Raw genomic sequence first — 144179 nt, 5'->3', positions numbered from 1 at the left:
TGCAGACAAGGAAGGATTGGAGGTGATATGAATGATATAATAGTAACTGAGTGCCTAAGGCATTTTTTATACCCGCAGGATTCTATTGCTAGTACGCTTTGGGGCCCCACTTCATCTCTGGTTGCAACCACCGACATCGAACCTCCTCGCCATGGACACAGAAGGAGTCGGACATCGCTGACACAGTAACCAATAATCATATGTATACTAATGTCACGCGGGTGCGTTGGGATGCTGTAAGTTTAATGAGAAATGTAAGGGGAAGAAGTAATATAGGTTTTTATTATGACGGGTCACAGGATGTACGTACAAACGGGACTTTGTACATTCCTGCGAGGCAATTTATACGAATTACATGCAATTCCAAAATACCTAGGTTCTTTATCAGTTGGGAATCCAGGATCAAGGGAATTACAGGTGATCCGGAAAGCTGGGACACAGGATTCTTATCCCAGGCAAGATGACAACTATTTTTTTAAATGACAGATCAAAAAACTTTAAATGCCCTGGACAACCCGAATGGCCCTATTTTTAAATTCACCTGAGGAATGAGCAGTGCTCCGAAAGCTAGTGATTCAAAACACACCTGTTGGACCTGGTGTGGTAAAACGTCTTCTTGCGCTCACCCCAGTCCAATGCCGGCATCTCCACATCATGGCTACCATCGTCACCGCAAACTGCCGGCTCAAAGTGGAGAGGATCTCCAAGAAGGTTGCGCATATAAACACTGACATTAGGTTTCTACAAAGATGCAAGAAAGCAGACAAGATCCTGAAAGGACTACAGATCACAAACCCACTCAAGTCGACCTACAAAACAGACTATGCTGAGAGTCTCTGTCGTCACACCTCTCTCACACTCCTCAACCACCTCGTACACCAGCTCTACAGCAGATGCTGAAACCTGGAAACCAAGATAGAGGCCATATCCTCAACTTGCTCTCAGGACGCAGCAGACCAGCTGCGGGGCGTCACCAAACAGATGCGACAACGGTACTACTCCAGCTCTATGCATACCAAGAACAGGAGGCTTGAGATACTCAACATCACCACCAGCATCAATCAAGCTTCCCCCGGTACCACAGTAGTAAACAATATGGAGAAGTCTATTAACTTGTCGGACTACACCCTTCAACCAGACGAAAACAAAGTCCTCAGCAGAGGGCTCAATTTCTACACAACCACCAAAATGGACCCCATCAGTCTCGCGGCAGGCACGGAGAAATTCATCAGGCGAATGAGGCTCCGGGAGTTCTTCCACAGACCGCAAGAGGCCGACAGCGAACCCAATGAGACAACCAATGAAACGGAACAGCAGACTGAGAGATCTGTGGTGCAGCAACCAAACAGGAAAGAGTAGAATTGGACCCCTCCGGAAGGCCGCTGCCCTAGACTCGACATGTATGCTCAAGCCGTCAGGAGTCACGTCAATGCCAGATTCATCAGTCACATTCACAAGGCACAAGATACGTCCCCCAACACAACACAACGCCATCCACACTTTCAAGACCAACCGCAGCATCGTCATCAAACCAGCAAAGGAGGGGCCACCGTCATACTGAACAGAACTGACAACTGCAAAGAAGTGTACTGACAACTCAACAACCAGGAACACTACAGCCAGTTACCCGCAGGTCTGATCAAGGAACACACCCTCCAACTCAACAGACTGATCAAGACCTTGGATCCAGACCTTCAGAGCACCCTACGTGCTCTCATCCCATGTACTCCCTGCATTGGAGATCTCTGGTGCCTCCTGAAAATACATAAGGCCAACACACCAGACCGTCCTATTGTATAAGGCAATGGGACCCTGTGTGAGAACCTCTCTGGCTACACCGAGGGCATCTTGAAACCCATCGTACAAGGAACACCCAGCTTCTGTCGCAATAGATAGAACATACAGTGCAGAAGGAAGCCATTCGGCCCATCGTGTCTGCACCGATCCACTTAAACCCTCAATTCCACCCTATCCCCGTTACCCAATAACCCCTCCTAACCTTATTTGGTCACGAAGGGCAATTTATCATGGCCAATCCACGTAACCTGCAAATCTTTGGACTGAGGAAACCAGAGCACCCGGAGGAAACCCACGCAAACCCGTGCAGACTCCACACAGACAGTGACCCAGCGGGGAATCGAACCTGGGACCATGGCACTGTGAAGCCACAGTGCTATCCACTTGTGCTACCATGCTGCACGATATGACGAACTTCTTACAGAAACTCAGCACCCACGGACCACTTGAACCAGGAACATTCCTCATCACAACGGACGTCTCGGCACTCTACACCAGCATCCCCCTTGGCGATGCCCCAAGCCCACGGATAACATCACAACGCTCCACTTCTCCAGCTTCCACCCTATACACATTAAAGAAGCCATCCCCTGTGGACAAGCCCTCCATATACACAGGATCTGCTCAGACGAGGAGGAGCATAACAGACATCTACAGACACTTAAAGTTGCCCTCATACGAATAGGATATGGCGCTCGACTCATCGATCGACAGTTCCAACATGCCACAGCAAAAAACTGCACCAACCTTCTCAGAAGACAAACAAGAGGTACAACCGACAGAGTACCCTTAGTCATCCAGTACTTCCCTGGAGTGGAGAAACTATGACATCTTCTTCGCAGCCTTCAACACGTCACCGTTAAAACGAATATCTTGCCAAGGTCATCCCCACACCCCCACGACTTGCCTTCAACAACTGAGCACCTACCCAGCCTTCAGAACAGCAACCACAACACCACACAACCCTGCCATGGCAATCTCTGTAAGACGTGCCAGATCATTGACATGGGTTCCACCATTACACATGAGAACAACACCCACCAGGTACGCGGTACATACTCGTGCGACTCGGCTAACTTTGTCTACCTCATACGCTGCAGGAAAGGATGTCCCGAAGCGTGGTACATTAGCGAGACCTTGCAGACGCTGCAACAACGGATGAACGGACATCGCGCGACAATCGCCAGGCAGGAATGTTCTCCTCCAGTCAGGGAACACTTCAGCAGCCTCAGGACGCGTGACCAAGCAGTATCACCGAGCAGAAACATATAGCCAAGTTCCGCACACATGAGTACGGCCTCAACCGGGACCTTGGACTCCCCACCATCTGGCCTGGGCTTGCGAAATCCTACCAACTGTCCTGGCTTCAGACAATTCACACCTCTTTAACCTGGGGTTACCCCTATCTCCAGTTGCTCCGTCAGGACCTGTGGACTTAATTACCTGCAAAGACTCGCATTCAAAGTATTGTATTGCATCTTTGACTTTGTCTATATATGTTTCTGGAACCCTCCTCTTCATTCACCTGAGGAAGGAGCAGTGCTCCGAAAGCTAATGATTCAGTCCAAACCTGTTGGACTTTAACCAGCAATTGTAAAACTTCTTACTGTAAAATATACTGTTACAGGGGGCAATCTGGAGATTCACTGCATGTATCCCTGCTGGGCGCCTAACCATACTAAAGATCATGAGATGATATGTGAAAGATTGACAGCTTTGTACAAGGGAAGTGAAACAGGCAGCCAGTCAAAACAGGAGCCCAAAAATCGAGTGGAATATTGTAGGAAGCAAGGACCCCACCAGGTAAGGGTAAGAACCAGCCAAAAACCTACTGCCCCCACTGTGACACCAGCGAGCCCCGGCTTGGATATAACCATAAACCCAAGGACAACTCCTAGACCCTAATGTGATGAGCTTATCACGAGCCACACTATGGGTCACAGGTTAGTCCCGCCACCCAGTGACGAATCAGTGACAGTAGTACCGGGATATGAACTTGTAAAAGTTATGATTAATCTCACCAACCTACACTTACCAGCCTATTGCTATGGTCAGGGTTAATTTGTGACCCTGGAATGGGAAATTCTGGAGTGGAGTGGACTGAAAACAGGTAAGCAACAACAGAGAAGTATAGTGGAATTAACGGTTGGAGGATATGGCAGGAGTTTTAGCAGTTAATGACCTTAACATCGCAGAATGATTTTGGTAATGAAAGGGCAAATGAGAACTGTGGTTAAGGTCATATATCAAGATGCTGGAAAGGCTATAAACCACAACCAGTGGGTCAATCAGCTAGTGTGCAAGGAACTTAAACAGTTGCAGCCATATCAGACAGTTAATCAGTTAACTGATAGTGTGAGATCTCACAGAAAGTGCACAGGGTGCAGGCATGTAATATGTATTCTACACACTTGCTACAAAGCCTCCAGGCCAACCTACTCCAGCTTCATGTATACCAAGTACCCAACTGGGTGAGCAATGATCAATTGAAGGATTGGATAAAAATGGTCCACCAAGCTCCTCAGCGCTTAAGGAAATTGACATTGGTCAGTCACGTTCCGTTTGAGAATGATAACCACACTGCTCACCTCGGTTCGGTCCGGAAGGCAGTGGACTTTCCCGCCATTATCCGCAAGGATGAGACTCAATTGGGTGAGGGGGCAGCGACCCAGCAACATCTCAGCTGGCGCGATGCCCTTGGTGGCATGCGGGATTGTCCGGTAGCAGAATAAGAGTCTTGCTAAATGGGTCTCCCAGGATCCCGATGTTTGCTTTTTCATGCCGAGCTTAAATGTTTACACTGCCCACTCAGCAACCCATTCAAAACTCAGTGGTCTGGGGTGGTCCTCACGTGATGGATCCCATTGCAGACATGAATGCCGCAAATTCTGCACCTGTAAATGCCGTACCATTCCTGATACGAGCACCTCAGATATGCCGTGTGTGGTGAAAATGTGCCGGAGTTTGTCCATGGTGGTCCGTGCTGTCACCGCTTGTATCTTGAGAACCTCTTTCCACTTTGAGTGGACTTCAACATCCACGATGAGGATGAGGGACATCGCCCCTTGAAAGGGATCCGCAAAGTCTATATGGAGGAGAGACCACAGACTACCTGGCCATTCCCACAGATGGAGCGGGGCTGCAGGATGCAACTTCTGCTGTGCCTGACACTGGACGCAGCGCTGGGCCACCTGCTCGATGTCTACGTTGATGCCGGGCACCAAAAGTAGCTTTGAGCTAACATTTTCAGCTTGGACACTCCAGGGCAACCATTGTGGAGGTCTGTCAGGAGCGGGCCGCATCCAGGTTCGGGGACCACCATGTGGGTCCCCCAAAGGAGCATACTGTTCTCGATGCTAAGCTCCTGCATCTTTCTGCCGTAAGCCTTTAGGTCCAGTAGTACAGCCCTATGTTGAGCCCATACTGCACCATGCGATGGACGCGGGATAGCTGAGGGTCAGTCTCGGTCCACCCATGAATGCGGGAAACTGTGATTGGTAGTGAGTCTATAAAATGGAGAGCAGCAATGACCTCGCAGCTGTCACTGGTGTAGGGCCTGGTCAACAGGCTTAGCATGTTGGCGTGGGGAATCTTGGTCCCGGGGCGATAATCCAACACGTGGCCATACACTGCGAACACAATGCCCATCACTGAATGCAGGTTGAAGCAATGGGAGGAGGAAAAAAAAAAATCGCCCGATCCTCCTTGATGAGCCCTAGGAGAGACTTGTGGTGCACGAGAATGGTGAAGCCGATACCCATAGACACATTGATGGAATTTCTTGACCCCGAGTACGACAGCCCTCCATCTCGATCTGGGCAGACTGCTTCTCCGCGTTGGCCAACGTTCTTGAGGCGAAGGCGGTGGGAGGTTCAGATCTGTCGTCCATGGTGTGGGCCAACACAGCCCGATGCTTTATGGAGAAGCGTCGTAGGTCAATAGATCAAAATGTGACACCACTGTTTAAAAAAGGAGGTAGGCAGAAAGCAGGTAATTATAGGCAAGTGAGCTTAACTTTGGTAGTTGGGAAGATGCTGGAATCTATCATCAAGGAAGAAATAGCGAGGCATCTGGATGATTGTCCCATTGGGCAGACGCAGAATGGGTTCATAAAGGGCAGGTCGTGCCTAACTAATTTAGTGGAATTTTTTGAGGACATTACCAATGCGGTAGATAACAGGGAGCCAATGGATGTGGTATATCTGGATTTCCAGAAAGCCTTTGACAAGGTGCCACACAAAAGTTTGCTGCATAAGATAAAGATGCATGGCATTAAGGATAAAGTAGAAGCATGGATAGAGGATTGGTTAATTAATAGAAAGCAAAGAGTGGGGATTAATGGGTGTTTCTCTGGTTGGCAATCAGTAGCTAGTGGTGTCCCTCAGAGATCAATGTTGGGCCCACAATTGTTCACAATTTACATAGATGATTTGGAGTTGGGGACCAAGGGCAATGTGTCCAAGTTTCACTGAGATGAGTGGTAAAGCAAAAAGTGCAGAGGATACCGGAAGTCTGCAGAGGGATTTTGATAGGTTAAGTGAATGGACTAGGGTCTGGCAGATGGAATACAATGTTGACAAATGTGAGGTTATCCATTTTGGTAGGAATAACAGCAAAAGGGATTATTATTTAAATGATAAAATATTAAAACATGCTGCTGTGCAGAGAGACCTGGGTGTGCTAGTGCACGAGTCACAAAAAGTTGGTTTACAGGTGCAACAGGTGATTAAGAAGGCAAATGGAATTTTGTCCTTCATTGCTGGAGGGATGGAGTTTAAGACTAGGGAGGTTCTGCTGCAATTGTATAAGATGTTAGTGAGGCCACACCTGGAGTATTGTGTTCAGTTTTGGTCTCCTTACCCGAGAAAGGACGTACTGGCACTGGAGGGTGTGCAGAGGAGATTCACTAGGTTAATCTCAGAGTTGAGCGGGTTGGATTATGAGGAGAGGTCGAGTAGACCGGGACTGTACACATTGGAATTTGGAAAGATGAGGGGGGATCTTATAGAAACATATAAAATTATGAAGGGAATAGATAGGATAGATGTGGGCAGATTGTTTCCACTGGCGGATGAAAGCAGAACTAGGGGGCATGGCCTCAAAATAAGGGGAAGTAGATTTAGGACTGAGTTTAGGAGGAACCTCTTCACCCAAAAGGTAGTGAATCTATGGAATTCCTTTCCCAGTGAAGCAGTTGAGGCTCCTTCATTAAATGTTTTTAAGATAAAGATAAATAGTTTTTTGAAGAATAAAGGGATTAAGGGTTATGGTGTTCGGGCCGGAAAGTGGAGCTGAGTCCACAAAAGATCAGCCATGATCTCTTTGAATGGAGGAGCAGGCTCAAGGAGCCAAATGGCCTACTCCTGCTCCTAGTTCTTATGTTCTTATGTAATCGGATTGGCCGGGATGGGTTGAAGTGGGTCAGGGGTCTTGGAGAGTTGTTGTTTCACCTCGATGAAAGCCGCTTGCTGATCTCGGCCCCACTCCCAGTGTTGCCACTTCCTCAACAGACGGTGGACGGCTAGGGGCTAGAGCGGTTTGGGAGGAACTTGCCATAGTAGTTTACCATTCACAGGAACCAACGGAGTTCCATCGGGCCACCTGGTACAGGAGCCTGCCGAAATTCTGGAACCTTCTCTTACACCGGGTGCAGCCATGATGGTCTACGTGATGGCCGAGGTACGTTACTGCGGCGACGTTGAACACACATTCCTCCTGCCAGGGGCGGACGCCGGCATCATCAAAATGCCCCAGCATCTCGGCCAGATTTTGTAGGTGCTCCTGATCGGACGAGCCAGTGATCAGAATGTCATTGAGATAGACCACCATGGGGCAGACCTCACAGGATGTTCCCCATTACATGCCAGAATATCATGCATGCGGAGGAAACCCCAAAGGGCAGGCAAATGTATATTGTGCATGTTCACTGTTACAAAGCATGTGGACTCGGGGGCCAGGACCAACTGGAGGCAAGCGTGACTCATGGAGTTTCGTAAACATGCACCCTCTGCGGAGCTTTGCGTAAATGTCCACGATTTGCGGAACCGAGTTACAGTCCAGTCAAGGCACATGATTGACTGTCATTTTAGTCACCACACAAACGGACTGATCCATCTGCTTTCATCTGGCTGACCAGCGCCGCCTAGTGGGAGAACTGTGTCGGGCGGATAATGCCCAAATTCTCTATCCAGACCAACTCAGCATCATTTTGGGTCGTATGGGGTATGGAACAGGTCAGGCGTGGAAGTAGCCCGGTTGAGGGATGTGGTCCACATTTATTCGGGCCATGTCTCCTTTTATGATGCCCAAGCCATCCTGGAATACTGATGGAAACCTCATCAGAACTCCCTCAGGGCCATGTGGGTGCATGCGTCACACCCGTAGCCAATCTAACCATAAGTGGCATAACCAGTCACGCCCCAGCAAGCTTGGACCGCTCCCATGGACCACCAGAGGAAGGTTTGCAGACTGTTAACCATACTCAACTGGAACCGTTGAAGTGCCCACTATTCCCAGCGTGCCAGCGGTTCCCACGTATAGGTGGCCAGCCTTGAGTTGGTGTCCGACAGTGTTAGCGATAGAAGGCCAGACCGAATGCGGTCAAACGTACGGCGACTGACTACCGACACTGCTGCCCGAGTGTCGAGTTCCATACAGATTGGGTGTCCATTAATTTGCAGGGAGGTCTGGATGGGCGCTATTCTTGGTGCAGCCACACAGTGTAACTGTGGTAGGTGCTGTCATCATCTTCCAGGTAGTAAGCCCTGTCATGTTGGGGGGAGGGGACAGGGGGCGTCACGCCTAGCGGGTCAGCAGGCAGGCAGATCGTCGTGGGACCTCCTGTCTCTCTGGTTTCTGCGGCCTGTTGCGGCCTCCGCTGGCTGGTCGTCATATTCCTGTTCCTCCTGGTCGGAGGACAAAGTCCTTGGCCTCTATTGCAGTGGTCCGTGTTCCTCTGGTAGGTGTTCCGCTGTTGGGTGCTAGCCTCCTCGGGTCTAGCTGAGTGTGATGGGTAATAATAATAGGTGCTTGTTGTTGCGCCACAGGCTGAGCACCGTCAGTCCCGGGAATTCCTGGATCCCTTGTTTGCCGCTTTCTCTGGAAATGGTTATCCCCACTGCGTGTTGCAGGTCCAGGTGGGCCTCAGCTAGTAATCTCCATTGCATGGCCGCATCATGGAGTCCACACGCCAAATGGTCCCTGAGTGTCTCATTCAGTGTCACTCCGAATTCGCAAGTCTCAGCCAGTTTTCGGAGGCAGGCCAGGAAGTCACTCACCAGCTCGGCTTGGGTATGAGCAGCCACGTGGAACAGGAAACGGCGCACGATAAGAGGCGGTTTTGAGTCTAAATGCTCCCCCGCCAGGGTCACCAGGGCAGTGAATGACCGGGAATCTGTGGCGTCCGGGTGAGTCAAGCTCTTTATCACACTGTAGGTGAGCCCTCCACATTTCATCAATAATATAACAGTTATAAAACTGGGGCTCTCCTTGTAAAGGGAAAATCCTACCCCTGAAAGGGAAAAGCCTGCCTGCCTTAAAATGGAAGTCATATACTGGGGAGGTCATGGGAAATTGTATAGTCCTGATCCCGGGACCTCCACAGGAGTTATAACAAAATGTTAATTCTATTTCACTCTCTAAAGATGCAGCCAGACCCGATGTGCTTTTCTAGCATTTTCTAGTTTTAGTTCCAGTTTACTCATTGTTACACTTTTCACATTTCTCAATAAACATTTATTTTGTTCAAATTATTCCCTAAAGTCTGGGATATCATCTAGATTTCAAACCTTTCCACACCTTGCACCCAACTGCGAACATAAAGTTGAGGGAAATTGTCTGGGATTTGAACAACTCAGCATTTGCCTCCAGCCTTGTCCTTAACAAAATACTCAGTGATAGGTACGCCAGTGGGTAGATCTCTCATTTCAGAGTCAGAGGTTTCTGTGCTTGAATCACCTCTTTCTAAGGGGGAGTTTGTAAAATTCCTGTAGCGTAGGAATGGACGACTAATTGGATACGGAGCCAAGCACAATGGGCAAAATTCTCCCCCCCCCCACGACGGGTGGGAGAATAGGGGGAGGGCCTTCCCGACTTTTTTGACGCCCTCCCGCTATTCTCCCCCCCCCCCCCGCCGAAATCCCGACAAGAATCGCTGCCGCCGTTTTTTTACGGCCGGCAGCGATTCTCAGCTGTTAGAAGGGCCGAAGTCCCAGCCCTTTACGACCTTTTTACGAACGGCAAACACACCTGGTCCTGCCGTTCGTAAAAACGTTGTGACAAACTCGCAAAAAATAACCATGGCACCGATTGGCACGGCAGTACCACGGTCGTGCCAAGGGTGCAATGGGCCTGCGATCGGTGGGCACCGATCGCGGGCAGCGGGCCCGATGCCCGCGCACTATTTGTCCTTCCGCCGCCCCGCAGTATCAATACGCGGGGCGGCTGAGGGGCAACCCGGCCCGCGCATGCGCGGGTTTCGCGCAAAAACGCGATGACGTCACCCGCGCATGCGCGGGTGGAGTCTTCCCACCTGCGCATGCGCGGCTGACGTCATATGACGCGTCAGCCGGCGCTGACTCCGGCAAGCGGGCTTAACGATTTTCGTTAAGCCCGACTTGTCGGAGCCTCCGACGTCGGGCTGCTAGCCCCGACGGGGGACCAGAATCGGTCCCCCGTCGGGAAGGGGCGCGCTGCCGTAAAACCCGCCCGGGTTTTACGGCAGTTTTACGATTTCTCCCGTTTTGGGAGAATTTCGCCCAATGGGTTAAATGGCTCCTTCTGGGCCCTATCATTCTATGAGTGTCTGAATTTTAACTGCAGAGCAACTGAACTGAGAGACAAACAGCTAAGTCTGTAAATATGACACCTTCATACACTTGCTCGTATATTATCTTTATGATCTTTCAGCTCTTTTGCTTTATTTTGGCTGTGAACACGGTGAGATTTAACAGGAAGTCTGAAGGCTGGACTCGCTGTCTATTCTAAGCATTAGTACATTGTCGCCTTGGTGACTTGGCACTGACTATCACACTGCATCCTGTCCATTCTAAAGATAAAAGAAAATTACTGCAGATGCTGGAACCTGAACCAAAAACAGAAAAGAGTCTTTCAGACTCGAAACGTTAGCTCCCTTCTCTTTCCACATACGCTGTCATACCTGCTGAAATTGCCCAGTATTTTCTGCCCATTCTAAATGTTTGCTTAACTCCAGGGTTTCGGGAGCTAATTGCAGAGCTCAGAGCCCCAGGCAGCTGAAGGAACAACTGAGATTGGTGGAGTGATGAAATCAGGGGTTGCTGCAGAGGCCGGAATTGGAGGAGCGCAAAGATTCTGGTTACACAGATGACCAAGGTTGTCGGAGCTGGAGGAGGTTACAGAGATAGGGAGGGTTGTCGGGGCTGGAGGAGGTTACAGAGATAGGGAGGGTTGTCGGGGCTGGAGGAGGTTACAGAGATAGGGAGGGTTGTCGGGGCTGGAGGAGGTTACAGAGATAGGGAGGGTTGTCGGGGCTGGAGGAGGTTACAGAGATAGGGAGGGTTGTCGGGGCTGGAGGAGGTTACAGAGATAGGGAGGGTTGTCAGGGCTGGAGGAGGTTACAGAGATTGGAAGGTTGTCAGGGTTGGAGGACATTACAGAGATAGGGAGTGGTGCAGGGGCTGAAGGTCTCAGACATAAACTGCGCTATTGTGATTGGGGGAGGTTTTCAGAGACAGTGGAGAGCTTTTAACATGAGGGTCTCAACTTTAACTTTGAGGAGTTCACAGGCAAAGAGTCTGCAGGGCAGCATGGTAGCACAGTGGTTAGCACAATTGCTTCACAGCGCCAGGGTCCCTGGTTCGATTCCCAGCTTGGGTCACTGTCTGTGCGGAGTCTGCATGGATTTCTTCCGGGTGCTCCGGTTTTTTCCCACAAGTCCTGAAAGACGCGCTGTTAGGTAATTTAGACGTTCTGAATTCTCCCGCTGTGTACCCGAACAAGGGATTTTCACAGTAACTTCATTGCAGTATTAATGTAAGCCTACTTGTGACAACAATAAAGATTAAAAGCTATATATCAGTGAGCAGAGGGGTGATGTGAATGGAAGCTATTGTGAGTGTGTCCACTGGTCACTGCTGAATTGGTTCCCAATCAGAGCTCAATAAGAATGATCTGCTACAAAGTCTATTAACCATAAATATGTCCGAACTGACGATGATATTACCTTGGAGAAGTGACAGGAGGAAGTAAGATTTCCCGACCATTGTCCTCTCCCTAATATTTCACCAGCTTCTCACTCTCAGGCTCTGAAAGAGAAAGGAGTTAATGAGACTTCATCTCTTGACCGACAGCTTTCGAGAGATCAGAGCTGCTACTGTATTAAACAATTTCTTCACAGGCTAATTTGATCCTGTGTGGGATGATAGATGCTCTGCAAAGGGTTACAAGTCTTTCAGAAAGAACAACAATGAAGAGCTTGCATTTCTATAGCATCCTTCACCACCTCAGGAAGTCCCAAAGCTGCATATCTCTGTACTTCCCTCGTCCTTTGAGCTAGAAATATGTTCTGTAGAATTGACTTGAGCTTTACACCCTGATCTCAATAATAAATGAAATATTTCAAAGGTATCAATCATTGAAATCTGTATTTATAAATTCACATCATTAACAAAGAACAATGTTGGTCATGGAAATGAATTATAATCATTACGTTACCTACTCAGGATATGCTCGCCTGCTCGCCTCTGTGTATTTAATTTGCAAGGGCGGGTGAGTCACACAATGGGAGGTGCGTGGTGTCAAAAGTGAGAAAACGGAAGATATTTGCTTCGCACTTGAAGCCAAGAGTTAATGTTTTTGATGCCAAAACAATGGCTGAATGTCCTCCCCTTGCTCCTGTGCAATAGGGCCGAATAGCTGAATGGCCTCTTCCTGTTTTTCTTCATTCATGAGATGTGGGCGTTGCTGCCTGGGCCAGCATTTATTGCCCCTCATTGACCGTGAACAGAGTGAGTTCCTAGGCCACATAATAGTCAACATCTTGTGGTGATATGCATGTACACATAAATGTGTGTAGTGGTATATCAATGCACAGGATGTCGATCCGACCTCCGACCAGCAGGTGATGTCAGACATCCATCCTGTGACTGGAGATACCCGCCAGTTGGTAGTAGGATATACAAGCGGATAGTTGTAATTAGAGTCGTTCCAGTAGAAATCATATAGTAGTGCTTGTCTGTACAGTAATCTGATAGTTATCTTTCCACATGTTTAATAAATCACCTTTTAGTTAAGCATCTGAATGTTCTGTGTACCTCACTGCAATGGCCATCTCGCAGAACACAACATGGTACCAGGTGCTCAGAATGTTAAAGATAATGACAGAGAAGTGTTGCTACTTCTATTAACAAACCACAAGCTGCGAGTATGTTTCTTGGATTGACCAAATGACCACACAGCCAGTATGTTAGTTCAAAACACAAGACGTATCTCGATGTTGAAAGATACACGCGGATACGCATTAAACTATACCTATTAACTAAGATGACCTTTACTTAACTTCTGGATGACCGGCTCTGCGCAGGTAGATAAGGCTTTTATCTGAGTTCCCACGTATGTCCGCTGTAAGTCAGGTCCGTCCCGGCTGCGGCTCATCTCTCTCAGGTAGCGATTGCGAGTCTTGAACTTGGCTGGTTGTTATGCTGCAGTTGGTGTGGGCCAGTCCCAAAAGAGACCGAACCCTAGTGGCGCAGTGCGTCTTATCCTTCTCCTTTTCCACGCTCTTTTAGGCGTTCCCAACTCAGGATCCAATTGATCGATAGGGTCTCGATCACCCTAATCAATTCTGGCCAATTAGGGGCAGGTGCCTAAATGGCTGGGTGGCTCCCAGTTACCACTGTCCCAAGTATGTATGTCTTTCCAAATAAGGGGAAGCGGCGCAGGGAGTCTGCAACTGTTGCTATTCCTTAATTTGAGTCTATTGTCCTGGGGAAATCGGTGATTGACCTTTAACAGGTGCAAGTTTAAGTTCGGTCTGGTTTTACTTTGCCCAATACACAGGGGCAATACTGTCTGTGTCCCAACTTGACCACAATTCCCATTATCCTTTGCGGGTGGCCATTTTAGATGTCCACAGAGGACAAAGCAAAAACAGACCGAAGAACAAAAGCAAAGGATTCTTCTGCCAACCTTGTGAACTACGGCTATTTGCATCTCAACGCAACAAATGACAATGAAGGTTTGAAGGCACCCCACCAACTTCAAGTCTCGGGTAATGTAGATGAACATTGGCACGTTTTCAACCAACAATTTAGATTCTCTGTTTCAGCCCTTGACCTGCAGGCACAGCCTGACGAGAGGTGTATTGCGTTGCTGCTTACGGTCCTCAAGCAATAGAAATAGACAATACTGTACCTTTATTTATTTTTAAAATGTTTTTTATTGGGTTTTTGAACAAAGTATATTTACCATTATGTACACAGGATAAGAGACATATATATGTGTATATATATACACATATATAGAAGAGAAGGGCACACCCAAACATACCAAAGAAAAGAAAATAGTAAATAATAAAAAAAATACAATAAAAAATCAAATAGAATAACTGGTAGGGTATTGTGCACCAGCTCAACAGCAGCAACTCTGTATACCTGGCAAAATTATTTATAACACATAAGTGGGCGACTGTTGGTGGGGAGGTAAATATACATTTGGGTGCTGGAGAAACAATTACAGTGGGCAATACTTGAATGGGTTTGGTGTTGTCGCTTGCTTCTCATGGATGGATCTCGCTGCCATTTCGCGCTCACCTCTGCTTCTGCCTTTCCTCCCGTCTTTATTCTCCCAGTTCCCTGTTCCTGGAGATCTGGAGATGCCATGTTCGTTATTGTATCCCGTGCCTTCCTTCCGGCTCTCATTTCCCTGCCTCCCCCCCCACCTCCCTGGTTCTCCTCTCTTGTTCCCTGTCTCTTCCCTCTCCCCCCCCCCCTCCCACTTCCTGTGATTCGCCTTTAGAACATAGAACATAGAACACTACAGCGCAGTACGGGCCCTTCGGCCCTCGATGTTGCGCCGACCTGTGAAACCATCTGAAGCCTATCTGACCTACACTATTCCATTTTCATCCATATGTCTATCCAGTGACCACTTAAATGCCCTTAAAGTTGGTGAGTCTACTACTGTTGCAGGCAGGGCGTTCCACACCCCTACTACTCTCTGAGTAAAGAAACTCCTCTGACATCTGTCCTATATCTATCACCCCTCAATTTAAAGCTATGTCCCCTCGTGTTGGTCATCACCATCCGAGGAAAAAGACTCTCACTGTCCACCCTATCTAACCCTCTGACTATCTTATATGTCTCTATTAAGTCACCTCTCAGCCTTCTCCTCTCTAACGAAAACAACCTCAATTCCCTGAGCCTTTCCTCGTAAGACCTTCCCTCCATACCAGGCAACATCCTAGTAAATCTCCTCTGAACCCTTTCCAAAGCTTCCACATCCTTCCTATAATGTGGTGACCAGAACTGCACGCAGTACTCCAGGTGCGGCCGCACCAGAGTTATAGACATAGACATAGAACAGTACAGCACAGAACAAGCCCTTCGGCCCTCAATGTTGTGCCGAGCCATGATCACCCTACTTAAACCCACGGATCCACCCTATACCCGTAACCCAACAACCCCCCCTTAACCTTACTTTTTTTTAGGACACTACGGGCAATTTAGCATGGCCAATCCACCTAACCCGCACATCTTTGGACTGTGGGAGGAAACCGGAGCACCCGGAGGAAACCCACGCACACAGGGGGAGGACGTGCAGACTCCACACAGACAGTGACCCAGCTGGGAATCGAACCTGGGACCCTGGAGCTGTGAAGCATGTATGCTAACCACCATGCTACCCTGCTGCCTTATGTACAGCTGCAGCATGACCTTGTGGTTCCGAAACTCAATCCCCCTGCTTATAAAGGCTAGCACACCATATGCCTTCTTAACAGCCCTATTAACCTGGGTGGCAACTTTCAGGGATTTATGTACCTGGATGCCGAGATCTCTCTGTTCGTCTACACTACCAAGAATCTTGCCATTAGCCCAGTACTCTGCATTCCTGTTACTCCTTCCAAAGTGAACCACCTCACACTTTTCCGCATTAAACTCCATCTGCCACCTCTCAGCCCAGCTCCGCAGCTTATCTATGTCCCTCTGTATCCTATAACATCCTTCAGCACTATCCACAACTCCACCGACCTTCGTGTCATCTGCAAATTTACTAACCCATCCTTCTACACCCTCTTCCAGGTCATTTATAAAAATGACAAACAGCAGTGGCCCCAAAACAGATCCTTGCGGTACACCACTAGTAACTGAACTCCAGGATGAACATTTGCCATCAACCACCACCCTCTGTCTTCTTTCAGCTAGCCAATTACTGATCCAAACCGCTAAATCACCTTCAATTCCATACTTCCTTATTTTCTGCAATAGCCTACCGTGGGGAACCTTATCAAACGCCTTACTGAAATCCATATACACCACATCAACAGCTTTACCCTGATCCACCTGTTTGGTCACCTTCTCAAAAAACTCAATAAGGTTTGTGAGACATGACCTACCCTTCACAAAACCTGTGTTGAGTATCGCTAATCAACTTGTTCTTTTCAAGATGATTATAAACCCTATCTCTTATAACCTTTTCCAACATTTTACCCACAACCGAAGTAAGGCTCACAGGTCTATAATTACCAGGGTTGTCTCTACTCCCCTTCTTGAACAAGGGGACAACATTTGCTATCCTCCAGTCTTCCGGCACTATTCCTGTCGACAAGACGACATAAAGATCAAGGACAAAGGCTCTGCAATCTCCTCCCTGGCTTCCCAGAGAATCTTAGGATAAATCCCATCTGGCCCAGGGGACTTATCTATTTTGACATTTTCTAAAATTGCTAACACCTCCTCCTTTTGAACCTCAATTCCATCTGGCCTGGTCGACTGAACCTGAGTGTTCTCCTCGACAACATTGTCTTTCTCCAGTGTAAACACTGACGAAATATCCATTTAATGCTTCCCCTATCTCCTCTGATTCCACACACAACTTTCCACTACTATCCTTGATTGGCCCTAATCTTACTCTAGTCATACTTTTGTTCCTGATATACCTCTAGAAAGCCTTAGGGTTTTCCTTGATCCTATCCGCCAATGACTTTTCGTGACCTCTCCTCGCTCTTCTTAACTCTCCCTTTAGATCCTTCCTGGCTAACTTGTAACTCTCAAGTGCCCTAACTGAGCCTTCATGTCTCATCCTAACATAAGCCTTCTTCTTCCTCTTGACAAGTGCTTCAACTTCCTTAGTAAACCACGGTTCCCTTGCTCGACAACTTCCTCCCTGCCTGACAGGTACATACTTATCAAGGACACGCAGTAGCTGTTCCTTGAAAAAGCTCCACATTTCGATTGTACCCATCCCCTGCAGTTTCCTTCCCCATCCTATACATCTTAAATCTTGCCGAATAGCATCATAATTGCCTTTCCCCCAGCTATAATTCTTGCCTTGCGGTATATACCTATCCCTGCCCATTGCTAAAGTAAACATAACCGAGTTGTGATCACTATCACCAAAGTGCTCACCTACATCTAAATCTAACACCTGGCCGGGTTCATTACCCAGTACCAAATCCAATGTGGCCTCGCCCCTTGTTAGCCTGTCTACATACTGTGTCAGAAAACCCTCCTGCACACACTGCACAAAAACTGACCCATCTAAAGTACTTGAACTATAGTATTTCCAGTCAATATTTGGAAAGTTAAAGTCCCCCATAACAACTACCCTGTTACTCTCGCTCCTGTCAAGAATCATCTTTGCAATCCTTTACTCTACATCTCTGGAACTATTCCAGAGGGCAGCAGGGTAGCATGGTGGTTAGCATAAATGCTTCACAGCTCCAGGGTCCCAGTTTCGATTCCCGGCTGGGTCACTGTCTGTGTGGAGTCTGCACGTCCTCCCCCTGTGTGCGTGGGTTTCCTCCGGGTGCTCCGGTTTCCTCCCACAGTCCAAAGATGTGCGGGTTAGGTGGATTGGCCATGCTAAATTGCCCGTAGTGTCCTAATAAAAGTAAGGTTAAGGGGGGGGGGTTGTGGGGTTACGGGTATAGGGTGGATACGTGGGTTTGAGTAGGGTGATCATGGCTCGGCACAACATTGAGGGCCGAAGGGCCTGTTCTGTGCTTACTGTTATCTATGTTCTATTCGGAGGTCTATAGACAACTCCCAACAGGGTGACCTCTCCTCTACTGTTCCTAACCTCGGCCCATACTGCCTCAGTAGACGAGTCCTCAAGCGTCCTTTCTACCGCCGTAATACTTTCCTTGATTAACAATGCCACACTTCCCCCTCTTTACCATCTTCTCTGTTCTTACAGAAACATCTAAATCCTGGAACCTGCAACAACCATTCCTGTCCCTGCTCTACCCATGTCTCCGAAATCGCCACAGCATCGAGATCCCAGGTACCAACCCATGCTGCAAGCTCACCCACCTTATTCCGGATGCTCCTGGCGTTGAAGTAGACACACTTCAAACCAGCGTCCTGCTTGCCGGTGCCCTCTTTCGAACTTTTAACCCTATCCCTGACCTCACTACTCTCAACATCCTGTACACTGGGACTACAATTTAGGTTCCCATCCCCCTGCTGAATTAGTTTAAACCCCCCCGAAGAGCACTAGCAAATCTCCCCCCCAGGATATTGGTACCCCTCTGGTTCAGGTGAAGACCATCCTGTTTGTAGAGGTCCCACCTACCCCAGAATGAGCCCCAATTATCCAGGAAACCAAAACCTCCCTCCTGCACCATCCCTGTAGCCACGTGTTCAACTCTTCTCTCTCCTTATTTCTCACTTCGCTAGCACGTGGCACGGGTAACAACCCAGAGGTAACAACTCTGTTTGTTCTAGCTCTCAGCTTCCACCCTAGCTCCCTGAATTTCTGTCTCAAATCCCCATCTCTCTTCCTACCTATGTCGTTGGTACCTATGTGGACCACGACTTGGGGCTGCTCCCCCTCCCCCTTAAGGATCCCAAAAACACGATCAGAGACATCACGAACCCTGGCACCTGGAGGCAACACACCAACCGTGAGTCTCTTTCGTTCCCACAGAACCTCCTGTCTGTTCCTCTAACTATGGAGTCCCCAATGACAAGTGCTCTGTTCCTCTTCTCCCTTCCCTTCTGAGCAACAGGGACAGACTCTGTGCCAGAGACCTGCGCCCTATTGCTTACCCCTGGTAAGTCGTCCCCCGCAACAGTATCCAAAACGATATACTTGTTATAGAGGGGGACGACCACAGGGGATCCGTGCACTGCCTGCCGGTTCCCTCTCCCTCCCCTGACGGTAACCCATCTACTTTCTTCTTTTACCTGAGGTGTGACTACCTCCCTATAACTCCTCTCAATAACCTCCTCCGCCTCCCGAATGATCCGAAGTTCATCCAGCTCCAGCTCCAGGTCCCTAATGCGGCTCTCGAGGAGCTGGAGTTGGGTGCACTTCCCGCAGATGTAGTCAGAAGGGACACTAGAGGTGACCCTTTCCTCCCACATTCTGCAGGAGGAACATATGTTCCCGCTGTTCCCCCCTTCCTGTCCGTGTTTATCAGTTCCTCTAATAGTGTGTCTCTCGGGGCCCTGGGGTATCATACCGTCTCTTTGCGGATAAAGTGCTTGATTTCGAGGTACCTAAGTTCCTGTCCTGTCGGTATTCCCAGGTCTTCCATCAGTTCGCTCGGTGTCACGAGTCCGTCCCCTATGTAACAATCCCGAACTGTTAGCGTCCCCATCCTGTCTCCATTTTTAAAGGTGGTGTTGAGCATGGCTGGTGGGAATTTGTGATTTCCGCAGATGGGGGCCATCACAGTTAGACCGAAATGTTGCCTCATCTGGTTCCATGTCTAAAGTGTGGCTACTATCACTGGGCAGAATGTATATTTCATCGGGGGGAATTGAGCGCTGCCGTGGCGAGGGCCCGGAAGATCATTCCCTTGCATCCTCACTCATTCCATGGTGGGTTCACGTATCCATCTCCTCACTCTCTCCACCATAGCTGCCCTGTGGTAGTATTGCAGATTTGGCAGTGCCAGGTCGACCATGACTTTCCTCCTTTCCAGTGTTGATTTGGGGATTCTTGGGTTCTTACCCCCTCCCCTCCACCCAACACACAAACGCCATGATCATTTATCTATGTTGTGGAAGAAGGCCTTGGGTATGAAGATCGGTATGGATCTGAACAGGAAGAGGAACCTTGGCAGTACGTTGATTTAGATCGTCTGCACACTTTCCGCCAAGTAGAGCGGGAGTGTATCCCATCTTTGTCGGTCCTTTTTAATTTCCTATGCCAGACTGGTCAGATTCCACTTGTGTATCCATGACCAGTCGTGGGCTATCTGGATGATGCAAGTAGCGGAATTTGTTTTGCGCTAGTTTGAATGGGAGTCCCTCCAGCTCTGCCCCTCAACCATTTGGGTTCACTGGAAGGCAGCACGGTAGCATTGTGGATAGCACAATCGCTTCACAGCTCCAGGGTCCCAGGTTCGATTGCCGGCTTGGGTCACTGTCTGTGCGGAGTCTGCACATCCTCCCTGTGTGTGCGTGGGTTTCCTCCGGGTGCTCCGGTTTCCCTCCCACAGTCCAAAGATGTGCAGGTTAGGTGGATTGGCCGTGATAAATTGCCCTTAGTGTCCAAAAGTGGCCTTAGTGTTGTGTGGGGTTACTGGGTTATGGAGATAGGGTGGAGGTGTTGACCTCGGTTAGGGTGCTCTTTCCAAGAGCCGCTGCAGACTCGATGGGCCGAGTGGCCTCCTTCTGCACTGTAAATTCTATGAAATCTATGAAGGCCTCGCTCTTGCCCAGGTTGGGTTTGCAGCCCGAGAAGGCTCTGAACTCTTTCAAGAGCTGCACGATTGCTCTCAGGCCATTCTGTGGTTCCGAGATGTAGAGGAGCAGGATATCCGCATAGAGTGAGACTCTGTGCTCTCTGATTCCTCTTTGGATAGTCTTCTAGCTTTTTGCATCTTGCAGAGCGATCGCCAGGAGTTAATTGCCAGGGTAACAGGAGTGGGGACAATGGGCATCCCTGCCATGGTGCCTCTGTGCAGCTGGAAGTATTCAGAGCTGGTGGTGTTGGTCTGAATGCTCGATCTTGGGGGGGGGGGGGGGGGGGTTGTACAGGATATTTCACCCAGGAGGTGAACCCTGCTCCCAACCCAAACTGCTCCAGTATTTCAAAGAGGTTCTTCCATTCGCCTCTGTCGAAAACCTTTTCTGCATCCAGGGAAATGATCACCTCTGGTGTGTCTCTCCCCGGGGCGGGGGTATCAGCAGGTATTCTTTGGGTATCAGCGATATCGTGGCCTGTGTTAGCATAGAAAGCAGAGAGCCCCTGGTGTGGGGCCAGGACTGGTACAAACTTTTTATAGCAGTCCGCTGGGAACCCATCGGGTCCCAGCACCTTCCCCCCTCTGCATGGAGCTGATGCTCTCCATGCTTTCTCCCAGACCTATTGGTGTTTCCAGTTTCCCCCACCTGTACTCCTCCACAACTGGCATCTACAGTCTGTCGAGGAACTGTTTCATCCCCGCGTCCCTGTCGGGAGTTCGGAGGTGAACAGCCCAGGCAGAAGGTCTCAAAGATTGGTTGACCTCTTTTGGCTCAGTTACCAGTCTGCCTCGACTGTGTTTTTACCTGCGCTATCTCCCTCGTGGCTGCTTTCTCAGCTGGTGAGCCGATAGGCCGCCAGCAATTTTTCTGTGCTTGTAACAGGTCCCCTTGTCTGGTGGAGATGCTGCACTGCTTTCCTGGTGGATAGCAGGTTAAAGTCCATATGTAGCTTATTCCTCTGCGCCAGAAACTCTATGGTCGGTGCCATTGGAGTACTTTTTGTCGACCTCCAGGATGGCGATGATCAGTTGTTGCCTGCCACCCACTGTTCCCCGTCTCTGTGAGCAATATTGGCTAAAATTTCTCCCCTGATCACAGCCTTCGGTGCCCCGCAGAATGTGGAAGGTGAACTTTCCCGTTCTGGTTGTCAGTAGGTACTCGCTATGGCCGGTGATGTTTTTTGGCAGAAGGTCTTGTTGGCCAAGAGGTCCATGTCCAGCCTCCATGTGGGGCACAAGGCCCGCTCCAACCTCATATCCATTGTGGTGTGGGGCGTGGTCGAGATGATTAGCATGGAGTATTCCACATTAATCACCAACATTCCTTCTCCACAACATTAATCACCAACATTCCCTCTCCCCAACATGGATCACCAACACCCCCTTTCCCCAACTTAATCACCAACATCCCCTCCCCAACATTAATCACCAACATCCCCCCTCCCCAACATTAATCACCAACATCCCCCCCTCTCCAACATTAATCACCAACATTCCTCCTCCACAACATTAATCACCAACATCCCCCTCCCCAACATTAATCACCAACATTCCTCCTCCACAACATTACACACCAACATCCCCCCCTCCCCAACATTACTCACCAACATCCCCACTCCCCAACATTAATCACCAACATCCCCCCCTCCCCAACATTAATCACCAACATCCCCCCTCCCCAACATTAATCACCAACATCCCCACTCCCCAACATTAATCACCAACATCCCCACTCCCCAACATTAATCACCAACATCCCCCCTCCCCAACATTAATCACCAACATCCCCACTCCCCAACATTAATCACCAACATCCCCACTCCCCAACATTACTCACCAACATCCCCCTCCCCAACATTAATCACCACATCTCCCCTCCCCAACATTAATCACCAACATCCCCTCCCCAACATTAATCACCAACATCCCACTCCCCAACATTAATCACCAACATCCCCCCTCCCCAACATTAATCACCAACATCCCCCTCCCCAACATTAATCACCAACATCCCCCTCCCCAACATTACTCACCAACATCCCCCCTCCCCAACATTAATCACCAACAATCCCCCTCCCCAACATTAATCACCAACATTCCCCCTCCCCACATTAATCACCAACATCCCCCCTCCCCAACATTAATCACCAACATCCCCCCTCCCCAACATTAATCACCAACATCCCCCCCTCCCCAACATTAATCACCAACATCCCCCTCCCCAACATTAATCACCAAACATCCCCCCTCCACAACATTAATCACCAACATCCCCCCTCCCAACATTAATCACCAACAATCCCCCTTCCCAACATTAATCACCAACATCCCCCCTCCCCAACATTAATCACCAACATCCCCCCTCCCCAACATTAATCACCAACATCCCCCCTCCCCAACATTAATCACCAACATCCCCCCTCCCCAACATTAATCACCAACATCCCCCCTCCCCAACATTAATCACCAACATCCCCCCTCCCCAACATTAATCACCAACATCCCCCCTCCCCAACATTAATCACCAACATCCCCCCTCCCCAACATTAATCACCAACATCCCCCCTCCCCAACATTAATCACCAACATCCCCCCTCCCCAACATTAATCACCAACATCCCCCCTCCCCAACATTAATCACCAACATCCCCCTCCCCAACATTAATCACCAACATCCCCCCTCCCCAACATTAATCACCAACATCCCCCCTCCCCAACATTAATCACCAACATCCCCCCTCCCCAACATTAATCACCAACATCCCCCCTCCCAACATTAATCACCAACATCCCCCCTCCCCAACATTAATCACCAACATCCCCCCTCCCCAACATTAATCACCAACATCCCCCCTCCCCAACATTAATCACCAACATCCCCCTCCCCAACATTAATCACCAACATCCCCCCTCCCCAACATTAATCACCAACATCCCCCCTCCCCAACATTAATCACCAACATCCCCCTCCCCAACATTAATCACCAACATTCCCCCCTCCCCAACATTAATCACCAACATCCCCCCTCCCCAACATTAATCACCAACATCCCCCCTCGCACAACATTAACCACCAACATCCCTCCCCTCCCCAACATTAATGCACAACATCCCCCCTACCCCAACATTAATCACCAACATCACCCCTCCCCAACATTAATCACCAACCCATCCCCCTCCACAACATTAATCACCAACAGCCTCCCTCCCCAACATGAATCACCAACATCTCCCCTTCCCAACATTATCACCCAACATACACCATCCTCAACATTAATCACCAACATCCCCCCTACCTCAACATTAATCACCAACAATCCCCACTCACCCAACATTACACACAACATACCCCCAGCCCCAACATTAATCACTAACATCCCCCCTCCCAACTTAAATCAACCAACATACTCCCCCCTCTCCCCACAGTTAAGCATCCCAAAAACCATCCCTCCTCCCCAACATGATCACCAACATCCCCCTCCCCAACATTAATCACCAACATCCCCCCTCCCCAACAGTAATCACCAACATCCCCCCCCCAACATTAATCACCAACATCCCCCCTCCCCAACATTATCACCAACATCCCCCCTCCCCAACATTAATCACCAACATCCCCCCTCCCCAACATTAATCACCAACATCCCCCCTCCCCAACATTAATCACCAACATCCCCCCTCCCCAACATTAATCACCAACATCCCCCTCCCCAACATTAATCACCAACATCCCCCCTCCCCAACATTAATCACCAACATCCCCCTCCCCAACATTAATCATCAACATTTCCCCTCCCCAATATTAATCACCAACATCCCCCATCCCCAACATTAATCACCAACATTCCCCTCCCCAAAATTAATCACCAACATCTCCCCTCCCCAACATTACTCACCAACAGCCCCCCTCCCCAACATTACCTCCCCAACATCCCCCCTCCCCAACATTAATCACCAACATCCCCCCTCACCCAACATTAATCACAACATCCCCCCTCCCCAACATTAATCACCAACATCCCCCCTCCCCAACATTAATCACCAACATCCCCCCTCCCCAACATTAATCACCAACATCCCCCCTCCCCAACATTAATCACCAACATCCCCCCTCCCCAACATTAATCACCAACATCCCCCTCCCAACATTAATCACCAACATCCCCCCTCCCCAACATTAATCACCAACATCCCCCCTCCCCAACATTAATCACCAACATCCCCCCTCCCCAACATTAATCACCAACATCCCCCTCCCCAACATTAATCACCAACATCCCCCTCCCCTAACATTAATCACCAACATCCCCCCTCCCCAACATTAATCACCAACATCCCCCCTCCCCAACATTAATCACCAACATCCCCCCTCCCCAACATTAATCACCAACATCCCCCCTCCCCAACATTAATCACCAACATCCCCCCTCCCCAACATTAATCACCAACATCCCCCTCCCCAACATTAATCACCAACATCCCCCTCCCCAACATTAATCACCAACATCCCCCCTCCCCAACATTAATCACCAACATCCCCCCTCCCCAACATTAATCACCAACATCCCCCCTCCCCAAATTAAGCACCAACATCCCCCCTCCCAACATAATCACCAACATCCCCCCTCCCCAACATTAATCACCAACATCTCCCCTCCCCAACATTAATTCACCAACATCCCCCCTCCCCAACATTACTCACCAACATTCCCCCTTCCCAACATTAATCACCAATATCCCCCCTTCCCAATATTACTCACCAACATCCCCCTCCCCCAACCTTAATCACCAACATCCCCCCTCCCCAACATTAATCACCAACATCCCCCCTCCCCAACATTAATCACCAATCATCCCCCCTCCCAACATTAATCACCAACATCCCCCTCCCCAACATTAATCACCACAACATCCCCCCTCCCCAACATTAATCACCAACATCTCCCCTCCCAACATTAATTCCCAACATTCCCCCCCCCAACATTAATCACCAACATCCCCCTCCCCAACATTAATCACCCACATCCCCCCTTCCCCAACATTATCACCAACATCACCCTCCCCAACATACTCACCAACATTCCCCCTCCCCAACATAATCACCACATCCCCCTCCCCAACATTAATCACTAACATCCCCCCTCCCCAACATTACTCACCACATTCCCCCTCCCCAACATTAATCACCAACATCCCCACTCCCCAACATTACACACCAACATCCCCCCTCCTCAACATTAATAACCAACATCCCCCCTCCCCAACATTAATCACCAACATCCCGCCTCCCCAACATCCCCCTCCCCAACATTAATCACCAACGTCCCGCCTCCCAACATCCCCCTCCCCAACATTAATCACCAACATCCCGCCTCCCCAACATCCCCCCTCCCCAACATTAATCACCAACATCCCCCTCCCCACACTGTGATCCCCCCTCCCCACATTAATCACCAACCCGCCTCCCCAACATCCCCCTCCCCAACATTAATCACCAACATCCCGCCTCCCCAACATCCCCTCCCCAACATTAATCACCAACATCCCCCTCCCCAACATTAATCACCAACATCCCCCCCTAACGTATCCCACAATCCCCCTCCCCAACATTATCACCAACAGCCCCCTCCCCAACATTACTCACCAGACATCCCCCTCCCCAACATTACTCACCAACATTCCACCCTCCCCAACATTAATCACCAACATCTCCCCTCCCAACATTAATCACCACATCTCCCCTCCCCATTTCACTTACCTTCAAGTGACAGGTGAGCCTGCTTGCTTCCTACGATCTCATTTGCTTTGTTATTGAATATTATATTCTGATGAGGACTTCAGCTGGTGAGTTAAGGTATCACTGCAATCCGTTGAAAAAAATCAAGAGGTTTGGCCTTGAACTCACCATGTCAAGATGTTTAGTGAAGTTTTGATTGTTTTAAAAACTTGTCATTTGTGCCATGCTTCCCTGCATATAAATCCTATGCGGCGGCGGAATTCTACATACCTGAGACCAAGGACTGGAGTTGCTCCGATCCTCTGGCTAAAGTGCCCCGGCTCGAATGGAGAATACCCGGTGCGGTTCACGTGAAAAACATCATTGCGAACCCTCACCGATTTTGGGATCGATGAAGAGCTAGCACCCGGCGCCGACGAAACTCCTGCCTCCCGCGCTGAAGTGGCCGGGGAATGGCTGGCCCCGAGCCGTGTCATTTTGCACGAATGACGACCTACAGCAGTTTTGCCAACAATGGCGTCTGACGTAATGTGGACTCAGCCCGCCCCTGGCCATACCCCACCAGCCCCCGCAGAAAGCCCACACGGCCGTGCACGATCCTGGGCAAGTGTAGCGGTGTCTGGACACAGTCCCAGTGCCTTCTGGAACTCAGCCATCGGGGCAGAGCAGCGTGGGTGGGTGCCGGCCGATGAGGCGCCAACGGCATTGCGACTGCGCGCGTTATGATGACGCCATTTCGGAAGGTTGCGGCAATCAGTCCCAATTTCAGAGCCCATTCTCTGCCCGATCGCCGAACACACCACTCCTGGGACTGATTCGAGACCGTTGCTGGGCTAGCACCGGTGCCACATCAAACACAATTGATTCATTGGGCAGGAGATACAAAAGTCTGAGACACGCACAAATAATTCAAAAACAACTTCTTCCCCGTGTTATCAGACTCCTAAACGACCCTCTGATGGACTGACCTGATTAATACTAACACTCCTGTCTGCTTCACCCGATGCAATTGTGTACCTTGTGTTGCCCTATTATGTATTTTCTTTTCTTTTCATGTACTCAATGATCTGCCTTTACTGTACGCAGAAAAATACTTTTCAACTCTACCTCGGTACACGTGACAATAAACAAATCCAATCCAATGAGAAACGGTGCTGGATTCGCCAGATTCAGAATTGACCACTCAGGAGGCTGACATGCTGCAGCCACATATACATACTTCAGTCCCCACACACATTCATCCCAGCCAAAAAGTTGGCACTCGTGCTGGAGCAATGGTGTTCCATAGCTATCCACCCCAGCCCCAGAGCCCACCTACTAGCCACCCCCTGCTACCCCCCCCCCCCCCCCCTCCCCAGCCGTGGCAAAAGCCCCTGTGGACAGACGAGCAGTGCCTAGAAAAAATAGAGAGTTCAAGATTTGTTTGTGAACACGACAGGAGCTCTTGGCCAAAGGCTAGCAGGTTAAACAGTAGTCGGAGACAGAGAAGAATCTGCAGGTGTTTCCTGAAAGGATTTCTCTCTTCTCCAATCTGCCTTTTAAAAGTAACTCTATTAAAATGTCAAGCATTGTTCTCGTCTAAGTATTCCTGGGTCTGCTAACTGTATTTAAATGTGGATTTTGACCTGAGATGGCTTTTTACTTGAGTGGAGATAAAAGATAGCAGTTAAAGTTTAGTGTTTCATGTCATTGTTAAACATTGTTTAACTGGTAATTAATTACAAGCTATTTTCTTTATGATGTTAAAGTTAGTAATACTGTGTTAGTAATGAAGTTCATTTTAATATATCCTATTCCTATTTGTGCGTGAAATCACTACTGGAACGATGTATCCTTTCTTCACAATCTTACAACTTAAATACAATTTTGGGAATTTCTGTCCTCTATCCAAGCAACTGTTGGGATCTGGTCTGGGATTGTAATATACATTGGAAACAGCGAACTCTGGGAGTGCTTCAGGAGCGGTGCCACAAAATGACTATGTCACTCGTGTAGTTAGAATATTATGATTATTTTAGAAAACGTGTTTTAATGGTTACATTTTTAAACTCAGACTGAGTTTAAAGACTATTTCCAAATTGCTTCAAGCTACCAGACACAACTGCCAATTTCAGACTGGGTCTCCTCTTCCAAGAGGACAAAAAAACAATTCTTAACTTATGGATCGTTATGGTCTCGTCAGAGATAAGGGGCTGGATTCTCCCAAAATGGGACTATGTCCCCACCACCGGCGTAAAACGCTGGGGTTGCACTCCCGAGTTTCCTCAAAAAAATAAGATAATTCACTCACCTTCAGGGGGCTCGCAGGGACCCGGAGTGATACATGCAGCTTAGCTGCGGATATGGGCCCCCGTACTTCCGGTTTTGAGTCCGCGCATGCACACGGCTGTGGCCTCCAGTGGCCACGCCAAGCGCCATGGCGGTCTCGGTCCACGGAGGCAGTTGGAAGGTGTGGGCCCCCCCGATCGGGCCGCAAGCCCAAAGATCCGACCACGCACAAGCACTCCTTGGACGCTCATAAGACCCCCCCGGTGCCCGATCCCCCCCACCAGGGCAGCCACGGACTGAGTCGCAGCCGCCACGTGAGCATTCCGACCAGCAATGCCATGTTAGTTCCACGCCAACGGGAACTTGGCCAGTCGGGAGCAAGGATCGCTGTGTGGGCCTTTGGCAATGGACCCCCAGCCGCGCGGAGTACTCCGTGAACATGCCGATTTTTCGGGGCCTGGAGAATAGTCAGACTGGCAGTGGGCCAAATTTCGGCGTGAAATCGGATTCTCCGCCTCCGTGCCAAACCGCGATTTTCGGCGCGAAGCTGTGGAGAATGCAGCCCAAGGAATTCTGTTGAATGCCTCATTCCAAGAATGCAAATCGTGCCTAAGCTAGGGTTGAAAGCGAAGAGCCACTGGTGGGAGACGGGTGCTTTGAAGTGTTGATGTCTATTCAAGAGATCACGTTGTACAGGTCATATTCACATTAGCCATCTTAAGCTTGCCCCCTCAGAATCTTAAAAGGACAGGGAGCTGCCGGCAAACAGGGACAACATCTTGATGAAGCAGGGGAGAATCAGAGAAAGGCCTTGCAAATACAGTGATGTCTTCTGTGAAGTAACGCGGAAGCTCATGGTTGCCAGGGCCTGCAGAACAGAAGGAAGGATTGGATTGGAATTGGATTTGTTTATTGTCACGTGTACCGAGGTAACAGTGAAAAGTATTTTTCTGCAAGCAGCTCAACAGATCATTCAGTACATGTAGAAAAGGGAATTACACAATCAAGGAAAATACATGAAATACATAATAGGGCAACGCACGATATACAATGTAACTTATGTAACCTTCCCTCCTCCCTATAAATCCAATACCGCTCAATAGGCTGAACTGGTAAACACACATCTGGGAATTTGAGTGTAGGAAGCCATCACAGCTGCAAGAAAAAACTACAAACTCTACCACTTCAGACAAGGGAATATCTCAACTGCAAAGCATGTCAGGCCTGCACTGAACACAGACTGCATTGCTCCATTTTTAGAAGTATCAATTTATTCTAATATCTGTGTGCATGTGTGTTAGAAACAGTAGAAGCAACTCGAGCAGATACTCGACAATATGGAAAATTGCCCAAAAACGACAGAAAATCCAACCCGACCAGTTTCCGTCACATCAGGTCTCCTCTCGATCACCAGGAAATTGATGGAAGAGGTTGGCAACTATGCTTTCAAGCAACACTTACTCAGTCACAACCTGCTCGCTGCCGTTCTGTTTGTGTTCCACCAGGGTCACTTAGCTCTGGCAGCATGACAGAACTGGTCGGAACATGGACAAAATAGCTGAACATCAGACGGGACGTGAGAGTGACTGCCCTTGACATCAAGGCCACGTTTGACCAAGTGTGAGATCAAAGGTGCCCGAGGAAAACTGGAATCAATAGATTCAGGAGGAAATTGAGAAGAAAATAAACAATAAGCAATTTGCTAATTGGTATGCTCATCACACACTATCCGTCTGAAGAAGTACCCTTGGCCGATGCAAAACTCTACATTTAATTAGTTACCATGTATAATCCACACTTGAACATCCAGATCTTTTCATGGAACATTATGATACTTGTATTATTGAAGTCAAAATGTAGGCGAATGATATTGCCCAGTATGCCTCTGATCAAGCTTCCATGAATCATCCACTCTGTTGTCACAATCATCGAGGCAGACAGTTTTAATAATGATCTGATATTTACACTCACATTCCATGATCACCTCTTCTTGTTATTCAAACAAATATACATCCCTCTAGCCTGTTGTACGGGCACAAGAGGCACATTCATCCCCCTTGAGCCTGTTACACAGAAATAGGAGGTCCATTCTGCCCCCCCTCAGCCTGTTACACAGGAACAGGAGAAGGCCCATTCAGCCACTTCGAGTTTGTTACACAGGAACAGGAGAAGGCCAATTCAGCCACCTCAAGCCTGTTACACAGAAACAGTGAGGAGGCCCACTCAGTCCCTTAGAGCCTGTTGGACAGGAACAGGAGGAGGCTCATTCAGCCTCCTCATGCCTGTTACACAGGAACAGGAGAAGGTCCATTCAACCCCCTTGAGCCTGTTACACAGGAAAGGAGTCCCATTCAGTCCCCTCTATCCTGTTACACAGGAAAAGGAGTCCTATTCAGCTCCATAGAGTCTGTTACACAGGAACAGGAGTCCATTCTAAGATGTGTTTTTTAGAGAGTAGAGTTCAGAAACACTCGTGTGGAAGTTGGAGGTCCAGTGAGACCAACTGGCTCACAGTCGGATAAGCATCTGGGGAAATTTGATGAGAAATCCCCTGAATGTATCTTGGTGGAATCTGCCACTTGGTTTCAGAGTGCGGTGTGTCTGACCAAGTTGACACTGCTGGTTTAACAAGGACTGTGTACTTCTGAAGACATTATAGTAAAAGATATATCCTGGTAACTTGGGTTATAATTGGGCAGAAAAAAGAAAATGACTGCAGATGCTGGAATCTGAAACCAAAAGAGAAATGCTGGAAATTCTCCAGCAGGTCTGGCAGCATCTGTGGGGAGAGGAAAAGATCTAATGTTTCGAGACCAGATGACCTACCTCCCACTTTCTACGTCTTTTAGCTTTGACAAAGGGTTATCTGGACTCAAAACTTTAACTCTTTTCTCCTCCCTCCAGATGCTGCGAGATCTGCTGAGATTTTCCAGCAGTTTCTCTTTTGTTATCATCAGAAATTGGTGTATATCTGTGAAGTATACAGCTGGGGTGGAGGAATATTATATTATAGTCCATCTTTTCATGTTTAATAAAGGTTTTTGTTTGTTAAAAGTTAACTGGCTGACGTATATAGAATCCCTATAGTGCAGGAGGCTATAGTCCCTTCAGTGCAGTGTTAATGTAAGCCGACGTGGTGATATTAGAAAACGATTATTTGATTATTCAGCTCATTGGGTCTGCACCGACCTCGCTGACAAAAGCACGCCAACCGAGCGCCTTTCCCCAGCTTATCCCGATAACTGAACCGTGCACATCCGTGGACACTAATGGGCAATTTAGCATGGCCAATTCAGCCGAACCTGCACATCTTTGGACTGTGGGGGAGAAATCGGAGCACCCGGAGGAAACCCACGCAGGCACGGGAGAAAGTGCAAACTCCACACCATCACTTGAGGCTGGCATTGAACCCGGGTCCCTGGCACTGTGAGGCAGCAGGGCTAACCACTGTGCCACCATGCTGCTGCCCAAAATGACTGTCCAAGTTCCTGAACAAAAAATAAAAGTTTGACGATTACGAGCCAGGGCTTCCATTCGGGGACCTGAACTGCCCAGTTGCATCATCATCGTAAGACCTCTTCTGTTTGGTCGGTCACCAAGAGTCGGTGGAGATGTTGTGACCTTCTTGTGGGAGGCTTTGGCGACATCCCCAAGGCATTTGGTGGAGGTGGCTTTGAGCCTTGATGCCGGCTCACTGGATTTAAGATGGCTTCTCTGCTTCACATGCTGCAGAGGTGAATGAGGGTCAGTTACAGGCCTCCAAAATTAGTTTTAATAATTTTGAGTCAGGCTCCTGAAGGGTAAGTACTGCACCTGTGGTGATATGCTCACTGTATTATGCACAAGGGGTATGTAAATATGCTACAACAAAGTAAACACTGAGGGAGCACCGGAGATGTCATGACATGCAGACATACAGCTAATGAACACATAGAATAGGACACGACCATGGTAGTATCAGACACCCAGAGGTGACACTACCACAAGGGGCACCCCATGTAAAAGGACAGGGCACAGCTCTGTCTCTTTCCACAGGCGACACTTAGAGAGAAAGAACAGGGGCAGATCAGAAGCATCAAACCCACTACGTGGTCTGAGAGCAGACTGATTAGTTAGACTGAATTACTATAGCAAGATAGCAGGAGAGTCAACTCATAGAGAACTGTGCTAATAGTTCAATAAATCACATAATGTCTGGAGTAATCTTTTGGTCAAAGCTGCATCGAGTTGCAAGCCTGTGTTATCCCAGAGTACCTAATACATCAGCACCCTGTATTTTCACCCAAACAAGGCCCCAAGCCAATGTGCAAAATGTTCCTGTGCGTAGTACAGCAGCTGTTTGTCTCTAAGACATTAAAAGGCTTCCCTGTCCGATGGTAAAGCTCCTGTCCAGCAGGCAGGCCTCAAATCAGTCAAGAAACGGGGTATTTTCTTCAAGGAGAATGAGCAGCACAGACTTCACTTTTTCCTTGGAAAAAACAAAAGGTTCCTGTCCGTATTGGATAATCATCTGGAAGAGTTTATTTCAGACCTTTTGAGCAATAGAATTGTGAATCCTTTGAGTGCAGTACGAATGCCTCGACAACATGTGCTTGGATTCAGAATTGCATTGTTGGGAACCTGACCCAAAGCAACTGGAAACAGCGACACAAAGCAATTGCTGAGTCGTGAATGGTGCAGGAGGCCATCTGGCTTCTCGAGCCTGCTGCAGTCCCATTATTTTCTCCATCACTTTTCTTTTTTTAAATAATTTAGTGTACCCAAATTCATTTTTTCCAATTAGGATCAATTTAGCATGGCCAATCCACCTAGCCTGCACATCTTTTGGGTTGTAGGGGCGAAACCCACGCAAATACAGGGAGAATGTTGAAACTCCACAGGGACAGTGACCCAGAGCCGGGATTGAACCTGGGACCTCAGTGCCATGAGGTAGCAGGGCTAACCCACTGCGCCACCCGTGCTGCCCTTTCCATCCCGTTTTCAAAATAACGTTGAATATGTTGAATTCTACGCCACAAAGTTCTTCAAGTGTCGCTCAAACGGCAATAGGTTCCTATCCGCCCCCCCCCCCCCCCCCGTCTTAATGAAAAATCTGTCACAAATCATGTTGCCAACACTGATGGCCACATTCCTGGACCTGATGTCCTCTGAACTTTGCACCTTAACCCCCAGCTCTCCCCCTCCCCCCTCACTTTGGTCAGCAGAGGTGACTGCCCTCATGAAGCCAGGGCATGCCCACATCGACTGGATGCTGCTCGCCTACTGTCAACATCTTGCCTGGGCAGCTTCCATCCAATATATTTATAATTTATAACTCATGCCACGAGACCACTGAAGGAAAATGCTTCCTTGTGGCATTTTCTGAGTAGGTTGGGGGGGAAATTCGAGACGCAACCTGGTCCAAAGGGGATTCCGGGAGGTTGGCAACGCTCACCATCCGCAGGTTTCGCCGGAATGCGCATGCGCAAATAGCCGACCGCCACTGCTGTCCCGCCGAGGCGCAGGATAGGGCGCACGCGCGGGAGACACCGGCAAGAGGTGTCAACGCGTGTTTCTGGGAGGTGCCAGTGCGCCGAAGCGTCAGGGTTTTATTTCCGGGGGTGGCGGATCGAAGCAGGGTCAAAGCCGCTGCACCGTTGAAGACACGGACCAAGCTGACAGCCCGTCCACGCTCCCTCGCCCAGGCGAGCCATTGCCATTCCTCCTCGCAGGTCCCGCCTTCTCCCGGCAGGCACATTAACACATAGTGCAGGGTGCGCCCATCCTCACGCCCCCACCTCTCCTCGGACATCCCCTCGATTAAGGCCGTCCCCTCTCTGCAGGCACCTGGACCCTTCCCCAGAACCCCGCCCTTCTCCCCAGAAGTCCCGCCCTCGCCCAGGGCCTCGCCCCCTCTCCCCAGGATCCCCAGGAGGTGCCATGGCGGCCTCCTCTGCGGTTGGTGATGATTCTCTTATCCCATCGCCGTGCTGATCGACGAGCTGCGGAATGAAGATGTCCAGGTGAGAGAAGAGAGTGGGAATAAAAACACATTGGCACCTCAAATAAATGCCCACAGCAACATAGGGAAATAGAAATATTTATTTCCAGCGTCAGGTGGGAATGTGAGAGGAAGGGCCAGTGAGGGGGAGAGTCAGTAAGGAGGAGTCTGAGGGAGGAGGAGTCAGTGAGGGGTGGGGTCAGTAAGGAGGATTTTGAGGGAGGAGTCAGTGAGGGGGGCGGGGATCAGTAAGGAGTGCGTCTGAGGGAGGATTCAGTGAGGGGGCAGAGATCAGTAAGGAGTAGTCTGAGGGGGTGGAGTCAGGAGGGAGGAGGTCAGAAGGGGGGTGGGTCAGTAAGGAGGAGTCAGTGAGGGGAGTGGGTTCACTGGAGGGGGTGGGGTCAGAGAGGGGGCAGGGCCAGTCAGGGGAGGAATCCAAGGATTCTGTAAGAGGGAGGGGTCCAGTGAGGGATGAATCAGGAGTCTGAGGGGGAGGGGTCAGTGAGGGGGAGGGGTCAATAAAAGAGGGGGTTCAGTGAGGGGGGGGTCAGTGAGGGGGGGGGTCAGTGAGGGGGGGGGGGGTCAGTGAGGGGGGGGGTCAGTGAGGGGGAGGTGGTCAGTGAGGGGAGAAATCGGTGAGGGGAGGTCAGTGAGAGGGTGGGGTCTGTAAGAGGCAGGGGCTAGTGAGGAGGTGAGGTCAGTGAGGGGGAGCAGTCAGCAAGGGGAGGAATCAGAAAGGGGTTAGGTAAGGGGAGAGGAGTCGGAGGGGGAGGGATCAGTGAGGAGGAGGGTTTATTAAGGGGAATGAGTCATAAGAGGGAGCAGTCAGTGAGAGGGAGGGGCTAGTGGGAGAGGAATCAGTGAGGGGAAGGAGTCTGACATGAAGGAGTCCAGGGGGAGGGGTCAGCGTGGGGAGGATCAGAGGGGTTACGGGAGGGGAAGGAGGCAGTGAGGGAGGCGGTCAGTGAGGCGGAGATGCAGTGGGGAGTCACGTGAACAGGTCACGAGGTGGCAAGTTCAGTAAAATGCTCTATCAATGGTGGGGGGGCAGTGAGGGGGAGCTGTCTGGGATTAGTTCAGTTGGAAAGGGATATTTTGGGGGAAGGATCTGTTGTGGAGAAACGGTCAGTGAGGGGAATGGAATCTGTTGGGGAGGGGTTAGTGAGGGAAAAGTATCTATTGGGGAGTCAGTGAGGGGGATCTGTTGGGGAGGGGGTAAATGAGGGAGGGATCGGTTGGGGAGTGGTAAATGAGGGGAGGGATCTGTTGTGGTGGGTCAATGAGGGAAGGGTTCTGTTGAGGTGATGGATCTGTTGGGGGCAGGGATCTATTGGGGCAGGGATTTGTTGGGGCAGGGATCTGTTGGGCAGGGTTAGAGAGATTGGTTAAAATTTGCCACAATCTTACTAAACGGGGGTGAGTGCTCAACAGACTGAATGGCTTCTTGTACCTGATGTTCTTGATGGTGAGTTACTGGTCAACAGGGGAGCACCAGTGGCTACCCCCTGTACTAGGTATATTATCCTCGCAGAGGAGGGGAGGGGAGTGCAGCTGTGTTCCTGAGAATGATACTGGGTAGTAAAAACGGGCACAGTTGAGAGGAGAGCTCGCAGAGAGAAAGACCGTGTATTCCCTCAAGTCTAGAGGTTTGAGGATTTTCCCATCTAAATCGCTCAGGTAAAGCCATGATCCATGTTGATTCTTAACCTTGCTGTTTGCTGTTCCAGCTCCGTCTCAACAGCATCAAGAAGCTATCCACCATTGCTCTAGCTCTGGGTGTGGAAGGACTCGGACTGAGCTCCTTCCGTTCCTAACAGGTGAGTGCGAGGGAGAGAGAAAAATAAATTTCTCCTGAATTTCCAAACGGATTTATTTGTAACTGTCTAATTTGATGGCAACTAGTGTAATACTCCACTCCAACACAAGTGGACACATCGTCTCTAGTCGATCATTGAAATACTTTAATAATTTTGAAGGCCTTGTTCAGGTCACCCCCTCAACCTTCACTTTTTCAGAGAAAAGAGCCACAGCTTGTTCAGTGTTTCCTGGTGGTTACAATCTCTTGGTTTTGGAATCATCCTTGTGAATATCTAGTGCCACTATGTCTTTGTCTCAATATGGAGAGCATAACTGCACAGTGTCCCGAGTTTGGTCCTATTCAAGGGATATGGAGATCAAAACTGTGCACAGTGCTTCCAGTGAGATTTAACCAATGAATATGGAGACTGGAACTGTGCACTGTGCACCAAATGTGGTCTAAGCAAGGGTTATTGTCATGTGAGTGTCCCTTTACAAAATGTTTCTGTCTTATCACATGGCTTCAGTGATGTAATTGTGTGAGGGGGGAGCTGGGCTGTGGCTCTGAGTTTTACTTTCGTTTTTGAGTTCGACCTGGTTTTGTATTGCACAGGTTGAAAAAGAAGTTTCTCTATCTTCAGTTTAAAAGCTGTTTCCAGATTACTTCAGAACTTAAACGAGATAACTGTTTTCTGGAATGAATTCAAACCTGTTGTTTTGGAAAGGAAGAAAGAGTATCCATACCACAGTCTTAAAGTTATTAAGACTGCCGTGTGCTGGGCCACACCTTTGAAAAGGGAGTACTTTTTATGGGATCTTGTTATTAAATTGGAACACTTAAAGTGGAGAATTTATTAAGAGTGATACATAGATTACTGTAGCTCTGTGGGGTATTTATGTTGTAGTTGATAAAAATGCTTACTGCGTGGGTTTATAAAAATGTTAACTAAATTCATAGAATAAAGTTTGTTTCGATTAAAAGTGCTTAAGGGTTCTGTTGAAGAATACCTGAAAGCTAGGTTCTTGTGCTCATCGTAAGTAAAATCAATAAACAGTTGTCGGTCAGGTGAACTCCATGATATACTTTGGAATTTTCCAAAACCCTGGCCCATAACAATATAGAGACCAGAACTGCACACAGTGCTCCAAATGTGAGCTGACCAAGGGATATGGAGACCATAACTATGCATAGTGCTCCCAGTGTGGTCGAACTAAGAGAGATGGAGACCAGAACTATGCATAGTGCTCCCCGTGTGGTCTAACCAAGGGATTTGGAGACTGGAACTATGCACAGTACTCTCAAGTGTAGTCCGACAAGGGATATGGAGACAGAACTGTGCACAGTGCTCCCAAGTGTGGTCTAATCAAGGGATATGGAGACAGAAACTGTGCCCAGTGCTTCCAGTATGCTCTGCCGAAGGTCGTAAGTCGATCATGGCTCCTCTACAGTGTCCAGCAGAAACAAACCCTAGTTCCCTAATTTAATTCAGGTTGGATTCCTGTTCCGCTTTTATATTGCAGACACGATATACGATGAGGATGAGGTGCTGCTGGCCTTGGCTGAACAGCTGGGATCGTTCACTGCCCTGGTGGGAAGGCCCAGCATTTGTGAACTGTTTGCTGGTGAGTTGGCGAGGTCTTCGCTCCTGCAGTACGGTGCTAAGGGGCGGGGGACAATTCTTCATCAATGAAGGACAGCTGAGACTTATGAGAAATCGCCACATGCAGGCGGACTGCTCCAAAGAAAATGTTAATTCAAAGCTTATTGAAATGCTGGCCCTTACCTCGAGCAGGCTGGGTAACAATCCAGCCTAAGAAACTCAGCAAGTGTGCAACACTATCCTCAGACCCCAAACTGGAGAAACTAGGATTAGGGGCTACTTTGGCCCCTTTGTGCCTGTTACACAGGAACAGGTGGCAGCTCCCATTCAGCTCCTTGAGCCTGTTACACAGGAACAGGAGGAGGCCCATTCAGCCCCCTCTACGCTGTTCCACAAGAACAGGAGGAGGTCCATTCATCTCCCTCGAGCCTGTAATACAGGAGCAGGAGGAGGCCCATTCAGTCCCCTGACCCTGTTACACAGGAACAGGAGGAGGCCCATTCAGCCCCCTGACCCTGTTACACAGGCACAGGAGGCCCATTCAGCTCCTTCGACCCCATTTACAGGAACAGCAGGAAATCCATTCTACCCCTCGAGCCTATTACATAGGAACAGGAGGGAACCAATTCTTCCTCTCCAGCCTGTTACACAGGAAAAGGAGGAGGCCCATTGGCTCTCTTGAGCGTGTTACACAGGAACAGATGCATCCCTATTCAAACTCCCTCGAGTATGCCTCTGCGATACAGACAATACAATTTCCTGAGTATGCTGTGTGGTAAAGTTTGTATTGGGATCGTCATTACGTCTAACCCCGCCTCCTTCTTGCCCGCGAATCAGCCTCCACTCGAAAGCCTGGCCACGGTGGAGGAGACTGTGGTGCGGGACAAGGCCGTGGAATCACTGCGCGTCATTTCCAAGGAGCACTCGTCCCCCGACCTGGAGCGGCACTTTGTGCCGCTGGTGAAGCGCCCTCGCCAGCGGGGACTGGTTCACCTCCCGGACATCGGCCTGCGGCCTCTTCAGCGTGTGTTATCAGCGAGTCCCCAACTCCGTCAGGCAGAGCTGAGACTGTAAGTATCGTGCAGCACAAGTGTGTCCATCCAGGTGTCCCGCACCAATTTGGTGGATGGGGAGGGGTGGATGTTAGGTGTATGGTGGTTATTTTCTGAAGCTCCCTAGCCCCCACCCACTCTGGATGAGGATCAGGTCAGTGCTTTGAGAATTTCGACCAAAAGATAGATCTTAATTTCTCTAGAGCCTTTCACCACCTCAGGATTTTCCATACCGCTTCTCAGCTGATGATGGAGCATCGTGACTTTTGTAATGTACGAAATGTGGCAGCTAATTGGTGCCAGACCAAAGACCAGATTCGGGGGCCATTAATATGCGACAGTCACTAACAAATCCAATGGTGAATTTAGGAGAAGCTTCTTTACCCAGAGAGTAGGGAGAATGTGGGACTCGCTCCCTCAGGGAGCGGGGAGAATGTGGGACTTGCTCCCACAGGGAATGGGGAGAATGTGGCGCTCGCTTCCACTGGGAGTGGGAAAAATGTGGGGCTCACTACCACTGGGAGTGGGGAAAATGTGTAACTCTCTTCTCCAGGGAGTGGGGAGAATGTGGGACTCGCTGCCTTCGGGAGCATGGAGAATGTGGGCTCACTTCCACTGGGAGAGGGAATAATGTGGGGCTCGCTCCCACTGGGACTTTAGGAGAAGCTTCTTTACCCAGAGAGTGGGGAGAATGTGGAACTCTCTTCTAAACGGAATGGGGAGAGTGTGGAATTCGTTCCCTCAGGGAGCGGGGAGAATGTGGGACTTGCTCCCACAGGGAATGGGGAGAATGTCGGGCTCGCTTCCACTGGAGTGGGAAAAATGTGGGGCTCACTCCCCTGGCGAGTGGGGAAAATGTGTAACTCTCTTTTCTACAGGAAGTGGGGAGAATGTGGGACTCGATCCCTTAGGGAGTGGGGTGAATGTGGGGCTCGCTTCTACTGGGAGTGGGGAAAATGTGGGGCTCACTCCCACTGCGAGTGGGGAAAATGTGTAACTCTCTTTTCTACAGGGAGTGGGGTGAATGTGGGGCTCGCTTCTACTGGGAGTGGGGAAAATGTGGGGCTCACTCCCACTGGGAGTTGGGAGAATGTGGAACTCGATCCCACAGAGAGCAGGGAGAATGTGGGACTCGCTCCCTTCGGGAGCAGGCAGAATGTGGGACTCGCTCCCTTCGGGAGCAGGGAGAATGTGGGCTCGCTTCCACAGGGAGTGGGGAGAATGTGGGACTCGATCCCACACAGAGCAGGGAGAATGTGGGACTTGATCGAGCAGGGAGAATGTGGGACTCTCTCCCACCGAGAGTAGGGAGAATGTGGGACTTGATCCCACAGGGAGTGGGGAGAATGTGGGACTCGATCCCACAGAGAGCAGGGAGAATGTGGGACTCCCTCCCACAGAGAGCAGGGAGAATGTGGGACTCCCTCCCACAGAGAGCAGGGAGAATGTGGGACTCGATTCCACAGAGAGCAGGGAGAATGTGGGACTTGATCCCACAGGGAGCGGGGTGAATGTGGGACTCGATCCCACAGAGAGCAGGGAGAATGTGGGACTCGATCCCACAGAAATCAGGGAGAATGTGGGGCTCGGTCCCACAGGGAGTGGGGAGAATGTGGGACTCACTCCCTCAGGGAGTGGGGAGAATGTGGGACTCGATCCCAGTTGCCTGTTTCTCTGCTGCAAATACTCTGAGGGAAAGGTCTTTGCTGGAAACTGAAACTATTTTGTGTTGACAGCTGTGCTGTGTGTTTTCAACCACATCTGTTTCGTCACTTGATTTTATTTTCCATCTCAAAACTTCACATCCCTCCGATGTGGTTTCCCACCTCCCTCTCTCTATCCTCCTCCTCCCTCTGCCTCTCCTCCTCCCTCTCCCCTCCTCCTCCCTCCCTCCCTCCTCTCCAACTCCTCCCTCTGCCTCACCTCCTCCCTCTCCCCTCCTTCTCCCTCCCTCCGCTCTGACTCCTGTCTCCCTCATCTCCTCCTCCCTTCCTGCTCCTGCACCTTCCCTACTCCCCCCCATCATCCCTCCTCCCTCGCTCCTCTCTTCCTTCTCCCTCCCTCTCCTCTTCCACCCTCACTCTCCCCTCATCCTCCTGCCTTCTCCCTCCTCCTTTTCCCGCACCCCTCCTCCCTCCCACTCCTCTCCTCTCTTCCATGACATTCCTCCCTCCCACTCCACTCTTCCCTCCCTCTCCCCCCCTCCTCCTCCCTCTCCGCTCCTCCCTCCCTCTCCGCTCCTCCCTCCCTCTCCGCTCCTCCCTCCCTCTCCCCTCCTCCCTCCCTCTCCCCTCCTCCCTCCCTCTCCCCTCCTCCTCCCTCCCTCTCCCCTCCTCCTCCCTCCCTCTCCCTCCTCCTCCCTCCCTCTCCCCTCCTCCCTCCCTCTCTCCCTCCTTTTTTCTCCCTTCCTCCTCCCTCCCTATCCCCTGCTCCTCCTCCCTCTCCTCCCTCACCCTCTTCCTCCCTCGCTCTCACCTTCTCCTCCCTCTCCTCTCCTCGAACCATCCTTCCCCCTCCTCCTCCCTCCCTCCTTCTCCTCCCTCTCGCCCCTTCCTCTTTCCTTCCTCCCTCCCCCTCCTCCCTCCCTCTCCCTCCCTCTCTGTCCCTCACATCTCCTCCACCCCCTTCCCCCTTCTCCCCTCCCGCTCCTGTCCTCCTCCCCCTCCATCTCCCTCCTCCTCCTCCCCCCATCTCTCCTCCCCCCTCCCTCTCTCCTCCTCCTCTCACCTCCTCCTCCTCCCTCTCCCCCTCCTCCTCCCTCCCTCTCCCCCTCCTCCTCCCTCCCTCTTCCTCTATCCCCTCTTCCTCCCTCCCTCTCCCCCTCCTCCTCCCCTCCCGCCGTTACCTGCTCCCTCGCTCGCCTTCTCCTCCCTCCTCCCTTTCTTATCCCTATCCTCTCCCCTCCCTCCCTCCCCTCCTCCCTCCCTCCCTCCCTCCCTCCCTCCCCTCCTCCTCCCTCCCTCCCGTTCCTCCTCCCTTACTCTCCTCCTCCCTCTCCCTCCCTCCCCCATCCCTCTCTCTCTGTTCCTCACACCTCCTCCTTCGACCCTCTCTCCTCCTTCTCCCCACCTTCCTCTCCCCCTCCTTCCTCTCCCCCCCCCCTCCTTCCTCTCCTCCCTCTCCCCGTTCCGCTCGCAGAAACTTTAAGAATCTGTGCACGGACGACACTCCCATGGTGCGACGAGCAGCGGCCGCCAAACTGGGGGAGTTTGCAAAGGTCCTCGAACTGGAGCACCTAAAGTCCGAGATCATCCCCATGTTCACCATGCTGGCCTCTGATGAGCAGGTACCTGTCGGACAGTTTCTCAGCCTCCCCCTCACCCTCTCAAATTGCAAGCTGGAATATCTTTGTCAATTCAAAAAAGAAGATATACCTGCATTTCTCGATCACCTCTCCCTTCCTGAGGACATCCCAAAGTGATTCATAGACAAAGAATAATATTATTTTTGAAGTGAGGTCACTGATGTAATTCAGGAAAAGCAGCAGCCAACCTGCGCACAGCAAGGTCCCACAAACAGCAATATGATAATGACCCAGATCATCAGTTTTTAATGATGTTGGTTGAGGAATAAATACTGATCCCAGCACACCGGGCAAACTTCCCCCACCTCTCTGCTCTTCCTCCAAATAATGACCATGGGATCTTTTACACTCCCCGCGAGGGCAGATGGAGCTTTGGAGTAACCTCTCATCCAGCAACTCTGACAGTGCAGTTCCCACTCACTACTGACCCAGGAGAGTACATAACTCCTTCATTACTGACCCTTCGACAGTGCAGCACTCCCTCAGTACTGACCCTCTGTCAGTGCATTACTCCCTCAGTACTGGTCTCTGACAGTGCAGCACTCTCTCAGTACTGATCCACCAACAGTGCAATTTTCACTCAGTGCTTGACCCTCTGAAAGTGCAGCGCACCCTCATACTGACCCTGCGACAGTGCAGCGTTCCTTTAGTGCAGATCTTCCGACAGTGCAGAACTCCCTGAGTACTGACTCTGCAACAGCGCAGCACTCCCTCAGTACTGAATTTGCAATAGTGCATCGTTGCCTCAATACTGACCCTCCAACAGTGCAGTGGGTCCTCAATACTGACCCTCCGACTGTGCAGCGCTCCATCAGTGCTGACCCTCCGACTGTGCAACGCTTGATCCGCACTGAAGCTCTGCCGGTGCAGCAATCCCACAGTACCGACTCTTGAGAGTGCAGCTCTCCCTTAGTACTGACCCTTCAACAGTGTAGTACTGACAGTGTAGCATCCCCATTGTACTGACCCCCTCTGACAGTGGAACACTCCCTTGGTACTGACCCTCCAACAGTGCGGCACTTCTCACCACTGACCCTCTGTCAGTGCAGCACTCCCTCAGTACTGGCCTCTGACAGTGCAGCACTCCCACAGTACTGACCATCTGAGAGTGCAGCACTCGCTCAGTACTGACCCTCCAACAGTGCAATTTTCACTCAGTGCTGACCCTGCGGCAGTGCAGCGTTCCCTCAGTGCAGGTCTTCCGACAGTGCAGCACTCCCTTAGTACTGACTCTGAAACAGCGCAGCACTCCCTCAGAACTGATCTCAATGCTGACCCTCTGACAGTGCAGTGGGTCCTCAATACTGACCCTCCGATATTGCAGCAGTCCATCAGTACTGACCCTCCGACATTGGTCTGCATTGAAGCTCTGCTGGTGCAGCACCCCCATTGTACTGACCCTCTGACAGTGCAGCGCCCCCTCAGTACTGACCTCTGACAGTGCAGCACTCCTTCAGTCCTGACCCTCTGACAGTGCAGAACTCCCTCAGTACTGACCCTCTGACAGTGCAGCTCTTCCTCAGTACTGGCCCTCTGACAGTGCAGCATTCCCTCAGTACTGACCCTCTGACAGTGCAGCACTCCCTCATTACTGACCCTCTGACAGTGCAGCACTCCCTCTGTCCTAACCTTGCGGCGGTGGAGCACTCCCTCCCTTCCTGCACTGGATGTCTGCCTAAAACTTGTCCCTGAGTGAGGCTCGAACCCATGCCCCACTGACTTTTGTGGTATTATCAGAACTGTAAGGGTTAATAAAGTGTCCAGAGTAGCCACTAAAGGGAGCTACAGTTAGTAGTGTTAATAAATAATCCAGGGAACTACAGGCCGGTGAGCCTTACGTCAGTGGTCGGGAAATTACTGGAGAGAATTCTTCGAGACAGGATCTACTCCCATTTGGAAGCAAATGGACGTATTAATGAGAGGCAGCATGGTTTTGTGAAGGGTAGGTCGTGTCTCACTAAGTTGATAGAGTTTTTCGAAGAGGTCACAAAGATGATTGATGCAGGTAGGGCAGTGGATGTTGTCTATGTGGACTTCAGTAAGGTCTTTGACAAGGTCCCTCATGGTAGACTGGTACAAAAGGTGAAGTCACACGGGATCAGGGGTGAGCTGGCAAGGTGGATACAGAACTGGCTGGGTCACAGAAGGCAGAGAGTAGCAATGGAAGGGTGCTTTTCTAATTGGAGGGCTGTAACTAGTGGTGTTCCGCAGGGATCAGTGCTGGGACCTTTGCTGTTCGTAGTATATAAATGATTTGGAGGAAAATGTAACTGATCTGATTAGTAAGTTTGCAGACGACACAAAGGTTGGTGGAATTGCGGATAGCGATGAGGACTGTCAGAGGATACAGCAGGATTTAGATTGTTTGGAGACTTGGGCAGAGAGATGGCAGATGGAGTTTAATCCGGACAAATGTGAGGTAATGGCTAATGCAGGTAGGGAATATACAGTGAATGGTAGAACCCTCAAGAGTATTGGAAGTCAGAGAGATTTACAGGTCCACAGGTCACTGAAAGGGGCAACACAGGTGGAGAAGGTAATCAAGAAGGCATACTGCATACTTGCCTTCATTGGCCGGGGCATTGAGTATAAGAATTGGCAAGTCATGTTGCAGCTGTATAGAACCTTAGTGAGGCCACACTTGGAGTATAGTGTTCAATTCTGGTCGCCACACTACCAGAAGGATGTGGAGGCTTTAGAGAGGGTGCAGAAGAGATTTACCAGGATGTTGCCGGGTATTCAGCCATGATCGAATGGCGGAGCAGACTTGATAGACTTAATGGCCTAATTCTGCTCCTATATCTTATTGCCTTTTGGAGAAACTCCTGGTCAGCCATACTTGATGTGGAGCGGCGGCCCTCAAGCTGTAAGCCCCTGACAATAGACTAGCAACCTGTTTTGGGCAAACCTCGCCAGCCAAGGGAAGAGATGAAAGTCTGCCTCAGTGCACCACTAAATTAGGGAGGCAAAACACTCCAGCAAAATCTAAGGCGCACTCTGATTTTCATCAATGAGAAGTCAGATTTGCCTGATCGTCATGTATAACATGCACCTCGAGTAACTCTGCGATCAAACCAACCTTTTATTATTAAATGTCCTGCTGAGTTCAAAGGTGCTGAATCCTGCCCGTCCCCCTGAGCAGAATGCATTGCTAAGTTTAATCAATTGAGCGAACATAACACGTGGGCGCATAAGGCGAGATCTCTCTACCTGTGCGTTGAGTGAGTCATTTTAACCTTTAACACGGCAGTCTTTGAACTCCAGGAGGTAACAAATTAAAACAAGGAACCATCCTCATGGATGCACCCGAACACACATACATACGGACATGCATTTGAACATATATAAAGTCATCACCAAAGTCACAGATGACCATAGGTTGCTTCCCCCTTTGTGGAGGAGAGCTGGCTGTGAGGGTCACCACACCTCAGGCAAGGGGCAAGGTTGAGAAGGCGGGGCCTTCCTGGATAACCTCAGCTGGTATGGGAATTGAACTCACACAATTGGCATCGTTCTGCATCACAAACCAGCTAACTGAGCTAACCCTGCCCCAGAACAGACATAAAAATATGCATGCAACACGGTAGCACAGTTCTGAGCACTGTTGCTTCACAGCTTCAGGGTCCTATGTTCGATTCCAGGCTTGGGCCACTGTCTGTGTGGAATCTGGCATGTTCTCCACGTGTCTTTGGCCGGCCTGGGCTAGGTGAAGCGCACCGTCTGCAGACACAGTGAGGTAACTGTGAACCATCGAGGACAGGTGGACAATCCTATTGACCGGCAGGAATCATTCTCAAGGGCTACAATGGGCGTTAGATCACGAGTGTGGGAGAATGCGAGCTGGATGCCACCATTAAAAGATAACTCACAAAATACGATTCTCTGTGATAGAGATGGCGGGTGAATCGCTCATTGGGGTTCAGGCCTGTGAAGAACTCGGGCTAGTCAAAAGGGTGTAAGCTGCAGATCACTTGGCACCTCCCCGACCCGCCTCGGTGGAGCCCATATCGAAGACACACAAGGTATTTCAGGGGTTTGGCACCCTACCGTTCACCTACTGCATACAACTGAAGGAAGACTCGAGAACGGTGGTGCATGCGCCCAGACGTTTCCTGCCCCGCTGAGGGAGAAATGCAAGGCTGAGCTATAGTGAATGACAACCCTGAGTGTCATCAGCCGTATTGAAGAGCCCACGGACTGGGTGAACTCGATGGTATGCGCCAAGAAATGGAACAGGGACCTGAGAATTTGCATGGACTCCAAGGACCTCAATGCGAGCATTAAAAGAGAGCACTATCCCATCCCAAAAAGGGAGGAAATGGCTGGTGTGACATTCTTCACCAAACTGGATGCGTCGCAGAGCTTCTGGCAGCTCAAGCTTGATGAGACAAGTACAAGACTGCACTTTTAATACGCCCTTTGGCTGGTACTGTTTCAGCAGATACCATTCGGAATTATCTCTGCATCGGAAATATTTCATCGGGCCATGGAACATATAGTGGAAGGATTGTCGGGTGTCCGTGTATATCTGGATGACGTCATAATCTGGGGATCCACACGTGAGGGACATGCTTCAAATTTAATCAGGTGAAATGCCAATTTGGCGCAGATGCCATCACATTTCTTGGAGAGAAAATGTAATTGAAGGCGATAATGAGAAAATCAAGGCTATCGTTAACATGTCGAGGCCACGGGTAAAAAGGATGTACAGTAGTCACCCGTTATACCGTGCTCCGCAATATATGGCGGGGGGGCTTATGGACCCCAACTGTCAGCTTCCCTCTCCGGATCAAAGTGAGCCGGCTGCTGAAATTGACACTGCCGGCTGATTGGAGGGAGATTCAGTGAGAGAGGAGCAGCGTTCCTGATAAGTTTCTGTGGGTTTCCTAATATGAACTAAGGGAACTAGGTGGTGGGTTATGCAGATTCTATTCATACAGTTTCAAGGACCAGGAGAAATTGATGCTGTCAGTTTATTATAGCAATCAAACCTGCAGCCACTGCTGCATATTGGCTCTGCAACTTTTTTTTTGGACCGGAAGCATTGGATAAAACCTTCGATCAGAGTTCTGATAAGAACTTACTTTAGTTGACTGCAGAATTATTACATTATGCTGCCATAAGTTAAATATAAGTTAAAGTAAGAAAGTAGCACTTCTAAATTTATTAAAAAATCTATGCATGCGCTTCCCATTGTGAGTCTACGGGGGTCTGATCTCTCCCCCCGCCCCCTGTAGACTCACAATGGGAAGCGCATGCATAGATTTTTAAATAAATTTAGAAGTGCTACTTTCTTACTTTAACTTATATTTAACTTATGGTAGCATAATGTAATAATTCTGCAGTCAACTAAAGTAAGTTCTTATCAGAACTCTGATCGAAGGTTTTATCCAATGCTTCCGGTCCAAAAAAAAAGTTGCAGAGCCAAAAAACCCCCATCGTGGATATCCGCGGCTCGGATGCAACGCGGGTGGCTGTCTTGGACCCCAACACCCGCGTTACAACGGGGGACTACTGTATTGCGAATTCTGGGTATGATTAGCTTTGTTGGAAAGTTCATTCCTAACCTTGCTTCCAAAACGTCCCAGCTCAGGGAGTCCATTAAGAAAGATGTGATTTTCCAGTGATCGCCGAAACATGAGAAGGAATGGAGAGTGCTCTCCCTAACAATGGCGCTTGTGTTGGCTTTCTTCTACCCGGCGAAGGAGACAGAAATCTCCACGGACACATCTCAAGACAGGATCGGAACAGTGCTGTTGCAACAGTGTGCGAATGGGGATTGACTGATGGTAGCATATGCCTCGAGGGACTCCGAGCGCAGGTATGCGCAAATTGAGAAAGAATACCTAGGACTTGTCACGGAGCTTGAGCTGCCAGAAAACTCGATAGTCCACAAGAATCTATGCCAGATGCCCCCATGGATACAATAGCTTCTGATGAAACTTCAGCGGTATGACTTCAACTTGATTTACACACCAGGCAAATTTCTGGCTGTCGCTGACACACTCTCAAGAGCTGCGTCCAAAAATGAAGTCTGTCCAGGGTGAGATGAGGTTCACGACATGTCAACATGGTGGCCCCATCACTACTGATTTTGGATGAGAAATCAAAGCTCATCAAGGCAGAAACGGCCAAGGATCCGATGCTTCAAAAGGTGATCAGGTGTCTGAAGTTGGCCAAAAGGTTCCTGCCCTGCCTACTGCAACATTTGCGCTGAACTCCGTGAGGTGGATGGTTTGCTTTTAAGGCAGCACAGGATTGTCATCCCCCACTCGTTACGGCCTCTTATGTTTAAAAAGCTGCACATAGGACATTTAGGCATTGAGAAATGTAAATGCAAAGCCCAGGAGGTGGTATACTGTCCAGAGTCACGCAGGACATAGCAGGTATGGTGGAGCAGTGTGATACCTGTCAGAAATTCCACTGCAGGCAAAGCAAGGAGCCTACGCAGATGGAAGACGTTGTTACCAGCCCATGGTACAAAGTCAGGATGGACTTGTTCTACTTTCGAGGGAGCAACTACTTGGTTGTCATTGATTACCTTTCTAACTACCTGAGGTGGCACAGTTGTACAACGCGACAGCAAACTGTGTGATCCAACAAGTAAAATCAATCTTCGCACAGCATGGTATACCATCCATTGTCATGTTAGACAATGGTTCCTGCCTCAGCAATTATGAATGGAACGCATTTGCTCGCCTGTATGATTTAAAACAAAACACATCGAACCTGCTCTATCCACAGTCGAATGGGAAGGCGTTTACATAGTTGAACAGCTGCTCATGAAGGCTTTAGACAGCGGGGAAGACATGTACCTCGCCCTGCTCAGCTACCTGTCAGTCCCACTGGTAAATGGCCTATCACCAGCACAGCTGTTGATGAACAAGCAGCTGGGGACCACCCTGCCCTCCATGGTGGTCCCACAATTGATCGAAAACTCCAGACGGCGGAGGGTGGACAAGGCAAGCAACGGTTGTCCAGCAAGCGGGTCCAAGCCCGTATAGGGGGCTCACCCAGGATGGCTCATTTCTGCACCGAAGCCGAAAAGCTCTGCTCAAGGTGCAGTGAACCTTTGTACTCAACCCAGCAGACGAGTCTGAAAACACCCCCAAGATCGAAATCGGCACAGAAGATCCAGCACACATTGGGGCAACTTGTGCGTCTGCGCTGGTGCCAGGGGAAGGATTAGTGATTGATGCAGATGAGACATGCTCACCAGCCCAGCTGGTACTCAGGCGGTCGTCCAGAATATGGCGATAGCCTGATAGACTGAACCTATGACCGAATACTACTTTGTTAAAACAGAAATGTGATCATGAATAGGGATATTTAAGTCGCATGATTGTAAAAGCATGTTTCTCCAAAGGAAGGGGGATGTGGTGATATGCATAGAGGCATATCTATGTATAATTGTACATAGTTGTACTGTTGCACGTTTTACTATGGGTGTAATACGCGTTTATTGGAGTGTATTAACACGCCTCCGTTTAAAGGCCGTGTGCTTAACACTGCTAGGCTCTATATGTGTATTTTCAGCTCAGGAGTCGCCAGATGCCGTATAGACACCTCACAAATATTCCAAGGTCAGGTTCAAAGTAATAAAACGATACACCGATTAGTAAGTTCCAAACGATCAATATTTATTATACAAATATAATAAATACGCATGCACACGCTAAGGGACTAAGCTATAACTAAACTAAGCGATCAGAATACTTAACTAAACAGGAACAGGCAAGGTCAGGGAGCGAGGCCTTCGTTCTGATCTTGGTCTGCAACCTTCAGAGAGCGTGCTGGTCGCTGGGGGTCTAGTGGGCCTGGTTCGCGTAGCGAGCGTCGTATGGTCACTTACGGTTCGGCGGCTGGTGCTCAACGGCTGGAGTCAGGATACAAGTTGAAGTTCTGGGTCGAGGTCAAAGCCAGAGCAACAGTAGAGCCGGAGCAAGTAAAACAGCAGACAGGACCATGTATGGGGTCTATCTTTTATAGGACCCCAATGTCCGTGCCTCTTTTGGGGCGGGCTTTACCTTCAGGTATCAATTGGACCGAATTCTAATCGATATCTTTTGAATTTCCCCCAATGTGAGGGTTTCTTCTTGATGGAGGGGGCGGTTTCTATAGTGGATACTTCTGGTGCCGCTCTGTCTGGACATCCACTTAAAGTATCTATTCAAACCTGAATGTTGCCATTGTGTGTGCCTAGATCTGGATTGCCTCATTAGTATGCAAAGCGTTTTGCCATTAACACCTTTGGTTTGAGATCTTCCACCTGGCCAGAAACTAGTTTTGCTGCTTGCAAAATGCTAATTAGTCTTTGCAGACTGCTGTCTTGGCTAAACTGCTTTTTCCCTGCAGTCTTAGCAATTCTCCATCTTGTTAGCCCAGTGTCCATTTTAGGTGGCTACAGTACCAATGTATATACGTGTATATGATAGCGCTCCTGACCAATACATGTAGGGACAGCTATGACCTCCCCCCAGCAGGTGGAACCAGACACCGACACTGATATATATATATTGGGGGACCAGCGGGAGGCGGACACTTGGTGGCAGGATGGACAAGAGAACAGACATCTCCTTCCATAGTTTAACAGTAACAGACGGCATCAAGAATAAATACTTGTATTCTATGTGTACCTTCATAATTGAGGAAGCAACAGAACACAAGAGGGTTGTCCTGCTAAAATTATGTAAGGTACCAGTTAGACCACACCTGGAATACAGTGAACAGTTTTGGTCCCCTTATGTCAGAAAATATAGAGTGGCATTGGAGGCAGTCCACAGAGGTTTCACTCGGTCGACCCGGGAATGGAAGCTCGGAGGAGAGGTTGAGGAGGTTCGGCTTGTATTCGGAGTTTAGAAGAATGAGAGGTGACCTTATAGCATTCTCGGGGGACTTGACAGAGCAGATGTTGAGAGGATGTTTCCCTTTGTGGGATAGTCTCGGACCAGAGGGTAGAATCTCAGAGTAAGGAGAGCCCCCCATTTAACACAGAGATGAGAAAGAATCTCTTCTCTCACAGGGGAGTGAATCTGTGGATTTCTTTCCCGCAGAGAGCTGTAGAGGCTGGGTAGTTAAGTACGTTTAAGGTTGAGATAGTCAAATTTTTAATGAGTAAGGGAATCAAAGGTGTGGGGATGCAACGGGAAAATAGAGTTGAGGATTATCAAATCAGATCAATCATGATCACATTTAATGGCTGTGCAGACTCGATGGACCGATTGGCCTAATTCTGCTCCCACAATGTCTTATAGGGAGGGTCGAGGAGGATGGAGGAGGATACATGGAGCAGCACGGTAACATAGTGGTTAGCACTGTGGCTTCACAGCGCCAGGGTCCCAGGTTTGATTCCCTGCTGGGTCACTGTCTGTGCAGAGTCTGCACAATCTCCCCGTGTCTGCGTGGGTTTCTTCCGGGTGCTCCAGTTTCCTCCCACAGTCCAAAGATGTGCAGGTTAGGTGGATTGGCCATGATAAATTGCCCTTAGTGTCCAAAAAGGTTAGGAGGGGTTATTGGGTTATGGGGATAAGATGGAAGTGAGGGCTTAAGTGGGTCATTGCAGACTCGATGGGCCAAATTGCCTCCTTCTGCACTGTATGTTCTGTGATACGGAAATCAGGAGATTTATCGGGGCTGGAGGAGGTTACAGAGATAGGGAGGTTATAGGGGCAGGGGGAGGTTACCGAGATAGGGGAAGGTAGCTGCAGCTGGAGGAGGTTACAGAGATCAGGAGGGTTGTCGGGGTTGGAGGAGGTTACAGGGAAAAAGAGGATTGTCGGGGCTGTAGAAGTTCAGAGAGATAGGGTTTCAGGGAATTCAGGAGAAACCTTTTTACCCAGAGAGTGGGGAAAATGTGGGACTCGCTCCCACCGGGAGTGGGGGAATGTGGTACTCACTTCCACAGGGAGTAGTTGAGGTGAACCGTGTCGATGTATTTAAGTGGAAAGCTGGATATATACAAGAGGGAGAGAGGAATAGAAGGATATGGTGATGACGGCGGGAGATGATGAGGGTTTGAGAGGAGGCTCTAGTGGAAGAGGAACCTTTCATAATATTGGGCAAAGGTTTCGAACCAGAGATGAGGGACTTCAGTCAGTGTGGGAATAAATACTGGTTCACCGAGGAGACCCGTGTGGTGCAGGAACACTGGTGTTGAGCAGATGGGCTGAATGGCCTGGGTCTGCAGCGTAGCCTTAAAGTAAATATACTGAACGTGACAAAGTGACGGTGAGATAGTTTTATGCAGACTGCTGGTCGGGATCTTCCTGTTGTTGACTGGCTGTTCTACTCCTGCAGGATTCCGTGCGTTTGCTGGCCGTCGAAGCCTGCGTGAGCATCGCGGAGCTCTTGAAGCGTGACGAGGTGGAGAAACTGGTAATGCCCACCCTGCGCCAGGCCGTGGAGGACAAGTCGTGGCGTGTGCGCTACATGGTGGCGGACAAGTTTACTGAGGTTAGTGGCGTGGCAAGTTGTGGGAGGGAAGGTTTGCGTCGCTGTCATGGGAGGAAAGGTTTTCAGTCAACTGCCGCCGTGAGGTTTCAAACACCGTCCCAATGTCCTCGTCTGCTCGGAGAACTATCCCAGTCTCGAGCCAAAACACAAACTGGGTGATTGCCTGAGGTGCCCTTGACGTGAAACAAAACAATTCCCTGTTCCCTTTGGGCGATTTCCGCAGCTCCTGTTCAAATACCTGTCTGTCGATTCTGTCACACAGGGACAGGAGGAGGCCCATCCAGCCACCTCGCGTTTCACACAGGAACAGGAGGAGGCCCATTCTGCCCCCTTGAGCCAATTACACAGGAACAGAAGGAGGCCCACCCAGCCACCTCGAGTCTGTTACACAGGAACAGAAGGAGTCCCATTCTGCTCCCTCGAGCATGTTATACAGGAACAGGAGGAGGTCCATTCAGCCCCTCAAGCCTGTTACACAGGAACAGGAGGAGGCCCAGTCAGCCCCATTGAGCCTACTCACTCGTTCACTGAGATCATGTCCGACCTCAATCTTAATTCCATCTCCCCGCAGTGGTCCCTTAACGTTCCCCCCCCTGCTGACCAAACAAAAAATCTTGTCAATCTCAGCTTTGATATTTTCTAATGACTTGGGCCTCACGGTAGCATGGTGGTTAGCATCAATGCTTCACAGCTCCAGGGTCCCAGGTTCGATTCCCGGCTGGGTTACTGTCTGTGTGGAGTCTGCACGTCCTCCCCGTGTGCGCGTGGGTTTCCTCCGGGTGCTCCGGTTTCCTCCCACAGTCCAAAGATGTGCGGGTTAGGTGGATTGGCCATGCTAAATTGCCCGTAGTGTAAGGATAATGGGGGGATTGTTGGGTTACGGGTATACAGGTTACGTGGGTTTAAGTGGGGTGATCATTGTTCGGCACAACATCGAGGGCCGAAGGGCCTGTTCTGTGCTGTACTGTTCTATGTTCTATGTTCTATGACTTCTCAATAGCTTTTGGTGGGAGAGAATGGTCCAGATTTCCACCCACCTTTGTGTGAAGAAATGTTTCCTGACATTGCCCCTGAACGACCTGGCTCCAAGATTCTACCCCCTTGTTGTGAACCCCCCCCTCCCCCCGACCAGAGGAAATAGATTCTCTCAACCGACCCGATCGAGTCCTTTAGTATTTTAAACCCCTCAATTCAATCACCAATTGATCTTCCAGACTGGAGGGAATACAAGACCAGTCTGCCCTCGGAATTTAATCCTTTAAACCCCAGGAACATTCTGGTGAATCTGGGTTGCAGCGCTCAGTGATTTAACCCTTTCAGTTCCGGTGAGGGTAATAGGCGATGTTTGCACTGAGGTTTGAGAGTATCTTCACTTTTCTCTCCTTTTGTTCCCCGTGTGTGGTATTGGGACAGTTGCAGAAAGCCATCGGGCCCGAGATTACCAAGAAGGATCTGGTGCCTGCCTTCCAGAACCTCATGAAGGACTGTGAAGCTGAAGTGCGAGCGTCCACCGCCAGCAAGGTCAAAGGTCAGTGTTCTGGGGAAATCTGCTGTGGAAAACGACTGGCATATCAATCTTGCAATTTGCGACAAGGACTTCAAAGTGAATAAAGAATGTTTATTCTTTATTCGTCATTGTTAGGAAAGAGATCCGGACACGGTACACCCTCGGCCTTGGTCGTCGCCTCTGGTGCCGTGGCTGCACCCTCACTCTCTCCTCCCCCCCCTTCTCCTCCTCCTCCTCCCCATGCTGCTCGACGACTGGCAACTCCTCGGCCCTTCTCTCTGCTGCTGCAGCTGGCCCTGCATCCACTGCAGGTTGTGGCTGTGGATGCTGCTCCATCTCCAAATGCAGTGCAGCGGCCCCAACCACTGCGCAGAACATAGCCGTTCTGTTCACAGACATTGTGCTAACCTACAGAAGGGTGGTGGGGGGCAGAGAAACGGGACATGTTAGACGGAGGTTAGTCTACACCTCGGCAGCCGCCTGCCACGGGATACCTGTGTGTCCCGGTGGTCTGGTCGCGCTGCTGACACGCGGGCAGCCTAACCCCTGGTCACTTTCTGCATCCAACGGGCAATTAACTACGTCCTCTTCACCGGTGCGTCAGTGGCCTGTGTCCGTAAGCCACAGGGCAACCAGCGGCCGTGTCCTCGTGACCGGCACGCCATGGCATGGTGGCAGACATTTTGTAACCGGGGTTTGACGGGTCACTCGCTCACTCTCTCCCTACCCCCCCCCCCCTCCGTCTCCTCCATCCGTCTCCCCCACTCCCCCCTCCGTCCGTCCCCCCCCACTGGCTCTTCCAAATAGTGACTATGGGATTTTTTTTACAGCCACCGACAAGGCAGACAAAGTACTGGTTTAATGTCTCATTTGGAAAGACAGAAATTCTGACAATACATGACCTCAGTACTGACCCTGTGTCAGTGCTTCACTCCCTCAGTACTGACCCTCTAACAGTGCTGCACTACCTCAGTACTGACCCTCTAACAGTGCTGCACTACCTCAGTACTGATCCTCCGACAGTGCAACACTCCCTCAGTACTGACCCTCTGACAGTGCAGCACTCCCTCAGTACTGACCCTTTAACAGTGCAGCACTCCCTCAGCACTGACCCTCTGACAGTGCAGCATTCCCTCACTACAGACCCTCTGACAGTGCAGCACTCCCTCAGTACTGACCCTCTGACAGTGCAGCACTCCCTCAGTACTGACCCTCTGACAGTGCAGCACTCCCTCAGTACTGACCCTCTGACAGTGCAGCATTCTCTCAGCACTGACCCTCAACAGTACAGCAGTCTCTCAGTATTGACCCTCCGACAGTGCAGCACTCCCTCAGTATGGAAAATGGTAGCATGAACCTGCAGTTACTGATGTTTGACTGGAATTTTTGCTTGCTGAATTCCTGCTATTGAGGTTAAACATCCCTTCCAGTTCTTTAGTTTCGTTAATTTTATTTGTAATGTGCAACAGCATTGAAATATTCAGCAAGAATGGTACAGAATTGTGTTCTTTACTGAAACTTGGTGTCTTTCAGATTTCTGTGAGAATCTGCCTGCTGATGGAAGACAGCAGATCATCATGACCCACATCCTCCCCTCTGTGAAGGTGTGCTTTCCCAATTCCATCCAGATATCACCGACCCAGACTGAGCCTTTGTCATTTTCCCACTGTCCTGTCCACCCTTTCCTGAACAATGGTCCACCTGTATCTAACCCTGGACTGTACCTGCCCTGGGGATGTTTGATAGGGGCAGTGAAGAGGGAGCTTTATTCTGTATATAACCCCATGCTGTACCTGTCCTGGGAGTGTTTAATGGGAACAGTGTAGATGGTGCTTTACTCTGTATCTAACCCCATGCTGTACCTGCCCTGGGAGTGTCTGATGGGGACAGTGCAAAGGGTGCTTTACTCTGTAAGTAAACCCATGCTGTACCTGTCCTGGGCATGTTTGATGGGCCAGATGTAGAAGGGTGTTCTTTTTAACCCCATAACAGGCTGTAATTGGGTGTCACAGATAGCTGTGGGTATCTCTCCCCTGCAGGCTTTGAAATCAAAGACCCGGAAGCGTCACACTGGGACTACTTCGCAAGGGAGAGTGAACAAGGCTCATCGTTTATACCTGACCGGTGACCCTGTCTATGCCACACCAGCTATCCTGACTGCCACCTACACCTGTGTGACTCTCTCTCTTGTCGCTGACATAAACTACCACCCTGTAAGTGCCTCTCTAGGGCTGCTTCACAAGAGAGAGAAGGGGGAATCCCTGTTTATCCCTAACCAGCTGGTTCCTCCTGGATGAGCCTTTCGAGGCGCCCAGACCCCCTCAAAGATTCTCGACTGCGGAATTATGTCCTGGCACTCGAGTGTGACTTGGCCAGGGCGAGCGATAAGGGAACAGGCTAGACCACAACCAAGGTGACTTAAAATTAAGTAATTTATGCAAGAAAAAGGAAGTCCAGTTTGTGAAATCCACAACCCAAATTGAAATCTACACACACACACTTGCAATTATGTCTATGAGAACTAGGACTAACAGCACAATGAAAATTCTTACTTTAAATAGTTTTAGCAATGTTTTACAAGAGGTTGTTATATACCGTCCCTTACCACCCCTCCTCAACAAGCCTAGCCTAATTGGGGGTTTCTATAAGCTGACAAAATATACTCACCACTTCCTAGCTGAATGGGTCTGTTTAAAAACACACAAAATCTTCAGGCTCTCTTCTGGCTTCTTGGGTCCTAGTTTGTTACGGTCTGCCTCTGCACCTGGTTCGTGGAGACTTGCTGCGCCTGTTGGGCCCATAGTTCTACCTTGTGGTGGTCCCTTCGTAGGTTTTTAGATTTTCTTCTTCTTAGTTCTCAAATCTCCTACAGCCCAAACTTCTGTGCAAAACCTCTCAGTCGGAACTTCTGAGTAAAATCTACCCAAGATCACTTTCTCTCTTGTCTGTCCTGTATCTTTAAGCACACATGTTTCACTGGAGCCGGCTGGATCCTCCCACTGATCCATTTCAAAGCCTAAAGGTGCGCTAATCACCCTCGGGAAGAAGTTAACCTGATCAGTTTCTTCCCAATAGCTGATGACGTCTTCGGAGCTTGCCTGATTGCTCGCAAATCGCTCCTAGGAGATACTGGGACAGTTTGAATTAGTTTGCCATTAGTGGAATAGGTTTCTGTCTGGTTTGGGCAGTCATTGTCTTCCTCAGCTCACTCTGAGCCATCCACATACCTGGCATAATTTTTCTGTTGGCCCTACCCTGGCCCATTGTCTCCTTTGTTCTTCTCTGGGATGATCTTGTGATGTATATTGTCTGGCTGCTTCCAGCCATTTCGTTGCAGGCTTTTTGCAGGAAAGCGTTCTTATTTTAAAATGTCTAAGTCTTGCCATTTCTGTAGCAATGTTGCTCTAACTGTAAGTCTTGCCACTTCTGTAGCAATGTTGCCCTGACTGGCACGGATGGAGAGTAGCCATAACTTACAGATGCCCCTTCGATACAATCAGACCCTGTTCAGACTGTATTAGCTTCAGAAACCATAGTCCCAATATCCTCTTACTTCTAAACTAAAGTGGAACGAAATACAAACAAATGCATCAAACAACATTCCCCAGATAACGGTATATACATTCATGCAGGACAGTTTTTACTACAGGGTGTTGCCCGCGAGTTACATTGGCAGGTGGATGCTTTAATATTGACATGGTTCGCCTGCAAGATATTTACAATTTTATTCACTCCAGTAGTGATCCTGTCCGTCGAGTTTTCTGTGCTGTCCGGTTGATTGTCTTTTGGAGTTTAGCTGTCTTCTTCCATCCCTTAAGTCTGCAGTTTGTCACCAATAGATACACCACAATTAACAATTGGCAAATTATCAAGATATGCAAGGTTATATGGATCCAGGCTGGGACTACCACCCATGCCTCCAAATCCCGCCAGTCTGGGGTTTTAATATTTTCTATGTCCTTCGCAATATCTAATGTTTTTTGTTCTACAATGTAGAAGTGTTTGTGAGACAGCTGAACTGCCGCCAACAGTTCCTTGAGCTTCTCCTTTACAGGGGGAATATCATACCCAAAGTAGTCCTGCAAGTTAGTAAAATTCTTCTGTACCATAATGTGAATGGAGGACAGTTCTGGCATGGGTACGACGTTTCGCTGGTGTGCCACATGAACTTCCACCTTGGGTTTAAAACAGAAACTGCTGTGCGATATCGGGCACCACTTCTGTGGTCCGTGCTGATACCGCTGAGCACTGGTGGTAGCACAGTATGCCCCACCCCCTATGTATGCTACCTGTGGAGGGACATGGCTAGCGGCCATTGCTTCCATGGTGCAGTTTATAGGCTTTGTCCCAGCAGCACTGAACCCACACTGAGGTCTAGCATAGGCGTTCATGTGCTAGGGACACAAGAACACTTGTGCTCCCCTGCTCCGACAACCCGAAAGGTCAGTGCCTGTCACAGTGTGCTCCCACACAATGACATAGGGTGTGACCTCCCTGTAATGAACATGTACACCCCCCATGAATGCCTCCCACATTCTCCACTCGGTACAGAGGGGCTGGTTGTGCAGAGGTTCCTATCACCGGGATTCTCACAACTACCCCCATGATTGTGTGGTTGGACTTCCCACAATCCACAGGTACTGGGTAGGCTTCTGAAGCTACACAAAACTGGCAGGGACTCAATGTGCTGTTATAAGGGTGTAGCGTTACGAGGTGCTGGTTGCTTATCCATGAGGGGACCTGACCTTGTCTCAAATCCTCCAGATTGTTCCTCCCCATTCCCAGCAACCAAGCCCCATAGAGCCCACACACCTCATTTTGTGCAGCCTGATCGGTTGCATTCTGATCCTCTCTAATTAAAGCGCTCATAGATTTGGCATGTGTCTCCAATTGTGCTATAATTTATTTTAGATGTAGAGTCATTACCACCTTCTTGTGTAACCCCAACCTGACCACAGCATTTTCATCCCCCAAAATCTTTGTGAGCTGGCTCTTTAAATCGTTCATTTGTAGAGCCAGTTCTACATTATCTAGGCTATTGACAATTGATGTGCCAGTATTAAATGCTGTGAAGCTGCCATTGACCAGCCCTCGCCGTTGTCTACCTGGTCCCATAGTAAAAACATTTTCCTGTTTATACAATTGATCAATATTTACATCCCCGAAATCCAGATTATAAAACTTTTGAAACATGTCTTTCAGAAGGGCTTGGTACAGTAGTTCTGTTTCCCAAGGACACAATGCAGGTAACCGTATCTCTGTCAGGTTTAAAACCACTGAAGCCACAGCGTAATGTACCCCCTGATACAGCAGCTTTTCTGTGGGAATGAGTACTAACCCATTCCTGGGCCCCTGGGTGGTGGTTGGACAGTTGTGAGGATCAATCGGTTGGGCTGTGGGTAGGGGCATCTTCACCTGAACCAGCAGTTTGGTGGCTTTCACTACCATCCCTGCCCTGGGAGCTACACATGCTTCCCCACTGCGGTCCCAATTTATCCTGTTCCTGGGGTCCTGCCACCACCTCACAAAGGTAATTGCTGCCCCTTTGGGACACACCTTGGCAGACCCCCATGAACACAAATATAACCCCTAGTTATATGCCCACCATTTCTCCCAACATACAGTGACCCCTCCTGGTGACCCCGTGATGGTCCGGTAGATGTCATTGTCCAGTCTTTCCCAGTCCGAGGATCGATCCCTTATGTCCGAGCTCAGCTTCCTGAGCCACCATCGTCTCCCAAAAGGAACGTCCCCCTCACAGGTCAGGCACACCCGCCTGCCCTCAGTCACCCTAACCTGGTCAGTCATCACTTTCATTTCTGCACACGGGATGGACACTTCTCCGTATTCAAAGCTCCTGTGGCTGCAGAATCTGGTCGAGTTTGACTCCAGCCACCCTGGCATCTTCCCTCATGGGAATAGCTGGCCTGGCCGTCTGCTACCGGGTTCCCCTGCCCGGTTGTTACAAGGGGAGCCCTGCCCCCAGAGTACCCGTACACCAGGGACTCCTCTGTGTCCCCTTGTCGCCCGGCACACATCTGTATGCACATCGCCATCAAGATCCACATCGTCGGATGCCCCATCTGTGAAACAGACAAAACACATCCTTGCCTCCACAGTACTACCTACCCTTTCTAAAACACACCCTGACTTAAATTGCATGAATTCTATTCAGCCGGCAGCAGCAGCTATCGCTTTGAAGTTTGGAAATTGACTTGAAATCGCCTTTGCTGGCTGCCTGTTCTACAGGCTCACAGCACAGCTCCACCAGGGTCCTAGCACTCCACGTTCGGCTGCTAGGAACAGGACCCTTTCTAACACCAGTTGCTGAAACTAATAAAATCCCGTTTAAACTAATTTCCACACATTACAAACATATTTTACACTACAAAACCTTCCTCTGGGGAAAAAAATCCAAACCCAAATACTATGTCCAATGCCACCCGTCTCCAGGTGGCCAGCTTAAAACCTGCCTTCACTTAGGTGAGGCCATTCATCTGGCTGGCCGGGCTGTGCTAGCCAGAACTCTTCTCTCTGGGAGACCGGCCTGCTCCTTTCTTCCTCTGCTATCGGATCTCGGGGTCCCCCTGGGCTCCCTGCCAAGCTGATCCCCCTTCGTTGCTGGCCCTCTTGTTTCTGGCCCTGATCCCAGGTGTCATTAGTGATGGGGACCACCTCACTGTGGGTTTTGAGACCTTGCTACTCTTTCGCCTGACTGGGGGTTCCCACACCAGAGATGACACCTCCATCTCCTCTCCTTCTGCCATTTCTGTCTCCCTGAGGCAGTTTACTTTACCTGGAAGTCAGTGTCCTTACACAGGCTTACCGCCCCCAATACTGTCTCCTTAAACCCTTCACTCAGGCTTGCAGCCTGCTCCATGGCTCCTTTTAAAACATTATTGGACCTTTGTGTTGCCTCACACCGGCAGCAAGCCATTTCAGAATGCAGGGGGACAGGGTTAGCTGTTTCCCCTATGGTTTCCACATCTATCGGAGACTTCTCACCTCCCTGCTCCTGTGCCCGCGCTCCCCTTTTGCTCTCTTCTGCCCTTGTGGGTAAAACAACTTACACTGGTTGATGTGGAACCATTTGACTCTACGGGGGAGTTGAATGGCATACACAATCGGACTAGCTTTATCCACTATGCTATATGGGCCAGCATACAAGGGTTCAAAGGACCCTACCCGAGCATAACTCCTGCCCATTACCTGGTCACCCACTGCCCACTCGCGGTGTGTGCGAGGTTCTAACAGTAGCTTATTCCCAAGGTGCTGGGCCCCCATATTACTGGGCAGCCTGCCAGTGAATGTGTTTGAGCTGATCAAACAGCCTTTTTGCAAACTTGTCCTTGTTTACCTTCCTTAACTGCCCTTCTGTCAGGGCTGGGACCATGACATGGACCGGGGTCTTCATCACCCATTCCGTCATAAGCTCATGGGGGGAGTACACCGTACTCCTAGACTGGCTGGCCCTGATCCCCATAAGCACTAAGGGCAAAACCTCCACCCACCGGTTGGGTGAATCACCGGTTTCTTTTCTTATCCTTTCCTTAATGGTCCTGTTAACCGTTCTACTAGACCTGAGGACTGGGAATTGTAAGCCACATGCCATTTGGCTTTTATGCCCAGTACTTTAAGTGTCGCCTGCATAATTTGTCCTTTAAAAGTGGCTCCCCTGATCCGACTCCAGAAACTGCGGGAGTCCCCACCTGGAGAACACATCTCTAACCAGAATTTTTGCTGTGCCCACTGAAGTGGCTGTTCGGCAGGGGAAAACTTCTACCCACTTCGAGAACACATCTACTAGCACTAAATAGTACTTGTAACCATCCTGTGCAGTCGGAAGGGGTCATAGTAATCTATTTGTACTGACAGCCATGGCCCCTCATTCTCCTGATGTGTCCCATGGATACCTTCCTCTTCTGGGGATTTGGGTTGTTTGCTGCGCAAACCAGACATCCCGCACAAAAGTCACTGACATCCTCCCTAATACTTGGCCACCATCCTGCCATCTTCACCCATTGCCAGGTGGTCTCCGGCCCGGGGTGCCCTGCCCCTGGGTCCTCATGGGCTAGCTTCAAAAACTATTTTCTGTACAGGGAAGGCACTACCCATTTATCCCCCTTAAAAAGCATGCCTACCTTTACAGATACATCTGCAGCCCCGTACAGACCCTCTACATTTTCCTGCCTGCGGATAGCTGTCAGGGTAGCCTTCAGGGTGGGATCCTGCGCCTGGACCGTACCAAGGTCTGGGGCAAAAACCACCCCTGCGCTCCCTTTTTCCTGAGGCTGCCCCCTGACTGTGTTGTTCCTCGTGTCTTAATAAAGCTCGCAGTCTCAAATGTGGAGAAGATGCTTTATTGTGAGTTCGTTCATTCTTCAGAGCTCTACGTACGGCTACCTTCAGTGCTATCCTAGCTGCTGTGTGTCCAGCTATTAGCTCTGCCTGCTGTGTAGTGTGTCCTCACTTCCTGTCCTGATCTATTTATATGGCTCTCCCGTGCTCCCTCTAGTGGTCGCTCAGTTGTGTTGCATCTGGTTAACTTGTGATCACCACATCCCCCTTTTTCTCTTAACATATTTTCTGAACATCGTTAAAGAAAATTGTACATCCTGTCCCAGTGTATTTATAGCTCTCCCGCTCGTGTTTGCTCTGTTGTTTTTGTATCTGGTCAATCTACGATCACCACATCCCCCTCTTTCTCATTACATAGTTTCTGTACATCATTAAGGAAAATTATACAAAACAGTAACTTATGATATGTGTATCTATACAAGTGATGATGCTATTGCCTTAGTTAACAAAGCCAATGTATTTATATGTCCAAACTTAATAAACACATTTATGAGTCCAAACTTGATGAATTTGTTCAGAGCTTTTTTTTTTTTCTTTTTGTTGTTGATGACGTGGTGATATTGATATTGCAAGTCCGCTGTGAATGTTGTTGGTGTTCCTTGTTATCTTAAGTACCCAATGCGTCATCCCGAGGTGTTTGCATGGTCACATCACTGATGTTGACTGGCATGGACTTTTTTCTGTGCTTGTGGTGTTGATTTATTGTCTCATCCGCCTTGGATGCTGGTGTGCTTGCTTGTTCTGGAGCAGACGTGAGTTTGTGCGATTCGTTGTCATCCCATGACATGTTTGTAGTCTTGTTATCGTTTTGCAGTGTGCTGTGGCATCGTCCATCATGTGCCAAGTAGTGCCATTGTGTACAAGTCGTTGTTTCATTGCTGTTGTTTCTGTCGTTCCTGTTTTTGTTGTTTCCGTTGCCGTACTTGTCGCTGTTTTTGTCGTTTCCGTCTTTGTTGTTGTCGCTATCTTTGCTCCTGACTTTGTTGTGTTTGTTGCCATTCTTGTTGTTTCTGTCTCTGTCGTTGTCGCTATCTTTGTTCCTGACTTTGTTGTGTTTGTTGCCATTCTTGTTGTTTCTGCCTCTGTCGTTGTCGCTATCTTTGTGCCTGACGTTGTTGTTTGTCTTGTTGCGCTTCATGTTGCTTTTATTCTTGCTGTTGTCGTTCTCGTTTCTGCTGTGCTTCTTGCTATTGTTGTTTGTCTTGTCGCGCTTCATGTTGCTTTTCTTCTTGCTGTTGTCGTTCTTGTTTCTGCTGTGCTTCTTGCTATTGTTGTTGGTCTTGCTGTGTTTCTTTTGACTTTTGTTTTTCTTGTTATACTCTACGAGTGTCCCGAGTGGATAATTTGAGTCATTGAGCATTCCGTCTCGCGAGTGGTGCGAATGATCTGATGTTGCATCGGTGCAGGTGACATCAATCAGTTGTGGAGAATTGGATTCCGCATCTTTGCTTTCTTGGTGCTCGTCTTCCGGAGTCAAAGTCTTCTCGATTACATTTGACGCGGTGTCTGTGGACTCTCGGCGCTCCTCTTCTGGAGTCCAAATCTGCATGATTTCAGTTGACGTGGTTTCTCTAGACTCTTGGTGCTCCGCTTCTGGAGTTAAAATCTTCATGATTTCTGTTGATGTTATCTCACTGGACTCCAGGTGCTCCTCTTCTGGAGTCAAAATCTGCATGGTTTCTTTTTGTTTGATGTCTCTGGACTCCAGGTGTTCCTCTTCTGGAGTCAGAATCTGCATGGTTTCTTTCGGCATTGTCTCTGTGGACTCCAGGTGCTCCTCTTCTGGAGTCAAAATCTGCATGTTTTCTTTTGGCGTTGTCTCTCTGGGCTCCAGGTGCTCCTCTTCTGGAGTCAAAATCTGCATGTTTTCTTTCGGCATCGTCTCTCTGGACTGTTGGGTGGCCCGACTCTGTGCTTCTGTACAGACAAGCTGAGAACTGTCAGTCTCACTGTGATTCTGTACGTCGAGTGCGAGCACCTTGTCACTGTTTTCGCTCTGTGCTTCGGTACAGACAAGCTGAGAACTGTCAGTCTCACTGTGATCCTGTACGTCGAGTGCGAGCACCTTGTCACTGTTTTCGCTCTGTGCTTCGGTACAGACAAGCTGAGAACTGTCAGTCTCACTGTGATCCTGTACGTTGAGTGTGATCACCTTGTCACTGTCTTCGCATGCAGTGGGCAGAGGTGCATTGTCTTCTTCTTGTTCCTGTGAGCGTGTTGGACTTTCATAGTCCGCTCTTTCTTCTTGTTCCTGTGAGCGTGTTGGACTTTCATAGTCTGCTCTTTCTTCTTGTTCCTGTGAGCGTGTTGGACTTTCATAGTCTGCTTTTTCTTCTTGTTCCTGTGAGCGTGTTGGACTTTCATAGTCTGCTTGTGGTCGCTCAGATACGGCAGGTTGACCTTCATGGTCTTGTTCATGCATGGTGTTTGTGGTTAGATGTACGTTGTCTTCTTCTTGTTCCTGTGAGCTTGGTAGACTTTCATAGTCTGCTTGCGGTTGCTCAGGTACAGCGGGTTTACCTTCATGGTCTTGTTCATGCTTGGTGTCCGCCCGGGAGTGTTTGCTTGCATCCCTGTTGGCGTCTTTCATCACTCGCACTGTGGAGCCTGTCATCGCTCGCTCCGTGGAGTCTTCCTGTGCTCTCTGTGTGGCGTCGTCTTCGTCTTGGGTATTGCTGTCATCCAATGTATCGACGAGCTGCCATGGCACCATGGTGTTGGATTCATCCACCATGAGTAGATTCGTGTTGAGCTTTGCAACGGTGTCGCTGATGCTGTGATCAGCATGTCCAAATAACTCCTCCATGTCTGAGTAGTATTCTTTGAAAGCCATTTCATCTTGGTTGGCTTCTTCTACCACGAGTTGGTTCGTGTTGTACTTTGCGACCGTGTCGCTGATGCTGTGATAAGCATATCCGACTGACTCGGCTATGTCTGAGTAGTATTCTTCGAAAACCAAAGCATTTTGGTTGGATTCATCTACCACGAGTTGGTTCGTGTTGTACTTTGCGACCGTGTCGCTGATGCTGTGATAAGCATATCCGACTGACCCAGTCAGGTCTGAGATGTAATCGTCGAAAAACAAATCATCTTTTGTTGTTTCGGAATTCTTTTTGTTCGCTTCACTGTGTGTGGTGAAGGCAGCTTTTTCCAAGGTTTTGTGCAAGTTGTTTTTCACTGTTGGTTTAAGTTCAGGCGTTTTTCTGTGTTCTGAGGCAAGAAAATTTGGTTTTACCACTTTAAGTGTCTTGTTTTCAATTTTCGGGCATTTCCCTTTTAAGTGGGCGTGGTCAGGATTCTCAGACGTCATGACGTTACGCGTAGGAACGACTTGCACATGCGCAAATCGGCTTTCTTTCCTTGTGCGGTTCGGTGTCCATTGCGCATGCGCGGCTTGCGCATGCGCATGACGGTCCGCGACGAAGACTTTTTTTGACTGCGCATGCGCGGCTTGCGCATGCGCATAACGATCGGCGCCGCGATCTTTTGTAAACTGCGCATGCGCGACTTCCGGTTCCGGCGCATGCGCAGACGCGATTTGTAGTTCTTTGCTTACCAGAGACTGCAAAATGTGCTCCGACGCCATTTTATCGCGGATTTCAGCGTTTTGTTCTTTCTAAAAGTTGTAAGTTACCTTTTCTTTCCGATCTGGACTGGATTTCAGCGTTTTGGCTTTGTGAAAAATTCATGTTATTTCTTCTTTTTGATCTGTACTGTGCATTCGCGATTTCCTGATCTTTTTGTGATTTTTTAAGTCTTGCATCACTCAGTCTCTGTGCAGGTTGGACTGTGAGCATGCCTTGCTGTTCAAATTTCTCACAGTATTCTTCAAATTTGTTTAGTAACGTTTGTAAGCTGTTCCTGTCTTCACCTTTTGAGTATTTAAATCCATTATACACTTTCCTATTGACAGGCCCTTCGATGAGAATTGCTATTTTAATTTTGTCTGAGGCTTCTGCTACATCATTAGCTATGAGATAAAAATCGAACATTTGTTTAAACCTTTTCCAGACATTTCTTACATTACCAGTCGTGTCCAGCTGAGGTGGGTATCCATGCCACATCCTCGAATTAGCGATGTCTTCCCAAGTAATTTGTCCAGTAGGAGATTTCCATGCCATTTTGTGCTTTCTGTATCTGCAGCTGAGTTGTCCTGTAGTAAGCGTCCTGAAATCACTGCTGGTACCATGTGTTGTTCCTCGTGTCTTAATAAAGCTCGCAGTCTCAAATGTGGAGAAGATGCTTTATTGTGAGTTCGTTCATTCTTCAGAGCTCTACGTACGGCTACCTTCAGTGCTATCCTAGCTGCTGTGTGTCCAGCTATTAGCTCTGCCTGCTGTGTAGTGTGTCCTCACTTCCTGTCCTGATCTATTTATATGGCTCTCCCGTGCTCCCTCTAGTGGTCGCTCAGTTGTGTTGCATCTGGTTAACTTGTGATCACCACACTGACCACAGCTACCTGCCCTTCCTCATAGGAGTCCCAAGTCACACCGGTTCTAGCTCCTTTGGCCAATTGATCAGCTCGCTGAATCCCCTCGGCCCATGGCTCCATTTTGGAGTGGGCTTTTACTTTATGGATATACCTATCCCCACTCTCCCCTACTGCTGCTACAATCTTTTCTAACAGGGGTTTGGTTGTCAAGGGCTTCCCGTCCAAGGAGGTGTACCTCTGTCGGGACCAGATAGCCAGGTACTCGGTCCATGAATTGCACGTAAACATGCTATCTCAACAGATGGTGTATGGAGTGGGGAAACGTTCGAGGTGGGTGACCACAGACTGTTGCTAGCTCTCCTTTTCATGGTTTTTATCATGGCTCTTACTTTCTTACTTACTTGCAGCCTGTACTGGATGCTCCGTCCCTGTGAGAGCTAATAACCACGGTTTTGTCAAATTTATTTTCCTGAACAAATAAGAGGAAATCCTCTCTTCCACCCTCGACCTTTCTCTTACCCCCTTCTGGTAAGTCACACATGCCAGTCCACCGCAGTCCTGCCGTGGTCGCCATTGTAGAAGGGTGTTCTTTGTACCCCACAACAGGCTGGAATTGGGTGTTGCAGATAGCTGTTGGTATCTCTCCCCTGCAGGCTTTTAAATTAAAGATCCAGAAGCGTCACACTGGGACCACTTCGCAAGAGAGATTGAACAAGGCTCACCATTTATACCTGACCGGTGACCCTGTCCTTATGCCACACCAGCTATCCTGACCGCCACCTACACCTGTGTGACTCTCTCTCTTGTCGCTGACAAAAACTACCATCCAGTACGTGCCTCGCTAGGGCTGCTTCACAAGAGAGAGAGAAGGAGGAATCCCTGTTTATCCCTAACCAGCTGGCTCCTCCTGGATGAGCCTTTCGAGGCGCCCAGACCCCCTCAAAGATTCTCGACTGCGGAATTATGTCCTGGCACTCGAGTGTGACTTGGCCAGGGCGAGCGATAAGGGAACAGGCTAGACCACAACCAAGGTGAATTAAAATTAAGTAATTTAGTTAAGAAAAAGCAAGTCCAGTTTGTGAAATCCACAACCCAAATTGAAATCTACACACACACACTTGCAATTATGTCTATGAGAACTAGGACTAACAGCACAATGAAAATCCTTACTTTAAATAGTTTTAGCAATGTTTTACAAGAGGTTGTTATATACCGTCCCTTACCATTCCCCCTCAACAAGCCTAGCCTAATTGGGGGTTTCTATAAGCTGACAAAATATACTCACCACTTCCTGGCTGAATGGGTCTATTTATAAACACACAAAATCTTCAGGCTCTCTTCTGGCTTCTTGGGTCTAGTTTGTTACGGTCTGCCTCTGCACCTGGTTCGTGGAGACTTGCTGCTCCTGTTGGCCCCATAGTTCTACCTTGTGGTGGTGCCTTCGTAGGTTTTTTATGTTTCTTCTTCTTCGTTCTCGTATCTCCTCCAGCCTTCTGAGTAAAATCTACTCAAGATCGCTTTCTCTCTTGTCTGTCCTGTATCTTTAAGCGCACATGTTTCACTGGAGCCGGCTGGCTCCTCCCACTGATCCATTTCAAAGCCAAAAGGTGCGCTAATCACCCTCGGGAAGAAGTTAACCTGATCAGTTTCTTCCCAATAGCTGCTAATGTCTTCGGAGCTTGCCTGATTGCTCGCAAATGGCTCTGAGGAGATACTGCGACACTTTGAATTAGTTTGCCATTAGTGGAATAGGTTTCTGTCTGGTTTGGGCAGAAACTCATTTCCATAGTCATTGTCTTTCTTAGCTCACTTTGAGCCTCTGCATACCTGGCATAATTTTTCTGTTGGCCCTACCCTGGCCCATTGTCCCCTTTGTTCTATGGGATGATCTTGTGATGTGTATTGTCTGGCTGCTTCCAGCCATTTTGTTGCAGGCTTTTTGCAGGAAAGCTTTCTTATTTTAAAATGTCTGTATGTCTTGCCATTTCTGTAGCAATGTTGCCCTAACTGGCACAGATGGAGAGTCGCCATAACTTACACAGTGTACAGTAAGAAGTCTTACAACACCAGGTTAAAGTCCAACATATTTGTTTCAAACACTAGCTTTCGGAGCACTGCTCCTTCCTCTTCATTCACCTGAGGAAGGAGCAGTGCTCCGAAAGCTAGTGTTTGAAACAAACATGTTGGACTTTAACCTGGTGTTGTAAGACTTCTTACTGTCCTCACCCCAGTCCAACGCCGGCATCTCCACATCATGGTTACACAGTATAGAGGGAGCTTTCCTCTGTAACAAACCTATGCTGTACCTGTTGTGGGATTGTTTGATGGGGTCTATGTCGAGGGACACTTAGTTGTATCTAATAATTAAGTAATTGATTAATTAGGTTTAATTAGTTTAACAATGTTTTATTTTCAATTTGAGTGCAGATTCGCCACCAGCCAATCAGGTCACAGCTTTCCTGTGATGTCACTTTTTCAGTTTTTTTTCACCTGAGGTCAGTTACTCTGTTTACTCACCGGCTGGAACTCCAGTCCTTTGCCCTCCGCCCTCTGACTCTGCTCCTGGTCAGCTGCGCTCTTTGTAAACTCCCGGCTCCCCTCACACTCTTTCCGGAAATGAAAGGCGCACTTGCTCCCTCCTCACCAAACTCGCACTATAATGCAGCCCGAAGTGAGCACTGTAAAATCCTTTTTCTGTCTGACTCTAGCCTCTGAAAACTGGATTAATGCAGTTACCTAATTGTGGTGAATGTAATATATGTTAATATATATGTTAATTCACACTGTTGTTGTAAGCGCAGTAGTGCTGTCCTACCACTAGGGGGAGTAGCGCTGGGAACACTTAGGAATTGTACTGGGCTCCACCCTTGGTTCCGCCCACGACTCCTCCCCCTAGTGCAGCTGTATAAGTACCCGTGTCCAGAGTCAGCCTGGGACACTACGAGTTCATCGATAGGTAACAGGCTGGCTCTGAAGTAAGTCGTTTAAAGCCTAGATTCACATCGGAAACACGTGTCTGGTGAATTGATGGTTCCATCACTAATTAACAAATTGCAGCTGCAAGGAGAGCCTGAGTGAACTCAGCTGGATTAAGTCATCTTCCTCCAACCCAAATGCAACTTTATAGTTAATTTACTGAATAAAGAAAGACTAAACTTTAGATAGAAATTAAACTTTAATTAACGCTCCTTTCCCTCAGTCATCAAACTCCCACTTTAGCATGCTAATGCAGCCCGAAGTCAGCACTCCAGTGCAAACCAACTGTGTTTGATGGGGTCAGTGTACAGGGAGTTATAAATTGTATCCTGTTCCTATCCTGGGAGTGTTTGGTAGGGACAGTGTCGAGGGGGCTTGAATCTGTATCCAAACCTGTTCTGTATCTGTCCTGGAGTGTTTGATGGTGGACAGTGTAGAGGGATGTTTACTCTGATCTAATCCCGTGTTGTACCTGTCCTGGGAGTTTATTGATGGGGACAGTGTTGAGGGAGCTCTAACCCGTGCTGTACTTGTCCTGGGAGTGTTTGATGGGGACACTGTAGAGGGTGATTTACTTTTTATCTAACACGTGCTGTACCTGCAGTGTGAAAAGTCAGATCCGTTTCTCACTTAGCTGTTTTCTGCCTACAGGAGCTTGTATCGGATGCGAATGAGCACGTGAAGTCTGCTCTTGCCTCTGTTATCATGGGCTTGTCCCCAATGTTGGGAAAGGAAAACACGGTGGAACATCTCCTGCCCCTGTTCCTGACACAGCTGAAAGATGAGGTGGGTCTCCCCAGGCTCCAGACGCCTCTCGGGTAGAGGGACCTGAGCTCCCTGTTCTCCATTGACGTGTACAAAACATAGAATCCCTGCTGTGCAGAAGGAGGCCATTTGGTACATGGAGTCCGGACCGATCTTCCAAAAGAGCATTCTACCTGGTCCCACTCCCACACCCATTTCCCGTAACCCATTGATCATGGGCATTGATCATGGCCAATCCAGTCAACTTGGACTGCCAATGGTCTGGGTCACTGGCAGCTATCCCACTTGTCGCAGTAACATAGGAACTGCTTACAGACTGAAGCAGCCTAAAGTGGAGGATCCACCTACTGCATATGGTTCTGCCAAGTTCACTGACCTCTGGGCACTGGTCCTTGTGAATCCCTGCCAATGCTCCTCATAGCACATTGTGTCATATGGATTGATGTTGTCTTGCGTGTTTATTTTATCCTCTTTGCTCTCTATACCTGTCTGTCTGTCTGTCTCACTCTCTCTGCCTCTCTGTTTCTCTCCTCTTTCTCCTCTCTTACTCTGCCTTTTCTCCCTCTCCCTCTTTGTCCGCTGTCTCTCTTTCTCTCTGGTTCTCTCCCCGTCCTCTTTCTCTCTTGACAGTGTGGATGCTGAGAGGATGTTTCCCCTTCATGGGTGGGTGGGGGGGAATACCTAGAACAAGGGCAGCACGGTAGCATTGTGGGCAGCACGGTAGCATTGTGGATAGCACAATTGCTTCACAGCTCCAGGGTCCCAGGTTCGATTCCGGCTTGGGCCACTGTCTGTGCGGAGTCTGCACATCCTCCCCGTGTGTGTGTGGGTTTCCTCCGGGTGCTCCGGTTTCCTCCCACAGTTCAAAGATGTGCAGGTTCGGTGGATTGGCCATGATAAATTGCCTTTAGTGTCCAAAATTCTATGATTAACCGAGGACAAAAGTTCGGCACAACATCGTGGGCCGAAGGGCCTGTTCTGTGCTGTATTTCTCTATAGGCATACTGGGGGTTGGCGTGGAGCAAATGTACCCTGTCCACCAAGGGGTCCGCCTTGTGGAGTCGGACATGCCTACGTAGAAGGACCGGTCCTGGAGCTGCGAGCCAAGTCAGGAGCGACACCCCAGATGTGGACTTCCTGGGGAAGGTAAAAACACGTTCATGGGGTGTGTTACTTTGTGGCGGTGCACAGTAGAGACCGTATGGAGTGTAGTGCATCAGGGAGGACCTGCTGCCAGCGAGAGGCTGGGAGGTTTCTGGACCATAGGGCCAGCTGGACGGCCCTCCAAACCTTCCCTTTCTCCCTCTCTCTCTGCCCGTTTCCCGGGGGTTGTAGCTGGTCGTCCTGCTGGAGGCGATACCCCTGTTGAGCAGGAACTGACGCAGCTCATCGCTCATGAATGAGGATCCCCTGTCACTGTGGATATAGTCGGGGAAACCGAACAGAGCGAAGATGGTGTTGAGGGCCTTGATGACGGTGGCAGACATCATATCGGGGCATGGGATGGCGAAGGGGAACCGGGAGAATTCATCGATCACTCTGAGGATATATGTGTTGCGGTCGGTGGAAGGGAGGGGCCCTTTGAAATCCACGCTGAGGCGTTCAAAGGGGCGGGACGCTTTCACCAGGCGCGCACGGTCTGGCTAGCAGAAGTGCAGCTTGCACTCCGCACAGACCTGGCAGTCTCTGGTGACTGTCCATACGTCCTCGACGGAGTAGGGCAGATTGCGGGCTTTGACAAGGTGGTACAATCGAGTGACCCCCGGGTGACAAAGGCTGTCGTGCAGGGCACGGAGTTGGTCTACTTGTGCGCTGGCACATGTACCTCCGGAGAGGGCGATTGGGGGCTCGTTGAGCTTGCCAGGGCGATACAAAATGTCGTAATTATAGGTGGAGAGCTCGATTCTCCACCGCAAGATTTTATCATTTTTGATCTTGCCCCGCTGCGTGTTGTTGAACATGAAGGCTACCGACCGTTGGTCAGTGAGGAGAGTGAATCTCCTGCCGGCCAGGTAATGCCTCCAATGCCGTACAGCTTCAACGATAGCCTGGGCCTCTTTTTCAACGGACGAGTGCCGAATTTCAGAGGCATGAAGGGTGCGGGAAAAGAATGCCATGGGTCTGCCTGCCTGGTTTAGAGTGGTGGCGAGGGCAACATCTAAAGCGTCGCTTTCTACTTGAAAGGGCAGTGTCTCATCTACTGCTTGCATCCCGGCCTTGGCTATGTCTGCTCTAATACGGGCGAATGCATGTTGTGCCTCGGCCGTGAGGGGACATTGGGTGGACTGTCTGAGTGGGCGGGCCTTGTCCGCGTAGTTTGAGACCCACTGGGCGTAATAGGAGAAGAACCCAAGGCAGCTTTTGAGAGCCTTGGGGCAGTGGGGGAGGGGAAGCTCCATGAGGGGGTGCATGCGATCGGGATCGGGCCCCAGGAGTCTGTTTTGGACTACATAGCCGAGGATGGCTAGACGGGTCGTGCGGAACACACACTTCTCCTTGTTGTATGTAAGATTGAGGAGAGTGGCGGTGCGGAGAAATTTGGAGAGGTTAGTGTCGTAGCCCTGCTGGTCATGGCCGCAGATGGTGATGTTGCCCAGGTACGGAAACGTGGCCCGCAGACCGTACCAGTCGACCATTCGGTCCATCTCCCTTTGGAAGACCGAGACCCCCATTAGTGACGCCGAAGGGAACCCGCAGAAATTGATAGAGCCGACCGTCAGCCTCGAAGGCAGTGTATGGACGGTCCGATTTACGGATGGGGAGCTGGTGGTAGGCGGATTTCAGGTCAATTGTTGAGAAGACCCAGTACTGTGCAATCTGATTGACCACATCAGATATGCGTGGGAGGGGGTACGCGTCGAGCTGCGTGTACCGATTGATGGTCTGGCTGGAGTCTACGACCATTCTGTATTTCTCCCCAGTTTTAACGACTACCACTTGGGCTCTCCAGGGGCTATTGCTGGCCTCGATAATACCCTCCCGAAGCAGCCGCTGGACCTCGGACCTGATGAAGGCCTTGTCCTAGGCGCTGTACCGTATGCTCCTGGTGGCGACGGGCTTTCAATCCGCAGTTAGATTGGCAAAGAGGGAGGGGTGGGTCAACCTTGAGGATCATGAGGCCGCAAACGGTGAGTGGAGGTAGGGGCCCGCCGAATTTGAGGGTGAGGCTTTGGAGATTACACTGAAAATCCAGACCCAACAATAGTGCAGCGCAGAATTTGGGGAGGACAGAGAGGCGGAAACCGCTCAATTCTACGCCCTGGACAGTGAGATTGACCATACAGAACCCTCGGATCGAGACGGAGTGTGATCCGGAGGCCAAGGAGATCCGTTGGTTGGCGGGGTGGACCGCGAGGGAGCATCGCCTTACTGTGTCTGGGTGAATGAAGCTTTTGATGCTCCCGGAGTCCAGCAGGCAAGAGATCGAGTGGCCGTTGATTTTCACTGTCGTTGAAGCGGTGGCCAGGTTGTGAGGACGAGACTGGTCCAGTGCCATCGAGGTGAGCTGCGGGTGGTCGTCCGAGGATTCAGAATGGGAGCGTCGGCGACCTGGATCCAGTGTTCCAGTCCCGTGGGGGAGACAAAATGGCGGCGTCCGGAGGACGTGTTGGGAACAAGATGGTGGCGCCCATGGTGCGCGAGCGGGGCAAGATGGCGGCGCCCCCGGGCTGCACGTGGAGCTGGGGGGAGAAGATTGCGGCGCCCACTGGTCGCACGTGGCCCCGGGAGGAGAAGATGGCGGTGCCCATTGTGAGTTCGGCTGGGGGAATGGGGCGATTGCGGGCACGAAAGCAGCGACTGCGCGGGCCTGGCACACAGCTGTGAAGTGGCCCTTTTTACCGCAAGATTTGCAAGTGGCGGTGCAGGCTGGGCAGCGTTGGCGGGTAGCTTCTGCTGGCCGCAGAAGTAGCAGCGGGGACCCCCAGGGTGCGTGGTGTGGCGAGTGGCGCAGGCGTATTGATTAGGAGGGGCCCCTGCCGCGGAGGTCGTTCGTGGGGTCCAGGAGGGGTGGGCCGCGTGGAGAGCGGGGTAGGCTTGTACGTTTCGAGATGCGACCGTCATGGAGAGCGCTAAAGTTTTTGTCTCCGTTAGGTCGAGCGTGGCCCCTTCCAGCAGTCGTTGTCGGATGGGGTCCGACGCAATCCCCGTTACGAATGCGTCACGCATGAGGAGATTGGAATGTTCAGTGGCCGTGACGGTCTTACAGTCACAGTCCCGTACAAGTGGGATAAGAGCCGGCCAGAAGTCTTCGATCGACTCACCAGGTAGTTGTACGCGAGTGGCGAGTACATGCCTTGCGAAGAGTGTGTTTATCTTCTAAGCGTAGTTCTCTTTTAGGAGTGTCATTGCTTCTGCGTAACTTGGTGCGTCCTGAATCAACGGGAACACGCTGGAGCTCAACCTGGAGTATAGAACTTGGATCTTCTGAGCTTCTGTCGACTTGGGGGTCGCAGCGTTGATGTAGGCCTCAAAACAAGCCAGCCAGTGATTAAAGTCCTTTCTGGCGTCTGGCAAGTGCGGATCCAGCTGCAGGCGATCTGGTTTGATCCTGAGGTCCATAATGTAGAAAAATATGACTAATAAATTGATGCATGATCAATTGCACGAAAGACTCAGATTGATACAACAGTGGCTTTATTACAGTCAGATGCGTGGCCTCCTACTGCAGCTGGCGAAATGGCTGATCAGGAGGAGGTCACGCATATTTATACAGCTCCTTATGGGCGGAGCTAGCCGGCAGGGGCTACCGGCGAACCTGTAGTGCAGGTCCTACCGTACATCCTCTTATACAGGTGCACAGTGGTTCACCACAGTAATATAATAAGTAAAAGGAGAAGGTTCTTTGTTTCAGATGGTTGCTTCTAGCACACTGTTCTTCAGTCCAGGCTTTTAAGTTTTGAGATTTCTGCTTTCTGTCTGCAGTGAGTTTCACTGTAGATTCATTTAGGTCTCTGTAGTTTCAGAAATACAGTAGCTACACAGCTTTTATGGAGAAAAAAAAGAGAGAAAGAGAGGGAACAACTTCTTTCCTGACTGCCGTTCTCTGGAAAAACAATCCCACTTGGCAGGATCCAACCACTGCCTCCTACCAGGCAAAATACGGCCCTTTGGCCAATTTATTGGCCACCAGCCAACCAATCGAACCGAGTCCCATCGATCTCTTGGGTGCCAAAAAATGAGTTCCGCTGCACAGTATTCTCTTTTGTAACTTTTGAATTCCTCACTTCTGCTCTGCTTCAAGATATATATGCATTAAGCATCCATGGATCAAAATTATAACAGTAAAAATAAAGAGGAAATAAGGGAATCAACAGGAAGGACTCTTAAACCCTATCTGCAGTTGCACTGTCCCTCTCCATATTTTTATGTTTGTGTACCCTTGCTCTCACTGTCTATCTCTTCACTCTGCCTCTTCCCATCTCTCTCTCACCATCTGCAGACGCTCTCTCCCATCCTCTTTCTCTCTGCACTCTTTCTCTCTCTCTCTCTCTATGTCTCACTGTCTCTCTATGCACTCTTTCTCTGTCTCTCCTTTCCTCTCTGTCACTGTCTCTCTTCATCTCTGTGTTTCAAATCACTCTCCCTCTCCTCTCTGCATTATTTCTCTCTCTGGGCGCGATCCAACGGCCACGCTGCGGCTGAAAGTCAGCATGCCGCTGCACAGCCGTGGCCGATAAAAGCCAGGAGACCCTTTTCCTGGAATCTGTCCATCTCTCAACACCCAGCGAGATCCAATGCAATCTCGTGAAACGTTGCGATGTAAATCATGCCCATCGTGGGTGGGATCACTTTTTTGGCAAACCTTATTGAAGCGAGACAGCTAATCTCACTGTAATGTGCAGATTCCCGAGGTACCTGAGGCTTTGGGATTCATTCCTTTCGCCTCGGAGACCTCGGGCGAGCACTGCTCAGCACAGGTCCCCACAAATGAATTTGAAGATGGCCCGGGTGACTGCTGCGGTGCAGGTCCGAGTGATGGGCCAGACCTGCGCCACGTACAGTAACACCGAGAGTACCTCACACCTGATGACCAGGGTTTTGCCCGCAATGGAGAGGGAGCGTTGCTCCCACCAGCCCAGTTTCTGTTTTGCTTTAGCAATTCGTTCCTCCCAGTTTTTGGTGCACGCCCCAGCCGCTCCGAAGATGGACCGGGTCCGAAGAGACACAATGTACAAGCCTCTAGATAAACGAGGGAGGAACGTACCCAACGCCACCCTCATCCTGATGGCCACCTTTGTGTGCAACTGCATCAAGCTGTGCGTAGACCCCGGGTATGCAAACACCAAGTGTCACTACATACTGAGGTTCTACCTGTCCCCGGTGTTATGAAGGATGGGCCTGGCCTCATTGCCGCGGAACGCTCCAAGTAGTTGGACCGTGCCGCACCACCTCTCCTTCGTGGAAAATTTTTTGAAGGAAAACACCTTTGACCACAAAGCAATGAAGCAGTGGTCAGCACGTAATGTCCTCGAGACCCTCAGAGAAAAGGAGACTGTGGAGGACGTTGGATGGTTCCCTGAGCAGACTGTCAGAGCCATCTGGCAGAATGCCTCATCACCAGAACTTTCAAACAAGCACCAAGACCTCGCTTGGCTGGTGGTGAGAAGGGCCCTCCCTGTCAGATCCTTCATGCACACCCAGAGGCTCAGCATCAATGCACGCTGCCCTTGGAGTGGTTGTGGGGGAAATGAGACAGTCACACACCTCCTTGTGAAATGTGCCTTTGCAAAGCAGGTCTGGAGTGAGATGCAGTGGTATCTGTCAAGGTTCATCCCGAGCAGCTCAGTAACACAGGACTCTGTGCTCTACGGACTGTTTCCAGGGACACACACCGAGACAAATATCAACTGCTGCTGGAAGGTCATCAACTCGGTGAAAGACGCTCTTTGGTCTGCCCGAAACTTGCTGATCTTCCAGTGCAAAGAATTGTCCTCGACCGAGTGTTGCAGACTGGCACATTCCAAGGTCCAGGACTACGTGCTGAGAGACGCACTCAAGCTTGGGGCAGCTGCCGCCAAGGCGCAATGGGGGAAAGACCACTGTGTAAGGTCTTACCACCAAATGTACACCGAGGGGTTGGTAACAGTGTAAAACCCCTCGGTCCGGGGTTTTTTTCAATACCACAATGTATGAAAGAAACAAAAGCAATGTAAATATTTAAGAAAGAACTGTAACTTATAGTAGGATACGTGTGTAACGTTATCCCAATTGAATTGAAGACAAATGAATGTAACTCAGACGGAAATGTACAGTCAAGGCAATTTGAAATGTTCTGTAAAGTTTATGATAAATTTTATGAATAAAGTATATTTTTTGAAAAAAAAACAGGTCCCCACAAATGGGGACCAGACGGAACAGCACTCATGGGGGTCTCCCAGCAGTTTGGAGGCCTCCAACTGCATGCCCCATTAGCAGGGTAGTGCTCTGGTACGGCTGGTGCCACCTGGGCACCTCGGCAGTGCCAGCCTGGCACCTTGGTAGTGCCCAGCTGGCGCTGCCAAGGTGTCCAGGTGGCACTGCCAGGTTGGCATTTTTGCACGCGATTGGGCTGGGGGTGCCTGCGTGGGTGTTGAGGAGAGTATGGAGGGGTGGGGACCCTCCCATAGTGCGTCCTGGCTGTGGGAGTAAGGGGTCGGGGGTCGCTTTGGGGGCCTTGGAGATCGGGATGCCATTTTCTCTCGATGCACTGAGGTGTTATGGCGAACGGAGCTTCCCAGTGTACAAAATGGGACTAGGCCGCACGTTCCCCGCTGAGGCCCCTTATATAATGTGAGTTGCGCTGTATAGCCATTTGTTTCTTGGTGCTGCGAGCGCTGGTAAACAAGCTGCTAAACGCGCTAACTATGGATCTTTGTTCCCATTTAGTTGAATTGAGCCCTCTGTCCCTAACCGTCTCTCTCTTTCTCTCACTCATTCCCTGCATGCTCTCTCTCACTCTCTCTCACTTACTCACTTCCTGTGCGATCTCTCTTTCAATCTCTCTGTACGTTTTGTTTTCTCTCTCATTCCCTCCCTGCACGGTCCCCCTCTCTCCCATTCTCACTCTGACATTTTTGCTTTTTCTCTATCTCTCTCTCTCTCCCTCTGTCTCTCACTCTCTCTGTCTCTCCCACTCTCTCTCTCTCTCTTTGCAGTGTCCAGAGGTCCGACTGAATATCATTTCGAACCTGGACTGTGTGAATGAGGTGATCGGCATCAGGCAGCTGTCGCAGTCCCTGCTACCCGCCATTGTCGAGTTGGCTGAAGATGCCAAGTGGCGTGTTCGATTGGCCATCATCGAGTACATGCCCCTGTTAGCGGGACAACTGGTAAGCATATGACCCGATTCATTGTTAGAAAGACATTTTTCTCGCGCCTGTCACCACCTCAGTACGTCCCAAAGCCTTTCACAGGCAGTGAATGACTGATTTTCAAGTGTGGTTACTGTTGTAATATAGGAAACGTGGCAGTCAATTTGTGCACAGCAAGATCCCACAAACAACAGTGAGATAAGGACCCAGATTATCTGATTTTTAAAATCCATTCATGGCACTCAATGCCTTTCCAGAATTGCCCATCGAGAGGCTGGGGATGAGCCGCTTTCTTGAGCTGCAGCAGTCCATGTGGTGTAGGTACACCCACAGTGCTGTTAGGGAGGGAGTTCCAGGATTTTGACCCAGCGACAGTGAAAGAACGACTGAAGTATTTCCAAGTTAGGATGGTGAGTGACTTGGAGGAGAACCTCCAGGTGGTGGTGCTCCCAGGTATCTGCCGCCCACGTCCTTCCAGATGGCAGAGGTCGTGGGTTTGGAAGGTGTTGCCAAAGGAGCCTTGGCGAGGAGTCCTGGATGATGTCAAGCTTCTTGAGTGTTTTTGGAGTTGCTTTCATCCAGGCAAGTGGGGAGTATTCCATCACACTCCTGACTTGTGCCTTGTAGATGATGGATAGGCTTTGATGAGTCAGGAGGTGAGCTACTCGCTGCAGGATTCCCAACCTCTGACCTGCTCTGGAAGCCACAGTATTTTAAAAAACGTATATTTAGAGTACCAATTATTTTTTTCCAAGTAAAGCGCAATTTAGCATGGCCAGTCCACCCAGCCTGCACGTTTTTGGGTTGTGGGGGTGAGACCCACACAGACGGGGGAGAATGTGCAAACTCCACACAGTTAGTGACCCAGGGCCGGGATCCAACCCGGACCTTGGTGCCGTGAGACAGCTATGCTAACCATTGTGCCACCCATCACCACTGTTTTGTATGGTTAATCCAGTTCAGTTCCTGATCAATGTCTGTTGAATGTGGCAAAGTTACTCCATAATCAAGAAACTGTTACCTCAGTTATACACACAGCTTTTTTATAGAATGGTAATCATTTTAGCACAATTCTTTTGAAAATATTCATTGATTTGATCCAAGGAGTCGGGCATGGCAGCAGAATATGCACCTAGTCAGACGTATCCCATTACTGAGGTGTTACTGCTGCTCCTAGCTAGTACAGACATGCTTTGATATACAACTGTCTTTATAATGCACTAATACTCCCAAATTCTTGACATGTTTACCCACTAATGATTGTAGTTAAACGGTTCCTCATTGTCAGGCGCTGGTAATTCTTGCCCTTGGTGTCGGCCTGTAAATCTGACATCTCATGTCAGGTCTGAGAACATTTCACCAGGGACCCAGCTTCAATTCCAGCCTTGGGTGCCTGTGTAAGGTTTTCACTTTCTCCCGTGTCTGTGTGAGTTTCCTCCGGGTGCCCCTGTTTCCTCCCACAGTCCAAAGATGTGCAGGTTGGGCGGATAGGCCATGCTAATTGTCCCTTAGTGTTGGGAGATGTGCAGGTTGGGTGAGGTTGAGGGTTGCGGCGGGCGAGTAGACCTAGGTAGGGTGCGTTTTCAGAGGGTCGATGGAGACTTGATGAGCCGAATGGTCTCCTTCTGGACTGGAGGAATTCCATGGTTCTAACCCCCCGGATGTTGATAGTGGGGGATTCATCGATGATAATGCCATTGAATGTTAGGAGGAGATAGATCAATAGATTCTCTTTTGTTGGAGATGGTCACTGCTTGGCACTTGTGTGATAAATATCACTATCAGCCCAAGCCTGGATAATGTCCAGGTCTTGTTTCATTTGAGCATGGACTGCTTCTGTATCTGAGGAGATATCATCAGCATACATCCACACTTCTGTCTTTATGATGGAGGGAAGGTCATTGATGAAACAGTGGAAGATGGTTGAGCCTAGGATGCTACAATGAGGAACTCCTTCAGTGATGTCCTGGAGCTGAGAGGGTCAACCTGCAACAATCACATACATTTCTTCCTTTTTGCGAGGTATGACTCCAACCATTTGGTGGATTTAATCAGTGATTTAATCAGGCTGAGGAATAAATATAGTAAAATAAAGTCGCCATAGTCAGATGACCAGAGGTTGCTTTCTCCTTTAAGGGAGAGAGCTGACTGCTGAGGATTAAACCTACAGATCACCACAGGTCAGGCGAGGGGCAAGGTTGAGAATGCAGGGCCTTCATGAATAAAGGGATAAATGTAGGCCTCGGGACATCAGGGAGACGGGCTTGAGATGCTCATTGGGTCTCCTCCTGTTCCTGTGCAACAGACTCGAGGGGGCTGAATGGGCCTCCTCCTGTTCCTGTGCAACAGACTCGAGGGGGCTGAATGGGCCTCCTCCTGTTCCTGTGTAACAGGCTCACCAGGCTGAATGGACCTCGTCTTGTACCTGTACAACAGGCTTAAGGAGGGGCTGAATGGACCTCCTCCTACTCCTGAACAACAGGCTTGAGGGGGCTGAATGGGCTCCTCCTGTTGTCGTGCAACAGACTCTGGGAGGGGCTGAATGGGCCTCCTCCTGTTCCTATGTAACAGGCTTATGGGACTGAATGGTCCTCCTCTTATCCCCGTGTAACAGGCTCAAGGGGCTGAACGGACCTCGTCCTGTTACAGTACAACAGGCTCAAGGGGCTAAATGGACCTCCTCCTGTACTTTGTAACAGGCTCGAGGAGGGGCTGAGTGGGCCTTCTGTTGTGCAACAGACTCGGAGTGGCTGAATGGTTCTGATGCACAGAAGAACATTTGATAGCACCTGTAGCCACATAAACGGGTGTTTCTGTGTCTTGGCTTTGAATCTCTTCGACATCAGAGAGTGACAGTATGAGTGGAAAGGTAGTGACCCATGCCGAGTGTGATACTTAATGTGTGTGCTGCATGTAGTGAGTGAGTTTCATCTTTAAACACGCTTTCCTATTACCTCCACAGGGTGTCGAGTTCTTCAATGAAAAATTAAACTCCATCTGCATGGCCTGGCTGGTGGATCACGGTGAGGACTGGAACTGGTTATCCACTGACTGTATCATCGTTTATATATATTGCACAATTTAATTTAGGAGCAAGCCATCTTGTGAGGGACATTTTGACTCAAGCTCCTGTAATCCTTGAATGGTTACAGCACAGAAGGAGGTCAGTCGGCCGATTGTGACTATGCTGGCTCTCACCCTGCTCTCACCCTGCTCCCCCCCCCCCCCCATCTTCAGATTCTGATCCAGTTCCCTGTTGAAATCCTCGATTGAATCTGCCTCCCCCATACTCTCAGGCAGTGTATTCCTGTTCCTAACCACTCGCTGTGCGGAAAAGTTTCTCGTGCCATTCTGGTTCCCATTCCCTCCACCAATGGTAACGGTTTCTTCCTCTCCCCTCTTTCCCAGACCCTCTCTCAAATCTGCCTCTCGATCTTCTCTCCCTGGAGAACATTCTCAGCTTCGTCAATCTATCTACGGAACATCCCTGAATCATTCTGAATCTTTTTGGCACCCTCTGTCTCTCTCTAAAGCCTTCACAATATTCCAGCTCAGGTCCAACTCGTGTTCTGTATAAGTTTAGCACAACCTCCTTGCTCTTGTGCTCTGTATCCCCATTAATAAAGCCCAGAATTCTATCTGCTTTGTTTTTAAAAATTCTTTACTGTCTGTTTTATTAAATGCATTCTCCACCTGTCCTGCCAGCTTCAATGATTTATGCACAGACACCCCCGAACCCGCTCCTCCATCACCCCCTTTGGAATTTATATTGCCCCTCCATGTTGGAGTTTAGAAGAGTGAGAGGGGATCTCATAGAAACATATAAAATTCTAACAGGATTAGACAGAGGAGATTCAGAAAGAATGTTACCGATGGTGAGGAGTCCAGAACTACGGATCATACTTTGAGGATAAGGGGTAAACCTTTTTGAACTGAGGTGAGGATAAATTTCTTCACCCAGAGAGTGGTGAATCTGTGGAATTCACTACCACAAAAAGTAGTTGAGGCCAAAACGTTGAGTGATTTCAAGAATTAGATACAGCTCTTGGGGATAAAGGGATGAAGGGATATGAGGGGGAAGGCAGGATCAGGGTTTTGAACTCGATGATCAGCCATGATCATAATGAATGGTGGAGCTGGCTAGAAGGGCCGAATGGCCTCCTCGTGCTTCTGTTTTCTATGTTTCAACATATGCTTCCTATCAAAATGAGTCGCCTCCTATTTCCCTGCATCAAATTTTGTCTGCTCAACTACAAATCACTCGAATGGGGAGAATGTGGAACTCGCTCCCATAGGGAGTGGGGAGAATGTGGAACTCGCTCCCACAGGGAGTGAGGAAATTGTGGAACTCGCTCCCACAGGGAGTGGGGAAAATGTGGGACCCAGTCCCACAGGGAGTGGGAAGAATGTGGGACATAGTCCCACAGGGAGTGGGGAGAATGTGGGACCCGCTCCCACAGGGAGTGGGGTGAATGTGGGACCCAGTCCCACAGGGAGTGGGGTGAATGTGGGACCCAGTCCCACAGGGAGTGGGGTGAATGTGGGACCCAGTCCCACAGGGAGTGGGGTGAATGTGGGACCCAGTCCCACAGGGAGTGGGGTGAATGTGGGACCCAGTCCCACAGGGAGTGGGGTGAATGTGAGACCCAGTCCCACAGGGAGTGGGGTGAATGTGGGACCCAGTCCCACAGGGAGTGGGGAGAATGTGGGACCCGCTCCCACAGGGAGTGGGGTGAATGTGGGACCCGCTCCCACAGGGAGTGGGGAGAATGTGGAACCCGCTCCCACAGGGAGTGGGGAGAATGTGGAACTCGCTCCCACAGGGAGTGGGGAGAATGTGAAACTCGCTCCCACAGGGAGTGGTGAGGATGTGAAACTCGTTCCCACAGGGAATGGGGAGAATGTGAAACTCGCTCCCACAGGGAGTGGGGTGAATGTGGGACCCGCTCCCACAGGGAGTGGGGAGAATGTGGAACCCGCTCCCACAGGGAGTGGGGAGAATGTGGAACTCGCTCCCACAGGGAGTGGGGAGAATGTGAAACTCGCTCCCACAGGGAGTGGTGAGGATGTGAAACTCGTTCCCACAGGGAATGGGGAGAATGTGAAACTCGCTCCCACAGGGAGTGGGGTGAATGTGGGACCCGCTCCCACAGGGAGTGGGGAGAATGTGGAACCCGCTCCCGCAGGGAGTGGGGAGAATGTGGAACTCGCTCCCACAGGGAGTGGGGAGAATGTGGAACTCGCTCCCACAGGGAATGGGGAGAATGTGAAACTCGCTCCCACAGGGAGTGGTGAGGATGTGAAACTCGTTCCCACAGGGAATGGGGAGAATGTGAAACTCGCTCCCACAGGGAGTGGGGAGGATGTGAAACTCGCTCCTACAGGGAGTGGAGAGGATGTGGAACTCGCTCCCGGAAAGAGTAGGGAGAATGTAGAATACGCTTCCACAGAAAGCCTGGAGAATGTGGGATTCGTTCCCGGTGGGAGTAGGGAGAATGTAGAATTTGCTTCCACAGGAAGTGGAGAAAATGTGGGACCCGGAGTAGTTGAAGTGAATATGTTGATGTATTTAAGGGGAAAGCTGGATTAACACATGAGGGAGAGAGGAATAGAAGGATATGGTGGTGGGGAGGGAGATGAAGAAGTGGGGTGGGGAGGAGGATAGTGTGGAACAGGAACACTGGCACTGAGCAGGCGTATAAGAAATTAAGTGGGGCATTAGAACTCAGTTACCTTGTCTGGTGCTGTTATTATTACAAAGGACTAACGCTGGGTGAGGGGCTGTGCTGATGAGAGTGCGATATGGAGGGGTGATACGTGGGTTCTGGGTTGCGATCTTTGCAGTCCGAGTTTGTGACTCTGTCCTTTTCTCCCTGCTGCCTTCAGTCTTTGCCGTTCGCGAGGCGGCCACCAACAACCTGAAGAAGCTCACCCAGAAGTTCGGTAAGGTTTGGGCCCAGAACACCATCTTACCCAAAGTTCTTGCCATGTCCAGCAATCCCAACTACCTGCACAGGATGACCACTCTCTTCTGTGTCAATGTAAGTCTCTGCTATGGGCTGGACTGTATACCCCCCCACCCCACTTCACCCACATCTGCAGGCTCCATTGCCATCCCACACGCCCTCTCCCACCCATCTGCAACCCCCATCCCCCCACCCATTCCTAGGTTCCTTTCCTCCCTCCCCAGTCCCATCCACAGTCTCCATGTGTACCCCCAGCCCTCACCTCCCCCTACGGCACATCACTCTTCACTGCAAGGAGCACTAACGATGACTCGTGTCGTTTTTTTTCCTCAGTGTTTTACGGGGGTGGGACTCACTGGACAAGCTGCCATTTTTATTGTCCATCCCTAATTCCTCTTGATAAGGTGGTGGCGAGCTGCCTTCCCGAACTGCTGCAGTCCACCTGGTAACGGTTTGGTGCAACTGAGCATCTCGCTTGGCCGTTCCAGAGGGGCAAGTAAGGGACAATCATTTCGCTGTGGGTCAGGAGTCACATGTCAATCAGACCAGGTAAAGGTGGCAGATTTCCTTCCCTAAAGGACATTAGTGAACAAGATGGGGTTTTAACAGCAACTGATAGTTTTGCAGCCGGCATTACCGAGACTAGCTTTATAATTTGAGAATGTTATCTGGGTTTGAATCCCAAAACAGCGGGTGGCGGAATTTGAATTTCTTGAAAACTCTGGGAAATTAGAAGTCTGTCAATATCATTTTCGATTGTTGTAAATACCCATCTGATTCATTAATGATAAAGTCCTACATAAGAGACTGTTGACTGTGACAGAAGCCCACGGAATTGAGGCCAAATTATTCACAAAGCTGCAAAAGTGGTTGAGTGGCAGGTGACAGAGAATGGGGCCATTGGGTACGTACTCTTAATTGGCAGGATGCGACTAATGGTGTCCCACAGGAATCTGTGTTAGAGCCGAAATTGTTCACATTATTCATTAACGACGGGGATAATTGCATAAAAAGTCATATATCCAAATTTGCTGATGACACAAAGTTGGGGAGCATTGTAGACAGTGCAGTTGATAGCCTAAAATACCAAAGGGATATTGATGGAATAGATGAATGGGCAAAACTGTGGCAGATGGATTTCAATGGAAGCCTGTGTGATGTTATCCATTTTGGACCAAAAAAGAATAGATCAGGGTCCTTTCAAGATGGTATGAAGCTAAATTCAGTGGATGTCCGAAGAGACCTGGGGGTTCAGGTGCATAGACCTTTAAAATGCCACGCATAAGTGCAGAAAGTAATCAGGGAGGCTAATGTAATGCTGTCCTTTATATCTAGAGGACTGGAGTATAAGGACATATCCTTATTCTGCAGCTTTACAAAACACTGGTTAGTCCCCACATGGGAGTACTGTGAGCAGTTCTAGGAAGGATATTTTGGCCTTGGAGGGAGTGCAACGTAGGTTTACAAAAAATATACCTGGACTTCAAGGGTTAAGTTATGAGGAGAGATTACCCAATTAGGCCTGTTTTCTAGAATTTAGAAGGTTAAGAGGTGATTTGATCAAGACATTAACAGGGAAAGACAGGGTAGATAAAGATAAAGATGGAGATTCTAAAATGATGGGGCATAGTCTAAACATTAGGTCCAGACTGTTCAGGAGAGATGTTGGGAAGAACTTCTTCACACAAATGGTGATAGAGGTTTGGAACTCTCTCCCGCAGACAGCAATTGATGCGAGATGAATTGTTAATTTTAAAGCTGAGCTAGAAAGATTTTTCTTAAGCAAAGATATTAAGGGATGCAGAGTTCGACCACAGGTCAGCCTTGACCTCATTGAATGGCGGAGCAGGCTTGAGGGGCTGAAGGTCCTACACGTGTTCCTATGTTCCTTTAGGGAGGAAATCCTGCTTGCCTTACTCGGTCTGGCCTACATGTATCTCCAGACCCACACAACAATGTGGTTGATTCTAAACTGCCCTCCGAGCAGGAATCTCAGTTCAAGGGCAATTAGGGATGAGCAGTCAATGCTGTGCCAGCCAGCGACGGCCACATTCCATGAATAAATAAAAATAAATTGATTGAATTTAAATTTTACCAGCTGCTGTGGTGGGATCTGAACCTGTGCCCCCAGAGCATGAACCTGGGCCTTTAGTGGACCACTATCACTAAACAATTGCCCTCCACCCCAGTTGTACAGGTCCTCTCATCCAAGTTGTTAATATAATTGATTGTAAAAAAAATTGAAGTTCCACAGGCACTCCACCCGTCACAGTCCGCCAACCCTGAAAATGTCTTGTTTATTCCTGCTCAGTTTCCTGTCCGTTAACCCATCCCCAAACCCTGAGCTCTAAACTTTCCTGTGGTGTTCTGTGGACAACCTCTGAAAAGACAAAGACCACATCCACTGGGTTTACCCTCGATTGACTCTGCTGACGGCAACCCTCAGAAACCTCAGACTTGATTCACAACCACAGTTTCCTTTTGGAGTCCAGCTCTGCCGATTACGGTTCTCTCACGGACCTGTCACCACATCCTCTATAATAAATTGCAGCATTTCTGTGATGAGTGATGTCCAACGAACTGGCCTCCAGTTTTCCAGTTTCCCCCTATCCTTCTGCCCTTGAACAACAGGATTACATTTTCTAACCTCCAATCCACAGGGTCCGCTCCACATGAAATGGAAGGAATAATCTGTTGTTGCTAATATATCCTTCCAAAACCATCAACGTCTTTGGGGGTGGGGGGAGCGTTCACCACTGGCCAGAATCTGAACTGGACCAGACAAAAATCTGTTGATGCGAGAGCAGGGCAGATAGCGGAAATTGTGCAGAGATAACTCCTGACTCCGCAAAGCCTATCCGCCATCTGCAAAGCACAAGTCAAGGGTGTGATGGAATACTCTCCACTTAGCTGGATGAATACAGTCCAACAACACTCAAGAAGCTCAACACCAACCAGGAAAAACCAGTCCTGCTTGATCAACACTCCACCTACCACCTTATGCCTTCCCATCACCGATGCACAGTGGCGTTGTGTGTACCAACTAATCACCAAGGCCCTTTAGGCAACATCTTCCAAGCTCACGACCACTACCATCTAGAAGGACAAGTGCAGAAGATACCTGGGAACCCCACTATCCGGAATTTCCACTCCAACTTGCTCACCATCCTGATTTGGATATATATCGGCTGTTTTTTCACTGTTGCTGGGGCAGAATCTTAGCACTCACAGCACTGGATGTACCTACCCATGTGGACTGCAGCAGTTCAGGAAGATGGTTTACTACTGATGCGCTATCAATTACCACAAAGACGAGAGTAGTGGAATAATCGAGGCTTTATTGAGCAAAGATGTTGTGCCTCCTGTAGCTGCTACCAGAATGGTGCAGCACCGGTGAGCGCACACATTTATACGCCGCCTACTGGGCGGAGCCAGCAGGCAGGGATTTACCCATGTACCTCTAGTATACGTGTCTTACTGTAATACATATAATACTGGTAGTGGTGATTACCACAACTACCACATTCTTGGGGACAATTAGGGATAGGCAATGAATGTTGGCTTTGCCAATGACACTCACATCCCATGAACAAATTTTGAAAAGTCCAGCAGCATCCCCACTAGAGGGAGACATGGTTCAGTCATTTTAACAATTGTCTTTCTCTGCCTCTTTCTCGCTCTTTGCCTCTCCATCTGTCTCTCACTGTCTCTACGTCTCTCTCTGTCTCTCCCTCTCTCTGTCTCTCTCCCTCTGTCTGTCTTTCTTTCTTTGGTTTCTCTCACTCTCTGTCTCTTCCAGTTTCTCTCCGTCTCCTCCAGTATCTGTCTGCCTGTCTCTCTCCCTGGCTTTCTCACTCTAGCTCTGACTCTCTGCCTGTCAGTCACTCTCTTGGTCTCCCTTTCTCTCTCCCTCATTCTCTCCCTCTGTTTCTCTCAGTCTTTCTGTTTCTCTCACTCTTTCTGTCATTCTCTCCCTCTGTCTCTTTCTTCTCTCACTCTATCTCTCTCTTCTCTCACTCTATCTCTCTTTGCCAACTACTCTGTCTCTTTCTCACTCTCTCAGTCTCTCTCGCTCTCTATATCTTTTTCTCTGTCTCTCTTTGTCTTTCTCTCACTCTGCATCTCTATCTATCTCTGCCTCTCACTCTTTTGGTCTCCCTTTCTCTCTCTCCCTTTCCCTCTCTCATTCTCTCCCTCTGACTCTGTCTCTTGTTTCTCTCTCCTGTCGTTCTCTCCCTCTGTTTCTTTTTTTCTTTTTGCCCTCTGTCTCTGCCTCTCTCTTTCTCTGTCCTGTTCTCTCTCTCTTACTCTGTCTTGTCTCAGACTCAGAAAAGCATGAGTTTCCCTTCCCCTGTGTGGTGAATTATATACCTCGTAATTCACACTGTATTGCCTTACATGTATTGTGTCCTTGTGGGCTCTGTATATGAGCCGTTGCGCGGCTCTGCCCATAGGGGGAGATGAGGAGTTTGTACTGGGCTCCACCCTTGGTTCCGCCCATGGCTCCTCCCATTAACCAGAAGTATAAAGCACTGCAGTCGTACGCCTGCTCTCAGTTCCTCTCGTCGCAGGCAGGCTCATTTGTAAGACTATTAAAACCACTGTTTACTTCCAATCACGTGTCTTGTGAATTGATGGTCTCATCAATTTAATAGTCTTAGAAAACTTGAAGAAAACTACTATGGAATCAGCCCTCAAACCTGACCGGCTAGAACTCGACCCGCAGGCTGCAGAGGCGAAAGAAATCTTTCTACACTGGCTCAGATGTTTCAAGGCCTACCTGGCTGAATCAAGCACTTCAGAAACTATGGAAAAGCAGAAACTCAGCCTACTGCACGCAAGGGTGAGCCATCGTATCTCTACGCAACTTAACTATATTACCTCCTATATGGAGGCCCTGGCCATGCTCGACCGAATGTACGTGCGGCCCATCAACGGGGTCTACACGCGCCACATTTTTACCACCCGCCGCCAGCGCCTCGCGGAGTGGCTGGATGACTTTCTGCGCGATTTAAAAGTCCTAGCTCGGGCTGCAATTAACAGGCTGTAACAGCCGCCCAACATATGGAACTCGCTGTCCGTGATGTATACGTGGCAGGGCTCAGGTCCAACTATGTGCACCAACGGTTGCTTGAGAAAGGGGCCCAGAACTTGGAGGACACTGTAGAGTTAGCTACAATCATGGAGGTCTTGTTCCGCAGCCTCACCTCGTTCCCTCGCACCAAGCGACCCCATCATCAGCCCCGACCAGCGACTGCCGCAGGCCTGCGCCGCGCGGCCTCCCACCCACTATGCAGCACCAGCGTGCCATTTTTGTGGGCAGCCCCAACACCCACGGCAGCACTGCCCAGCCCGCAACTCGACTTGCAGCAGCTACGGTCGCAAAGGACACTATGCCCGGGTATGCCTAGAGAAGACAACTCCTACTCCAAACTCTCCCGCAGCCCAGAGCACTCGCTTCCTAAACCCGCAGGCCCCGTAATGCTGCAGCCTGTATGCCAACTCCGCACCCACCCGACATGTGCGACTCATGGGGGCCGCCATCTTGGCAACCCTACTCCACGCGGCCCGCCACGTGCGACTCATGGGGGCTGCCATCTTGGACGCCATCGCGACCCTAACGATCCAGGGCGCCAGCTACTCTAACTTCCAGCTGTACATGCTCCCCGAACTCTGCATCCCACTCTTACTGGGACTCGACTTCCAGCGTAACCTGAAAAGCTTCACACTCCGCTTCAGCGGACCCCTACCTCCACTCACTATCTGCAATCTAGCGACGCTAAAAATTGACCCCCCTCCACTCTTTGCTAACCTCACTCCGGACTGCAAACCTGTAGCCACTCGCAGCAGGCGGTATAGCCTGCAGGACAGGGTGTTTATCAGAACCGAGGTCCAGAGGCTCTGACGTGAGGGGGTCATAGAGGCCAGTAACAGTCCCTGGAGAGGTCAGGTGGTGGTCGTCAAGACCGGCTGTCAGCTGAGGCTCATCAGGCCTTCAACTGCATCAAGGAGGACATCGCCAAAGCGGCCACGCGGGCGGTGGATGAATCCGTCCCCTTTCAGGTGGAGAGCGACGCCTCAGTGGTCGCTCTCGCCGCCACTCTAAATCAGGCAGGGAGACCAGTCGCCTTTTTCTCCCGAACCCTCTCCACTTCGGAACTTCGACACTCCTCGGTCGAAAAAGAAGCACAAGCCATCGTGGAAGCTATAAGACACTGGAGGCACTACCTCACAGGTAGGAGGTTCACCCTCATCACCGACCAAAGATCGGTTGCCTTCATGTTTGACAACTCACAAAGGGGCAAAATTAAAAATGATAAAATCCTGCGGTGGAGGATCGAACTCTCCACCCACAATTCTGATATTATGTATTGACCGGGGAAGCTCAACGAGCCTCCAGATGCCCTGTCCCGCAGCACGTGCGCCAGCGCGCAAGACGATAGCCTGAAAGCTATCCACAATAATCTCTGCCACCCGGTGGTCACCCGGCTCGCCCACTACGTCAAAGCCCGAAATCTGCCTTTCTCCACCGAGGAGGTAAAAGCCATCACCAGGGATTGCCCGATCTGCGCGGAGTGCAAACCGCATTTCTATAGACCAGACAAGGCCCAGTGTGTACTTTATGAACACCATCGATGAGTTCTCCCGCTTCCCGTTTGCCATGACCTCCCACACAGTCATCAGAGCCCTGCACAGTATCTTCACCCTGTTCGGTTTCCCCAGCTATGTACACAGCGACAGGGGTTCGTCCTTTATGAGCGATGAGCTGCGTCAGTACCTGCTCAACAAGGGCATCGCCTCGAGCAGGACTACCAGCTACAACCCTAGGGGGAATGGGCAGGTGGAGAGGGAGAACGCGACAGTCTACTGTCCTACTGACCCTCCGGTCCAGGAATCTCCCGACCTCCCATTGGCAAGAGGTCCTCCCTGACGCGCTCCATGCTATTAGGTCCCTCCTATGCACCGCCACCAACCAGACCCCTCACGAGCGGCTATTTGTTTTTTCTAGGGGCACTACCACGGGGGTTTCGCTCCCAGCTTGGTTGAAAACACCGGGCCTGGTTCTCCTCCCGAAGCACGTCCGGGCACACAAAACTGATCCACTCGTAGAAAGAGTGCTCCTACTCCACTCGAACCCCCAATACGCTTTCATCGAATACCCTGACGGCCGTCAGGACACTGTTTCCCTCCGGGACCTGGCACCTGCAGGATCCAACTCCACCACCACTACCGCCGAGGTACCCCTCACACTACACCCAGCCCAACCCTCTGCGCCCCCGCACCTATAGGTTCACCGCCCATGATCCGTGCCCCCGTGCCTATAGGTTTCCTGCGCTCCCCGTCGCCCGTCGCACCAGTCCGGTATGAAGCTTGGACCGAATCAACCCCGGAGTCCACCATCGTACCCTCGCCGACAGCCCCCACCCAGCCACCCGAAGAGGCTGCAACCCCGGTGCGCCGCCGATCCCAAAGGATGACTCGGCTACCGGATCGGCTCAATTTGTAGACGCATCACCCCCGCCGGACTTGATTTTTTACAGGGGGTGAATGTGGTGAATTATAACCTCGTAATTCACACTGTATTGCCTTACATGTATTGTGTCCTTGTGGGCTATGTATACGAGCCGTTACGTGGCTCTGCCCATAGGAGGAGATGAGGAGTTTGTAATGGGCTCCGCCCATGGCACCTCCCATTAACCAGAAGTATAAAGCACTGCAGTCGTAAGCCTGCTCTCAGTTCCTCTCGTCGCAGGCAGGCTCATTTGTAAGATTATTAAAACCACTGTTTACTTCCAATCACGTGTCTTGTGAATTGATGGTCTCATCACCCTGCAACCAAGACATTTAATAAAAGCATATTACTGCGGATGCTGGAATCTGAAACAGAAAATGCTGGAAAATCTCAGCAGCTCTGACGGCAACTTTAAATTTTTTTTTTATTGTTGTCACAAATAGGCTTGCATTAACACTGCAATGAGGTTACTGTGAAAAGCCCCGACTCGTCACACTCCGGCACCTGTTCAGGTACACTGAGGGAGAATTCAGAATGTTGAAATTACCGAACAGCACGTCTTTCAGGACTTGTGGGAGGAAACTAGAGCCCCCGGAAGAAACCCACACAGACACGGAGAACGTGCAGACTCCGCACCGACAATGACCCAAGCCAGGAATCAAACCTGGGATCCTGGCGCTGTGAAGCACATTGTAACCACTGTGCTACCTTGCCGCCCAGGACGAAGCTAATGTTTCGAGTCTGGTGACTCTTTGTCAGAGGCTCTTAATCTAGGCCGACACTGTGGAGCAAACATCTTCAAGATACCTGAAAACGCTCTGCAGTGTTTTGAAATGCGGTCACTATGGTAATGTGGGAAATGTGGCAGCCAGTTTACACATACCAATATTCTACAAACAGTGATGTGATAATGGCTGAGGTTACTTTGTGTTTTTCAATGATGTTGGTTGAGGCCCAGGAGACCAGGAAAAACTCCCTCCCCACCTCTGCTCTTCTTCCAAATAGTGGGTATGGGAACTTTCACATCCATCTGAGTCTTATCCTCATATTTCTCCCTTCTGTCACCCATTCCTAAAATTGGAAGATCCGTCATTCAGAGGTTTCATTGAACCCGAGGTTCCCCCCTCAACCACGCCCCCCCAACACCCCTAGCCTTCTGACTAGTGAATTAAAGATCCTGAGGCTCCCAGTAGGGAGGTGCTGTGGCAGACACTGGCACCAACACAAATGGATCAACCAGCTGATAAATTTGATTCTGTTTGCGGGACCCTCCTCTGCTCAGATTGGCCGCCATGTTTCTGATGTCAGCGCGGCTTTGTTGCTGAGGGAGCCGCGCCGGGGACGTCCTGAACAAGTGGAGGTTCTCTTTCCTACGTGTGTCTAATTGTCATCTCTTTGCTCCCCCTTCCCCCCCCTCACTGCACCATCCTCCTCCCCCCTGCCCCCACCTCCACTCCACCATTTTCCCTCTGCCGGACTCCATCATCCTCCCTCTGCTCTCACCATCCCCACTCTACCATCCTCCCTCTGCCCTCCTTGCCCCCGACTCCACCATCATCCCTCTGCTCTGCTCAATCAACCCCACCATCCTCCCTCTGCCCTCCCGGCCCCCGACTCCACCATCCTGCCTCTGTTCTGCCCACTCAACTCCACCATCCTCCCCCTGCCCCTGGCTCCACCATTCTCCCTCTGCTATCCCGACTCCACCATCCTCCCTCCGCCCTGCCCTTCCAACTCCACCATCCTCCCTCTGCCCTCCCCACTCCACCATCCTCCCTCCGCCCTGTCGTCCGGCCACCACCATCCGCCCTGCCCTCCCGATTCCACCATCCTCCTTCTGCCCTTCCGACTCCACCATCCACCCTCCACCCTGCCCTCCCCACTCCACCATCGCCCTGCCCTCCCCACCCCACCATCCTCCCTCCGCCCTGCCCTCCCGACTCCACCATCGCCCTGCCCTCCTCACCAACATTCTCCTCTACCCTCCCAACACCACCGTTCTCCCTCCGCCTTGCCCTGCCGACTCCACCATCCTCCCTCCGCCCTGCCCTGCCGACTCCACCATCCTCCCTCCGCCCTGCCTTTCCGACTCCACCATCCTCCCTCCGCCCTGCCCTTCCGACTCCACCATCCTCCCTCTGCCCTGCCCTTCCGACTCCACCATTCTCCCTCCGCCCTGCCCTCCCGACTCCACCATCTGCCCTGCCCTCCCCACTCCACCATCCTCCCTCCGCCTTGCACTCCCGACTCCACCATCTGCCCTGCCCTCCCCACTCCACCATCCTCCCTCCGCTCTGCCCTCCCGACACCACCATCCTCCCTCCAGGTTCTGTACGAAGTGTGCGGGAAGGACATCACAGCCAAGATCATGCTGCCCACCGTTCTGCGAATGGGGAGTGACCCGGTGGCGAATGTGCGCTTCAACGTCGCCAAGACGCTGCAGAAGATTGGGCCCATCCTGGATTACAAGCAAGTGGACCGCTCCTGACCGCGCCTGGACAGATAGCCCGCCCCCGCCCCCCTCACCATCCCTTTAAGGCGGCAATGTGTTTTTGCTTTGGCCGTGGTTTGAAAACTGGGAAGAATTCTCCTCGGTAACACCGCCTCCATTATCGCTCTGGCACGGTGACTGTGTCAGCAATTGCGCATATTCTTTCATAGTCACAGGATCTTTGAACGGTTAACAGCATTCAGCCCTCTGAAGGAGCGACTCACCCATGGCAATTTACCCTTCCAGCCTCACAAATGTTTTCCTTTTAGGACAGTGATCCAGTTCCCTTCTTGAAAGGCCCAATTGGACCTTCCTCCACCGCACTATGAGACAGCGCATGCCGGGTCCTAATATGAATTTGATTTGTCCACATGTCTACGCACTGGAACCAAATCCACGTGCCCCGGCACGTGATTAGGTGCATTTTCTCTCCAGTTGTGCCTCCTAAGAGATCTCACTTCAGTTCACTGAAGGTACAAATCGCCGCACTGCATCAAGTGAAGTCAGTGGTCAAAACAAATAATTTTCAGGACCAGCCACTGATCTCCTTTAACCAGCTGCTCAAATCGTGCAAGAATTTTTTTTTTGCCAAAGGTTGTGGCGTGCATCATGCAGACACAGGTAAACTTCTCCTTTTTTGTTAAAAAAACAAGCCTTTTGAAACCCAGGTTTTTAAGCAGTTGGTGAAAGGATTGTTGACAACCAATGATAAGATTGCTTCCAATAACAGGAATAGAGAAAAGAGAATTTTGGGGGTTTTTGGCAGTCAGGAATATTCAGCTCCTTCCTCCCTTCTGTTGAGTGATTCCCTGTGCCTCCCCACAACCCTATAACTTGTAAAACTACAAACATGTTCAAAATACATGAAATTGATAAGTAAAAATATTTTTTTAAAATCCAAACATTACAGATGGGTGGCAGAATGGTTAGCACTATTGCCTCACAGCACTTGGGTCCTGGATTCAATTCTGCCCTCGGGTGACAGTGTGGAGTTTGCATGTGCTCACCGTATCTGTGTAGGTATCTCCTGGGTGCTCCGGTTTCCTCCCACAGTCCAAAGACGTGCAGGTTAGGTCTATTAGCAATGCTAAAATTGCCCCCTGGTGTCCAGGGATGTGCTGGTTAGGTGGGGTTATGGGGATAGGACCAGGGAGTGGGCCGAGGTCCTGTGCTCTTTCAAGCGGTGGTGCAGGCTCGATGGGCAGAATGACCTTCTTCTGTACTGTAAGGGTTCTATAGTACGTAACCCACCTTCCTGTCTCTCAGGAAAGTGTATTTTCATTGAGCGCACTGTTTTATTTCAGAGATGTTTTGGGAGTGATAAATGAGGGATAGCTGCAAAGGCGAGACCGTGGCGTAGTAGTATTGTCAGTGGGCTAGCAGGCTCAGGTTAATGTCCTGGGAACAAGGGTACAGATCGCAGTACAGTGCACGGGAATAGCAGGATTGAGCGATTGGTCATGTGGCTGGAAAATTGCTGTGGGAGGAAGGGAATTCGGATGTCGGAGGCATTGGGACTGGGTCTAGGGCAGGTGGAACCTGTGCGAGGTGAATGGGTTACACCTCAGCAGGACCGGCACGAGTATCACCGCAGGGGATGTAGGGGAGGGCAGGCAGGCGGGAACCTGAGAGGGAGCTCGAATTGATGAAAAGCAAAGCTGGCAATAGGAAGTAGGATGCGATATTAGATGGCAAATGAAGTGAAGGAAAACATCAAATATGGATCTGGATTCTCTGTTCTGGAGCCTAAGTGCTCCCGCCAATGGAGAATTGTTACTGGTTTATGCTGGAGCTAGTAGCGGGGCGAGGTATGTGAGTCGGTCTCATTTACCAAGCTAATTTATGAATGTGGGAGAGCTTGCCAGATTCCATCGGAATCCTGGTACCGGACTATAACTTTGAACGGGAAGCCCAATACTGAGGTCCCACGGACCTTCCTCGTCTCCCAGAGCCCTTCTCTCCAACATCCCCCACCCTGCTGCCAACTAGAGGCATCCTTGCCCCACAACCATGGGAATAACACGTCACCCCCTCCACATCACGCAGGCATGAGACCTACTTAACCACCCCGCCAGGACAATCCCAGACCCCCCCCCATCAGAGACCCCCATCAGCCATCGCTTCCAGAAAGCTGCATTTTCACTCACCCTTCCCTTACATCTGCTGCCTCAGACAAAAGTGTTTAAATCAAAAGCTGTTACAAGTGTCAGAGGCTTCCTCAAAGGCCAGGTACACTTTAAAGGGCTTCATATCCCTTGACAGCATTTGAAATGCAAATCTTCGATTCAATTTCACAAAGCAATACATTTATTAGCCAGTGATTGACAGTTTTGTTGGTCCAGACACAGCTGCTTAGGGGGTTTGTTTATTTATTGTTCCCTTCATGCTTGAATGCATCACAATTACCCTGCTATAATGCCAACCACAATGTTTATAAACACTTGCTGTGATTGACAGCTCCTTGCACCTCCTGAGCACTAATGCTTGGCTGCCGGGCCTGAGGTTGGTGAGTTGAGCAGGGCCCTGTACCTCCCACAGGCGACCACTGCAATACGTCCCCAGCCGGTCCCCTATCTTCCACCGTTCACCAATCTCAGCTGGCCCCAATCTTTACTGCCTCCGCACCCTCGCTCACTCAAGGCAGCATGGTTTTGTGCAAGGGAGGTCATGTCTTACAAACCTAATAGAATTCTTTGAGGAAGTGACAAAGTTAATTGATGAGGGAAGGGCTGTAGGTATCATATACATGGACTTTAGTAAGGCGTTTGATAAGGTTTCCCATGGCAGGTTGATGGAAAAAGTGAAGTCGTATGGGGTTCAGGGTGTACTAGCTAGATGGATAAAGAACTGGCTGGGCAACAGGAGACAGAGAATAGTGGTGGAAGGGAGTATCTCAAAATGGAGAAGGGTGACTAGTGGTGTTCCACAGGGATCCATGCTCGGACCACTGATGTTTGTGATCTACATAAATGACCTGGAGGAAGGTATAGGTGGTCTGATTAGCAAGTTTGCAGATGATACTAAGATTGGTGGAGTTGCAGATAGCGAGGAGGACTCAGAGAATACAACAAAATATAGATAGATTGGAGAATTGGGCAGAGAAATGGCAGATGGAGTTCAATCCAGGCAAATGCGAGGTGATGCATTTTGGAAGATCAAATTCAAGAGCGGACTATATGGTCAATGGAAGGGTCTTGGGGAAAATTGATGTGCAGAGAGATCTGGGAGTTCAGGTCCATTGTACCCTGAAGGTGGCAACGCAGGTTGATAGAGTGGTCAAGAAGGCATACAACATGCTTGTTTTCATCGGACGGGGTATTGAGTACAAGAGTTGGCAGGTCATGTTACAGTTGTATAGGACTTTGGAAAGGCCACATTTGGAATACTGCGTGCAGTTCTGGTCGCCACATTACCAGAAGGTTGTGGATGCCTTGGAGAGGGTGCAGAGGAGGTTCACCAGGGTGTTGCCTGGTATGGAGGGTGCTAGCTATGAAGAAATGTTGAGTAGATTAGGATTGTTTTCGTTGGAAAGACGGAGGTTGAGGGGGGACCTGATTGAGGTCTACAAAATTATGAGAGGTATGGACAGGGTGGATAGCAACAAGCTTTTCCCAAGAGTGGGGGTGTCAGTTACAAGGGGTCACGATTTCAAGGTGAGAGGGGGAAAGTTTAAGGGAGATGTGCGTGGAAAGTTTTTTACGCAGAGGGTGGTGGGTGCCTGGAACGCTTTACCAGCGGAGGTGGTAGAGGCGGGCACGATAGCACCATTTAAGATGCATCTAGACAGGTATATGAATGGGCGGGAACAGAGGGAAGTAGACCTTGGAAAATAGGAGACAGGTTTAGATAAAGGAGCTGGATCGCGCAGGCTGGGAGGGCCGAAGGGCCTGTTTCTGTGCTGTAATTTTCTTTGTTCTTTGTTCACTCCATCTCCTATTCACCCGCCACAGAGCTTCCTCAACTCTGCCCCCATAGGATACGGAGAAAGGTCACGATCATTCCAACTGGGTTAAACCCAAAATGTTTAACAGTGTCAACACCACCCCACCATCCCCACTTCCCCACATACACAGAGTGTAGAAGGGTAATTTAGACCCAAAGGTTCTCTCTTGTTCCTAATATAGGTATAAAATGCTTTGGGATTCTCCTTAATCCTGTCTGCCAAGGCTATTTTGTGACCCCTTTTTGCCCTCCAAACTCCCTGCTTTGAGCTGTTTTCTATTTTCCCTGTATTCTTCAAGTGTTTCATCTATTTTTATTTGCTTAGATCTCTTGTGTGCATCATTTTTCTTTTTGGCTCAGCTCACAATTTCCCTGGTAATCCGTGGTTCCTGAATCCTGCCCTTCCTGTCTTTCCTTTTCATTGGCACATGCCTGTCCTGCACTCCCATCAACTGCTCCTTGAAAGACTCCCACATGCCAAATGTGGATTTACTCTCAAACAGCCTCTCCCAAACAACAGCCTCCAAATCCTGCCTAATCTGGTCGTAGTTAGCCTTCCCCCAATTTAGCACCTTAACCCGAGGACAACACTCGCCCTTTTCCATGAGTATCCAAAAGCTTCTAGAATTGTGGTCACTGTTCGCCACATGTTCCCCCATTGCAACTTTGATGACCTGGCTGGGCTTGTTCTCTAGTACTAGGTCCAGTATAGCCTCCTCTCTAGTCAGACTATCCACATATTGTTCCAAAAACCTTCCTGGATAAACTTAATAAATTCCTCACCATCCGGATCACTCGTCCAAAGGGACTTCCAGTCAATATGAGGAAAATTAAAATCTCCCACTACAACAACCCTATTATTTCTATATCTATCCAGAATCTGCTTACATATCTGTTCTTACTTCCCGTGAGCTGTTGGGAGGCCTGTAGTACACCCCCATCATAGTGTCTTCCCCCTTCCTGTTTCTGAGGTATACCCACAGTGCCTTGTTACTTGATTTTTCCATGGCATCCTCCCTCTGTATAGCTGTAATATGTTCTCTCACCAGTATTGCAACTCCCCCACCTCTTTTACCTTCCCCTCTGTCTCGCCTAAAACACCTATATCTAAGAATATTTAGCTGCTAGTCCTGTCCTTTTTTAACCAAGTCTCCGTTACAGCAACCACATCCAAGTTCCGCGCATGAATCAAGGCTCTAAGTTCATCTGTCGTGCCTGTTGTACTCCGTGCATTGATGCAGATGCACTCCAGGCCCACTTAGTTTGACTTGCTCCAGCCTGCCCTTTCTCTTAGCCAGCCTGGCCGTGGTACCATGCTCATTCCAAGTCTCTACATTTGCTGGCTTACTGTTCTGATTCCCACCCCCTGCCACATTAGTTTAAACCATACTCGCAAACCTCCCAGCCAAGATATTGGTGCCCCTCCAGTTCAGGTGTAACCCGTCCTTCTTGTACAAGCCTCACATTCCCTGGAAGACATCCCAATGATCTAAAAAACTGAAGACCTCCCTTCTGCACCAGTTCTTTAGCCATATGTTCAGCTGCACGATGCCTTTGCTCTGGCCACTGCTGCTGCTGTCCCCGATGGACCTTCCCTTTCATCAGTTTCCAAAACGGCATACTTGTTAGATAGAGGGACAGCCATAGGGATAGATGTAGTCCTCAGGGACACCTGATGTGTCCCTGTCCCTAGCCTCTCCAGCACGTGGCACAGGGAATAATCCTGAGATTACTACCCTAGAGGTCCTGCTCCTTAATCTTCTACCTAACTCCCTAAATTGCCGTTGCATGACCTCGCTACTCTTTCTACCTATGTCATTGGCGTCAATGAGGACACTGACCTCTGTCTGATTTCCCTCCCATTTTAGGATGCTTTGTACCCGCTCAGAGACATCCTGGACCCTGGCAGCTGGGAGGCAAACTACCATCCTGGAGTACCTTTCACGCCACAGAAGCGCCTATCTGTGCCCTTGACAATTGAATCCCCTACCACTATTGCTTTTCTATGCTTTGTACACCCTGTCTGTGCAGAAGAACTAGCAGTGGTGCCTTCGCTCTGGCCACTGCTGCTGCTGCTGTCCCCTGATGGACCTTCCCTCTCACCAGTTTCCAAAACGGCATACTTGTTAGATAGAGGGACAGCCATAGGGACAGATGTAGTCCTCAGGGACACCTGAAGTGTCCATGATGCCCCTCATCGTGCAGGAGTAGTACACAACCCCACCAATTGACATCTCTCTCCCTCTGTTGGTTGTTCGATTAAAAACTAAATCCCAGTTCGGCCCTCAATAAAAATTTACTGCTGATGCTTTCACAAATAGGCCCCCAAAAATTAATCTGTCTCCTGGTTAGTACTGGTTTGTATAAAATATTAAATCTAGCCTGCTACCCTCTTGTTAGTGAGAAGAAAGAAAAAAACCAAAAAAACTCTTACCTTACAAAATGTAGCTCAGAATCTATTTCAGTGAGCCTTCCCAAACTGCACTCCGGATTTCTCCTGCTCAACTGCGCTCCCCATATGATGAACTTACCTGCTACTCACTAATCAGCGCTCTCACTTGTAGTCACCTGCAGCAGGGCAAGGCCACTCACTGGAAATTTGAGAGTCGACAAATCAAGGGATAAAAAGCACCTACTCGCACCCAGCCTCAAATTCCCACCGAACTTCAAATTTCCAGTTCCCAAACTCGCTGTTCGATGTGTCTACTCTGGATGTGTCATTGGAAGTGAGCTTCAGATCCCCTTCTTAAATAGGACTGAGATGACTCACACTCTGGTAACTTTAGAACAAAACAATTGCTAAGGGAATGCTGCATTGTCAGAGGGGCAATACTGAGGGAGTGCTTTACTGTTGGAGTGTCAATACTGAGGTAGTGCTGCACTCTCAGATGTACCGTCTTTTGGATGAAACATTAAACCGAATCCTACATTCAATATTTGGAAGAAGAGCAGGAGGTAGATCTTCCCCTGCCTTTTGACCAATATTTATATTGCAACCAGTATCCCCTAAAACAACAGATTGACCTGTGTCATTTTACATTGCTGTTTGTGGGATCTCACTGTGCGCAAATTGGCTATAGCATTTCCGACAAAAATAATCTTTATTAGAATCGCAAGTCAGCTTGCATTAACACTGCAATAACGTTACTGTGAAAATCCCCTAGTTGCCACACTACGACACCTGTTTGGGTTCAGAGGGAGAATTCAGGAAGTCCAATTCACCTAACAAACACGTCTTTCGAGACTTGTGGGAGGAAACTGGAGCACCCAGAGGAAATCCGCACAGAACTGGGGAGAACGTGCACATGCAGACTCTGCACAGACAGTGACTCAAGCGGGAATATATCCCGGGTCCCTGGTGCTGTGAAACAGCAGTGCTAACGACTGTACTACCGTGCCATTCATTGGTTGTGAAATGCTTTGCGATGTCTTGAGGTCGCGACAGGCACTTGAGAAATGCAATCTCACATTTAATGATAACAAAATACTATAGACGCCAAATATCTGAAATAAAAACTGAAAGTGCTGGTAAAACTCAGCATGTCCAGCATTGTCCGTGAAGAGAGAAACAGAGTTGACGTTTTGAGTGCGAGAGAACTCTTCTTCAGCACCCTGCTGGCATTTCATGAGTTTGACTTCACAGCTCTGAGCAATCCATATGTGTGAGGAAGCAATTCAGTTCAGGAGCATGCAGGTTGTGACAGAGAGAAATGTCTGTGACTGTTCATTGTTTTCCTGTTTTTTCAACAGAATTAATTGTTTCCTCCCTCTCTTGTTTTCCTTCAGCCCCTTACATGCCGAGGTGAAGCCTGTGCTTGACCGACTCAGCCGAGATCAAGACATAGACGTCAAATACTTTGCCCAGGAAGCTTTGGTTGGTGAGTGGTGAGCGTAGAACATTTTGACGATAGGTCAGGTGCGGGAAATGGTGGAAGGCGTGGACTGATAGAAGAGGTGGAATCAATGGTGGTCCCAGGAGGAAGGAGTATTGAGGGGTATTTGGTAGTGGTCCCGGAAGAGAGGGGTATTGGGGATGAATCACAGGTAGTCCCCGAAGGGATGGGTATTGCGGGGGAATTGGTGGTGGTCCCAGGAGGGAGGGGTATTTTGGGTGGGGTGGGGGAATCAATGCTGGTCCCGGGAGGGATGGGTATTTCGGGGGAACTGGTGGTGGTCCAAGGAGGGAGGGGTATTGGGGGGGGAATCGGTGAAGGTCCCAGGAGGGAGGGGTATTGGGCGAAGGGGGGGGGGATCAATGCTGGTCCCGGGAGGGATGGGTATTTCGGGGGAACTGGTGGTAGTCCAGGGAAGGAGGGGTATTGGGAGGGAATCGGTGGTGGTCCCAGGAGGTCACCAAAGGCTTCATTGATTCTATATAGTGCACACTGGATGAATGGGCATGGATGTGTCAGAACTGGAAGGTGGGGATGATACTTGAGGGAATAGTGGATGCATGCAGGGAATAGTACAGATACATTTAATAGGGAAGCTGGGTGCACACATGAGAGAGGAAGGAATTCAGGGCTAGGATGATAGAGTTGTACAAGAGGATGTTCGATTGGGGAATGGAGATCAGCATGGGCCAGATGGGCTGAATAGCTTGGGCCTCTGCTTTTATACTTTGTACCTGTGCACCAAGCAGACTTCCTCTGTGGACAATGCCTGATTTTTAATCCATCTTTCTTTCCCAACTCTCCCTCTCTCCAGTGCTGTGCCTGAATTAAGACAGAGCGGAACCAGGCCGAGCATGATGCAAAGGTCTCGACCACAGCACCAAAAGCCACCACATGAACAACAGTGGCTTCTACCCCACGCTGATGCGCTTGTCCGAGAAGCAAGTGAACGGTTCCCCTCGGTTGGAAGCTGAGCTTCAGAAGCAAAATTGTGAAAGGTTTTTCACTTCACTCAAACAGCTGCCTTGTTCTCTGATTTCTTTTTCCCACTCTTGTTCCACTTGTTCTTCGTCTGCCCTCCCTCTGCGTTTCCCTCCCTCCACGTTACTCACACTTTCCCTCCCTCCATGTTTTCCTCCCGTTCCCTCGCTCTCCCTTGTTCTTTACCTGTCCAGTTGTAACGTTGAATTTGAAAGGTTGATTGTCTTTTGTTTACGGTTCACATGGTTGTCACAGAGCGAATTACAGATTGTAGAATAAAGATCGTACAAATATTTTCATCAACCCCGTGCTGACCTATTTGTGCTTCATGACAGCTCAGGAGCAGCCCATTTGATTATCAACAAAAGTAGCTGGCATTTATAGATCCGGTTTAATAAGTAAAAGCACAAAGGTTCGTCTGAGGAGCGATTACAATCTCATATCGAGACACATAAGCAAACATGAGGGATAAGTGACTAACATAGGCATGAGGACGGTAAAGACTTGGGGAGGGTTCTATGGGCTGGAGAAGGTTACAGAGATGGGGAGGGTTGTATGGGCTGGTGGAGGTTACAGAGATAGGGAGGGCTGTATGGGCTGGAGGAGGTTACAGAGATAGGGAGGGTTGTATGGGCTGGAGGAGGTTACAGAGATAGGGAGGGCTGTATGGGCTGGAGGAGGTTACAGAGATAGGGAGGGTTGTATGGGCTGGAGGAGGTTACAGAGATAGGGAGGGTTGTATGGGCTGGAGGAGGTTACAGAGATAGGGAGGGTTGTATGGGCTGGAGGAGGTTACAGAGATAGGGAGGGATGTAGGGGCTGGAGGAGGTTACAGAGATAGGGAGGGTTGTAGGGGCTGGGGGAGGTTACAGAGATAGGGAGGGCTGTAGGGGCTGGAGGAGGTTACAGAGATAGGGAGGGTTGTAGGGGCTGGTGGAGGTTACAGAGATAGGGAGGGTTGTATGGGCTGGAGGAGGTTACAGAGATAGGGAGGGTTGTATGGGCTGGAGGAGGTTACAGAGATAGGGAGGGATGTAGGGGCTGGAGGAGGTTACAGAGATAGGGAGGGTTGTATGGGCTGGATAAGGTTACAGAGATAGGGAGGGTTGTAGTGGTTGAAGGAAGTTACAGAGATAGGGAGGGGTGTTGGGCCTGGAAAAGATTACAGAGAATAGGGATGGCTGGAGGATGTTACAGAGATAGGGAGGGTTGTAGGGGCTGGGGGAGGTTACAGAGATAGGGAGGGCTGTAGGGGCTGGAGGAGGTTACAGAGATAGGGAGGGTTGTAGGGGCTGGTGGAGGTTACAGAGATAGGGAGGGTTGTAGGGGCTGGAGGAGGTTACAGAGATAGGGAGGGTTGTATGGGCTGGAGGAGGTTACAGAGATAGGGAGGGATGTAGGGGCTGGAGGAGGTTACAGAGATAGGGAGGGTTGTAGGGGCTGGGGGAGGTTACAGAGATAGGGAGGGCTGTAGGGGCTGGAGGAGGTTACAGAGATAGGGAGGGTTGTAGGGGCTGGTGGAGGTTACAGAGATAGGGAGGGCTGTAGGGGCTGGAGGAGGTTACAGAGATAGGGAGGGTTGTAGGGGCTGGTGGAGGTTACAGAGATAGGGAGGGTTGTATGGGCTGGAGGAGGTTACAGAGATAGGGAGGGTTGTATGGGCTGGAGGAGGTTACAGAGATAGGGAGGGATGTAGGGGCTGGAGGAGGTTACAGAGATAGGGAGGGTTGTATGGGCTGGATAAGGTTACAGAGATAGGGAGGGTTGTAGTGGTTGAAGGAAGTTACAGAGATAGGGAGGGGTGTTGGGCCTGGAAAAGATTACAGAGAATAGGGATGGCTGGAGGATGTTACAGAGATAGGGAGGGTTGTAGGGGCTGGGGGAGGTTACAGAGATAGGGAGGGCTGTAGGGGCTGGAGGAGGTTACAGAGATAGGGAGGGTTGTAGGGGCTGGAGGAGGTTACAGAGATAGGGAGGGTTGTATGGGCTGGAGGAGGTTACAGAGATAGGGAGGGTTGTATGGGCTGGAGGAGGTTACAGAGATAGGGAGGGATGTAGGGGCTGGAGGAGGTTACAGAGATAGGGAGGGTTGTAGGGGCTGGGGGAGGTTACAGAGATAGGGAGGGCTGTAGGGGCTGGAGGAGGTTACAGAGATAGGGAGGGTTGTAGGGGCTGGTGGAGGTTACAGAGATAGGGAGGGTTGTATGGGCTGGAGGAGGTTACAGAGATAGGGAGGGTTGTATGGGCTGGAGGAGGTTACAGAGATAGGGAGGGATGTAGGGGCTGGAGGAGGTTACAGAGATAGGGAGGGTTGTATGGGCTGGATAAGGTTACAGAGATAGGGAGGGTTGTAGTGGTTGAAGGAAGTTGCAGAGATAGGGAGGGGTGTTGGGCCTGGAAAAGATTACAGAGAATAGGGATGGCTGGAGGATGTTACAGAGATAATGAGAGTTGTGGGGACTGGATGAGGTTACACAGATAGGGAGGATTGTCGGGACGTTAAATCTATTGAGGTGGCAAGGACTAAAACAGAATTTATTCAAGCTTCAAAATTATGAGGGGCATTTTGATAGAGTTGATGAGAAAGTCCCAGCAGCAGGAGGCTTGGTAACCAGAGGGGACATGTATTGAAGAGAAGCGGCCAAAGACCACGGTGCGGGGGGGGATGAAATTTTCTTTTTAAACTGCGAGTTGTTGTGAAATGAGGTGAAGCCCCTGATGTAGTTTAATTCTGTTTTGCAATGCCTGTCAAATAGTTCCAATTTATTGTTTTCCAGTTTAAAAAAACGATATAAGGAATGTTGAAGTCTGAGTTTACTGAGTATTTCAGGCCCTCGATCCCAATCGTTTGGTTTGGTGCCTTTTTAAATTTCGCTGTTCAAGGCCATACTCAGTCCTGGGTGACTAATGGCTGCAAAAAGGTCAGTACTGAGGGAGTGCTGCATTTCCAGTGGGTCAATACAGAGGGAATTCTGCACTGTCGGGGGTCAGTAATGAGGAGTTCTGCACTGTCAGAGCGTCAGTGCTGAGCGAATGCAGTACTGTTGGAGGGTTTGTGCTGGGGGTGCCCTGCACTGTCAAAGCGTCAGTACTGAGAGAATGCAGTACTGTTGGAGGGTTTGTACTGGGGGTGTCCTGCACTGTTCAAGTGTCAGTATGAGGGAATGCTGCACTGTTGGAGGGTTTGTACTGGGGGTGTCCTGCACTGTTCGAGTGTCAGTATGAGGGAGTGCTGCACTGTTGGAGGAGGGTCAATACTGAGGGAGTGCTGCACTGTCAGAGGATCGATATTGAGGCAGTGTTGCACTTAGAGGATCTGTAGTCAGGGAGTGCCGCACTGTCCGAGGGTTAGTACTGAGGGGGTGCTGCAGTGTCAGAGATTCTGTGCTGAGGAAGTGCTACCTTGTCGGAGGGTCAGTCCTGAATGTAATGACAGCTTGTGGAAGTGCGCACAGAGTATCCAGCCCCACATGTCCCTGAGTCACAATACAAGTGAATAATTCATATAAAAATACCTAAAGTCTTTGACCCATGCTGCCCAATAATCAGTCACTAAGATTGTAAATGTAAACACAATCACTTTCTTCTTACAAAAACTATCATCAAATATGCATAAATACAACAGGTTAACGGCCGGCTCAAAAGAAGAGCATCCAGATGCTTGCTGGGTAGAGTCAGCCCTCACATTGGCCTTCTGGAGAAAATCCGTTGGATTCTTTTGCAGAGAGTTAGTTGGACCTCTTCACCGGGCTGCCAGAATCAAAATTGAAACCAAACTCTAGCCTTGGGACTCTGAAAAATATGTTAGTGGGATCCGATCCAAACACCACCTGTTACCAGACTGGGCACAGCCTTTACGGCCAATATCTTGGTCACTAGCCAATCAGTCATACCAAGTCCTCCCTGATGCCAGCAAATCTGCAATCACCAGTTGAAAGTAGTACAAAGTTCCGGATTCTTCTGTTTCAATGCAAGGTACATGCTTCTTCCACGGCTTGCCTTAAAGTGAGATATCCATCAATCATCCAAAGATCAAAAGTGCAACAACAAAAAAGGAAGAGAAATGAGCAAATAAAGCACCCTTACATGAGGGAGCGCTGCACTATTGGAGGGTCAGTACTGAGGGAGTGCTGAACTGTTGGAGGGTCAGTACTGAGGGAGTGCTGAACTGTTGGAGGGTCAGTATTGAGGGAGTGCTGCACTGTCAGAGGGTCAGTACTGAGGGAGCATTGCACTGTCGGAGGGTCAGTGCTGCACTGCCGGAATGTCTGTACTGTGGGAATGTCATACTGTGGAACAGTACTGAGGGAGTGCTGCACTGTCAGGGTCAGTACTGAGGGAGTGCTGCACTTTCAGAGGATCAGTACTGAGGGAGTGGTGCACTGTCGGAGGGTTAGAACTGAGGGAATGCTGCACTGTCAGAGGATCAGTACTGAGGGAGTTGTGCACTGTCGGAGGGTTAGAACTGAGGGAGTGCTGCTCTGTGGGAAGGTCAGTACTGGGGGAGTGCTGTAGTCTCAAAGGTCAAGTACTGACAGGAGTGCTGCACTACCAGCGGTGTCGTCTTTGGTGACGTTAAATCAAGGCCATGTCTTCCCTTTTCGACGGAGGCAAATGATCTCACACCCGTTAATGAGAAGAGCTTGGGTGGGTGGATAGTGGTGCATGGGCGGTACGGAGGGCGGTATACCAGGACTAATATTTATCCCTCCACCAAAGTAATTTGAAATACTGATGGTCTGGATCATTATCTCATTGCTCTTTCTCGGACTTTGCTGTGCACAAAATGGTTGCCATTTTTCCTACATTATGGGCGGCATGGTTGCACAGTGGTTGGTGCTGTTGCTTCACAGCTCCAGTATCCCAGGTTGAATTCCGGCTTGGGTCACTATCTGTGCGGAGTCTGCAAGTTTCCCCTATGTCTTCGTGGATTTCCTCTAGGTGCTCCGGTTTCATCCCACAGTCCAATTTGTGCAGGTTAGGTGGATTGGCCAAGCTAAATAGCCCCATGGTGTTCAAAAAGGTTAGGTGGGGCTACAGGCATAGGATGGAGTCGGGTGCTCTTTCCAAGGGTCGGTGCAGACTCAATGGGCCAAATGGCCTCCTTCTGGACTCTAGATTCTATGATATAATAACAGCGATCTCGCTTCAAAAGAGGTTCCTCATTGACAGTGAAAGATTTGGGCAATTCTGAAGTGGGAAATGCGCTTGGGAGATGGAAGTCTCTCTTTCCCTTTGTCCCATTGTGTGATAAGTGAGCCTCCTGCCTCATTGTGTCATTCCTACTCTGATCCAATTCTTTCCAAGATGGACTGTAGGGACTGTTTGAACGTCACTCGGAACCTATGGCCCATGAACACATAGATGATGGGGTTCAGGCAGCAGTTGAAGAGGGCGAGGTTGTGGCTGATGGTGATGCCCAACTTGATGGCTGGAGTGGGACCGATGGCCATCTTTAGGAGGCCAAAGACATGGTAGGGTAGCCAGCAGATGAAGAAGGCGGCCACGATGACCAGGGTAACCCTGAGGGGCCTGCTGGGGCCACTTGCCGCCTGCCCCCTCCTGAGCCTGGCCAAGATGGCGATGTGGCAGCCCGCAATGGCGGTGAACGGGATGAGGAAGGCCAGTACGAAACGGCTGAGGACCAGCGCCTCTTCCCGCCGTCGGGCCAAGGCCCTCCCCAGCTCCTCCCCGGGGTCCCCTGGCAGTCGATAGCGGAAGTGGCAGCGTGTGTAGTTCCCCCCCTCCCCCGCAGGTATGGTGTCGAGGAAGGTAAAATGGGGGGCAGTGGAGAGCAAGGCCAGGACCCAGAGGAACAGGCTGGTGCGTGCTGCCACCCGTGGGCTGAGGTGGTTGCGGGACCACACAGGCGCGCAAACAGAGGCACAGCGCTGGATACTGATGGCAGTTAGCAGGAAGACGCTGCCAAAGAGGTTGAGGTACTCGATGGAGACACAGAGCTTGCACGATGCCTTCCCGAATGGCCAGTGAAAACCCATGGCCAGGTAGGTGAAAGAAAAGGGCAGGAAGAGGGAAAAGACAACATCAGCTAAGGCCAGGTTGCAAACGAAGATTCTGCCCACTGTTTTTGTCATCTTGAAGCCTGCAATCCACAGCACAAGCCCGTTGCCACCAAGCCCCAGCAGGAACACGAGGAGGTGAAGCGACAGGCTGATCCCGAGCAAGGCCCGACTGAGTGAACTCACAGCGAGATGGGCCGTGCCTCCTGCCTCAAGCGAAAGGTTGAAAGCAGGAACCATCTTAGGGTTGCCCATACTTATCTGAAAAGACAAATTCACAGAAATCCAATTGTTAGAGCCTTAATAGAAAGGAGGAACTCGCGTTTCTGTACTTTTCATCACATTGTTGGTCGTGTCTATTGCACAACAAAAGACTATTTGGAACCTTCTGGAACTGAGGGAGCACTGCATCGTCTGTTATGGGCCAGGGTTCAGAGAACCCCAAAGTGTATCATGGAGTTCACCTGACCCACAACTTTTAATAGATTGTGGTGTGGGGAGCACACGGCCCACTCTACAGTTGTGGTACAGCAGAAATGGAAAAGTATTTTTTAAGGCAAAACAATGTTTATTCTATGAACTCAAGTTAACCTTTTTAAAACATACAGTGAACATCTTAGCAACCATCAATTCAAATACAACTCCCAAAGAATACAACACTAAGTAATCCTTTAAGCTTTCCTTTTAACATTCATAAGACTTAAAACACCTTTTACCAGAAGCACATCAAGTTAAAGTCACTCCTGTTATTAGTTTTAAATACCTAGGATCGATTTACAGTCTTTAGATTACAGAGAGACACTCATGCCCCTTCTGGCTATGACTGCAGCTATCCAGCTCTGAAAACGAAACTAAAACACACCCTGCAGCAAAAAGCCTAAAACAAAGTAAAAAGCTGACAGACAGCCCAGCTCCACCCACTCTCTGACATCACTGCAGTAATAAACACCCATTTCTTAAAGGTACTCTCACTACAGGTACTTATATACACACCCATCTATAAACACCCATTTCGTAAAGGTACTCTCACTACAGATACTTATATACACACCTATTTATAAAGACCCATTTCTTTTCTTAAAGGTACTCTCACATGATACGTCAGAGGGTCAGTTACACGGGAGTGTTGCAAGGTCAGACGTTCAGCACTGAGAGAGTGCTAAACTGTCAAGATCAGTACTGAGGGTTTGCTGCACATCGGACGGTCAGTACTGAAGGAGCACTGCACTCGCAGAAGATCAGGACTGAGGGAGTGATGCTCAGTCAGAGGGTTTCGGTACTGAGGGAACATTGTGCTGTCAGAGGGTCATTACTGAGGGATAGCAACCTTCTTGGGCTATAAACCTAACCTGGGCAAAAGTGAGGCATTCCCAGTGAACCCAAACGGAGGAGGGAGAAAGCTGGAGGGGCTCCCGTTAAAAACAGCCCAGAACAGATTCCGCTTCCTGGGGATCCAGATAGCCAGAGACTGGACACAGATCCACAAGTGGAACCTGACCAACCTGGTGGAGGAAGTAAGAAGAGACCTTCAAAGATGGGGCTCACTCCCACTCTTCATGGCGGGGAGAGTACAGACGATCAAGATGAACATACTGCCAAGGTTCCTCTTCCTGTTTAGATCCATTCCGATCTTCATTGGTGTGTGGGGGGGGGGGGGGGGGATGAACCTGAGAATTCCCAAATAGACACTGCAAAGAAGGAAAATCAAATGGGGTTTGGCGTTACCAAACCTACAATACTACCACTGGGCAGCAACGGCAGAAAGAGTGAGGGGATGGGTACAAGAACCCAACACAGATTGGGTACAAATGGAGGAGGCATCCTGTCAAGGAATGACCCTCCGGGCCCTGGGAAACTATATGGACAACTACTGGAGAGAGCCCGGACTCCACTGGACAAGACCAGACAAAAATGGGAGGACGAACTGGGGACAGAGGTAGGATGGGGACTCAAGTGAAGCACTGAGCAGGGCTAACTCCATCTCCTCCTGTTCAAGGCTCAGCCTAGTGCAGCTGAAAGTGGTGCACAGAACGCACCTGACCAGAACCCGAATGAGCAGGTTCTTCCCGGAGGTGGAGGACAAATGTGAGCGGTGCCAGAGGGGCCCGGCCAACCATACCCACATGCTTTGGGCTTGTACCAAGCTTGCTGGGTTCTGGGCAGCCTTCTCCGAGGCAATGTCCAAGGTTGTGGGGGTGAAGGTGAAGCCATGCCCAATAGTGGCAATCTTCGGGGTATCGGAGCAGCCAGAGCTACACATGGGGAAGGAGGCCAACGCCCTCGCTTTTGCTTCCCTAATCGCACGCTGGAATATCCTGCTCGGCTGGCGATTGGCAGCGGCAGACTGGCTCGCTGACCTTAAGGAATTTCTCCACCTGGAGAAGATTAAGTATGCCACCCGAGGCTTCCTGGATACTTGAGGGCAGTTTGTCGGCTGTACCAAAACCTGTTCGAGGCCACAAACGAGGAGTAACCTGATAAGAATTTTTTTTTAAAACACCAAGATGGAGGAGGTACCAAAAGGCTGTGCAACCCGGGGGGGGGGGGGGGGGGGGGGGGGGGGGAAGGAAGGTGCGGAAACCACAAGAGATGAGAGGGTACTACTCTCCCCGTTTTTCTTTTTTTTTCTCCACTCTGTCCGAAAAATAAAAGAAAAGCACAGCCGAAGCCGGGGAGGAGGAGGAGGAGGAGGGGGGGGGGGGGGGCGGGGGGGGGGGGGGGGGGGGGGGCAGTGGGGAGGGGCGAGGAACCATAGACCGATCCAGAGGGCAAAAAAATGCACATAGGGTCAGTTAAACGAAGGACAAACTAAACCTCTCTATAATAAAGGAAATTAGCGTGGGCGAGACAACTGTTTATAAATATGGGAAATGCCAATAAAAAGATTTATTAAAAAAAGAAAAGAATTTGGTGGTAGGAAGTCCTGCATTTGTAACCTTTGAATGTAAATAACAGGTTCCTTTTGTAACTATGTACACCATTGTAAATAAGGAAACGTGATTATGAAAACTATGGTCACAGATGTGGGGACAACCTGTGATATACATGTTGTTGATGTGCTTGTTATTCTTGTTTTTCAAATTTATGTGTTATGTAAATTTCGATATTGTGTTAAAATTCCAATAGAATACTTTTTAAAAAAATTACTGAGGGATAGCTGCACTGTCAGAAGGTCAGTACGGAAGGAGCGCTTTATGGTCAGAGGGTCAGTACAGAGGGAGTGCTGCACTGTTGGAGGTTAAGTACTGAGGGAGTGCTGCACTGTCAGAGGGTCAGTAGTGAGGGAGCGCTGCACTGGCGAATGGTCAGTAATGAGGGGATGCTGCAATGCCGGAGGGTCAGTACTGAGGAAGTGCTTCGCTGTTGGACAGTCAGTACTGAGGGAGTGTTGCAAGGTCAGAGAGCCAGGACTGATGTAGTACTGCACTGTCAGAGGGTCATTACTGAGGGGTTGCTGCGCTGTCGGAGGGTCAGTACTGAAGGAGCGCTGCACCATCAGAAGGTCAGTACTGAGGGAGTGCTGCACTGTTAGAGGGTCAGTACTGAGGGAGCGCAACATTTTTGGAGGGTCAATACTGATGGAGCCCTGCACTGTTGGAGTGTTAATGCTGCGGGAATGCTGCACTGTTGGAGGGTCAGTACTGAGGTAACCCTGCACAGTTGGAGTGTCAAAACCGAGAGTGTTCTGCACTGTTGGTAGGTCATTACTAAGAGTGTGCTGAATTGTTGGAGGGTCAGTACTGAGAGAGTCCTGCATTGTCAGGCAGCCAGTACTGACAGAGTGCTTCACTGTCGGAGGGTCCATACTTAGGGGAGTGTTGCATGGTGTCATGATAGGAAATATTGATTGAGTGAGATGTATCTGTTTCTGTAGCAGCTAACCAATAAACCTTGAACTGTTTAAAGAGGACCAGTTTTATTTGAAGAATACCAGGAAAGACACTGACCAAAAATGGATGCCATGAGTCACCTGATGCCTTGCTTTGTAATGTTCAACAATCTACGTAAGTCCCTTTAACTTTTATTTGGACTCTCGCTTCTTTTAATAAAATCCCAGTGGTAAGAGGTTAGCGTGCAAAATTAAAGCACAGAGGATTGGGGATTAATATGTGATTACTTGTTTCTTAACAATGACTACAAGCCATGTTAATTGAGTTCCTTCTTGGCATATGCAAACAGCTTTTAGAATTGATTTTACCAATTCATAAACAAAGTAATTTGGAAACACTTGTGATGAATGCAGGAATTTCAGAAGTAATGTATTTTAGGTTTTTGGTGCAGTCTGGGTTTGAAGCCTGGGTTAGAGTGTGTTTGACTGCTGCAGTCATGTTTTGAAAGAAATCCTAGTTTGAAAGGTTGGGAGCCAGGGGTGCAATTAAAGCATTGTAAAAAGCTTGGGCTAATGGAATTTTGTTTTGATTAAGGGGATTCCCTGTGAAGTAAATTATATTTCAACTTGGTAGAATGATGTTGTTGCTGGGTGGAGCTAAGTTCTGATCTGAATGAAGTTGTGTCCAGAAATGAAGCAGTTTGCTCTCTGCAGTTCACTTAAAAGGGATTAACAGTTTTTAAAGCAGTACAGACTTGGCTGAGAGCAAGGGGGAATTGGAACAAACTGAGAAATAGCTTATGCAGACATACAGCCAGAGTTTCTGCATGAGTCTGACAGTAGAACAAAGAACAAAGAAAATTACAGCACAGGAACAGGCCCTTCGGCCCTCCCAGCCTGCGCCGATCCAGATCCTTTATCTAAACCTGTCGCCTATTTTCCAAGGATCGACTTCCCTCTGTTCCCTGCCCATTCATATATCTGTCTAGATGCATCTTAAATGATGCTATCGTGCCCGCCTCTACCACCTCCGCTGGTAAAGCGTTCCAGGCGCCCACCACCCTCTGCATAAAATACTTTCCACGCACATCTCCCTTAAACTTTCCCCCTCTCACTTTGAAATCGTGACCCCTTGTAACTGACACCCCAACTCTTGGGAAAAGCTTGTTGCTATCCACACTGTCCATACCTCTCATAGTTTTGTAGACCTCAATCAGGTGCCCCCTCAACCTCACTCTTTCCAACGAAAATAATCCTAATCTACTCAAGCTTTCTTCATAGCTAGCACCCTCCATACCAGGCAACATCCTGGGGAATCTCCTCTGCACCCTCTCTAAAGCATCCACATCCTTCTGGTAATGTGGCGACCAGAACTACACGCAGTATTCCAAATGTGGCCATTCCAAAGTCCTATACAACTGTAACATGACCTGCCGACTCTTGTACTCAATACCCCGTCCGATGAAGGCAAGCATGCTGTATGCCTTCTTGACCACTCTATCGACCTGCGTTGCCACCTTCAGGGTACAATGGACCTGAACTCCCAGATCACTCTGTACATCAATTTTCCTCAGGACTCTTCCATTGACCGTATAGTCTGCTTTTGAATTGGATCTTCCAAAATGCATCACCTCGCATTTGCCTGGATTGAACTCCATCTGCCATTTCTCTGCCCAATTCGCCAATCTATCTATATTTTGTTGTATTCTCTGACAGTCCCCCTCGCTATCTACAATTCCACCAATCTTAGTATGATCTGCAAACTTGCTAATCAAACCACCTATACCTACATCCAGATCACTTGTGTATATCACAAACAACAGTGGTCCAAGCACGGATCCCTGTGGAACACCACTAGTCACCCTTCTCCATTTTGAGACACTCCCACCACTACTTTCTGTCTCCTGTTGCCCAGCCAGTTCTTTATCCATCTAGCTAGTACACCCTAGATCCCCATGCGACTTCACTTTTTCCATCAACCTGCCATGGGAAACTTTATCAAACGCCTTACTGACGTCCATGTATATGACATCTACAGCCCTTCCCTCATCAATTAACTTTGTCACTTCCTCAAAGAATTCTATTAGGTTTGTAAGACATGACCTTCCCTGCACAGAACCATGCTGCCTATCACTGATAAGTCTGTTTTCTTCCAAATGTGAATAGATCCTATCCCTCAGTATCTTCTCCAACAGTTTGCCTAGCACTGACATCAAGTTCACAGGTCTATAATTCCATGGATTATCCCTGCTACCCTTCTTGAGCAAAGGGACAACATTAGCAATTCTCCAGTCCTCCGGGACCTCACCCGTGCTCAAGGATGCTGCAAAGATATCTGTTGAGGCCCCAGCTATTTCGTCCCTCGCTTCCCTCAGTAACCTGGGATAGATCCCATCCGGTCCTGGGGACCTGTCCACCTTAATGCCTTTTAGAATACTCAAAACTTCCCCCTTCCTTATGCCGACTTGACCTAGAGTATTTAAATATCCATCCCTAACCTCAACATCCGTCATGTCCTTCTTCTTGGTGAATACCGATGCAAAGTACTCATTAAGAATCTCACCCATTTCTTCTGACTCCACGCATAAATTCCCTCTTTTGTCTTTGAGTGGGCCAATCCTTTCTCTAGTCACCCTCTTGCTCCTTATATATGAATAAAAGGCTTTGGGATTTTCCTTAACCCTGTTAGCCAAAGATATTTTATGACCTCTTAGCCCTCTTTAGTGCGCGTTTGAGATCTGTCCTACTTCCCCGATATTCCTCCAAAGCTTCATCAGTTTTAAGTCGCCTCGATCTTATGTATGCTTCCTTTTTCATCTCAGCTAGTCTCACAATTCCACCCGTCATCCATGGTTTCCTAATCTTGCCATTTCTATCCCTCATTTTCACAGGGAGATGTCTGTCCTGCACTCTAATCAACCTTTCCTTAAAAGACTCCCACATATCAAATGTGGATTTACCCTTAAACAGCTGCTCCCAATCCACATTCCCTAGCTTCTGCCGAATTTTGTTATACTTGGCCTTTCTCCAATTTAGCACTGTTCCTTTAGGACCACTCTAGCCTTTGTCTATGAGTATTCTAAAACTTACGGAATTGTGATCGCTATTCCCAAAGTAATCACCGACTGAAACTTCAACTACCTGGCCGGGATCATTCCCCAATACCAGGTCCAGTATGGCCCCTTCCCGAGTTGGACTATTTACATACTGCTCTAAAAAACTATCCTGGATGCTCCTTACAAATTCTGCTCCATCTACGCCTCCAACACTACGTGACTCCCATTCAATGTTGGGGAAGTTAAAATCTCCCATCACGACCACCCTATTGCTCCTCCATTTCTCTCTAATCTGTCTACATATTTGTACCTCTACTTCACGCTCGCTTTTGGGAGGCCTGTAGTAAAGTTCCAACAATGTTACTGCACCCTTCCTATTTCTTAGCTCTACCCATATTGCCTCAGTGCTCGAATCCTCCTTAATCACAGCTGTGATATGATCTCTGACCAGTAATGCAACTCCTCCACCCCTTTTACCTCCCTCTCTATCCCTCCTGAAGCATCTATACCCTGGGATATTTAGTTGCCAATCTTGCCCTTCGCTCAACCAAGTCTCAGTAATACCAATAACATCATATTCCCAGGTACTAATCCAAGCCCTAAATTCATCTGCCTTACCTGCTACACTTCTCGCATTAAAACAAATGCACCTCAGACCACCTGTCCCTTTGCGTTCATCATCTCTTCCCTGTCTACTCTTCCCCTTAGTCACAATGAGTTTATTATCTAGTACCTTACTGGCTTTAGTTGCTGCCTCTTTACTGACCTCTAACTTCCTAATCTGGTTCCCATCCCCCATTGTCTTCAAAGCAGTGTCAAGAGATAACTCTTTCTCAAAAAACCTCTCTGTAAAGCAAGTAATTGGTAATTACAGTTGATTGAGAGCTGAGATATTTTTTCCCTTGTTCAAGTGGGAATAAAGTTAGCAAATAAGGGTATTGTATTCACTGTATTGAGTAGTATATAAACCAGTACTCTGTGCTGTAGACCTCTGATTAGAAGGAGTAATTATCAGTTATTTTCTGGTGTTAAAAATGTTAAAACTAAGTAATAAAGTTTGTTTTAATATGCAATATCCCTATTTTCTTATGCAGTCACTCATGGAGTGAGGTATCCTTTAGTCAATCTTACAAAATTATAATAAAATATTGGGGTTTCTGTCTGGTATCCGAGCCACTGTTGGGAGCTGGTCCACGATCATAGTACATTGCTGAAGGAAGCAATCAGGAATCTTTCTCTCTCTCTCTTTGTGTCTCTCGCTCTCATTATCTCTAACCCTCTCGAACGGTGAAACAGATGGCAGAGTATTATTTAAACGGTGATAGATTGGGAAATGTTGATGTACTAAGGGTCCTGAGTGCCCTTGTACACCAGTCACTGAAAGCAAGCTTACAGGTACAGCAAGCAGTTAGGAAGGTAATGGTATGTTAGCGTTCCTTGTAAAAGGACCCGAGTACAGGAGCATGGATGTCTCACTGCAGCTATACAGGGCCTTGGTGAATCCACACCTAGAGTATTGTATACAGTTCTGGTCTCCTTTTCTGAGAAAGGAATACTTGCATAGAAGGAGCATCGCAAAAGTTCACCAGATTGATCCCTGGGTTGGCAGGATTGTCATGGGAGGAGAAATGAGTCAGTTGAATTTTTTGAGGAAGTAACTAGATGCAAAGATGAGGGCAATGCATTTGGCTTTAGCTAGGCCTTTGGTAAGGTCCCAGATGGGAGAACGATAGTGAAGGTAAGAGCCCACGGGATCCTCAGAAATTGGTGAATTGGATCCAGAATTGGTTGAGTGGCAGGAAGTGAGGGGGAAAGTCAAGGAGTGTTTTTCTGACTGGAAGCATATGTCCTGTGGGGTTCCACAGAGGCCCTTGCTATTTATGATTTATATAAATGATTTAGCCATGAATAAGACCATAAGACATAGGAGTGGAAGTAAGGCCATTCGGCCCATCGAGTCCACTCCGCCATTCAATCATGGCTGATGGGCATTTCAACTCCACCTACCAGCATTCTCCCCGTAGCCCTTAATTCCTCGCGACATCAAGAATTTATCTATCTCTGCCTTGAAGCCATTTAGCGTCCCGGCCTCCACTGCACTCCGCGGCAATGAATTCCACAGGCCCACCACTCTCTGGCTGAAGAAATGTCTCCGCATTTCTGTTCTGAATTTACCCCCTCTAATTCTAAGGCTGTGCCCACGGGTCCTCGTCTCCTCGCCTAACGGAAACAGTTTCTTTGCGTCCACCCTTTCTAAGCCATGTATTATCTTGTAAGTTTCTATTAGATCTCCCCTTAACCTTCTAAACTCCAATGAATACAATCCCAGGATCCTCAGCCGTTCATCATATGTTAGACCCGCCATTCCAGGGATCTATGACTGGTCATTGTTCCCTCCGCCAAGGGGAATTCTTCCTGTCTACTCTATCTATGCCCCTCATAATCTGATACATCTCAACCATGTCCCTCCTCAGTCTCCTCTGCTGCAAGGAAAACAACACCAGTCTATCCAATCTCTCTTCATAGCTAAAACTCTCCAGCCCAGGTAACATCCTGGTAAATCTTCTCTGCACCCTCCTATAATTTTGATTCCAGAAATGCACACAATACTCTAAACCAATATTTCATCCAGTTCCAGCATAACCTCCCTGCTGTCAAACTCTATGCCACGGTTAATAAAGTGTAGACAGTACCCTGCCCTGCTAACTTAAGGGATCGGTAAACATGCATACCAAGGTCCCTCTGATTCTTGGTACTTCCCAGGGCCCTTCCATTAATAATGTATTCCCATGGCGTGTTGGTCCTGCCCAAGTGCATCACCTCACATTTATCTGGACTGAAATATCTTTGACATTGATCAATCCATCTGACCAACCCGTCAATATCTTCCTGTAATCAAAGGCTATCCCCCTCACTATTTACCACCAATCCAATTTCCATATCATCTGTGAACTTACTATCAACCCTCCAGAAGGCCGCTGCCCTAGACTTGACATGTATGCTCAAGCCGTCAGAAGTCGTGTCAATGCCAGATTCTTCAGTCGCATTCACAAGGCAGTCCCGAACGTCACCCAAGCACAGCGCAATGCCATCCGCGCTCTCAAGACCAACCGCAACATTGTCATCAAACCAGCAGACAAAGGAGGAGCCACCGTCATACTGAATAGAACGGACTACTGCAAAGAAGTATACCGACAACTCGACAACCAGGAACACTACAGACAGTTATCCGCAGATCCAACCAAGGAACAGATCCGCCAACTCAACAGACTGATCAAGACCTTGGATCCAGACCTTCAGAGCACCTTACGTGCTCTCATCCGTGGGGCAGCACGGTAGCATTGTGGATAGCACAATGGCTTCACAGTTCCAGGGTCCCAGGTTCGATTCCGGCTTGGGTCACTGTCTGTGCGGAGTCTGCACATCCTCCCCGTGTGTGCGTGGGTTTCCTCCGGGTGCTCCGGTTTCCTCCCACAGTCCAAAGATGTGCAGGTTAGGTGGATTGGCCATGATAAATTGCCCTTAGTGTCCAAAATTGCCCTTAGTATTGGGTGGGGTTACTGGGTTATGGGGATAGGGTGGAGGTGTTGACCTTGGGTAGGGTGCTCCTTCCAAGAGCTGGTGCAGACTAGATGGGCCGAATGGCCTCCTTCTGCACTGTAAATTCTATGATGATAATCCCACGTAATCCCCGCATCGGAGATCTCTACTGCCTCCCAAAAATACACAAGGCCAACACGTGGTTTACGTGTGGTACCACCCGGCGGGAGCTGGGACCCGCAGCCGTGGTGGTGGTCCTGGTGGGGGTTATCTGACTCGGTGGCCTCGCGATCTGGGAGGGAACTACCTTACTCTGCACGGGCTTGCTGTGTGGCTCTGCCATGTTGGTGGCGCCTGCGCCGAGGTGAACCGCCACGTGCATGCGTGGACCCGCTTGTGGCTGCGACACACATGCGCGTACCCGCTTGCGACCGCTGAGCGCATGTGCGGCCGCGCGGTCTGGCTAGCGGGGCCCCGTTGGCAGCCAGAGCTGCGGGACAAACGCCAGGGCTCTGCTAGCTACCTGGAAAATGGAAAATCACCCCGGACCTTCAAGGAAAATGTCCGGAGTGATTCTCGGCCGTTTTCCGCAGGCATGGGGACTTAGTCCCCAGAAGGGCGAATCCCGCCCCCTATATTTACTGATTGAAACGTATAAAATTCTGACAGGGCTTAACAAACTGTATGCAGGGATGTTTCCTCTGGCTTAGGGGGTCTAGAACAAGAGGTCACAGTCTCAAGATATGGGGTAGACTTTTTCGGACTGAGATGAGGAGAAACACCTTCACTCAGAGTGGTGAACCTGTGGAATTCTCTACCACAGAATGTAGCGGCAAAGTTACGAAATATATTTAAGAAGGAAATAGATCTCTAGATTCTAAAGGCTTCAAGAGGTGTGGAGAGTTTGTGGGAGTGTGGCATTGAGATAGAGGATCAGCCATGATTATATTGAATGATAGAGCAGGTTTTCAAAGGGCTGAACCGCCACCTCGTGCTCCTATTTTGTATGTTTTCAGTGTTGACTTCTAGGCCACGATTCTCCGACCCAGCGGGGGAAGCGGGCCGGTGAATTCCCGGAGGTCGGCGCGAATCCCGCCCCACACAGGCTGCCCTATTCTCCGGCGCCATTTTTTCGGGGGTCGGAGGGATGCCCCCACGTCGGCCGGGGGCTGTTGGCAGTGGCTCCTCCCCCCGGCGATTCTCTGGACCCCGATAGGCCGAGTGGCCATCAACCTTTAGCCAGGCCCGCCGGCATGAATCACTCACCTCACACCTAACAGGAAGTGTGCGGCGCAGTCCTGGTGTGGGGTGGGGAGGGGGGGTTTGCACGGGTGCATGGTGGGTGGGCTGGCCCGCAATCGACGTCTACCGATCTGCGAGCGGGCTTTTTCCGTGGGGGGGGACTTATTTCCTCTGCCCCCAGCCCCTGTAGGGCTCCACCATACTGCCTGGAGGCCGGCACGGAGAAGAGAACCCCCCCCCCGCACATGCGAGGAAATACGTCAGCCAGTCCGCGCATGCGCAAACACGCGCCGACCCTTCAACGCCGGCTGGAGCGGCGCCAAACAATCTGGCGTCAACCTAGTCCCCGGGAAAGTGGAGGTAAGTGGAGAATTCCTCACCGAATTCTTCACTTTCAGGGGCCGTTGGCGCCGGAGTGGTTGGCCCTGGTTTTCCCGCTGGCGTGGGACTTATCCCCATTAGTGGAGAATCCTGGCCCTGATATCCCAGCTGATTCACTGATGTCCTTTCCGGAAGGAAATCTACAGTCCACCTAGTCTTGCCTACATGTGACTCCAGACCCAGGGAGGCACGGGCGCACAGTGGTTAGCACAGTTACTTCACAGCTTTAGGGTCCCAGGTTTGATTCCCAACTTGGGTCGCTGTCTGTGTGGAGTCTGCACGTTCTCCCTGTGTCTGCTCCAGGTTTTCTCCGGGTGCTCCGGTTTCCTCCCACAGTCCAAAGATGTGCAGGTTAGGTGGATTTGCACTGCTAAATTGTCCTTGCGTTAGGTGGGGTTATGTGGATAGGGCCGAGGTGTGGGCTTAAGTGGGGTGCTCTTTCCAGAAGCCGGTGCAGATTCGAGGGGTTGAGTGCCCTCCTTCTACACTGTAAATTCTATGATTCTATGGTTGACTCTAAAATAGCTGATCAAACCACTCTATTGTACCAAACCATTACAAAGTCAATAAAAAGGGAAAGAAACTGGATGGACCACCCATAATTGACCTAGACACTGGAAAAGATAACAGCAAACCCAGCCCCGTCGACCCTGCAATTTCCTCCTTACTAACATCTGCGAACATGTGCCAAAAGTGTTACTGCTGTTCCACAGGCTAGTCAAGCAACAGCCTGACATAAGTCTTAATGTGGGCAGCACGGTAGCACAGGAGTTAGCACAGTTGCTTCACAGCACCAGGGTCCCAGGTTCGATTCCTGGCTTGGATCACTGCCTGTGCAGAGTCTGCACGTTCTCCCCATGTCTGCAAGGATTTCGTCCGGGTGCTCCGGTTTCCTCCCACAGTCCAAAAAGGTGCAGGTTAGGTGGATTCGCTATGCTAACTTGCCCTTAGTGTCCAAAGATTTGCAGTTAGGTGGGGTTACTGGGTTGTGGGGATGGGTTGGAAGTCTGGGCTTAAATCGGGTGCTCTTTCCGAGGGCCGGTGCAGACCCGATGGGCCGAATGGACTCTTTCTGCACTGTTAAATCTATGATTCTAATCACAGAACCATACCTTACAGATAACATCCCAAACACCACTATTACCATCCTTGGGTATGTCCTGTCCCACTGGTGTAAGGTTTCTTCCTTTTTTAAAATAAATGTTTTTATTGGGTTTTTGAAAGGTTCCTTCCTGATGATTGCCTTACTTCCCCTTTCTTTTTTGCCATTATCATTTGATCTATGGATACTTAATGGGAACATACCTTTAAGTCAAGCAGCAAAGAGAATGAGGAATTCCAAAGTTTCAACATAGTACACTCTGCTAGCCTTGAACAACAAAACTCAGACTTTGCAGTACCCGAGATGGGGCGGGACTTGGTTCGATTGGTTGACTGATGGCCAATGAATCGGCCAAAAGGCCATATTCCGTCCAATAACAGGTGGTGATTGGATCCTGCCTGAGTGGGATGATATGCAGAGACCCAAGGAAAGCATGGTTTGAATTCTGGACAGTGAAGGGAAAAACCTGCTCTCTCTTTCACATGTTTTCTCCAGGAAAAACTGCTGTATTTCTGAAACTGCAGAGACCTGAATGAATCTACAGTGAAAACCATTACAGACTGGAAAATAGAAATCTCGACTTTAAAGCTTGGCTTGAAGGAAAGTGTGCTAGAAACAACCACCTGAAACAAAGACTCTTATTTTTAACTTTTTATTTTCACCCTTCTCTTCCCCTTGTGTGACTGTGTGGAGGGTGGGAGAGAGGGGCAAGTTAAAGTGGGTGATTAGGAATTAGATAATAGTTGACCAGTTTATTTGCTGCATATTTCATTCCAGTTCTTGTTGTAATTAAAAAGTAATTGTGTTTTAATTTACAAACCTGGTGACTGTAATTGTTGGACAGCCAAGGGCAAAAGACTGAAGGTATTTTTCTAAGAATTATTTGTTAATTCAATTGTGATGCGACTCTGGGTCAAGGATGGCTGGAGTTGACCACACCATAGCCCAGGATGTTGTATCATAATCTGGGGGTTCAGTTCCAGGATGTTTGGAACGGTAAACACGGCAAAAATTGGACCCTAACCTCAGCCTACTCCCCGTAGTATTGCCGTAACCCCACCTAACCTACTGGTGAATTTTAACATGGTCAATCCAACTGAGCTGCACATCTTTAGAATGTGGGAGGAAACCGGAGCACCTGGAGGAAACCTACACAGACATGGGGAGAATGTGCAAACTCCAGCAGAGGGGAGCAGAGCAGAGCTACTGATCAGCTGTTCTGGGGGAATTTGCATACGTGCAGTGCGGTCAGCCTAAGTTGAAGGTGGTTTGTGGAGAGGCTGTTGGCAAGTGACAGTTAAACCCGAAACACTTTGTGAGTGTTTCCCACCCTACCTCCTCCTCTAACCAACCCCCCCACCCCACGGTGGTTGAGAAGCGGGAGCAGGGGCCTGTCGTGAAGGTGAGTGAGTGCCTTTAAATTTGCTTACCTTTCAGCGGGAGCAGGGTTTGAGGTAATATCAGGTAAGCTCTTCTTTCTTTTTCTTTTTCTTGTTTTTTTTTAAATCTAGAGGTGATGTCAGGGAAGGCAGTACAATGCTCCTCCTGCAGAATGTTTGAGGTGAGGGACGCCGTCAGTGTCCCTGCTGATTTCATCTGTGGGAAGTGCACCCAACTCCAGCTCCTCAAAAACCGTGTTAGGGACCTGGAGCTTGAGCTGGATGAACTTCGGATCATTCGGGAGGCAGAGGGGGTCATAGATAGGAGCTTCAGGGAAGTAGTTACACCAAAGACTGGAGATAGGTGGGTAACTGTAAGAGGGACTGGGAAGAAGCAGTCAGTGCAGGGACCCCCTGCGGTCGTTCCCCTGAGTAACAAGTATACCGTTTTGGATACTTGTGGGGGGGACGACTTACCAGGGGTAAGCCATGGGGTACGGACCTCTGGCACGGAGTCTGTCCCTGTTGCTCAGAAGGGAAGGGGGGAAAGGAGTAGAACATTAGTAATTGGGGACTCAATAGTCAGGGGCACAGATAGGAGATTTTGTGGGAGCGAGAGAGACTCACGTTTGGTATGTTGCCTCCCAGGTGCAAGGGTACGTGATGTCTCGGATCGTGTTTTCCGGGTCCTTAAGGGGGAGGGGGAGCAGCCCCAAGTCGTAGTCCACATTGGCACTAACGACATAGGTAGGAAAGGGGACAAGGATGTCAGGCAGGCCTTTAGGGAGCTAGGATGGAAGCTCAGAGCGAGAACAAACAGAGTTGTTATCTCTGGGTTGTTGCCCGTGCCACGTGATAGTGAGATGAGGAATAGGGAGAGAGAGCAATTAAACACGTGGCTACAGGGATGGTGCAGGCGGGAGGGATTCAGATTTCTGGATAACTGGGGCTCTTTCTGGGGAAGGTGGGACCTCTATAGACAGGATGGTCTACATCTGAACCTGAGGGGCACCAATATCCTGGGGGGGAGATTTGTTAGTGCTCTTTGGGGGGTTTAAACTAATTCAGCAGGGGCATGGGAACGTGGATTGTAGTTTTGGGGTACGGGAGATTGAGAGTATAGAGGTCAGGAGCACAGATTTGACTTCGCAGGAGGGTGCCAGTGTTCAGGTAGGTGGTTTGAAGTGTGTCTACTTCAATGCCAGGAGTATACGAAATAAGGTTGGGGAACTGGCAGCATGGGTTGGTACCTGGGACTTCGATGTTGTGGCCATTTCAGAGACATGGATAGAGCAGGGACAGGAATGGTTGTTGCAGGTTCCGGGGTTTAGGTGTTTTAGTAAGCTCAGAGAAGGGGGCAAAAGAGGGGGAGGTGTGGCGCTGCTAGTCAAGGACAGTATTACGGTGGCGGAAAGGATGCTAGATGGGGACTCTTCTTCCGAGGTAGTATGGGCTGAGGTTAGAAACAGGAAAGGAGAGGTCACCCTGTTGGGAGTTTTCTATAGGCCACCTAATAGTTCTAGGGATGTAGAGGAAAGGATGGCGAAGATGATTCTGGAAAAGAGCGAAAGTAACAGGGTAGTTGTTATGGGAGACTTTAACTTTCCAAATATTGACTGGAAAAGATATAGTTCGAGTACATTAGATGGGTCATTCTTTGTACAATGTGTGCAGGAGGGTTTCCTGACACAATATGTTGACAGGCCAACAAGAGGCGAGGCCACATTGGATTTGGTTTTGGGTAATGAACCAGGCCAGGTGTTAGATCTGGAGGTAGGTGAGCACTTTGGAAACAGTGACCACAATTCGGTGACCTTTACGTTAGTGATGGAAAGGGATAAGTATACCCCGCAGGGCAAGAGTTATAGCTGGGGGAAGGGCAATTATGATGCCATTAGACATGACTTAGGATGTGTTGGTTGGAGAAGTAGGCTGCAAGGGTTGGGCACACTGGATATGTGGAGCTTGTTCAAGGAACAGCTATTGCATGTTCTTGATAAGTACGTACCAGTCAGGCAGGGAGGAAGGGGTCGAGCGAGGGAACCGTGGTTTACCAAAGAAGTGGAATCTCTTGTTAAGAGGAAGAAGGAGGCCTATGTGAAGATGAGGCATGAAGTTTCAGTTGGGGCGCTTGATAGTTACAAGGAAGCGAGGAAGGATCTAAAGAGAGAGCTGAGACGAGCAAGGAGGGGACATGAGAAGTCTTTGGCAGGTAGGATCAAGGAAAACCCAAAAGCTTTCTATAGGTATGTCAGGAATAAAAGAATGACTAGGGTAAGAGTAGGGCCAGTCAAGGACAGTGGTGGGAAGTTGTGTGTGGAGGCTGAGGAGACAAGCGAGATACTAAATGAATACTTTTCGTCAGTATTCACTCAAGAAAAAGATAATATTGTGGAGGAGAATGCTGAGACCCAGGCTATTAGAATAGATGGCATTGAGGTGCGTAGGGAAGAAGTGTTGGCAATTCTGGACAAGGTGAAAATAGATAAGTCCCCAGGGCCGGATGGGATTTATCCTAGGATTCTCTGGGAAGCCAGGGAAGAGATTGCTGAGCCTTTGGCTTTGATTTTTAGGTCATCATTGGCTACAGGAATAGTGCCAGAGGACTGGAGGATAGCAAATGTGGTCCCTTTGTTCAAGAAGGGGAGTAGAGATAACCCCGGTAACTATAGGCCGGTGAGCCTAACGTCTGTGGTGGGTAAAGTCTTGGAGAGGATTATAAAAGATACGATTTATAATCATCTAGATAGGAATAATATGATTAGGGACAGTCAGCATGGTTTTGTGAAGGGTAGGTCATGCCTCACAAACCTTATCGAGTTCTTTGAGAAGGTGACTGAACAGGTAGACGAGGGTAGAGCAGTTGATGTGGTGTATATGGATTTCAGTAAAGCGTTTGATAAAATTCCCCACGGTCGGCTATTGCAGAAAATACGAAGGCTGGGGATTGAGGGTGATTTAGAGATGTGGATCAGAAATTGGCTAGTTGAAAGAAGACAGAGAGTGGTAGTTGATGGGAAATGTTCAGAATGGAGTTCAGTTACGAGTGGCGTACCACAAGGATCTGTTCTGGGGCCGTTGCTGTTTGTCATTTTTATAAATGACCTAGAGGAGGGCGCAGAAGGATGGGTGAGTAAATTTGCAGACGACACTAAAGTCGGTGGAGTTGTAGACAGTGCGGAAGGATGTTGCAGGTTACAGAGGGACATAGATAAGCTGCAGAGCTGGGCTGAGAGGTGGCAAATGGAGTTTAATGTGGAGAAGTGTGAGGTGATTCACTTTGGAAAGAATAACAGAAATGTGGAATATTTGGCTAATGGTAAAATTCTTGGCAGTGTGGATGAGCAGAGGGATCTCGGTGTCCATGTACATAGATCCCTGAAAGTTGCCACCCAGGTTGATAGGGTTGTGAAGAAGGCCTATGGTGTGTTGGCCTTTATTGGTAGAGGGATTGAGTTCCGGAGCCATGAGGTCATGTTGCAGTTGTACAAAACTCTAGTACGGCCGCATTTGGAGTATTGCGTACAGTTCTGGTCGCCTCATTATAGGAAGGACGTGGAAGCTTTGGAACGGGTGCAGAGGAGATTTACCAGGATGTTGCCTGGTATGGAGGGAAAATCTTATGAGGAAAGGCTGATGGACTTGAGGTTGTTTTCGTTAGAGAGAAGAAGGTTAAGAGGTGACTGAATAGAGGCATACAAAATGATCAGAGGGTTAGATAGGGTGGACAGCGAGAGCCTTCTCCCGCGGATGGAGGTGGCTAGCACGAGGGGACATAGCCTTAAATTGAGGGGTAATAGATATAGGACAGAGGTCAGAGGTGGGTTTTTTACGCAAAGAGTGGTGAGGCCGTGGAATGCCCTACCTGCAACAGTAGTGAACTCGCCAACATTGAGGGCATTTAAAAATTTATTGGATAAGCATATGGATGATAAGGGCATAGTGTAGGTTAGATGGCCTTTAGATTTTTTTTTCCATGTCGGTGCAACATCGAGGGCCGAAGGGCCTGTACTGCGCTGTATCGTTCTATGTTCCACACAGACAGTCACCAGAAGGCCAGATTTGAGCCCGGGTGTCTGGCACTGTGAGGCAGCGGTGCTAACCACTGAGCTACTGTGTCGCCCCCAAGAAAGGGTCAGTCCGAAGAGTGTGCTGCAGTGTCGGAGGGTCTGTACTGAGGGAGTGCTACATGGTCAGAGCTTCAGTATTAAACGAGGGCTGCTCTGCTGGAGGGTTAGTACTTTGGGAACACTGCAGACAGTCAGTATTGATGGAGTGCTGCACTCTCAGAGGATCAGCGTTGAAAGAACACTTCAGTGTCAGAGGGTCAGTACTGAATTCGCGCTGCACTGTCGGAAGGTCAGTTGTAAGAGAGTGCTGTACAGACAGAGGGTGATTGCTACGGGAAAACTGCACTGTTTGAGGTTCAGTACTGAGGGAGTACTACACTGTCATAGTTTCAGGACTGAGTTATTGCTACGCTGTCATAGTGTCAGTACTGAGGGAGTGTTGCATTGTAAGAAGGTCAGTACTAAGGGAGTGCTGAACTGTCAGGTGGAGTTTGTACTGAGGATGTGCTGCATTGTTGGACTGTCAGTACTGAGGTAGCGCTGCACAGTCGGAGGTTCAGTTGTGAGGGAGCGCTGCACTGTCGGAGGGTCCGTACTGAGGGAGTGTGATACTGCCAAAGGGTCAGTACAGAGGGATAGCTGCACTTCCAGAAGGTAAGTAGTGAGGGAGTGTTGCACTGTTTGGGGGTGGGGGGGGGGGGGGGTCATGTTCTTTGCTTTCTGAATGAGGATGGCTTCGAAATGTACTGTCTCACAAAGAACATCAAGCTAAGTTTTGAACAAAGCTACTTTATTGACACTACAACTAAATAGATTTGACTTGTTTGTTTAGGCATAAAAGAGTATAGATTCTAATTTAAGAACTCCTAATAACAGGACCATTCTCTATCTCGCCTAACAATCTTCTCCCTGAATCAAGAGTATCACGTGATCCGCGTGTTTGCGCTTGATCGCCATCTGGTGGTTGGATGCACAGTCAGTGCTTCGTTCTGTTGATGGGACTGATTTTTCTGACACGTTTCACATTGTGCAACTGGGTTGCTAATGTCATTGTTGATTCCCAGCCAGGACACGGACTCACAAGCTCTTCTTTTACATTTTTACATCCCCAGATCGCCTTCATGCACCTTGTATGGATCATTAGTTAGTAAATTGTTAACCTTTCATTATTCTTACAATATACATATTGTCACTTCCCCTTTCTTTGAAGTTTGCATTGGATTTTTGCTTGGGGTTCCAATGCTGCTGTTGTGTTTGCTGCTGGAATGACATCTTCCTGACATACTGTAGTTGCTTTGAGTAGCTCTGTATCTATTGTGATGTTTGGAAATGTGAGTTGAGTCGTCTTCACCTCAAAAAATGCTCTGCGGTTCTCCTTAAGATAGAACCCTCTTCCATTGCTACTACATATGAATGTGGAGCTGCCTGGTGTATTACATGTGTCATGCTCGGCCGTCCATTTGGAAGTTGTCACCTTGTTCTAGCGATGATAAATCTTTTGCTGTTCTATCATTGTACCATTGTTTTTTCTGTCTGTTCTGTTTGGATTGCGTCTTCGTTTTCAGGATTTGTTGTGGTAAGACACGGTAACATGATACGTATCCTTCGACTCATCAGCAACTGTGTTGCTGAGTGTCCTGTCGCAAGTGGTGTCGCTCTGTAGCTTAAAGCTAAGTTTGGGTCGCTGTTGGAATCCCAAGCTTTCTTTAGCAACTTTTTGGCAATATGCACTCCCTTCCCAGTCTTTCCATTGGACTGTGGATGAAGTGGGCTGGAGGTTACATGCTGGAAATCATACTGTTTAAAATTCGCTGCTATCAAAACACGGTCCATTGTCACTCATTATGGTGAATGGGATGCCACGCCTAGCAAATATTTTCTTTGTAGCCTTGATGACTGCCTTCGAACTTCAGTTGGGTAGCTTGATTATCTCAGGATAATTTGAAAAATAGTCAATGACTAACAAGTATTCACTGCCTTGAAAGAAAAAAACAGATCAATGCCTATTTTCGCCCATGGAGTTGTGACGATTTTGTGCACAGTCAGTGCTTCGTTCTGTTGATGGGACTGATTTTCCTGACACGTTTCACATTGTGCAACTGGGTTGCTAATGTCATTGTTGATTCCCAGCCAGTACACGGACTCACAAGCTCTTCTTTTACATTTTTACATCCCCAGATCACCTTCATGCACCTTGTAGAGGATCATTTGTTGTAAAGAAGTTAGTATTACGATACGAGTTTGCCTGAGCAGGAACTCATTGACACTGCTCAATTCCGTTCATATGTTTTGGAAGTTGGAACAAGGTCTTTTGGGCCCACCATCCCGCATTACTTTAATGTCCTTACTTGTTTCTTCTTTGATTAATTTTGATTTGTTGTCAGACACAGGTAGTTTTCTTCAATGAGGGTTGCTTGAGCTTCAATGATCTGTATGAAGTCTGTCATCCCAGGATCATCAGTTACACGTGATGGTATATCAGCTACATTTATCTCCTTTCCTGGCATGTAGACTAGCTCAAAATCGTACCTTTGAAGTTTCATGACCAGTCTCTAGTGGTGAAGACATTTCGTACAAATTCTTCTTTATAACTGAGACTAGAGGACGATGATCAGTTTCAGCTGTGAATGTGGATAACCCATGCACGTAGTTATGCCTGTGAGTAGACCAAAACATTTCTTTTCAATTTTCTCATAGCACTGCTCAGTTGGTGTCATCGCTCTCAAAGCATATGCAACTGCTTGCCATAGCTCTTCATTTGTCTGTTGTAACAGTACTGCACCTGTGCCATCTTTGCTTGCATCTGTCGAGATCTTCGTAGGGCTTTTGAGATCAAAGAACTACAGAACAGGTGTTGTAGTGAGTGTTCTTTTCAGATCAGACCACTCTCTGTTGTGTTCATCAGACCAAGTGAACGTGATGTTCTTTCAGATAAACTGTCTTTGCTAACGTGTTGGGCAGCATGCTGGTGCAGTGGATAGCACTGCTGCCTCATGACACCGAGGTCTCAGGTTAGATCCCAGTTCTGGGTCACTGTCCGTGTGGAGTTTGCACATTCTGCCCATGCTTGCATGGGTGTTGCCCCCACAACCCAAAGATGTGCAGGGTAGGTGGATTGGCCATGCTTAATTGGCCCCTAAGTGGAAAAAATTAATTGGGTACTCTAAATTTATTTTAAAAAGGCTTTGCTCACGTGAAGTCGAGACAGCCTGAGTGACTGAGACAAATCGAGCCAGCCAGAGTGAAGATTGTAACTAGGTAATTTGGAACAGTGTGGTGATCAAGAGAGGTAAGAGTAGAATTTAATTTTCCTGGTTATCAGTTAAAGGTTCAGTGTCTAGTTTAGTGTCTGATTAGCTGGAGCTTCCCCCACCCTAATTGCTGAGTGGCAGTTAGCTATCAATCACCTGAAGCCTGATTGAGAGGCAAAAGGTCTGAATTGCATTCTTCAATTTGATCCTTAAGTAATGTGAGTCATCTCAGTTTAGCTGGGTTCTATTTGAGAGGCATGAAGCACACATTCAGTAAGGTTTGCACACGTGAAGTCGAGACAGTCTGAGTGAGGCAGCCAGAGTGGGGATTGGAACTTGGTAATTTGGAACAGTATGGTAATTTGGTGCAGAGTGGGACGAGGTGCTTTTTTCCTTTTTTTGTTTTGTTTTCTTTCTTCTGGCTTTGTAACTGGTAATCTGCAGGGAGAGATCCAGAGTGCATCCTGCATCCTGGGGAGGTTGGTGATATAAATACCTTCTCAAATTTTCGAGGGAGGAAAACTGAAGTGACATTGCCGTAAAGCTGTGATCTGTTTGGCTGGTAGGGAATCTGTTAAATTTACAAAAAATAACATTTGAAAAACTAATTTAACTAATTAATTAACTAGGTAGAGGAGTAACTAAAACTGAGGGCAGAGATTAGTATTTAGCATTTAATTATACAGTAAAAATCTAGCACCAGGGCCATATAGTTAATTGTAACTTAATTGAACAATAATTTAAGTATTTATTTTAAATTAATTAACAAGTACTTAACTGTCACTCAGGGTGCAGTGCTCTAACTGTGAGATGTGGCAGATCTGTGATGCTTCCAGCATTCTGATCGACTACATCTGCAGGACGTGTAACCAATGGCAGCTCCTCACAGGCCACGTGGTTGAAGGAGCAGTTGGATGCACTTCGGAGCATGCAGGTGGCGGAAAGCATCATAGATAAGAGTTACAGATGTGGTCACACCCAAGATGCAAGCTGACAGATGGGTGACCGCTAGAAAGGGCAGGCAGTCAGTGCAAGAATCCCCTGTGGATGTCAATTTTTCCAACAGGTATACTGTTTTGGATACTGTTGGGGGAGATAGCCTATCAGGGGAAAACCACAGCAGCCAGAACAGTGGCACCACAACTGACTTGCTCAGCAGCGAGGGAAAAGTGCAGCAGAGCGATAGTTATAGGGGAATCTATAGTAAGGGGCACAGATAGGTGCTTCTGTGGAAGTGAAAGAGACTCTAGGATGGTGTGTTGCCTTCCTGGTGCCAGGGTTCAGGATGTCTCTGAACAAATACAGGAGATCCTGAAGGGGGAGGGTGAACAGCCAGAGGTCATAGTATACATAGGTACTAAGAACACAGGTACTAAGAGAGCAACAAGGTCTTGCAGAAGGATTTCAGGGAGTTTGATAGTAAGCTAAAAAGCAGGAGCTCTGGGGTTGTAATCTCAGGATTACTCCCTGTGCCACGTGCCAGTGAGGCTAGAAATAGGAGGATAGCGCAGGTTAACCCTAACCCTAACACATGGCTAAACCAGTGGTGTAGGAAGGAGGATTTCTGATTTCTAGATCATTGGGATCTCTTCCGGGGCAGGTGGGACCTATACAAAAACGATGGGTTGCATCTAAACTGGAGGGACACTGACATCCTGGCTGGGACGTTTGCCAGAGTCACTTGGGAGTGTTTAAACTAGTATGGCATAGGAGTGGGAACCAGAGAGTTGGCGTAGATGCTGTTATAACTAAAGGGGAAATAGAAAACAAAAATAAGAGAACAAAATTATCCTCAAGCAGAGCAAAATGGGTGTCAAGTGTGAGAAGGGAGGTGGTCAATGCAGGACTGAGGGTATTGTACCTTAATGCACGCAGTAGACGGAACAAGGTAAATGAGCTTATTATGCACATTGAAATTGGCTGGCACGATGTGGGCATCACAGAGACGTGGCTGAAAGGGAATCAGGGCTGTGATATAAATATACGAGGATATGTGTACTATCGAAAGGACAGGCAGATGGGCAAAGGGGGTGGAGTTGCATTGTTAATAAGGAATGAAGTTAAATCGATAGCAAGGAGCGATATAGGATCAGAATCTCTGTGGGTAGAGTTGAGGAATCGCAAAGGTAAAAAAACCCTGATGGGAGTTATGTACAGGCCCCATAGCAATAATCAGGATGTGGGGCAGAAAATAAATCAGGAGATAGAGAAAGCATGTAATAAAGGCAATATCACAATAATCATGGGGGACTTCAATATGCAGGTGGACTGGGAAAATCTGGTTGGTAGTGGATCCCAAGAAAAGGAATTTGTGGAATGTTTAAGAGATGGTTTTTTGGAGCAGCTTGTCGGAAACAGGCAATTCTGGATTTGGTGATGTGTAATGAGGCAGTCTTGATTAGGGATCATAAGGTGAAGGAATCACTTGGGAGCAGTGACCACAATATGATTGAATTTACCCTGCAGTTTGAGCGGGAGAAGCTGGAGTCAGATGTAACGGTATTACAATTAAATAAGGGTAACTACAAAGACATGAGGGAGGAGTTGCCACTAGTTGATTGGAAAAAGAGCGTAGCGGGGAAGACAGTGCAACAGCAATGGCAGGAGTTTTGCGGGGTTATTCGGGAGGCACAGCAGAACATAGAACATACAGTGCAGAAGGAGGGCATTCGGCCCATCGAGTCTGCACCGACCCACTTAAGCCCTCACTTCTACCCTATCCACGTAACCCAATAACACCTCCAAACCTTTTTGGGCATTAAGGGCAATTTCGCATGGCCAATCCCTTACCTGCATGTCTTAGGATTGTGGGAGGAAACCGGAGCAGCCGGAAGAAACACACGCAGACATGGGGAGAATGTGCAGATTCCGCACCGACAGTGACCGTAGCTGGGAATCAAACCTGGGACTCTGGAGCTATGAAGCAACTGTGCTAACCACTGAGTCATGGTGCTTATTATAGCTGAGAGTGCGGAGTACTTGGAAGTGCATGATAAAATAGGACTGAGTCAGCACAGCTTTGTCAAAGGGAGGTCATGTCTGACAAATCTGTTTGAGGCGGTAACAAGGAAGTTAGACAAAGGAGAACCAATGGACGTAATTTATTTGGATTTCCAGAAGACCTTTGACAAGGTGCCGCAGAGGAGATTGTTAAATACGTTAAGAGCCCATGGCATTAAGGGTAAGATCCCCGCATGGATGGAGGATTGGCTGACTGGCAGAAGGCAGAGGGTGGGGATAAAGGGATCTTTTACAGGGTGGCAGCCAATGACTAGTTGTGTGCCTCACGGTTCTGTGCTGGGACCACAACTTTTCACAATATACAACATACGATCTGGAAGAAGGAACTGAAGGCACTGTTGCTAAGTTTGCAGATGATAGAAAGATCTGTAGAGGGACAGGCAGTATTGAGGAAGCAAGGGGGCTGCAGAAGGATTTGGACAGGCTAGGTGAGTGGGCAATGAAGTGGCAAATAAAATACAATGTGGAAAAGTGTGAGGTTATGCACTTTGGAAGGAGGAATTTAGTCATGGCCTATTTTCTAAATGGGGAAATGGTTAGGAAATCAGAAGCACAAAGGGACTTGGGAGTCCTTGTGCATGATTCTCTTAAGGTGAATGTGCAGGTTCAGTCGGCAGTAAGGAAGGCAAATGCAATGTTAGCATTCATGTCAAGGAGGCTAGAATACAAGAACAGGGATGTACTTCTGAGGATGGAAAAGGGTCTAGACAGTGGAGTATTGTGAGCAGTGTTGGGCCCCGTATCTAAGGAAAGATATGTTGGCCTTGGAAAGGGTCCAGAGGAGGTTCACAAGAATTATCCCTGGAATGAACGGCTTGTCATATGAAGAGCGGTTGAGGACTCTGGGTTTGTGCTCGTTGGAGTTTAGAAGGATGAGGGGGGATCTTATTGAAACTTACCGGATACTGCGAGGCCTGGATAAAGTGGACATGGAGAGGATGTTGTCACTTGTCGGAAAAACTAGAACCAGAGGACACAATCTCAGACTAAAGAGATGATCCTTCAAAACCGAGATGAGGAAGAATTTCTTCAGCCAGAGGTTGGTGAATCTGTGGAATGCCACAGGAGTCTGTGGAGGCCAAATCACTGAGTGTCTTTAAGACAGAGCTAGATAGGTTCTTGATTAATAAGGGAATCAGATGTTATGGGGAGAAGGGAGGAGAATGGGGATGAGAAAAATATCAGCCATGATGAATGGCGGAGGAGACTTGATGGGCCAAATGGCCTTATTCTGCTTCTATGTTTTATGGTCTTAGTGCCGTGGTGTGTGATGCCAAGTTTGGTCTGAATTTTCCCCAAAAATGACAACACGTAGCATCCTGAGGACTGCTCTTTTTTCTTTTGGACGTGACATTCTGATAATAGATGCAATCTTTTCAGTGTCTGGCTGGACTTATGCTGATAGTTGATCACCCAAGAAAATTAGCCTGGAGATGCAAATTGGCATTAGGCTCTGTTCAGTTGAGACCAAACTTTTCAATTTGCTTCATGACTTGCAGAAGTCGTGCATTATGTTCCTCTTCATTTGATGACGAAATGATGACGTCATCCACGTACACTCGTATGTCTGTGATCCTTTGACCATCTGTTCCTTAGCCCAATGAAAAATTTCGGAAGCTGAAATAACCCCGAAAGGCATTCTATTGAAACAGTATCTCCTGTATGGTGTGTTAAACATACAGTTTCTTACCTGTATCATCTAATTTTAGTTGGCAGAAACTCCTGGACGCATCTAGCTTGGTAAAGATCTTGGCACCTGACATTTCACTAGTAATTTCTTCTCTTTTAGGATTCTGGTAATGCTCCCACTTAATATTTTGATTCAGATCTTTGGGATCGATACAGATTCTCAGGTCACCGTTGGCTTTCTTCACACAAACCATAGAACTGACCCAGTCAGTTGGTTCTTCCACTTTGGCTATTATTCCCAAGTGCTGCATACGCTCAAGTTCCACTTTTAAACATTCCCTCAAAGGAGCTGGTACCCTCCTAGGTGGATGTGCAGGAAGTAAGCATTTTAAAAAATGTTAAGCAATCAAACCTGACTCAGAGGAAGATGAATTTGACTTAGAGGATTCCTTCTTTGTTGAAACAGTGGAAAGCATACAAAGCGCACATCAAAATGTTACCAATTTGGAAATCTGCAATAGTTTGGTATTTTCTTTTCACTGGACTTTGTACTCAAATGGTAGTGTTCCCATACCATGAAAGATTTGAGGAAATGTCTGTATAATTGCCTCAATCTGGTCATTGCAATTGGATGAAATCCTGTCCGAGCTGTAAATGCGTTTCACGAGCTGCAGAATCTCACATGCCTGAACACCAAGTAATGAAGGTCTATTTGGGTCAATGATCTTGAATTTAATCGGAGTCTTTTTCTCTTTGTCTTCGACAGTTAAATAACAGGTACCCATGGTGGTAATCAAGTTGCCATTATAATCTCATAGTTGACAATCATTCTCATCAATCACTGGTTTTATCTTTAATCTGACTATGTATGTCTGATTAATGAGATTAGCTCCTGCTCCGGTATCCAATTTCATCTTTATGTTGGTTCCATTTATAATTAAGGGAATAGTCCAATCATCAATATTTTAAACGATAACAATCTGTTTCCACGTTTCCAAATTGGTAACATTTTTGCGCTTTGTATGCTTTCCACTGTTTCAACAAAGAAGGAATCCTCTAAGTCAAATTCATCTTCCTCTGAGTTAAGTTTGATCGCTTGTTTAACTTTTCTTTTAATGCTTCCTGAACAGCTCTTCCTTTGTTCACTGGACTAAGCTTTATAAACTGCTGCGAATTTGTTCCCAGTCTACACTGAGATGCGTAATGGTTTAGCTTGTGACATTTCGCACAGGTTTTTCCATATGCAGGGTATTTTTTGATCTGATGTAAATTGCCACACCATTTACACATCATGACACTCGTGACTTCATGTTTAAAATGGCTGGAGCAAATTTCTTTTTTGGTGCCACGTTGCATTAATAGCGTCGGCCACGTTGTTAGTTTTCACGCCACTTTCTCCGACCTACATTTCTGAGAATTGATTTCAGGCAAGTTCGCTTGCTCCACACACACTGATTGTGCCTTCTAACGTCAAATCAGACTGTCGCAATAACCTTTCCCGCAGTTTGTCACTTTGTGCTCTGTAGACTATCTGACCTCGCAAAAGTGAGACTGGGAGAATCGAAAAATTACCTGTCTGCGCTTAAAGTTTCAGATCCGTTATGAAGCAGTCAAGCGTTTCACCTGCTTTTGCACTTTGCCTGAACACATACCGTTCTGCCTGAACATATAACGTTCAAACCTTTTGTTTTGTTGCAACTGTCAGTGCTTGTCAAACTTTTCAATAACTTTGTTGTACTTTTTTTTATCTTCCTCATCATCAAACGGGAATGAGTTAAAGATTTCGAGGACTTGCAAACCAGCAACTGTCAGAAACAGCTATTTTTCGCTGATCGCTGGCCGCTTCTAGGTCTTGGGCAGAGATATATAATTCAAACTACTGCTTGAAATTGTGCCAATTGACGTTGACTTTACCCGAAGTACGAAAGTACAAAATTGCCGTGGGTTTACAGACCTTCCATCTCGCTACGACTGGGATTTGCTTTGACGTCGCCATTGAATTCAGACTTTGGTTAGAAATTCTTTTCAAGTTTTTCACGGAAATCTTTTACAAACTTCTTACTTCTTTCTGAACTTTTATCTTACCTTCAGCATGCAGACCTGGTACCTTATGATTTCCACTCCTGGTATCATGTGATTGTGATGCTATGTATATTGACTGGGATGTAAAGAGTTTACAAGTTAATGATAATGCTTCTTGCCACTTGAGGGAGCCACAGAACAGTCCGATATATATATCATGTGACTTCTGGGAGTTAAGAGTGAGAAGATAGTGAGTCATAAGAGAGAGAGAGCAGTTGTGTACTTGAGAAGTTCTGCTAGTTTAGAGATAGCATAGTTTAACATTGTAACCTTCTACCTTAGGAACGTGAACAAACCTTTGTAAGTAGTGTAATACATTTATTGTTTTGTTCGTTAACAAAGCTTTGTGTTCTTTATTCAACACTACGCAACCAAGCCATCCAGGTAAAGCAAAATAGAGAACACAACAGTGATGTTCTTTGCTTTCTGAATGAGGATGGCTTCGAAGTCTAGTGTCTCACAAAGGACATCAAGCTACTTTTTGAACAAAGCTACTTTATTGACACTACAACTAAATAGATTTGACTTTCTTGCCACACAGTACCCCACCAGTTAGTCTATTCCATATTTTATTGTATTCTATGTTGGGGTGTGCCCTTCTCTTCTAAATATGTATATATATATATATATATAGATATATGTTTCTTATTCTATGTACATAACGGTAATTATACCTTGTTCAAAAACCCAATAAAAACATTTATTTAAAAAAAGATATAAAAGATTACAGATTCACTAAAACTATGATTCTAATCGCAGAGCTCCTGATAACACGACTATTCTCTATCTCGCCTAACAACCTTCTCCCCGAATCAAGAGTATCACGCGATCCACGTTAATGCATTTGATAGGCATCTAGTGGTTGGATGCAGTTTCAGTAAATTGTTAACCCTTCATAATTCTTACAATAAACATATTGTCACAGGGAGGTCAGCACTAAGAGAGTGCTGCATTGTTGGCGGGTCAGCACTGAGAGAGAGTCGCAGGGTCAGTACTGAGGGAGTGATGCAATGCCAGATGCCGTTTATATAGAGTGAGTGCTGCACTGTCAGGGGATCAGTACTGAGGAAGTGCTGCACTGTCGGAGGGTCAGTTCTAAGGGAGAGCCGAACTGTCAGATGGGGTTTGTACTAAGAGAGTGCCGAACTGTCAGATGGGGTTTGTACTGAGAGAGTGCTGCATTATTAGAGTGTCAGTACTGAGGTAGCTCTGCACTGTTGAAGGGTCAGTTGTGAGGGAGTGCTGCACTGTCGGAGTGTCTGCACTGAGGGAGTGCAGTACTGCCAAAGAGTCAGGTTAGAGGGATAGCTGCACTGTCAGAGGGTCAGTACTGAGGGAGTGTGGTACTGTTAGGGGGGTCAGCATGAAGGGAGTACTGCACTGTTGGAGGGTCAGTACTGAGGAAGTGATGTACTGCGAGATGCCGTTTGTACAGAGTGAGTGCTGCACTGTCGGGGAATCAGTACTGATGGAGTGCTTCATTGTCAGATGGTCAGTTCAGAGGCAGAACTGCACTGATATGGGGTTCTGAGGGAGTGCTGCATTGTCAAAGGGCCAGTACTGAGGGAGTGCTGCACTGTTAGAAAGTCAGTACTGAGGCAGTGCTGAGGCAGGGTTACGGGTATAGGGTGGATATGTGGGTTTGAGTAGGGTGATCATGGCTCGGCACAACATCGAGGGCTGAAGGGCCTGTTCTGTGCTGTACTGTTCTATGTTCTATGTAAGATGAGGTTTATACAAAGTCCGTGCTGCACTGTTGGAGGATCAATGCTGATTGAGGGCTGCACTGTCAAACGGTCAGTACTGAGGGAAAGCTGCATTGTCGCATGGGCAGCAATGAGGGAATGATGCAACATCAGATGGTGTTTGTATAGAGTCCGTGCTGCACTATCAGAGGGTCAGTACTGAGGGAGTGCTGCACTGTCAGAGGGTCAGTATTGAGGGAGTGCTGCACTGTTGGTCAGTACTGAGGCAATGCTTCACTGTCAAAGGGTCAGTATTGAGGGAGTGCTGTAGTGTCGGTGGGACAATAATGAGGGATTGCTGCACTGTCGGAGGGTCAATACTAGGGATTGCTGAGCGATCAGGGGGTCAGTACTGAGGGATTGTTGCATTGCAAAAGGGTCTCTACAGAGGGGGTGCTGCACTGTCAGAGTCAGTGCTGAGGGAGTGCTGCACTGTTGGAGGGTCAGTACTAGGGAGTGCTGCTCTGTCAGAGGATCAGTGCTGAGGGAGCGCTGCACTGTCAGAGGGTCAGTACTGAGGGAAAACTGCATGTCAGAGGGTCTGTTCTGAGGGAGTGTTGAACTATTTGAAGGGTCTGTAAGAGGGAGCATGAACTGTCAGAAGGGTATGTGCTGAGAGAGTGCTACTCAGTGGGAGTTTTAGGAGGGAATGTTAGCAGCTTTACGTCTCAATGGTATCAGCTTCCTAATTTTTCTGTTGCGTTTTTCTGTTCCTGATTTTGTTGATGAAAGATGATATTTCGGAAGCAATAAACCCTCCAGCCTCATTGCGGATGTACAACACGAACTAAACTGAAATTAGCCATATGAAGCAGAACCTGAGCACTGTCCTCTTGGATTCAGAAAGGGGAAGACAATGAAGAAACGTATTTCCAAACAGAATTGTGAGTGATTTGGAGGGGAACCTCTATGTGGAGGTATCTACTGCTCTTGTCCTTCTAGATCATGGGTTCTCAACCGGGGTCCACATGGACCCTGGGGGTCCATGTAACATTACTGGGGGTCCACACAAAAAAAATACCGAATCGGGGGTCCACGGTGATATTTTAGTAGTCCATAGAGCAATTCTACTTCAGAACAATTCACCTTTCTCTCTCTCTCTCTCTCTCTCTCTCTCTCTCTCTCTCTCTCGCACTGACAAAGGTCAAAGAGAGATTATAATCTATCTAATTTACCTTGAGGGCTGAAGGGGCTCAGAACCAAAAAGGTGCATTTGCTGTGGCCCTAATTGTCCCACTAATCTCCCTTGGATTAGTTTACCACGCTAATGAAGGAAGGATTAACGGCATTAACTTCTTTAGTAGCAGAAACGATTTCGGTTGAAACTACTGTATCAACTCTCAGGAGCTATAAATATTTTACGGATTTATTCCATCACCACATAATGCAACGAAACCAATGTGCCTCATATGTATGGATATACTTTCAAATGATAGCATGAAACCCTGTAACCTTAAAATCCATCTGTGTCGCGACGCATTGATGAAATGGCGGAGGATGTAGAAAAACAATTATTAGCTAATTTGCAAGCAAAACAGTTTGCCCTTCAACATGAATCTACCTTGAGAGATAATGAAGTCATTCTATTAGCATATGTGAGATTTATAGATTATCAAGGACCCAGAGAGGAAATGCTCTTTGCCAGAAGTCTTAGGACAGACACAAAAGGTGAAACAGTTTTTAATGAAGTTGTTACTTATTTCAAGGAAAGCAATATTCCACTCAAAAATATAATTGCATGTGCTACTGATGGTGCACCATCCATGACTGGCAAATACAAAGGTTTTATTACACTCTTGAAAAAGGCTGTCCCCGAAGTATTTTGCATACACTGTGTGATACACCGTCAACACTTAGTTGCAAAGCAATTGGGTGGACGTCTGCATGATACCCTTAGTGTTGTGATAAAAGTGGTTAACCATATTAAATCAAATTCTCTTCGAGAAAGCACAGCTCTACGTTATAGCTTTTCCATCATCTTACCTTGTTGAATCAGGATTTAGTCGTGTTTTTCACTTATTATCAAAAGCTCGTAATAGACTCGACATTGTGAAAAAGGGTGATCTTCGACTATCATTGACCTCGATGGAGCCGAATATTAAAAAACTCGCTGAGCAGCATCAACCACAGGGATCTCATTGAATAAATCTGCATTTTTTTCTTAATTACTCACTTAGGCCTATCTTAAAATGGTTTATTATGAATTATTTACTAGTGTACATAATGCTCTATAGAATTTAATTGTTAAATATGTTTATTTGCAATAAATTAGTTTTCTTTCAAAATAAAGCATAATCTATTTCTTTAATATTTGATTTTTGATTCCTTTACTTTTTTGTTAGTGAAAAATATAAGAAGCTTTTTTTTCTGTGGAATGGCTATGGGGGTCCACACAAAAAAATTAAGAGGAAAAGGGGTCCATGGGTTAAAAAGGTTGAGAACCACTGTTCTAGATGGTCGAGGTCATGGGTTTGGAAGGTGATGTTTGATCCTTATTGTCTAAGTAATCTTTCTGGGTCCTCATTATCGAAGAAAGGTGTTTAGATTCTCATTGTCTGAAGAATCTCTTTGGATCCTAATTGTCTAAGGAGTCTCTCTGAATTACAAGACCATAAGACATGGAGCAGAATTAGGCCATTTGGCTCATCGAGTGCACTGCCATTCAATCATGACTGATCTTTCCTCATCCCCATTCTCCAGGCTTAATCCTTTATTTCCTTATTAATCAAGAACCTGTCTGTCTCTGTCCTAAAGACGTTCCGTTATTTGGACTTCACATCTTTCTGCCGCAGTTAGTTCAACAGATTCACCACCCTCTGGCTGAAATTCCTCTTCATCTCTGTTTTAAGGATCATCCCTTCAGTCTGAGGCTGTGCCCTCGGGTTCCAGTTTCTCCTACTAGTGAAACATCTTCTACATGTTCATTCTATCTATGCCTCTTACATGCTATAAGTTTCAATGAGATCTCCCCCTCATCATTCTAAACTCCGTTGAGTACAGACCCAGAGTCTTCAACCGCTCCTCATGTGACCAGTCCTTCATTCAGCGGCCATTCTTGTAAACCTCCTCTGGACCCTCTCCAAGGCCAGCACATCCTTCCTTAAATATTGAGCCCAAAACTGCTCACCATACTCCAAATGGGGTCTGACCAGAGCCTCACACAGCCTAAACAGTACATCCCCCGCTCTTGTATTCTAGCCCTCTCGACATGAATGCTAACATTGAATTTGCCTTCCAAACTGACAACTGAACCTGCATGCTATCTGACGGATTATCTCTGACCCAAACCTCATATTTGTATATTGTTGATTCCAATGCAGCATTGTAGACTGGCTTGTTCCAAGCTTAGCACTGACCCCACTCTTGCAGACACTGTGAAACACACAGCCAAAGACCCTCTAGCCTGAGCTCTACATATGTTGAGAGCAAAGACAGATATGCAAACTGAACCTTTCACAGCTTTGCACACTGACTGATCTGCCTTCCTTCTCTTTTTCTGTTATCTTTCACCTTTATTGAAGTTTCTAGCATGGTGTGAATGGGTAGGAAGTGTGAGACTGAGCAGCTTGTCTATTCTAAGAACTGCTGTGTTCTTCTCTTTGCAATTTATGATTAAGATCAGAAAAAGACACAAATTTCAGGCCATTGCAATCAGAGTCCTAGCATCGGGGAAGACTTCACCCCACAGTTTTTATCCCTGCTTCTCTAGTCAACCTTTAATTCCCTTTTTCTCACTGAACCTGATGGTTTCCATTCCAGTAACATCTCAGTTTTGAGCTTCTTTTCTTCAATTTCCAATCACTCCCTTTCCTGTTTCCACTCCTTGTCTCTGTA

The 144179-nt window shown here is 48.8% G+C and overlaps 2 protein-coding genes and 1 pseudogene across 2 annotated transcripts in view; 1 reads left to right on the top strand and 2 right to left on the bottom strand.

The window, feature by feature from the left end:
• LOC119974261 (sialic acid-binding Ig-like lectin 14) overlaps positions 1-19597 on the bottom strand; it is a 119588-nt gene extending 99991 nt beyond the window's left edge. The window contains 2 exon segments of the mRNA XM_038813031.1: positions 1017-1128; positions 19460-19597. Of these exon segments, the coding sequence (XP_038668959.1) occupies positions 1017-1128; positions 19460-19597 (250 nt within the window).
• Positions 19598-34207: 14610 nt separating this feature from the next.
• LOC119974831 lies at positions 34208-104301 on the top strand (annotated as a pseudogene).
• Positions 104302-109280: 4979 nt separating this feature from the next.
• Positions 109281-130450, bottom strand: LOC119974260 (N-formyl peptide receptor 3-like). The gene is made up of 2 exons (XM_038813030.1): positions 130136-130450; positions 109281-110279 (listed from the first exon to the last, which is right to left on the bottom strand). The coding sequence occupies exons 1-2, from the start codon at positions 130448-130450 to the stop codon at positions 109281-109283; spliced, it is 1314 nt and encodes a 437-aa protein (XP_038668958.1).
• Positions 130451-144179: the final 13729 nt, after the last annotated feature.

Source organism: Scyliorhinus canicula, chromosome 12 (assembly GCF_902713615.1).
Source record: "Scyliorhinus canicula chromosome 12, sScyCan1.1, whole genome shotgun sequence".
Taxonomy (NCBI): Eukaryota; Metazoa; Chordata; class Chondrichthyes; order Carcharhiniformes; family Scyliorhinidae; genus Scyliorhinus; species Scyliorhinus canicula.
This window is presented reverse-complemented; position numbering and strand designations above follow the sequence as displayed.

Coding starts and splice junctions, on each gene's coding strand:
- LOC119974260 (XM_038813030.1), bottom strand. CDS start 130,450: ATGGACCGTGTTTTGATAGCAGCGAATTTTAAACAGTATGATTTCCAG. Junction 110,280..130,135: donor AACAGACAGAAAAAACAATG/GTACAATGATAG, acceptor TTGTCTTTTCAG/ATAAGTATGGGCAACCCTAA.